This window comes from Pezoporus wallicus, unplaced genomic scaffold (genome assembly GCF_028554395.1).
Source record: "Pezoporus wallicus isolate ANWC-B61680 ecotype Strahan unplaced genomic scaffold, APGP_CSIRO_Pwel_v1 contig_8649, whole genome shotgun sequence".
NCBI lineage: Eukaryota > Metazoa > Chordata > Aves > Psittaciformes > Psittacidae > Pezoporus > Pezoporus wallicus.
Genome location: NW_026639134.1, coordinates 104,987 through 232,056, shown reverse-complemented (window position 1 = coordinate 232,056; position 127,070 = coordinate 104,987). Strand labels below are relative to the sequence as shown.

The 127,070-nt window shown below is 43.1% G+C and overlaps 1 protein-coding gene across 2 annotated transcripts; it reads right to left on the bottom strand.

The window, feature by feature from the left end:
* Positions 1 to 19,664: 19,664 nt before the first annotated feature.
* BICD2 (BICD cargo adaptor 2) lies at positions 19,665 to 110,052 on the bottom strand. Of its 2 annotated transcripts, XM_057413770.1 has the most exons (8): positions 109,571 to 110,052; positions 62,790 to 63,002; positions 42,907 to 43,059; positions 40,326 to 40,778; positions 38,270 to 39,289; positions 37,052 to 37,203; positions 25,034 to 25,241; positions 19,665 to 21,826 (listed from the first exon to the last, which is right to left on the bottom strand). In XM_057413770.1, the coding sequence occupies exons 1-8, from the start codon at positions 109,808 to 109,810 to the stop codon at positions 21,821 to 21,823; spliced, it is 2,445 nt and encodes an 814-aa protein (XP_057269753.1). In that variant the 5' UTR covers positions 109,811 to 110,052; the 3' UTR covers positions 19,665 to 21,820. The 2 variants fall into 2 exon arrangements, with proteins under 2 accessions (XP_057269753.1, XP_057269752.1); XM_057413769.1 differs by lacking the exon at positions 19,665 to 21,826 and having other exon boundaries at positions 23,287 to 25,241.
* Between the last annotated feature and the right edge of the window lie 17,018 nt (positions 110,053 to 127,070).

Sequence of the window (127,070 nt, the reverse complement as noted above, 5' to 3'; positions counted from 1 at the left end):
AATACACTTTTGAGTAATTTCAGAAGCATCGTAAAATGAAAAAATAGTTCTGTAGTGAAGTTCTTAAAATTTATTAATTTGAACTAATTATTCCAGGATAAGAAAGGAGTAACAGTTCTAGAGTAACTCTTAGTCTGCTTTATCATGAATAAACCAACCTGGGTTTCTTCAGGTTACTTTTGAAATGTACCTGTTACTTTCAAAAATCTACTCAAAGCATTAACATACAGGTGCTAATGATTTCACTGGTGAGACTCCCCACATTTATTGCTGTATGAAGTAGTTCTAGCTCCCTGGAATCAGTCCTGTCCTTCAAGATAGTGAGGCCAATAATCTCTAAAGTACTTTCACCAGAGCAGATCTTATCTTACCAACTAGTGCTGCACGCTCATCAGATATAAGGAGTGTTCAGCAGAAGAAACAAACTCCAAGCCAGCATTGTCAATGCTATAAAGTATAAAGCTGACACAAAACAACTCTAAGCGTATTTGATATAGAATCAGAGCACCAAATAATCCGCATTCTTTAAAAGGATTTTTTTATTTCCTGACCAATTCTTTCCCCACACAAACCAGCATTTTGGTTTGATCCACCCCCCCACTCCCCATGGAAACAGAGCATTATATTTATTGTAGGTGCTTTTTTCAACTCTCAGAGTCTGGTATTTACAGTGTCTCATTTGTATCTGACCAGAATCAGTGGAATAATTCTGGAGGGAGTTTGCAATTGAAGCAAACATTAAATTGCGACCATTACTTTTGTCCAGCTAAGATTGCAACAAAGGCCTGTTTAATTTTTTTCACATCTAAGAATCAGCCATTTCTTCAGCCAGAGTGAGTAGTGCTGAGTCTCAGGGAGCAGTTGCAGCAGATAAACTGTGAAGAAAAGAAGAGCTCTTTTTTTGCACCTCTGTCAGAGAGTTGAAGGAATAGTAGAAGGTGGGCTGACACTACCAGCAAAAACGAAAACCTGTACAGATCTGGTTTTAGAACAGGAAGGGGTTTGCTGGGACACTTCCTCTGAATATTGTAACTTGTTTTCCCTCTGAATCAAGAGGCATCCAGTCTTTTAAAAGCTTGAGGAACAAAACCGGGATTGTGCTTTGCAGCACAGTTAATGACTCCTGATCAAAAGCACAGGATTCAACCTTTTATTGAGTAGCAGGCTGTAGATGGGTATCCAAAAAGGATAGTCTTCCTGACTGTGCTATTTCAGGTACCCAAGCTGCTTCCCTTCAATGTCTCATGCAGGAAGTCCTAATGGGAACAAGTCTGTCCCTCTTGTCAACATTTCTTTCACTTCTGTCATTCCTAGGCTTAATCTCAAAGAAATCGAAGTTTCTATTAAATAGAATAGAAACTGAATAGGCATTGAATAGAAACTGAATTTTCTGCATTGAAATGGATCTTGCTGAGCACCTTAAGGTCTTAGTTTTATTAAATCTTATTTGCAAATGCAAATTGCAGTTTGTATCCAGTACATTTTACTTCTTTCCTTTAAGCTTTGAAGCATTGGACAATGTCAAAGAATCATAGAATAGGTAGGGTTGGAAAGGACCTTAAAATCATCTAGTTCTAATCCCATGCCATGTGCAGTGATGCCTTGCACTAAACCATGTCATCCAAGACTACATCCAGCCTGGCCTTGAACACTGCCAGAGACAGAGCATTCACAACTTCCTTGGGCAACGCATTCCAGTGCCTCACCACCCTCACAGTAAAGAACTTCTTCCTTATATCTAACCTAAACTTCCGCTGTTTCAGTTTGAACCCGTTACCCCTTGTCTTGTCACTACAGTCTGTAATGAAGAGTCCCTCTCCAGCATCCCTATAGGCCCCCTTCAGATACTGGAAAGCTGCTATGAGGTCTCCATGCAGCCTTCTCCAGGCTGAACAGCCCCAACTTCCTCAGCCTATCTTCATACGGGAGGTGCTCCAGTCCCCTGATCATCCTCGTGGCCTCCTCTGGACATGCTCCAACAGTTCCATTGAATGTGGTCTTTATCATGGAATATTTTTTATTGTTTTCAAACCCTTGATTTCTAATGCATATGTATGCAAAGGTAAGAAAAGAGGGTCAATGAATAAGTGTAAGCAGTTAGTAAAGTTCACAGAAATACTCATTCTTTCTCCCCCAAAATGAAAAAAAAATTGTCATATCACATTAAAATTCTTTTACAGGAAGAGCTCTCTCAACACAAATTAATTCTCCCTCATGGTAGGCTTTGCAGTTAAATAAGGATTACCATTTCATGCCCAGGGAAGATAAACCCCAAGAGGGTAAAAATAACCTCTTATAGATTTAATGAGACACTGGAGACCAAGAAGCTAAGGCTTTGCAAATACACGGGGTTTATCTGACATGCTTCTCATGTAAGAGGGACATGTTGTGTTCTCTTCTGGATGATGTAAACCTCAGGGTGACCCTCATGTGCTTTTGCCATCATATGACACTCTACTGAGTCTACAAAGTTCTTTTGTGTACAGAGTCCTTATTTATGACTCCCAGAATTTTGATCATAGCTTTTTTTTCCTCCCTTTCTAAAGAGACTACTTTTCTTTTGAAGATGAAGTTTTGAAGATTACTCTAATATGTCTTTTGAGTATTTATGCAATCTCATTTTTGTGAATTTGAAACTGAATTTTTTTTCAATTGCAGAGAGAGAAGTTCTGCTTTATTTCTCATTCACAATGAGATTAAACCACCAATTGCAACAAAAAAAGAATTGACATTGATGGCAGCACTGAAACTAATTTGGTTGCTTTCACTTTAAATTTGAAAAAAAAAGCGGGAAAAAATGGTTCATCAAAGGTAGCATTCTAGGGAAATATTTTGAAGCTGAAACCCTTCTGAGACAGGGTTTTGGTTTTCTTTTTTAATGATACCTTAAGCAAAAAGAAGTTTATTCCACATTCACCAACAGCAGTTACCAGAGCAGCCAGGAATCCAGAGGGGAAAAAACCCACAGAAAAACAGAAATGCAAAACCAAGAAACTGCAGATAAAAGTACAGCAGTCTTCTATTCAGGACACATGTCCTGTAGCAGCTTTTATGCTCTGGCATTAGATTTTTATAGCAGAGTGGAATAGGCTGTATTTTATCTCCACTACTTAAAGGAGTTGAACTTAAATATTTACTAGGGCTTGTATTTTGACTCAATGTTAATGTTTGTCCTGGGTTCAGCAGTAGCAGTCATGTTTCTCCTCCTTGGTAGCTGGTGTAGTGCAGTGTTTTGACTTTCGGCTCGGGAACAGAGCTGATAGAGATGTTTTGGTTTGGCCAAGGACTTTGTGAGCCTCATGCTCTGCCAGGGAGGAGGGGAAGCTGGGAGGAAGCAGAGACAGGACACCTGACCCAAACTGACCAAAGGGGTATTCCATACCACAGCACGTCATGCCCAGGATGTAACTGGGAGTTAGCTGGAAGGGCTGGGAGACTGCAGGGTTGGAGGAGGTATCGGTCGGAGCTTGGTCGGGCTTGGGGGGCGAGTTATCGGTCAGCGGGTGGTGAGGTGTTGTATTCTCTTCCCTTGTTATTTCCTTTATCATTATTATCATTGGTGGTAGCAGTAGTGATCTGTGTTATACCTTAGTTACTAAACTGTTCTTATCTCAACCCGTGGGAGTTGCATTCTTTTGATTCTCCTCTCCGTTCCTCCGAGAGCAGGGGGAGGGCAAGAAAGGGGGGGAAGTGAGCGAACGAGTTACCTGACTGGGTTTAAACCACGACAGTTCTTTTTGGCGCCCAACGTGGGGCACGAAGGGTTGAGATAACGACAGATTTGACTGGATTAATAGTCATTCGTCACAATGCTGATTTATTGGGTATCAGAGTTGTTCTTGTTGATTTCACAGCTTCAGACCGTTGTAACTTACGTAGAGCCGGTATTCGCTGTGATAGTGTTTATCAAGTGTGGGGCCTGGGCTAAGGTTCTTGTCTCACTGTGCTTTATGGCAATGGCTTGTAATACGGGTGGGCTCCAGCAGCAGGGCGGGACGGACGTGGCCGTGGACTTGTACCTGGCCGTCCGGCTGCTCTTCACCGTCCTGGCCCTCGCCCTACTCTCCATCTTCGTGAGGCTGCGGGGAGCCGAGGGGGAGCGGCCCCGGGAGCCGGCGGCAGCCGAACCGGCCCGGGAGAGCGGCCCCGGGGACCAAGCGGCGGCGGGAGCGGGGCCGGAGGCCGCGAGGGGACGGCTGCCGGTGGAGGAGGTCGGGGCGGTCGAGGAGAGGAAGGAGGCGGCTGCCGAGCAGAGGGAGAAGGCGGCGGAGGAGCCGAGCCCCGCGGAGGAGCCGAGCCCCCCGGAGGAGCCGAGTCCCGCGGCCGAGCCCAGCCCCGCGACGGCCGAGAGCATTCCCCGGCAGCCGCCTGCCGAGCCCCAGGAGGACGCAGGAGACCAGGCAGCATTTCCCAGCAAGGCAGAGGAGGAAGAGCTGGACTCAGGAAAAGAGAAGCCGGTGGTGGGAGAGAGGGCAAGCACAGCAGCTACACCAGCCCCAGTGACAAGTACTGCAGCAGCGTTTGAGGGTTCTGAAGGTTTTGAATGGCCTTTGGGTATCCTTGGGACCTGCCTGCTGATTGTGGTGGGGATCAGCATGTTGGCACACACACAGACTGTGTTCTACCCACAACCATTTTGTCTGATCTCAAAAGTTAAGCAGAGTCAGGTTTGGGTCTTGTCTGGGGTTAGACAACAATATAGGGAGACCAAAAGGTTTTCTCTAAGGCTGGACAGTCATGAGTGGCAGGGTGTGTGTGACAGTATGGGCAAGTATCTAGTCCACTGGGCCCCTCCAGTGCTTTGGAAGCGTCGGAGATGGAAGGCAGCTGTATGGAGTCCCCAGCAACAAGCTGCAGAAACTGCTTAAGGGGACAGTGAATTATTTTAAGCCTGGTGGGCCCATGGCACTTCAGGCCATCAGAGCAGAGATGCAACATAGAGATGGACTCATGATCGAGGGGTGGACTTAGCAATGGACACTATTGCCCAGGTTATTCACGAGTGTGAACACTGCACACAGTCTCTCCTGCTCTGGAAGACTGTTACAAGAGATGGAGCCTGACATGGACCAGATGGACACAGCAGCTTTATAGGGACTGGTCCATGCACTAAGATAAGAGTGCACCGAGATAAGAGTGATGGTATATTGAAAATGTGGGATCTGAGCATGACGTGAATGGTATGGAATAAGGGGTGGATAATGTCCTGGGTTCAGCAGTAGCAGTCATGTTTCTCCTCCTTGGTAGCTGGTGCAGTGCAGTGTTTTGACTTTCGGCTCGGGAACAGAGCTGATAGAGATGTTTTGGTTTGGCCAAGGACTTTGTGAGCCTCATGCTCTGCCAGGGAGGAGGGGAAGCTGGGAGGAAGCAGAGACAGGACACCTGACCCAAACTGACCAAAGGGGTATTCCATACCACAGCACGTCATGCCCAGGATGTAACTGGGAGTTAGCTGGAAGGGCTGGGAGACTGCAGGGTTGGAGGAGGTATCGGTCGGAGCTTGGTCGGGCTTGGGGGCGAGTTATCCGTCAGCGGGTGGTGAGGTGTTGTATTCTCTTCCCTTGTTATTTCCTTTATCATTATTATCATTGGTGGTAGCAGTAGTGATCTGTGTTATACCTTAGTTACTAAACTGTTCTTATCTCAACCCGTGGGAGTTGCATTCTTTTGATTCTCCTCTCCGTTCCTCCGAGAGCAGGGGGAGGGCAAGAAAGGGGGGGGAAGTGAGCGAACGAGTTACCTGACTGGGTTTAAACCACGACAATGTTGTATGCCTTAACACTAAGGCATTTCAGATCCTGGGCTTTCTAATTTCACGGGTATTTTTTATACACCAGCTTAACAGTTGTTTTCCATATAAATTGATTCAGAATTTTTAAAGGTAATAGACATCAGAATTGATATCTGGATTCTCTGAAAGTAGAAAAAAAGGTTCATATAGCAGATGATGCATCATTGGTGTGTCACCTCTCTCCAGAGCTTGATCTTCACAACTAAAAATGTTCTTCTTGGAGTCCCCAAGGAGGGTAACAGAGCCATTCTTCATCTTGTAAATACTGGGCTGGGGAAAACAATAATCCTGTTGCCCTTACTTGACAAATAACAATGAACTACAAGGGTGGTGGATCCACTTGTTTCTTTTGTCTCTGGTGTAAAATGAGGGTAGTACCCTGGGTCATTAGGGGACTCCTAATATCCTGACCAAAAAAGCTACATTTAATGTGTGACTATCCACACTCACAGGAAAGGATGATGAGAATGAGGTGGTGCTTGTGACCTCTTTAGCTAAAAAGCAACATGTGTGGCAGCCAGAAGACTCTTGGTCTCATAGCGAGGGCCTCTCTAGCTCAGCGACCAGAATACCGAGGTTAAACTTACAGTGGAATGCAGCAGGGCTGCAGACACCTCTATGCGTACATTAGTTTGCTCACTTTGAGTTTGCATTTTTATTTTTAGATTTCTGAAAGCTGTAGGCTTGTCAAATGTGTGTGTTCCACTGCAGAACTGGGGATGAACTCAGTGACCCAGAAGCTCCTTTCAACTCTCATGTTCAAAATCTACTTTGTATCACATTATAAAGTAAATGAACAATTACAGCTTGTCACCCACCAATTAAACATTTTCAAACAACACTTTCATACTCCCCTCAAAAACAAGATATGCTGTATGAATTGAGTCATCTGACACAGATGCATTGAAGGTGAAATTTTTCAAAAGCAGTGTCTTTCAGGAACATTAACTCTATTATTCAAAGGGGAAAGGAGAGAGCTGCCTAATTGCTCTTAGATTGAACAGGATTTAGGTTAAGCCATTTCAGAAATTATTACTTTAAAATTTAAATAATCTAAAGGGCATTGTAGATTTTATCCCAAAGTTTTCAGTACCCTAAAATTGGCCACACTGAGGTTCTGTCAGTTGGTTGCTTTAATGAGAGAGTTACTAAACCTGCAATCTCTGACAATCAAGACAGATGGAAAAACTTGATCTACTGAATTATGTAGTAGACATATTTTTTACCTTGTGCATGTATTTTGTATAAACATAACAGACAAGATATATACAAGAGATTTTGGACTATCTGGTTTTCTTTATACCTATATTTCTTAAAGGTCACTGTAATGAGGAAAAGCAGGCTCTAGGTAACATGGTCTTAACCAGGGATTGGTTTGTGAAGCTTCAATGCACCAACTATTCTACCACATGACTTTACTTGTAAGATTAAAAATAGAATCATAGAATCATAGAATAATTAGGGTTGGAAAGGACCTTAAGATCATCGAGTTCCAACCCCCCTGCCAGGGGCAGGGACACCTTATGCTAAACCATATCACCCAAGGCCCCGTCCAACCTTGTCTTGAACGCTGCCAGGGATGGAGCATTCACAACCTCCCTGGGCAACCCATTCCAGTGCCTCACCACCCTTACAGGAAAGAATTTCCTCCTTATATCCAATCTAAACTTACCCTGTTTAACTTTTAACCTGCTAACCCTTGTCCTGTCACTACAGTCCCTAATGAAGAGTCCCTCCCCAGCATCCCTATAGGCCCCCTTCAGATACTGGAAGGCTGCTATGAGGTCTCCATGCAGCCTTCTCTTCTCCAGGCTGAACAGCCCCAACTTTCTCAGCCTGTCTTCATATGGGAGGTGCTCCAGTCCCATGATCATCCTCGTGGCCCTTCTCTGGAGTTGTTCCAACTTGTTACTTTTTATGTTGAGGACACCAGAACTGCACACAATGCTCCAGGTGAGGTCTCACAAGAGCAGAGGGGCAGGATCACCTCCTTCAACTTGCTGGTCACGCTCCTTTTGATGCAGCCCAGGATATGGTTGGCTTGGGTTGCTGTCCTGGGTTCAGCAGTAGCAGTAGCTGGGAGGAAGCAGAGACAGGACACCTGACCCAAACTGACCAAAGAGGTATTCCATACTACAGCACATCATGTCCAGGATGTAACTGAGAGTTACCCAGAAGGGCTGAGACTGCAGGGTTGGAGGAGGTATCGGTGGGTGCTTGGTCAGGCTGGGGGGACGAGTTATCGATCAGCTGGTGCTGAGGTGTTGTATTCTCTTCCCTTGTTATTTCCTTTATCATTATTATTATTGGTGGTAGCGGTAGCGATTTGTGTTATACCTTGGTTACTAAACTGTTCTTATCTCAACCCGGGGGAGTTGCATTCTTTTCGATTCTCCTCTCCGTCCCTCTGGGAGTAAAGGGAGGGAAAGAAGGGGGGAAGTGAGTGAACAAGTTACCTGACTGGGTTTAAACCATGACAGTTGGAAAGGACCTTAAGATATCTAGTTCCAACTCCTGCCACACACTAGACCGTGTCACCCAAGACTGTCTAACCTGGCCTTGAACACTGCCAGGGATGGAGCATTTACGACTTCTCTGGGCACCCTGTGTCAGCACCTCACCACCCTCACAGTAAAGAACTTCCTATATCTAACCTGAACTTCCCCTATTTCAATCTAAACCCATTACCCCTTGTCCTATCACTACAGTCCCTGATGAAGAGTCCCTCCCCAGCATCCTTATAGCCCCCCTTCAGATACTGGAAGGCTGCTCTGAGGTCTCCACGCAGCCTTCTCCAGGCTGAACAGCCCCAACTTTCTCAGCCTATCTTCACACGGGAGGTGCTCCAGTCCCATGATCATCCTCGTGGCCTCCTCTGGGCTTGCTCCAACAGCTCTACATCCCTCTTGAGTCACCAGAACTGCACACAATACTCCAAGTGAGGTCTCACAAGAGCAGAGTAGAGGGGCAGGATCACCTCCTTCGACCTGCTGGTCACATTTCTTTTGATGCAGCCCAGGATACAGTTGGCTTCTGGGCTCAAGCAGACACTGAAGCAGCTCATGCTTTTTCTCATCAACCAACACCCCCAAGTCCTTCTCTGCAGGGCTGCTCTGAATCTCTTCTCTGCCCAACCTGTAGCTGTGCCTGGGATTGCTCCCACCCAGGTGTAGGACCTTGCACTTGGCATGGTTAAACTTCACGAGGTTGGCATCAGCCCACCTCACAAGTGTGTCGAGGTCCCTCTGGATGCCATTCCTTCCCTCCAGGGTATCAACCGAACCACACAACTTAGTGTCATCGGCAAACTTGCTGAGGGCACACTCAATCCCACTGTCCATGTCAGCGACAAAGATGTTGAACAAGACTGGTCCCAACACCGATCCCTGAGGGACACCACTTGTTACTGGTCTCCAGCCGGACATTGAGCCATTGACCACAACTCTTTGCATGCGGCCATCCAGCCAGTTCTTTGTCCACCCAGTGGTCCATCCATCAAATTGATGTCACTCCAATTTAGAGACAAGGATGTCGTGTGGGACAGTGTTGAACGCTTTGCACAAGTTCAGGTAGATGCCATCAACTGCTTTGCCCCTGTCTATCAGATCTGTAGCCCCATCATAGAATATAACTGAAGATGAACTACAGACCCAAAAGCAGAGTTTCTGGTTTAGTTTGTTTAAATCTCTGAGAGAAATCAAGTCTTTCCTGGAGCACTATTAGCCTTTAATTTTTAAATAATAGAATTATTTATGACTTTTGATATAGCAGGTTTAACTATTGAGAAACTACACCAATTTTAGCAGGTAAGCCATTGGAATTAATTACTGTAGTTTCTACATTAGCAATAGGCAGCAAAACTTCATAAACTAATGAAACCTGCTTTTCATTTTGGTGCTTAGAAATGGGTCACCTAGACCTCAACTTGCTCAGTGTTGTAATCTATCTCAGGCGGTTCTCCACCAGCATCCAGAAAGGAACAAAACACATCTGCTTGTAAATCCATTCTGCAAAAGAGAGGAAGACCCCAATTCTGTGAAGACTGAGCCGTTAAAAAAGAAGAAAGTGGCAGCATCAGTGCAAGCCATTCAGGTAATTTCTGTGTAATTATCAAATTCCCTTGAAACATTCTTGGTCCAATTTTTTCCCACATCTTACCATGATTCAGTAGCAGAGTTCCATCATCTTTTTCTTGCCTTAGTACTTGAGCTCACCACTGAAGGCAAGGTTTTCATTCAGTCTTATCACAGAGACAGGCTGCTAGGCACTGAGGTTTGGTTTTTACCAGATGGTAAAAGCATCTATAGCATTACTTCTCTTTTGTGAAGAGCAACAGTAACCAAAAAAGTACACCATGGGCTCAGGTCCAGTGCAGAAGAGAGTAACCAGATAGACACATCTTTCTTCGTAACTTTTCAGACTAGTTCATCATGTTGTGACTAGGCACTGGATTTTCCTGCAGTGACTGAAGAAAATTGCCATTGAAGGCATAATGAGTAGGGGACACACAAATCCCCAAGCACATAACGTTCCATGAGCAAAGCTATCCTGTCTCTGAGTGATTCAGTGAATGGCAGAGCCCTGACCTGACAAGTTCACCTTTCCCAAAATATATGTCGAAGCAAGCTAGAACAGAAACCAGCAAGAAACAACCAATGAGGAAATCAGAGATGCAGGAATTCAACATCCCTCCTTAATGGAAAGTAGCTTGGGATGGCAGGAAGCCCAGTGTGCTTTGCCCATCAGTTCTAAATCTTTTCCTGATCAGCTGCAAAGCAAGAGCAGATTCCTGGTTCTCTGACTTCTAAAAATAGTGTGAGATCCTAAACAGTGATGGCATGACAGTGAAGAAAGCCAAAGCACAACAGCTTTTATAAAATGCCATATTGAAGTTTCTTGGCAATGCATGTGTGGATGTGCTATCCATTGGCTAATGGGATTTATGATTTATTTCAACAGTTTTAGCTTTGTTTCTCTCTGTACAATGGGACTCAATGTCTGTAGTGCTTGCCTAGCTGATTACCTTTCACAAAGACCCTGCACAGACTGGTAATGCCACTAAGTGGTGAGCTGAGACTACAAAGAAGTATTCATTTATTTGCAACCGCCTCCCCAGGACCAGCCACAGGCTGCTTTGCTCACCCATGATGGCAGCTTGGCCATGCTGGTTTGAAACAATACTCTCAAGTTCTGGATTAGGACAGGCAAAATGGAAGATACAGGTTGTGCTCTTCTTGGTTGACAACCACTCTCAAGCCAATTGACCTAATGTGCAGCTGGAAACACAGCTTTTGCTGACCCACAAATTGTTCCTAATAGGCATTAAATTTAGCAGGCAGGTTTGTGGTCATGGCAGGTACAGCACAAGCCCAAAAGAGTTGATGATGTGGCACGCTGACAAATGGCATATGCTGGGGAACCAAGCCAAGTTACCAGAGGGTGCTGAGGCGCTGGCACAGGGTGCCCAGAGAAGCTGTGGCTGCCCCATCTCTGGCAGTGTTCAAGGCCAGGTTGGACACAGGGGCTTGGAGCAAGCTGCTCTAGTGGAAGGTGTCCCTGCCTGTGGCAGGGGTTGGAGCTGGAGGAGCTTTAAGGTCCCTTCAGCCCAAACCAGTCTGGGATTCTGTGATGATTCTATGAAAATTTCTTCACGGTTGTGGTTCCATTTATTGCCTATCCCATGGTTCAAAAGGTAATCAGCTGCAGTAATGGTAACTGTTCATAAAATGTTCCAGACCAGCCAAGCCAGCAACTTGTCAGAAGAGCGAGAAATACACTCAAGATGAGCTGCAAAAACCCAAGGGGAAAACTGGCAAAGCTAAACAGAAGAAGAAGGGGGCGGGAAAGAAGAATTCTTGGGACAAAAGTCTTTTAGCGTGGAAGAAAAATGACAACGTCCGCTCTGCTCTCAGCTCCTTTTCTCTAACCGGGGATGCTGAGTCCAGGCTGTATGAGGAGCTGCTCTGCAGTGCGCTGCCATCTCCTGCTTGCCGGGCAGAAGTGCTGCAAATCCCACAGCCAGGGAGTTGGAAGGCCGGATTCCAGCATAATGCACACATCCCTTTAACATTTTTTTACCATTTAGTTATGAATGAAAGTGTGTTGCACAGAGCTGAGAACTGGTTACAACTTTACAGTGCTTCTTGCAGGAACCTACCCTTAACCTGGAATCAAGGAGGGAACAAGGATGAAACAACCCTATACAAGACTGGGGGAACACAGAGAAAGAAGTAACTGCCAGGACATCCTGTCTTTTTCCAGCGAGCTTCAGTGAACTTATTCATAGGGTTTGCCTTTTAAAATATCTTAACGTTCTATAGGCAAGACCTCAAAAGCAGCTGCTAGCACTATGTTTAAACTTTGGCATTTGGCCTTCTATAGGTTGTTTTATTTTTTTGGTGGTAGTGTTCGGGGGTTTTGTTTGTTTTGCTGGAATTTTTTGCTGTATCCTGATATCTGGAAAAAGAGTTTTTGGTAGGATAGGAAGAAGATTTATCTCCCATTCTGGATTCTCCAGCCTTTTCCTAGGCCACAATCAACCTTATTTCACAGGGCCGATTACAAAGAGCATAGCTCCAAACTATGAGAAGTTCTGTAATTGAAAGAGCAGGAGGGGGCTGAGTGGGAAATTTGGCACTTTCATCACAAATGCCATGGTAGAAGAACTGAATCTTCAGTGATGGCTAGACTTGTAAAGAATAGGACTTAATAGTCACCTTCACACATTGGCCAGATACTCCAGGCACTCTGCATAAACTGATCTGCTAAAGTACAAATTTTAATCCCTCTGTCCAAATCTATACCTTGATTTACTGGATACCAAGAATAAAATCCACAGTCAGCAAGGCCAAAGACCTGTCCTGCCGTTGGTGCTGGCATTGTGCCCTGCCGGGATGTGCACTCTTGCCTCCCCTCTAGTCACAAAACTCATTTGGAAAAATGTCCTTCACATTACCTAAACCAGTTTTAGAACACCCAGTCTAACACCTACACATAAGAACAGTTGTATTTTGTGTCAGGAGCCCTGGTAGTCTGTAACTGAACAAACCCTGCAGCCCTTTTTCAGGAACAAACCACAGCAGCAGACTTACAACAGCATCTGCACTTCCACAGTTTGGCTGTGTGCACCAAATGCAGGCTACCGGAGGGACTTCTAGTAAGAACATTGCAGAGCTGCAGGCTCTAAATGAGTAAGGGAGAGCTGGACACTGTGGTCATCACAGCGATACCACAGCTGTGAATACTAAGTTCTAAACCAGTCAGGGGCTGGCCACCACATTACCTGTACCAATCTCGTGGCTCCCCCTCTGTGGACCTGTCCTGCTGTCCTGCCTCTGCCCAATCACCCTTCGGTTTCTCTCTGACTATTACTTTCTGCACAGTTTTCAGAGGGTCCTGGGGTCACAGATCCCCCAGCTCTCCCAGGACCCTGTCCATCACTGGGATGAGCATTTGGCCTGCTTTAGCTTTGGAAGCTGGGACTGACACAGACTTGGCTCACAGCTTTCCATAGGCAGCTGGGGCAGCAAACTTAGCTCTCAAAATGTAACAACATAGAAACTGATCTAGTTAAAATCATGTTTAAAAGGAGTCTAACTTAAGCCTAGTCAAATGCATCTGCTTACACTTGATATGACAGTCAGATAAGCGTAGCTTCATTTAGATTGACTCACAGTAATTAGAAGAAATATACTTTGATAAGAAATCAAAGAACTGAAGCTTAAAGAAAGAGGATTGCTGCAACCCAGAAGAGTTGCAGGAGACATTGCGAAACCATGCATAAAGCATTCAAACATGGCAGGGAACATGCTCCTCTTCCACATTCTCCTCATTTTCTTGCACTGTTTCTTTTTTCTGTGTTCTCATGTGCCTCTTCCTAGCCCCTGATGGCTAGGAAATAATAAATGTGCTGGCTGATCCCTTTCAGATGGAGAAATGCACACTAGGCAGTCTGTACTACCAGGCTACATGAAAATGCCAGCTGCCTTTTTGGAATTGAGCTGTTCCTAGGCTTTATGCCAAACAGTCCCTGCCCACAGCAGGCAGATCCAGCTGCTCCATGTTGCTCAACAGTCCATCCTAATCCATTGCCATTTTTTCCTTTGCTGCCTCTTCTATGTTCTTGTGTACTTTCCTTTTAGATCTGCCTCATGCTTACACTCCTGCCCCCCACTTTCTCATTTCTCCTCCTGACACTTTCCTTCTCCTCACCGCACCCCACCCCCCACCCCCCCCCCCAAAACACATCAGATTTTCTACAAATAGATATTTGGGATTGCACCAGTGGCTGCTTCTCATAGGAAAAATGTTCTGAAACAAGACACTGGTGAAAACTGGCTTCAGAGGAGTGGGAGGAGCAACAATGACAATTTTGCCTCCTACAAATGGCACAGAGACAGAGGAAGATCTATTTGTTGCCCCTTTGCTAGCAGATGTTCTTTTAGATTTCTTAGAAGAGCCCTGAGATCCATAGGTACGAAGAAGCAGCAAAAGTGATGGTTTCTCTCTGAAAGAGCCTTCCAGATGAGAAAGAAGAGCCTAACTCAAATCAGACAAGGAATCAGGACAACTTATGATAACTATGACTCTACGACTAGTAAGAAACAAAGGGGAGGAATGGCATGTCTTCTTACCATATCTTCCACTGCCCAACCAGCAATTTAGAAAGGCAGAACACAAGCATCATCTTTAGCTCTCAGCCCTTCTGTGGGCTGTAATTCCAGTTCTGCTGTAGACTGTTGTTAACTTAGGGAGGTTGTGAACATCACTGAGAGGCTAACTGCACGGAGCAGATGAAAGACACGTCAGTCTCTGCAGGACAGCTCTTGGGAAAAGCGTTCTCAGCTATTCCCTGCCCTCATTGTTCCAATTAGAGTCTGAACAAGCTTTTAGCAAAATTTTTTTTTTTTTTTTACAGAAAATCAAGATCCAATCAGGGCATGGAGGGAAGGGCTAGGGGGAGGGACAGGTTCGTGTTATTCAAAGAAGGGAAAGAACCCAAACAACCACCCAGGCTTTTATCCATAGAGCACAAAAGAATAAAAGGTAAAAGGCCAAGATGAGGAGCAGACTGTTTCTCTTCACCTCCCATTCTAGCATCATACCTAAAAGCAGCAACTTAAGAAAACCACAAACCCTAAAACCCACTAGCGGTGGTGCAACATCAGGCATGTAATTTCATTGGCAGCCTATAGAAAGGTGCAATTTAGAGACATTTACAAGGTGCCATCATTCTAATGAATTACCAGCAGCAGAATGGAAGGTGCCAGCCACAATGAACGGTCCTGTAAAAGAGCCAGTAGGTCTTACAGAGCAAGACGGCTTTGCTCCTGCAACTAAAAACCAAAGTACATGGTGCCTGAGAATTGGATTCGTTCTTGTTCTAGCTTGTTCCTAAAGTAATGTCAGCAAAGACCAAAACTGGTACCTAACAGTTGCTCACACAAACACAACAGCAGGACACAAACATGCAAGAGAAAAGCACTGCTCACGTTTGCAGCAAGATCTGAAGGCCAAAGACAGGGAGAACAGACAGAAGACTGGGTGCTTGGTGTGATGCTTCACAGCAGTGATACAGTGCAGTCAGCTTTCTTTTGTCCCAGCTCTTCGAGCATGGTCAGATGCGCAACTTCATCGCCAGTTCCGCTGGGTAACTGCTTCATCCTCCAATATGATAGCATCTTTATAGGCTGACTATTGCACGCTATTTTGAATCAGTTACATGATTTGTTATTCAGATTAAAGCATTTGGAGTGAGGAAAGAGCAAACACTAACTTTTTTCCAACAGATGTGAAGCACATCAGACCTCAGTCACGTCAGGCTGTAGTGGTGAGTACCCGAGATAAACTAACGAGCAGTACCTGCAGCTAAAACCACGTAGGTGACTCCCTGCCAGCAGGGTCCTGGCCCTGTGCTCAAGTATTTGCACTGACCAAATAAAACCTTGCCACCCTAAGTATGAAGAGCATACTTAGGCGATATATACCGGTCATAGCTGATAGCTAGGAATTCTGTCCCTATGGAGAAAGTCAAACACACAAGGAACTTCTTTGTACAAATCAGATCTTGGGTTTGACAGCTGTTACTAACCGCATGACTGCCAGCTAAAAAGAATTAATGCTTTCCCCATCCTAATAAGGCCCAAGTTTAGGCTATTCTTTAGACCCAGGTAAGATCACACTTAAAATCCTTCTGCCCAAAGGTGTCAATAGGCATAGTTACCTGTCACCCCGACAGAGACATCAGTCTTCTAAACAGAGAGATATTAATTCCTGTTCTCCAAGACTTCGATGATTGGCTTAATAAAGGCTCATTGTTCATTTGGCAGCAACAGGAAGGTAATGTTCTACTGCTGGATCAAATACTTTACTCTTTATCCCCTGATAAAGCCTTGAGCTGCATTAATTTGAAATCCAGGGTAGAAGGACTACAGGAAAAACTAAGTAACATTTGAGATTATTGACAATAACCAACTATACACATGCTAGCAAGTATTTATTTTATAAAAACCTGCTCAATACGTGTGATCTCTTTTAAAGCCATGTCAGTTTTGAAGTTTCTCCTGCCTGTTAAAACATGTGGCGATGTTTTTAGCACAGGACAGTGACAATTCACATATCCACCTGCTGACAATTTTGCAAGTAAAACTGCAGAATTATGTTAAAAATAAAAAAGTTGCTCAAAATTCTTGCAACGAGGAGAATTGGGCAGGTACAGGTTTAGCCTCCCAGGGTGTCCTTCTAACCCAACATTTGATTCAGAGAATGCCATAGTATTTGTGGGTTCTGCCCAGAAAGTAACTGTCAAATCAGCTAAGCAACTTTGACTCTTACTTGCTAAGCTAGTGGAAATCTGAGTGTACATACTTCTAACTCAGCCTAGCTTAAATTCACTTCTATATGTAGCTAACTCAAACTTTGTATATGTCTGTAGCCTTGATCTGCATCACATACACCGTTCTAGTTAAGTATATAAGAGGTTTTAAATATTTTTTAAAAATTCTCTAGGTTTCCTCCAGCATTACCACAAAAATCAGGTTTCCCTACACTGCTGCCACTTGGTGTATTCTCTTTACTTCATAGAATCCCAGACTGGTTTGGGTTGGAAGGTCCTTAAAGCTCATCCAGCTCCAACCCCTGCCACAGGCAGGGACACCTTCCACTGGAGCAGCTTGCTCCAAACCCTGTGTCCAACCTGGCCTTGAACACTGCCAGGGATGGGGCAGCCACAGCTTCTCTGGGCACCCTGTGCCAGTGCCTCAGCACCCTCACAGGGAAGAGCTTCTGCCTAAGAGCTCATCTCAGTCTCCCCTCTGGCAAGTTAAAGCCATTCCCCTTGGCCTGTCCCTACGGGCCCTTGTCCCAAGCCCCTCTCCAGGTTTCCTGCAGCCCCTTCAGGCACTGGAGCTGCTCTCAGGTCTCCCCTTCAGGAGCCTTCTCTTCTCCAGGCTGACCCAGCCCAGCTCTCTCAGCCTGGCTCCAGAGCAGAGCTGCTCCAGCCCTCGCAGCATCTCCATGGCCTCTGGCCTCGCTCCAACAGCTCCACGTCCCTCTTGTGTTGGAGGCCTCAGAAAGAGTCTACTTTAATATCTAGAACTGGATACAGCTTGTTTGCTGACTTTTGTTGTTGTTAACACGGTTACTGGATCCAAGACATTTTACAACCACTTCACTTAATAATTATCAAATCTGATGATTTAAGAACAGTGTGTCCCAGAGTCACAGGGTCAAATGTGGTGCGGCTGGCTGATGCAGTTCCAGTGCATGACTTGAGGGCTCAGATTTCCTTGGAGATACCATGCTCAGTATCCCAGGAAAGAAAGTTCACTCTGCAGTTCCGATAGCCCCTTCTTGTGGAAATTTGCCCTTTCACCGAGAAGCAGTGAAATTTCCTTTAGTGGGAAAGGTCAGCGCCTCTTGGAAGAAAAGAAAGGCACAGGATGAAGTAATCTTTTGAGTAGTTTGTACCTGAGTGATTTTCCCAGCAACCACTAATGAATGTTTGCACTTGAAGCTTTTGTAGATAAACATTCAACATAATGATAATATACTCAAAATAATCATATTAATTAGCTGCTTTGCTTGGTTTTGTGCTCACAGAAGCGATCTTTACAGTTTTACTTTGGTTTTGCTTCGTCTTTGGGTAGAAAAATAGCTTTTCCTCATTCTGTAGGTCAATCGACACCATCAGCCTTAAAAAAAACCCATGAGGATATGAATTATTTTTGAAACTAACTTCTGTAAATATCTGTGCATCTTACCATCTTTTCCAGTGGCATCTCCAAAAAGCACCTATGTCTAATTTTCTTTGCCTTAATCTCATGAAACTAGCTACATGGGGACTTTCAGGTCTGCTTCTCTTTGTCTTTAGGCCTCTTAAGCCCATCTGAATTCTGCCCTGTTCCTCCTCTGGGAAGTTACGAGTTTGTTTTCAAGCCTTACTTGCATGAAACAACCAACCACTAATGAATTACTGAAGCCACAGAACCCAGGAGTGTTACATTCACAGGCAGATTCCTTTCCTGGAGACTAAATCCAGCAACATCTGCAGCCTGGAATGCAGCTGGTGACCCACCCGCCCCACTCAGCACAGGCGACATTCCCTCCAGGCACTACATTTTTTCCCTAAACAGAAAGAGTCAAAGACATTAATGTTTTAATGGAGCCATTCACTAAACAAGCTTTTAAACTAAATATTCTCCTTCTCTTTTCTCATTTTCTTAATAAAGCATTTTTGAATCACACTGTTGTACTATTTCAGCAGGTCTGTTCTTGTTCTTCTGTCATTTGTATGCATATAGATACTTACAAGATACTTCTCCCTTAGATCACCCTGCAGATAAAGCTTCCACTACAGCAAATGCAGAACTGCACAACCAGGGCAAGTATCCTAGCAAATACGTTCAGATAATTTATTGCACACAACTCAAAAAATATTCTCAATGCCTAAGTAAAAACTGTCACATTGCTCTCCAGTAACAATATAAATTATGTTCATTAGAATCACAGAAGGGGTTGGAAGGGACCTTAAAGCTCATCCAGTTCCAACCCCTGCACGGGCAGGGACCCCTTCCACTAGAGCAGCTTGCTCCAAGCCCCTGTGTCCAACCTGGCCTTGAACACTGCCAGGGATGGGGCAGCCACAGCTTCTCTGGGCACCCTGTGCCAGCACCTCAGCACCCTCACAGGGAAGAGCTCCTGCTCCCCTCTGACAGTTTAAAGACATTCACCCTTGTCCTACCACTGCAGTCCCTGATGAAGAGTCCCAGATTAGCTGGTTTAATGCAACTCACTGCTACCAGGAATATAAACAATAAACAAAACAGTTCTAGGAATCCCACGTGGGGACTGAAGAGTTGTTAAACTATAGTATAGAACCATATTCCATCAATCAAGGAATATCCTTGTATTGATGGGGCAAACCTCAGCCTCGCCCTCAAGACTGTAAGCATACTCCTTCAGGGTTGTTTGTCAATTCTACTGGATAAACAACATCTTAATACATTTTGGCGAGTATATGAGAAATTAAGATGTAACTTCAGGAAGACTTGTCACCACTGCCACCAAAAGCATTAGTCCTACTCTCCCCTGTACTAGTTTGTGTACTAGTATACGAGTGTTTGCATGCTTGTTCAGTGAAACAGATTAAACCAGTCTGATCAGGGCCAAAGCTAGTTCCCGAAAATCTCATGGAACAGCACACAGGGTAAATATGAAGACAAGTAATCAGTTTTCTAGACCTGCAGAAAAGTGAGGTTTATGTTTTTAGTTTCTCTCAGATAAAAATTAACATTTCTTTAGCCCCACACTGAAAATGGCTCAGGAAGACTAATTGAAATGATGCTGCCTCAAAGCAAAAACACCAAGCAGAAAATGCAATTCCTGTTTTCTTTTATTGATACTGCTGATGCGACTACCTTTACGCAGGCAGATCTTTCCTACATTAAACATATTTCTATTAATTTGGAAGTAAGGTTTTGCCCTCTTTACCCCTCAGGTCACCCATGGACACACAGTTACACTTCACAGAAGTTTCCACATTCTCTTTAAGGTTTTTTTTGTGTTTTTTTTTGTTGGTTGTTTTTTTTTTATTTACTTTTTTTTCCAGATCTGTGTAAAGGTTACTTGGCAGGAATACATGCATATGATGTTAAATGGAGACCAATCCACCACTAAAAGGTAATGCACATAAAACATAATACAGTACTTGGACATCATTCCAAATAAATACCCACATACAAATGTAGTTATTTTAAATGTAACAATATTTGTTATGAATCAATACTGTAACAGAAGATGGAAGTACAAGTCCCCACGTCTAGGAATAATAATGTTCTTTCCAGCAAACAGAAATCTTTTCCCCACTGTCAATATTATTTCAATTTGAACTTTTTTTGAGTAGTGGGAATGCTCCCCCTCAGCAAGTACCAATTTAATCATACATGTGAGCCTCAACAAACAGCTGAGCAATAGGCACAGCTTGTTGATGCACTTCTCTGTTTCTGTTTCCTGAAATTACAATTAGATACAACATGCAAGAGAAGATATCAATGCTTTGCTGTTCACATTCGCAAACAATACTATAGTTAAATGCATCCACCACCAACAAAGCTAACGTAATACCAGCAATCCCAATATGCTTTCTGTACTGTTACCACAGATGTGTTAATATATCTTGCTTCTTTGTTCAACATGAGTCTGGTTCCCACAATGTATTTGGGTTTGTTTAGTTTGATGGTTTTGTTTTGTTGTTTGTTTTTGTTTCTTTTTTTTTCCTCTACAGCCCTGAATTTGCAAGGATTTGCCTGATGAAATATCACTGACTAACAGAATTTGTTACAATTCCTTGAATATATAATCTCTATGTAAGACTACCCATTAAAACGTGCGAAGGGGGAGTTCACACAGTTTCACTTATTGCTCCATGTCTTCAATAAATTCCGAAACAGCTTTTCCATTTATTCTAAGTTACAGGACTTAGACTAAGCTATTCTAAGAGTCTCCCTTAAAATGATTAAAGGCACTACTGGCAATAATTAATGACAGAAAGGCGCTGATATATAACAGCCTATCATTGACAACTTTAGAATTTTACTTTCTAGATGTACCATAATTTGGCACAATAAAATGAAAAAGTAACAAAACAATTCCAATTTGGAATTTAACTGGTATAGTTGTATAAAATTCTGTTAATCAATAATACTTCAACTTCCTAGAACCCAGGAATTCTGGAATTTATAGGTAATACTACTTTAATATTTTTCAAGTGCCTATTACTGTTTTAACCAGAGCAGAGTCAAGTTTTCTTCTTGTTACATTGAACTATTCCTAAGAATAATAATACAATATGAAAAAAACCCCAGAATTTGAATACCCTGGATTTCTTAATTAACATGGCAGTTAAAAAAAAAAAAAAAAATGAGTAATTTAGACATATAAAGCTTAATATTTTATAATAAAAAGCTGCTGAAGCACAGCACAGTTTAGCAGAGCTCCTGCTTTTTGTTGAAACTCTTTTCTAACTACAACCTAGAGTCCTCAAAAAATCTCTGCCACATGCTGATGCAGAAGTCAAATATCACAAGCCCAAATTGGAGAGAGACTATGAGCACAAACCACTGCATTTATATAAATCATTCTACAAAAGGAATTAAAGAAGCTAAAGAAAAATATCAAAATATCAAAAGTGCAGAGGTTTAACAATCAGACAAAAATGAGCATCTGCAATAAGAAATTCCTCCATCTGAACATTTCTAGTAGATCATAAACTAACATGGTGATCATTACATTTGAAGTAGGTTTCTTCAGCACTTGTAAGTTTTCTTACTGCAGCAGCAGTTTTAGGTAAAGCTTGTTTGTTTTATAGCTTCAGACATAAAAAGGAAGTTTCAGGTAGTATATATAGGAAAAGGTGTTTTCAAAATTTAGGATCAGGTCAGTGGTTTTCATTCTTTGTGCAATGGGCTACCATAATGAAAGAGGCTAAGAAATGTTGTTGCACTGATGGAAAGGCCTTCTCCAGGGACTATTCTACAGCTGGAAAATGGAAAAATAAAATAGCGTTAGGGAAAAAAAAATAAATATCAGAACCTGTTTATTTCTCAAAGAACTGAAAACAACGTGCTGCAAAAGCAGGTTAGTTGGCTGAGGGTGTCTGTTAGCTTATTGGGGTAGAAGCAGCTACCTTAGCTCACCAGTCAAACAATGCTGTAGGAGTTTAGCCTGGAAGGAATAGCTTTGCAGAAAGAACATTTCTTACAAGTACTGAATAAAGCTTTGCTGTTCAAGCACAACTTAATAGCGATGAACGTGCAAGAAACATTTTCAGTGAAGCTTCAGGTTCTCCAGAGACATGCAGGTCAGTTATATCATGCAGGCCAATGCAGAGAACATAATTCAGAAGAAGAGCCTGCTTGCAGAGGTAGGTGACAGCTTAAGGAATTTTCCATGCTTTATCCCAACCCATTGGAAGTGATATGAAGGACTTACAGAAAATGTACCTTTCAAGAAACTGTTAATCAAGAATGACAAGACTCAATCTTAAATAATATCTAAAAATACAAATAGCAGGATCAAGTCACCTTATCACCACTCTTCACTTCTTTTTGTAACACGTGCTCCAAGAAGTCAACCCATAAACTTGACAAGCTCAAACAGCAGTCAGGTTGGCTTTTTTGCTTGTTTTTTTGATGATTCACAGAAATTAATGAAGATGAAAATGACTACTGACACTACTGGCATAACAGCAAAATTGTTCCTACTTGGAACTAAAAGCATGAGTCAAGACTGATAGTAATAGTCTGGTACCACTGTCTGGTACCCCTGTGGTGGTAACACTGAAATCTTTCAAGAAAGTTCCAATTAATTTGAAATAAACTAACAATGCATCCAATTATGGTTTCCAATTTACCTTTTTGCCATTAGTATTTTGCAAAATTACTGCCGTTAGAGACATGGAAGCAGTGAAAAGCATATTAAAGATTCCTACCTTTAGTAGTGGAAACAAAATTGTAACTGTTTCTATAGAAGCAGAGAAAGTTAGCATTCAAATGTGGCTTTTACAAAGTATTTTTAAATTATTCTTAATGCAACAATGAGAAGAATAAAGGCCTTTTGGAAGATTGTGCAGTAACAAGAAAAGCAGGATTGAAAATTGTTAAAAGATGTCTCGCTTCTAAAATATCAGACCTGCTACTTAGCAATATTAAAGCTCAAATTCAGGAGAACTCAATGTTTTCTAAAAAGAAAGTAATACTAGATGCACAGGGCCTGGTTTCCTAAAGCCAGAATTGCTATTTCTTTAAACTTATCAAGCAGTGAAGTTTGAGAATATATGAGTACTAATGAAGTTAACATATTACAGTTAAATCACTTTTTCCTCCTCTCAATAATGATAAATGCAATTCTGGCACTGAGCTGTGGTGTTCCAATGTTCCCAGCTTTGTAGCAAGGTTTCTAATATTCCATTTGTTTAAAGTCTCCCTGCATGAATTTAGAAGTCTTCCTCTTCTCCATCCCCCAATATCTGGGAAGCCAAAATCCCCTCTGGTTTCCCCTCACTGGAAAAACAAGCTGTGCTCCTTATTACCTTATATTAGTACTGTGATACCTCCTGACTACTTATAAGCAGAGTGGCAATGTGCAGGAAGCAAGCTGCTGATCATCTATAAGAAATGGTAGTGAGATGAGGCAGTACCACACCAGGAGTATTAGAATGGCATTATAAAACAGCACAACGAAGCAGACGACTTGCAGTCTCACACTGCTTTTAGTAATACTAGAGGCATACAAAATTATTTGAAAGAGTACAAAATGAACAGGGCTTTACACTAAAATAAAGTTCGAGGCACTTTAAAACTCTGGTTTAGAGAAGCGTGCCTTCCTGTGCTCCACAAGTTTTCCACAATTTTAGAAGCAACATTTTCAATCTTTTTCTCTTATGTAGGCACCAATTATGAAGTACACTTCTATATTATCAAATATACTGTAATTAAGTGGCTAAAAAGGCCTCTTAGAAGTTTAATAGCAGACAAAGGTTTACTTGTTTTTAAAGATTAACATGTATACTAAGCTACTTCATAAATAATTATTAGCAGAATGATCTGGTTCAATTTCCTGTGCCTATAATGTAGAGCCCTATGAAACATGTGCTTGCATAAGGAATGCAGTATCTTTTGTGCATTTAAAAAATAAATAATGATCAGAGCTCTGAAATACTAACCCTGTTTAGGTTAATACTGAAAGCTGAGAAAACCTGTTTTGTGACTGACAATACTAGACCATAGTCACATTAATTCTACACATACATGTTGTGTGGCTACAGTAATACATAAAACAGATTCTTTTCAAAGCATTATCTTTGCAAGGAGCAATATCAGACCACAAAGATCCTTTCAGGACATGACACTTTTCCACAGCATAACTTCTTAAAGTGGAACTGTCTACCACATAGGATCCCAATTCTTCAAATTTAAAGTTTTATATCAGATGGGGTAAATATTGCGTATTTTTAATATAAATGTGCAAGTTTATTCTGTTAACCCTCTGAAGAGAGGGAAGCAGAGTGTAAATAACATACCCTACCAATATTCCTTGTAGCTTTTATAGCCTATAAAAGCTTTAGGACTTTGGACAGTGATGATCTGACAGCAAGTTCTTAATATCTGCCACAACAGGCAAATTAAGTTTGGTTCCAGTTTCAAAATGCTCTGCATTTTAACATTTGCTTTTCATCACTTCTTAAGCCACAATAACAAGGAAGGTTTTCTGTTTGTTTCTGCCTGTAAATGCTTTTCCTGAAGTATGCTGCAACCCTGGAGAAAGGATCACATTTGTACTACACAAACTACAATTAGTAGCACCAGATATGCTATATCAGGTGTACTCTTTTAACACTCACCATAAACAGCAAAACCCATACATGTTAACTGTGGAAAAAAGCTAATTCCTTTCCACTATTAACTTGTTAATAGCATCCCCATACTTACGAATTAGTTACAGTTAAGACCACCATAATACAATTTGTATTACCTGGTTCAACAACATACTAGTACAAGCCAACTCACTGTGACATTAGATAGTGGGGATTTACGCTGACAGTTACAGCATAAGATAAGATGCATAATGTGATTTTTCTACATACCTGTCCTAGTCACAATAGATTTTATATTTCTCATTACAAAAAACCTGGTTGTTAAGGACAGATCCTTCAGACCTGTCTCCGCAGGACTGAATATGACTTACGCCTGGGTTACTGCTCTTGGCTTTGGAAGATTTTGTACGTGCCCTTTTGGACTGCTCATGGTCAAGCTCCAAATGCTCCAGCCGCTGGGTCAGTGCCAGTTTCTGCTGGATAGCCATCCGAAGCAAGGAGTTCAGAGTCTTCTTCTCATCCTCGGCTGCTGCAAGCTGCCGCTGCATTTCATCCAACTGTGTGACATATTCGTCACATCTGCAATGAAATATATCAATCTTTAGCAATCCTGTTTCCATCTGTAACACATGAATCCCTTGTGTCTGGCCAATATTAGCAGGGATAGCTTTGCAGTTGTCTGCATACGCACTCTTTTACATAGAAATTTCAACCACACTGTAGAAAATCACAATTACTTTCACTGGAGTTCTTACAATTCCACATACCACACGTTCACGCCTTTCAGGATGTGGCAGAATTAACAGCAACCTTAAACTATGAAAGTGTGGGACCTGATGTAGAAGTACTCATGTCTAAAGATTTGTCAGATGTCCTTCCAAAGTGAGCAGACACAATGCAGTCAAGTCACTTTTCTGTCTACTTATACAGAGACCACTATAGTTCTAACCTTTAGGCTGGAGTCTGAGGAGTTCTGCAAAATGACCATTGCTATTTTATCATTTGATGAGCACCTGAAATTCATAGTTTGTTACTTCACACTTTGGGTTGGAAAGAACCTTAAGATCATTTAGTTTAACCCATCAGGGGAGGGACGCCTCACCCTTGACTATGTCGCCCAAGGCTTGAACAGTGCCAGGTATGGCTCACTTACTACTTCTTTGGGCAACCCATGCCAGTGCCTCACCACCCTCACAGTAAAGAACAAACAACAGATTTCCACTGGTGACTGAGCAGCAATGTTACAAGCAAGCATCCTTCATAATTCTACATTAACCTATTCAGATTCCTAAAAAATCTATAAATATTGGTTTATTACTGTTATCTCTACAGCAAGTGGCCTTTATATAATTGTTTTCACCTTCAAAATTAATTTTAAAACAGATAAAAAAAGGAACTGAGTGTTACTGGGAATGCTGTGTGCATGTGTGTGGGGAAGCTGTATAGATGCCTGCAAGCTGTTTAGTCTATGGTCATTTTCACTGAGCTTGAAAGCTACAACTTTAATTGCACAGTGCGTCATGGCAAAACTTGTGTCTTTACATGTAGATGCATATTTACTGCACACATAGAAGACCAATTACATATATGATAGAAAAATAAGTACACACAGGTACCAGCTGGAATTTACAGTGACCACATCTGTAAAATAAAACTTCTTCGTAAAAGCAAAAACAATCCCAAAGAAGCCTCTTTTAACATCAAAGTGGAAAACCCTCTGACTTAATGGGACATTTATCATCATTCATTAAGGGCCAAACCTTATCCCATTTGCCATGAGCACTAAAGAAGAACACAGTCTGAAATGGCCCCAGGAGCTCTGAAAGGCAACAATAGATCTTGCGGGCACAACATCCTCCCCTCTCAGTGAAGGATGAGGGCATGGCTACAGAAATAAGAAGCTCACAACATGACCACTAACCATGCAGCCTGCTGCTCTGCATTGCCAGAGATGTATTTTCTTCACTCGGTGGGGAGCAAGGCACAGACTGGGAGGTCTGAGGGGTTTCTCTCCAGTTTTCAAACACTCCTGACATTTGAGGTGAAAAGCACAAGTCTGGTTATATCACGAGTTACCTTTCTTCTACCCACACCTCAAACCTGATTCCTTCAAAGCTCCCCTCCTGCAAACCAGGAGAACGTCCAGAAAGTGTTACAAATTCCTCGAGGAATGTAAAGTGATTGCCTCAGCAAAATATGATCTGACACTGGAGTGACCTGTCCCCATTACCCTTGTTTCACTCTCAGTATTACTCTCCCAAGAGATAAGGGCAAGGTGAAATTATGGGGAGTTTCCATGCTCCCCCTTTCCTAGCTCCTTTCTTGTGAATCAAAATGTATCCACTTTTTTTGTGTACAGAACAGGATGTTAAATTAGCCCTGGGGTTTCCAGTGCAGTGAAGCAGTGTCAAGATTACTGCAGGCTGTCTACTTAGAGGCGCTAATCAAAGCCAGCCAAGGCAGGTGGCAGGTTTCTCCCTGACTCCCTGCCCCATTTAGAAATAAAAGAGGAAATAAAAAGAAAACAAAACCATTGCAGTAAAACAGAGTAGGGAATGCCACATAGTCTTGCTTATGTCCCTTCATCCTCTTCTCTAAATGTTTCTGGTGTTCAAATGCCTCTCGATCTAACACAGTGCCAAACCTGAGAGCTCACTGGTAACACAGACAAAGCTTGTCAAGAGTCTAGAAGGCAATACAGTCGTTCAGACGTGAGCCAAGCTATAATTAAAGTCCTGATTTTGATTCCAAAAGGTTATTGTAGAAAGTCATTATCTCATCAAGCTTTCTGTTAGCACAGAGGTTTAAAATTATAACATCAAATGACTCTCCTTAGAAATTACAAGGCATTCACTATTTCAAATACCTAAATTAGTTAGATTCCCCATCCCTCCCTCCCATAAAACTCAATTCAACGAGTTCTGCCTTCCTTTTCAACAAAAAAGAAGTGTTACCAGTAGCATTCCTGCAGCTGCATTTTTTTACTGTATTCTAATTAAGTGTTCTCTCCTATACAGAGGAGGATCAGGGAGAGGCAGGACTGTTAACTACTATGACTACACACAGAGTCATACATCCTAAACCTGTTGTCCTGATCTTTAAGTCAAATGAAGTGATACAGCCTCAAGACCTACACTAGCAAAACACAGCAACTGCTCACTTGATCAGAACAAGTGGGGATTGAAAAGTTTCCTAGAAGTGGATGTAGACATTGCATGTGGAGAGGGATCTGCCTTCTGTTCACTGACTCCCAATTTAATTTTCTCCAAAAAGCTAGCCTCCCTAAGCACTGAAGAGGACGCAGCCGCTAACACTGCTCTACCTAGTGGTAGTTGCTACGTATTGTTATGGTATGTGTATCTATTCCTGTGGCTTTGCAGATACAATGATAAAAGATCCTTCCCTTTTCCAGTTTCATTTGCCATGTGCTGAGCTACTTCCCAGCTATATATTCAATACAAAAGCCAACGACGGAAAATTTTGTCGTTTTAAAACCATCTTTGACAGAAAATAATTGAGCTTTCATGCTTTAAAGAATATGAAATTACTATAAACCTGCTGTACATTTACACATTCACAGTTTTAAGTGGATAGAAGGCTTTGATGTTGCCTGTTTTCTTATGACTGGTAATTAACAACAAAAAGGGATCTTAAGGAGACATCAACTGGATTTTTAAAAACAACAGCCGAAGCAAGTATCTACACAGAGGAAATACCCTGAGTGATAAATGTAATGATACAAAATAAAAACTAAATCCTCTAAAACACTGTCTGAAGCCAAATTACTGAAAACTAGAAGAGTTGTCTCGTTTTCAAAAGCTGCATACCACTGCTTCCCACAAATGCCAGTTGTGTCTTATTTCTACATACCATTTTAGTTAAGCTTTAGTTTGTACTATATTCAATAACATTTATAGCTTAATTTAGTATTGACTCAAGATCTGTTTCAGAAAGAAAAAAGGGATGTAACCAAATGCACCTGGACATAATTACAACTTTTCCCCCTCCTCTGCAATCAATATAGTACCCCGTGACAACTTCCAAGAAAGCAAAACAGATGTGACTGAAGGAAACCTTTAACTTTTAGCTCAAGAGATCACAAGACCTACATAAGAAATTAAAACAGGGATAATTTAAAAAAAACCAAAAAACAAAAAACCCACTGGGAAACATATTAGCAGAGAAGCAGTTAAAATTATGTAAATGAGCACTGCCTGCATTCTGCTATAAGGGCTATTAGCCAGCTGCTATTTCAAACTGAATCTTTATATTAGAAATTAATATTAATGGCTGAATTTTACCACCTTCCCCCACTTGACTGCAGAAACAAGGCCCACTACTGAGTAAGCATCTTTTAGACATTTTTAGGCTTGCACAGTTGTAAGCCATGCACATCCCAGCTTCAGTAATGTGGTGTTCAAGAATCCCTGAAGAACAAAATAAAGCACAAATCCTGAAGAAGGCAGAAGAAAGAAATCCCAGATTTAGGCAGTTCAGGATTACAGATAAGCAAGTTTAAGGGAATATCTATGGAAACCTTAGCTAATTACTAATTTTCCTCAATACCTTGATCTTGTCCGAGTTCTGTATTTGAAGGGAATAAATCCTTTGGCCTGTATTTGTATAAATCATTGTGATTTTCACTAAGAACAGAGAATGGCTTATAACCAGCGATAGTTTTCCAGAATGTTGCTAATAAGCCATGTATAATCAATGTCCATTAGTAAAAACTATTAAAGTAATCAGACCACAAATCTCTCTTGTAGTTTGAAGCATATGGGAAGAATTATCTCCAGCACTGAAAGGGAACAATCAGCTCAACGCTGCTGGACGCTGCCGCTCTTCTAAATGTCCACTGATAAAAACTCTCAAGGAGTAATCATAAACTTTATGGCAAATTCCCTCCTCCTAGAATTTAAAAAAAAGGCTGCTGTTGTATATTTCAAGGTTGAAATTAACAACCCTATTAACTACATTATAATGAAGTTAAAGCTATCACACAGGCAAGGCATTTTTCCCAGTTCTTCACTGAAGGAGGTAGCAAGGCCTGGAGGAACTAATCCTGAATTTCCCATCCCTTTCTACCCAAGACCACTGAAGATGTGCAAGTGCTTTGTTTTTTACAGGCTATGAGCACTGACACTTTGCATTAATTGCCAAATGAAACCAAGACTTGCCTATCTAAAACACTGTGGATACAAATAACTGCTGCTGCAGTAGTCTCCCGTATCAGGTAAGGTAACTTGCTTTCCATTTTCATTAAAAGCAAAACAGCAAATAGGCAACAAGAGTTGGTATTGTCACTACTCTGAATATTTCTAAGGCACCTCCTACGTTTCACTCTCCTTAACAGCAGGCATACAAACAAAGCACCACACACAGAGGAATCAGTGGTGTGGACACAGCCGCTTAAAGAATATCTGGGAAAAGAAGAGTGGGAACTCATCCTTGCAACCCAGGTCCAGGGTCTACCTACAAGGGGCACAATCACCAAGGTTGAGTTTCAATATATGCAGCATTACTTGCAGTACATATTTTAACTGCCAGATACATTTACAGTCTAAAGCAGGCCCATTAGTGTACTAACCATGAGTGTGTGCAAGACATATCTCATGGGCTTTTGTAGCCTGTATATAAGATAGTTGAATGCCTTTGTTCAGCCTGGATGTCTCCTTGCTTTCATGTGTGTGCTGGCAACCCAGGCATTTTTCTCTTCAGACATCATTCATCACCTCTATATCTAGCATCAAGAATAGGAGGCAAATGCTGTTACTTCCATCTGGGAATCCCATTCTGGAAATCTTCAAAGTTGTATTTTCTGTGTCTGGGACCTCTGAGCATTTACTCTACAGGACATTGTTAGAGAAGTTGAGTAGTTCTTCTACTGTGTGGAGTCCAGGATGGAGACCCTTTAGCAACCGTTCTCAGTTCTGCACTGTTCTCTGCATTAGTTTAAACTCCTTTATATTCTGCAGGCCTTTGCTGTCCACGAACACAAGACTGTTTTCCCACATGCTTTGGATACTTGGAAAACTGACAGAGCTTGTATTACTCTTAACTTTTGTATGCATTCATTTGAAACACCTTTCTCTATTAATCAACAAAAGCTAGCTGCTGTTCCTTATGTGTAATCATGGCTTTGTTTCTTTATCACAAGCCCTCTCTTGTAATTTTAAGCTCATGTTAAGCGCTGCTGGTCTTTCCAGTATGACCTAACTGTTTAACCACTTGTCCCCTTGCTGACTGTTGCAATTGTTTGTATCTCCCTTTACTTATAATTTATGAAACACTGGAACATGGGAACAGCCATTAATTACAAGCAGGCACATTTGTTCTCTGCTTTTGAAAACTTCTCCTTCTGCTAGAGTTCTTGATTACTGTTCTATGTTCATTTTATAGGGATGAGACATGTCTGTCCTCTTACTATCTCTGCTTCTTCTCAGGCTCTGGAAAAGAAACAGAGAACACATGACTAGCAAAGTTGAGAAACCTGCATCTTTAATCAGAGGAGTGAAGATGTGTCCCAAGTCACTTCTCAGAAACATTTTAAGTCTGTCAAGGTTTATTAGGACAAATGCAACTTCATATGAATATAATTGTTTGGGTTTGTTGCCTTCCTTGACCACATAAGCCAAGAAGGAGCCAGCTTGGCTGGGTTTAGCCTGCTTTACTCCATCCACTGCAGCAGTTTGGCTGTGACCTGTCACACAGGAGGTACTTCTAGAGAAACGAGATTATGGTGTCCTCCCATGAGTGCACGAGTACTCAACATGTAGGTTAAAGAGACAAGAAACTTGCAGGCTATATCAAATGACAGAAAACCAGCAGTAAAATGACACAGGGAAGAGAAAGCTGAAAAACCATGCTGTACTTCCATTGTGTATGGTTTCTGCCATTTCCTAGATTTAGTAGAAATTTTATAAGGATGCTTACTCAAATTCTACTAATTCAAACTCAAGGAAAAGACTAGCATAGCAAAATAAATACCCTTTGCTTTTTAACATGCAGATTTGTGTTTAAACTGCTCTCTTGTCCAATCCATTACAAGCTTTTCTCAATGAATTCTTTTCTTGGTTGTGAAGTGATGGCCATACTGGCCTCCTGTTTTTCATCTAACCATCCTTTAAGGACTTTAACCTGAATCGTGAGTTGGTGCATCTACACACCTGTGCTTCATTATTAATGACAGTGTACTCTGGAAACTGCAGGCTCAGAGGTGTTCTCCAAACAACTAGCAGAACCCTACAGCCTTCTTACCCTCTCCCTGCTTAATGCAAAGTTAAGTGAAACAAGACTCAAACTTAAATTCCAAGCTAGGTTTTTCTCCTCTGTGGTGATACAGTATTTGTTTCCTCCAAAATCCATTTTAAGAAACCTAAACTCTAATGTGCTTGCAAGTTTGAATGACAAATGGCTTACAGGCAATCTAGAAACATACCTTGACCTACAAGACAAGGAAACTGCTTCACTCCCACCCCAAGTCATTGGAAAACAGGACATACACACTTCATGTTCCCTCAAAGCCCTTGGGAAAAGCACTTTGTATAGCAAAGACAGGAATCAGTCTTTCTTCTGACAATATTTTAAAGGAAGATGAATTAATTAATCTCAAATTTGCTACTAAACTCCCTCCTTGTAGGGATTTATATTATTTTGTGCATTAAAAAAAAAAATCTTCCTATTTTTTTAAGCTGTTAGATAAGAGTTTAAAAAATAATATAAGCCTACCATATTATGTTTTTGGAAGTTACAAATTTTTGCCAGAAAGGAAACAGCAGCAGCTCCTAGCTCTGTGCTCCCCACACACCACTTTGAAGTAACCTGAATAGCAGCATAGGATCTACTACTAATCTGGGAACTTCTCACTCATTGCTTTCTCCTTCTATGGGGCTTTCAACATAGGGTGCTGGTCACACTAAACTCAATAAATACTCAACAAACACTTTGAAAGTAGCCCTCTGATTCATATATACCTGAACAAAGACCTGAGTAAGACGAGTTACGTGCAAATATGTGGTCTTTACACTGTTTTGTTATAGTGTAGTTAACACTCAGAAGCAGTTCAAACTCTTAGCGCAAACTGCATTTTAAAGACTCATTCTGCCTTATTTGAAGAATTTATTTGAAACAAATTAGTTCTTAGGTTATACTGTGTAAGGTCCTACACCTGGGTTGGAGCAATCCCAGGCACAGCTACAGGTTGGGCAGAGAAGAGATTCAGAGCAGCCCTGTGGAGAAGGACTTGGGGGTGTTGGTCGATGAGAAAATGAACATGAGCCGGCTTCAGTGTGCGCTTGCAGCCCAGAAAGCCAACCGTATCCTGGGCCGCATCAAGAGAAGCGTGACCAGCAGGTCGAAGGAGGTGATCCTGCCCCTCTGCTCTGCTCTTGTGAGACCTCACCTGGAGCATTGTGTGCAGTTCTGGTGTCCTCAACATAAAAAGGACATGGAACTGTTGGAGCAAGTCCAGAGGAGGCCATGAGGATGATCAGGGACTGGAGCACCACCTGTATGAAGACAGGCTGAGAAAGCTGGGGCTGTTCAGCCTGGAGAAGGCTGCGTGGAGACCTCAGAGCAGCCTTCCAGTGTCTGAAGGGGGTCTATAGGGATGCTGGGGAGAGATTCTTCATTAGGGACTGTAGTGACAGGACAAGGGGTAAGGGGTTAAAACTTAAACAGGGGAAGTTTAGATTGGATATAAGGAGGAAATTCTTTCCTGTTAGGGTGGTGAGGCACTGGAATGGGTTGCCTAAGGAAGCTGTGAATGCTCTATCCCTGTCAGTGTTCAAGGCCTGGTTGGACAGAGCCTTGAGTGGCATGGTTTAGTGTGAGGTGTCCCTGCCCATGTCAGGGGGGTTGGAACTGGATGATCTTAAGGTCCTTTCCAGCCCTAACTATTCTATGATTCTATGATGGTAAAAATTCTGAGTGGTTTGTATAAAGCCTTATTTTCTTTCACCAATTTGCAAGAATTTAGTCTTTAAAATACAGAACATACTCAGGTATTATTGTAATTCAATGTTGCAAGTGTAGTGTAAAACTGACTGCCTTCTGAACAATGTTCAATTTTATAAAGACAAGCTGTTCTGTTTTAAATGACTAAGTAAATACTTTTATAACCCTCTAAAAGCCAGTAACCACACTAGTGTATTTTGTACAATGAATTTTGAGAAAGATTATTTTGGGAAATTCTCTTTTCAAACAGCTGCTCCAAAGAGCTGGTAAAGTACAGGAGCCAGTTGGTATCTGTAGAGAAAAAGAAGCACCACTTCACATCTTGTAATAAAACTGAAGGCTGCACCCTAATGAACATTTGCTATATTGTTTGCTGTTGATTTACATTTTGCAGCAAGTGTAAGCTTACTTGACACAGTAAAACAAATGAGATGTTCAGCTTTCCTTTGGATCTTAAATTGAGAAGTGACTGCATTCTTTTCTTTTTATTTTTCAGGAGATTATGAAGTTTACCAATGAAACATCAAATATTTGATTGCAATACAATGACACATAAATACCGACTGCAGTCTAATTAAGCAGATATTTCCATTTTCAGTTCTACAGGTCAGATTTTCACCCGGCTTCCAGTCTGTTTGTACATATAACAGGGATATTTGATTCAATTAAGAAACTCTGGATTTTAACAACACAGCTATTGCATGTATATCTATAGTACTTTACACAATCCCTGATTTACTCCTTTGTCCAACAACCTGATTTTAGCCATACAGTGTTATCTAGAGTGCTGGAGCAGACCCTCAGTGCTGACGTGTTTATCTGTGTTTTGTAAACTTTCCTTTTTATCAGGCTGAGGTCTTTCTGTATTTTCATTACTTATTAAAAATAGCTGTAGTATTGTCAAATCAGTGGGATTAACCTACTTTGAAAAGGAAATTAGGTCAGTTACTATATTCATTCTCAGCCTTCAACTCTCATGTACTGTTACAGCTCTTTTGCATCTTACAAAATGGGCATTTTCCTGTGAAAATACCTATCTCAGGGCAGCAGCAGTCTGTTATCCCACACTTGAACATAACAGCAAAACAAACACATTGGGGTAAAGAACCCATCACTTGTGATTAGGATCTGGTGACACAAATATCTTGGCCAGAGAAAAAACACAACTTACTGCGCACTTTTAAGGGACTCAATTCACAGGTTTGTGACGGTGAAGACATACTTCTGGTATATGAAACACACCTGAACACCAGATTCCAAGTGGCTTTTGAGGCTGTCTTTGACAAAGCACTTAAGAATACCCCTTCCAAACTTACCTTACCTGAAAGAGACTTGGATGAAACAGCCACTGACAGACGAAGGCACTCAGCCAACCACCAAGCTACTACCAGTCTCTGACCAGAGACCGGGGAGGAAGGGGTAGCAGTACCCTACCTGCAGTAATAGCTCCTGATAGCTATTGTGGCATCTGAAATACTGGGCACAGTGGCAGAAAGCAGCAGTTCCTCATGATCGGCGCAACTGCCGCTGTCCCAGGCAAAATATGAGGCCTGGCTGCTTCCCTGCCATGCCTCCACTGGGAATGCAGATGCTCATAGGACTTGCAGCTCAGAAGACCACATCTCCACTCACTCCACCCTCACTTCTTATAGCCTTCCTTTGCTCTTGGCCCCTTGTTTTTTTCACTGCTCTTACTAAGTAAAGCTTAACTGCAGATACTGCAGTTGTTCGTTTAGGCAGAGGATCGGTTGCGCATCCCCAGGCAGAGTTCACTCCTGCCTCTCGTCATCTGTGAGAGCTCCAGGACAGAGCTCTTAAGTCTCGCTTTCAGAAAAAACATTATTCTGCTTCCAGTTTCCCCACATCAAGGAATTCTGATTGTCTTCCCAGTAAAAGGACAAAACTGACCTCTAGATAATGCATCAAGAGAAAGGCAGAGAGAGCATTACCCTCCAGCATGTCTCTGATAGCTCCTCTCCAAATCATTCACAGTCACTTGATTTCACACTGAGGCAGAAAAATAAATATGTAGGGAAAACATACTGCAGTTATGTGTAATTCAGACAGCTAGCTCTCTGCATCTAGGAAAAAGAACTGAAAGTTAAGAGCATGCTTCCTCTCAGCTTCACGCTGATCTACAGCTAACAAAGAGACTGCAATTTCTGCATGTTAAGTACACTGCAGAGGAGGAGAGAGAGGGGAAAGCAAGCAGGACAAATCCAGACTGTACAGGGGCATTCTTTTCTCTGGCGTAATGAGCTGCTGCAATTCAACCTTTAGCATTCCTTGGTATCCATTTTTCCTTTCTATGCTTACCCACATGCATTGATATTGCTGAGAAAGGCTGTATCATCAGGAAGCCTAAGATTAGCCAAGGAGCTGCAGAACCAGCCCCACAAAAGACCCATACTGAAAAGCCTCAGGAATCCTCAGAAGCACTCTTCTGATTCCTTTCTATGGTACTTTTTAGCAGATGACAGAAAAAAAATCTTTTCTGTGATGTTGGCTTTTTTTTTTTTTTTTTAAACATGCCCACAGAAGGCAGCAGCATACAGTGCACACAGACTCCCCCATCTCCTTGGGTTAGCTTAAAAGCAAGTGTCTAGGTTACATTAAACAGCATCCTTTGCAGTCTCTCTTCTCTACCTTCTTTAGGCAATGCACGGAATATGCAGGCATATGAATATTACCAAGGGTGTCCCTGTAAACCCCACCGAGCTGGGACTGGCAACCTTTAGATAAAGATTTTTCTTTTCCCATCTTTCAGGATCATCTCCACACAGGAGCAACTGAATGCTCCTTAGCTGTGAAGCAGATCTGGATTTTGTAATGTGATGTTGTTGCCTCAACATTCATCAAAAGAAACATGTAGACTTAAGGAAGAAATCAGTGATAGTAGCAATAAGCAACATGCAGATCAAAGTAGCATTTATCACATCTACAGCATGTGGTATGTCAGCAAGCACAAATAAACAGAAGAAAGTTCCAAAGACACGTGCAACCCAAATCAGCTCATGCAGGTAAATGAAATGTCAGAGATGGCAAAAGCAGGATGAACAAACTAAGAATAGTAAGATGTCTGCAAAATCTTTACTTTTTCTGGATTATTACAGGTCATGCAGAGTCATATCTTTATTGTGTAATAAACACTCTATTTGTCCTGTTAAACGTCACTCCTTCTCAGAGTTAATGGCTTCAAGAACCTGGGATAATCTTGCACCCAAATTAAATACCACCACCACAGGTTCTTGGTTTGTATCAACATACTATATCCCTGGCATTTCTCTCATCAATCAGAACATATCACAGACAAACACCATAAGCAACGCACCTGGAAAAAGGCATTTTTCTCTTCTGCATGGGGAAGTGGGTGTTAAGCTCTTCCCCCACACAAGCAAGAAAATGACATTTTGCAGAGTTCTTATGTTCTTTACCTTGTAGCAAACATTGCTCTCAGGGAAGAGAATGTAGCAGCATCTTCTTTCAAAGCCTTCAGCTCATTTCGTAGCTTCATCATGGTCTCTGTAACCATAGCTTTCTCATTTTCATACTTGCTTTTTAGGTTGGCAAGGGCTACCTCTGCAGTCTGTTTACCAAAAAGAACAGAAACGTGCTAGTTAATGAAACTCTTCACAAAGTGGCTGGCTAAGGCATCTGTAATCCCTATTCACATGATGAAACATTTACTCTGTACTGGAATGTTAAAATTTTGGTCAACTTTTCTTGTACAGATTAAGTAAGATCTCGTTTTTGAACACTGGAAACAGATTGGACATAGGGGTCTCCTACTCCCATTAACCCTGCAGCATCTAGGGAAGTTACAGAATATACATTAAGTGACTCCCATCTCCAGCCACTAAAAGAAGTTAAACTTCACATACTTCAAATACAAAATAGTCTACCTAGTATCTCTATATTTAAATGCATTCATCAATCACTTGCACAATTCCTAACCCCTACAGCATTTTGCCTTTCGAGACACCTTTATTAAAATGTGCAAAAACACCCTGAAAGAATGTATATATTTCTTAAACAACACTATGCTTTTTTTAAAGACAACTTTAATTTGTATTACTTTAACTTCAGAGGAGACAATGAAGCACGTCACATGTGTCTTAATGGCAGTTATTGATGCACTAAGGTGTATCAAATGGCACAGACCAATCCCCAAGCCCTACTTTTAACCTTTCCACCCCTGTTATTTGGACCATGCTCTTATATCACATCCTCATCTTAGCAGGCTTTTATTTTGCAGTTTGAGAGAGAAGAGTACTTAATTATTTTGAGTTACTACTCAAAATTAATACTAGAATTAGGTTATTCCTAGGATTCTTTCAAGTAGAAAGTAAGATTTACCTCTTCATTTTAGGTGTCTTACATGAAATATAATCTGATAAAATTCAGACAGGCAGTAAGATTAATAAATAACCTCATGAGTATGTGACAAGCAAAAATCAGTTAAAGCCACTATCCTGAGCTTTACAGTAGGACAGCTGTGTGCCTCTAACGAAACAGCCTGCTTCAGTCTGGTACCAAACAAGTACCAGCAACAAAAGCCCTGCTGAGCTGAGGGTATGGCAGCGATTCATTCCCTTGTGTTTATGACTTAACTCCCTGACACTATAATCTTCACATCTCTTAGACCTAGCTACCTGTTTGTTGGCCTTCAGTACGGTTCTCAGAGTTGCTATCTGTTCTCTCTTGGTGCTCAGCAGGGACTTCAACTTCAGGATTTCTTCCATGAGTGCTTCTTTGTCTTTGTCCACCACTGGCCCAAGTTCTTGAGTGGCAACACGCTGCCTGGACAACTCGGTGGTTCTGTCTACAGCAGCTTGCAGGTGTTTGATCTGATCCCGGATTATAGCAATCAAATTGTAAATATTCATTGGTTCCTTCTGAGGATCTGACACAGGTGATGGCAGCAATGACACTGGAGATGGACTGCTGTCACCACTTCCATTCTCTGCTTTTCCTAGCTCTATAGTTAACAGCCCTTTAGAAAGGAGAATGGGAGACCTTCTTCCCTTGGCCTCTGGACTACTGCGTCCACCTTTACCTTCCTTGTAGTAATCCAGCATCACTCTGTTTGGAGTTTCATTGTTGCACATGCAGACATGGTGATACAAATTGGCCAGTTCTTCACTGAAGGTGACTAGCTCATCTTGGGCCACGCTGAGGCTGCCCTGTGTTTCTCCAGCAACATCACTGACTTTCTTCAGCTCCTTCTCCAGCCTGGCCACCTGTTCTCTGTCATGCCTACTGGATTTTTCTAGGGAGGTGATCTTTTCAGTGAGAGCTTGGCTCTCGGTCTCGTATCTGCTCTTCTCTTCCTCATACTTAGACTCACATTCTTTGTATTTGGCCTTAAGATTTTTGAGCTCTTCTTTTAGGTCAGTAATTTCTGCCACAGCCACTTTGTACTTGCATTCCAGGATCTCCGGCCCATTGATATCAACTTCATAATAGTCTCCATCTTCATGGCTGTCTCTGTCCTTCTCATTGTCAAGGGCAGACTGATGTTCCTTGCTAACCTGGAGTTTCTTCATTGCGTTTAGGTTTTCTGTGAGTCTGCCAACCTTTTCATGCTGCTCTGAGAGGGCCCCCCGTGTATTTTCCAACTGCTTCTGCAATTCCTGTAGTGTTGTTAACAAGTTCACCTTTTCTCTTTCCATCTGAAATGCACGAACACAAACACATACATAAAGGAAACTATCACTTTAATGGTTTTATTACAAAAGACAGCAATTTAGCCAAGATCCATATGGTTACAGAAACCCAACCACTTGCACATTACATGTGCTATTTAATTTATTCTAAAGGTTATTTATTTTTAATTTATTAAAAAGCTATTTCATTTATTCTAAAGCTATCTCGAGCACACTGTTCCTTGCCAATTCCTTCTCATTTTCACTTCAAAATCCATATTATACATTCTTCCATAGCCAATGGTCTCAGTGTGAAAATATTCTTCCAACTGAAGATAAGCAAAAGTTTACTTTTATCTTTCAAATTATCAAGTTATGAGAAATAGCATTAGAAAAAAACAATTAGAAAACTTGCAGCTAGCCTATGGTGGAAACTTGGAGTTTCATGAAAAGACTCAGAAATACTGAAACTTTTTCCTCTGAAAGGTCTCATTTTAAAAAAATCCATCTACTTTTTCCACAAAGGCTTTTTCTATGAAAAACTTAAAAAGTGCTTGACAAAACTTTATAACATTTCTGGGCAACATAAATATACACTGTGTTTCAAACTCTCCAACCTCCCAAAAGCACAAATGTATCATAGAAATGCTTGGTCCTGATAAAAATGTCATGTTCTTTGAACTAATTAGAGAAAGGAGTTCTGATGTATAAAACTTTTGAGGAAGATGACTGGGGTAACTATCCGTTTTCAAACAAAGTATTGTCTTTCTCGCTAGGGACACAATGAAGTAGACACACCACGTACTGCACAGAAGATGCACTACAATTGTCCTTCAAACACAGGACAAGACTGCTAGTTTTTCTGCACATACAAACAGCAGCATGCTGCATTTTTTCTCTGGCAAATTTTTAACATCCTCAAGTTCTAAATCAATCAGAGCCTTTACAAACATAGTTCATACTGTATGCAGTCCATGTGAGACACTGAAAAGACTGAAATAACAACCCCAGTAAACTCTAGCAGCTACCTGGAAGTACACAGTTGTTTAGGAAGCCCATATACCTGTACAAGCTGTTGTTTCAGCTTCTGGATTTCAGAAATGTTTAATTCACTTAGAAGATCTGAAACCAGACTTGGGGCTGGTGGGAAGCTTTCATTTTTCTTGGGTGTTGATGTACTATTCTTGCCATTGCTGAGTTTGCTGAGGCAGTTTTGTTCGAATCCATTCATGATTTCATCATTATTGGGCTCTGTGGCCTCATCACTGAACTTAAGACCATCTAAAGAAATATTTAGGTGGCTGTTGTACATGGAGTCATTGATGTTCATGTAGTGAGAGAGCTCCTTACGAAGGGTGTTCTTCTGTTCCCGCTCTGTCTTCAGTGTCTCTAAGGCTTCCTCAAGCTGACGTTCGGAGATCTCCTTCAGCCGTATGGCATCTTCTAGCTGGCTGTTGAGAAATTCTGTTTCCTCTTCAAGCCTTTTGATTTCATGTTTCAGGCCTTCAAACTCCACCTGGAGATTATACAAACACAGGGGGGCACAGGGGAACAGTAATGAAAATGTCTGCCTTGCAAGGCACCAAATAATTTTACTTTTGAATGTTTGGTTCAGCAAATATGGTGAGAATAGATTCATTTTTTTCAGTACTAGAGTCTAGTTTTGGCACTTTCACTCTAAGCTGCTTGCACTACTTACCTTCACAAAGAGGATGGAAGAAAATTTCTAAGCAAACCATAAACAAGCTGATCTATTCCAGCTTAATTGAAACACATGGGAAATATAGGATGTGATAAAAGAATCACAAAACAGGCTTTCTTAGCACATTATGAAAACTCCTTCTCTGATTAACAAATTCCCTGTCCAACCTTACCACAAATTCAAGCTCAACATTTTCAAAATCCAGCATTACAAAGTTATGCTTCTGACACTCTGCTGCACTGCTGATAGAATATCCCACCAGGCTTAAAACTGTTGGGATGCAGCAAACTCTGCTTTAGATATTCAAAATAAAACATTTTATCATCTCTGTCACCATCATCATTTCAGCACATTTTGAGAGAGCTACAATACATAGACTCTACACTTTAGACTCCCAATGCTGCTACATGAAATTTGATGTCATGTCTAAGTTTTATGTATAAAATCGCCTTTTTTTAAACCTCTCTTACACTGAAGTTATGAACACCAACAGCAAATCCTATTAGGTTTTTGCTATGTGCTCATTACAACAGGTGGTATTAACACTATTTTTTTTTTTTCAGGAGCTTGTATTTTGGGAATATTATACCATTTCCTCAATGGAATCTCAAGTTTTAATTTATATAATGAGGATGATGGGTATCTGAAGAATAAAAATAACAAGTCCCCATCTGACAGGTGAAGATAAACAAATCATGCCAAAGGCCACATCTAACAACACATCTAAGCTAACTACCTCTGCTAATGGTGACTCAGGAAAATTCTTCAGTTGTTCAAAAAAATGCAGGTTTCTAAAATTCTGAAAACAGCTGGAACTGTGTAATTAAAAGTGTGACCTTTTGGATGAACAGTCATCCAGGTCTGACATTATAAAGCAAATGTAACAGTAGCTCATGTTTAATGAAAGTAGCTGCAAGAGAGGAAGAGCACACAACTGGAGAGACAAAGTAAGAAATAAGTAGCATTAAAAACATACGTTCAGAAATATATCTGCTTACAGATACTGTAGAAGAGGACAGACGGATGGGTGGATGGGAGAGTACTGCAAAGAGACATTGAAAAACTAGTGTAGCAAAGACTAAACCAAGTAACAAAGCAGACTGGTAGAAACTTCACTTCCATCAAAGACAGAGAAGGCAGTGGAATGACTTGGTGTCCTGGGTTCAGCAGTAGCAGTCATTTTTCTCCTTCTTGGTAGCGGGTGCAGTGCTGTGTTTTGACTTTCGGCCGGGGAACATAGTTGATAACAATGATGTTTTGGTTTGGCCAAGGACTTTGTGAGCCTCATGCTCTGCCAGGGAGGAGGGAAAGCCAGGAGGAAGCAGAAACAGGACACCTGACCCAAACTGACCAAAGAGGTATTCCATACCACAGCACATCATGCCCAGAAGGTAACGGGGAGGGGCCCAGAAGGGCTGAGACTGTGGGGTTGGAGGAGAAGTCGGTCAGAGCTTGGTCAGGCTGGGGGAAGCAAGTTATTGGTTGGCTGGTGGTGAGGTGTTGTATTCTCTTCCCTTGTTATTCCCTTTATCATTATTATTATTGGTGGCAGCAGTTGTGATTTGTGTTATGCCTTAGTTACTAAACTGTTCTTATCTCAACCCCGGGGAGTTGCATTCTTTTTGATTCTCCTCTCCGTCCCTCCGGGAGTAGGGGGAGAGCAAGAAGGCAGGGAAGTGAGTGAACAAGCTGTCTGGCTGGGTTTAAACCACGACACTTGGAGGTCAAAGCAGAAGCAATAAAGTCTTAAGACAGTGTATAAATAGAGACAGAAAGGACTTAAACATTTTGGGGCAACTGTTGGTACTAAAAGATAGAGATTATAGTCTCAAAAGCAGTACAGAAAATAAGTGGTTGGATGCTGAAATGAAACAGAACCATGCTGTAACACAGGAATTAACTGTTGCTACCAAAACAATGCTCACTATTTTGAAAAACTTGCCTGGTTTTGCTTCAGAACAGACACTTGTTTCTGGAGACAGATGTTTTCCTCTTCAAGCTCAGTGTAGTCTTGCAGCAGACGTGCTTCTCTGAATTTATATTCCTTAATATCATCTCGTAGACGGGCCCTTTGGATCTCCACATTCTGATTGACCTGGAAAAACAAATGAACCCCACAATGATGGTGATTTGGACAGATATAATTATTTTTTCTTATGTGCACTAATCAATTAGATTCTATTCAAATAAATTTTTCCTCCCACCTCCTCCACTCTCCCAAATGATGTACAGAAACCCAAGTCATTTATACACAATAATTAGATTTTGTTTTCTGCCTTCTCTTACAAATTCTCACCCCTGACTCAGAGAAAAGTCAATGAGCAAGCAGGGAAAGCAACATTCACACCTGTGTCTCACTGGCTTTCCAGATCAGAAGTCAATGCCTGAATCTGTTAACGCTTAAACAAGACGGACCTTTTCACAAGAGACAGCCAGATGCAGATGACTCCAGACATTTGGACATGTATTTGCTGCTGCTTTTCAACAGACCTTCCCTTTATGCCCAATACAATAATTTGGAAATATGTTCTAATGAAACCCTTTGGAGAGAGAGACTGAGTTAAACTTCAAATGAAATCCAAGATCCAGGTAGAAAGAAATAGCAACTGTGGTTGACTTATAAAATGTTCCCTCCCCTCAGCCTCAAGACTTGCAAGACCTCAAAGAAAGACCTAAAAAAAAAAAAATAATTAAAAAATTAATATACTGATGGAGGATGATCTTTAGATCTTTTGTGACTATACAAAGACACCTAAATAAATTGAGCTAGCACTATCTAGTTGTGTGAATGGCTCATTGTACTTATTTTTTCAACATTATTTTCCTTCAAGCCACATTTTAAATCCTCAATAAAAACAAAGGGGAAAATATGTCCTGAAACATTAGCAGAAATTTCTTCAGAGATGGGAAAATAGGCAGTATAGTTGCCCATGAAAATAGCGTCCAGATATTTTAGCAGCTGTACCTGTGAAATGACAGGATGGCTTTCCAAACAGTTCTAAATCAGTGCAAAACAAAGGTGAGCTCATGAAAGAAGCTGCCTACCAATTCAGCTACACAGGTTACGTCTTTTGTTTCTGGTTCCATCTATCTAGCAGCCTAGCTGGGAAAGCCACATCCTCTGGTATACAAACTCAGCTTCCCTTAGATTTCTCCACTTTTGGTTAGAAACAGGAATGCCACCAATGAATAAAATCCCATCTCAGTCCCTTTGCAAGCGTGCAGCAGGAATACACAGAAGAAATACAACAGAAGTATCAACAGACCCCTACAGAACACTAAGAGTTAAAGGAAATGTTCACAGCAGGAGCAAACTTCAATCTGATACGTTCTGAACACAAACACAGAATCACCTGCAACTGTTAAGACCAATACATGTAAATTGTAGCTCCCCACAAGTCAGGTACAGAAAGATTATATGCTAGAAACATGGCTGCTTATTTTTAGCAATGAAGACCACTGCTTCCCAGCACACTAAGAAGCTAAAAATCAACATTAATTGCTGAAACCAGACACTACAGCACAGCAATGCAAATGAAAAGTTGCCACATTCCATATTCCAGGCCTAGGCAACTGTTGGCTCTATCTTTGCACAGACTCAGGGCTCAAAGGGAAAGGTACCTGCAGGTATCTGAAGGCTACAGGCTGACATGAATTCACATCCTGACTTCTTCCTCCTTAACAACTGCAATGAAGACCTCTTGCCTTTGGCAGAAAGAGCCTTCAGCCAGAGAATCCAAACTGTTTAACAGTTAGTCATCCTCTCAGCTTTGCCTCAGCAGAGTTCTGCAAGGAGTCCCTCTGGCCTGCATGGTGCTAGAAATCACAGGGACCAGTTAGAATCCATCCTTGCTTGCATGTAAGCTATGATAAACAGCTAGGATGCTATTTTCCACACTTCCTGCAGGAGAATAAATGTGCTGTGAGTTGCACACATTCCACCTCCTCTTTTGATTTTTGTACCCCGCAGGATAGCCTGCTGTGGGTATCAAAAAGAGTTTTGTACAAATTAGGAGACCTTATCCATAATTTTCCCTGTTCCTCAGTAAAATGTTCCGAAGTTTCACCCAGTTCTGAAGTGAAATGGAAGACTTTCCACAAAGCTACTGGTGCACTGCTCTCCCCACCATTCAGGTTGCATTGCTCCTCTTCCTCTCTTGATGATATAATCTTTGCAGAGATCAATGCCTGGAAAAATCACTGGAGCCTGTCTTTTCTGAAGAAGGAATGATTTCTGCCTAATTGTGCCCATTTAATTCAGAGCAACAGTAAGAGCTCGTTACTTAATGTGAAAGTACTGCCATGTTCAGCCTACCACAAGATAAATCATTCCATTTCAGTGTGTGCAGAAAGGCCAGATTTAAAAATAGCTCCCTTGCTTCCTGACTGGGGAAGGAAGATATAACCCAGATTTATTGGCTGTTTAGCAAGCTGTGCATTCAGCTTGCTCTTAACATTTTCTTGTCATAGAATAGAATCATAGAATAATTAGGGCTGGAAAGGACCATAAGATCATCTAGTTCCATCCCCCTGCCATGGGCAGGGACACCTCACACTAAACCACATCACCCAAGCCCTCGTCCAACCTTGTCTTGAACACTGACAGGTATGGTACATTCACAACCTCCCTGGGCAACCTATTCCAGTGCCTCAACACCCTAACAGGAAAGAATTTCCTCCTTATATCCAATCTAAACTTCCCCTGTTTAAGTTTTAACCCCTTACCCCTTGTCCTGTCACTAGAGTCCCTAATGAAGAGTCCCTCCCCAGCATCCCTATAGCCCCCTTTCAGACACTGGAAGGCTGCTATGAGGTCTCCACGCAGCCTTCTCTTCTCCAGGCTGAACAACCCCTCTGGGCTGCACAGTGCTAGAAATCACAGGGACCAGTTTGAATCCACCCTTGCTTGCATGTAAACTATGATAAACAGCTAGGATGCTATTTTCCACACTTTCTGCAGGAGAATAAATGTGCTGTGAATTGCACATACTCCACCTCCTCATCTGATTTTAATTCCCTGCAGGATATCTGTTGTGGGTATCAACCTGACTGTGCTCAGAAACAGTGGGTATGTGCCATGTGAACCGGAGATCTTCAGATCTTGTCTCCTGGTCCAAGAATACCGCAACTTCTGTTAGGAAAAAGAAATCAGGTCAGGTTGGCTCAGAGGAAGATGAGGGAGAGAAAGCCATCATAAGAAGGTGCTGCTGGCTACACACGGTTGCTGGTCTGCCTCTGCCCCAAAAGCATTTGCCCACTGCCAGGGGCTGCGAACAGACTTGTCATGCAGGTGATCTCCACTGCTGTGCAAAAGCTGAGGCTTCAAATAATTAGAACAGTTCTGACAGCTTAGAAACAGTTTGATCTAATGGAACTTACAGTAGTTTTTTTTTTCTCTCCTATAGTTTATACATAATTATAGACTCGACCAGGGTGGAAAAGACCTTTAAGATCACTCCCAACCATTATCCCAGGACTGTGAAGACCACCGCTAAACCATGTCACTGAGGGCCTCATCTACATGGGTTCTGAACACTTCCAGGGGTCTCGCTTGTTACTTGGGGGAAGAGAATGACCCCCACCTCACTACAACCTCCTGTCAGGTAGTTGTAGAGAGTGATAAGGGTCCCCTTGAGCCCTCCCTTCTAAACAACCTAGAATTAAACTCCCCAGCACCTTCAGCCATTCTTCATCGTACTTATTCTCCAGAACCTTCACCAGCTCCATTGCCCTTCTCTGGACCCACTCCAGCACCTCAATGTCTCTCCTGAAGTGAGGGGCCCAGAACTGAACACAGGGTTCGAGGTGTGGCCTCACCAGTGCCCAGTACAGGGTGACAATCACTGCCCTGGCCCTCCTGGCCATGCTATTTTCGATACAGGCCAGGACACCATTGGCTTCTTGGCTGCCTGGGCGCAAGCTGCGCATGTTTGGCTCTGTCAATTGGCACCCCCAGGTCCTTTTCCATGAGCAGTTTCCAGCCACTCTTCCCAAGCCTGGAGTGTTCCACAGGATTGTTGTGGCCCAAGTGCAGGACCCGGCACTTTGTCTTGTTGAACCTCATCCCACTGGCCACAGCCCATCAAGCCAGCCTGTCCAGATCCCTCTGCAGAGCTTCCTACCCTCTAGCAGATCAACACTTCCACCCAGTTTGGTGTCGTCTCCAAATATACAGAGGGTGCCCTTGATCCCCTCATCCAGATCATCAGTGAAGATATTAGAAAACACTGGCCCTCACACTGAGCCCTGAGGGACACCACTAGTGACTGGTCTCCAACTAGATGTGCTGCCATTCACCACCGCTCTTTGGGATCTGTCATTCAGCCAGTTTCCAATCCAGTGAAGAATCTTCCTGTCAAGGTCATGAACAGCCAATCTGCCCAGGAGAAAACTGTAGGAGACAGTGTCAAATACTTTACTTAAGTCCACACAATGTCCACAGCCTTTTCCTCATTAACAGGCAGGTCACTTAATCATAGAAGGAGATCAGGTTGGTCAAGCACAAGCTGCCCTTCATGAATCCATGCTGACTGGGCCTGATCCCTCTGTTTTCTTGCACATGCTTTATGATCTCACTGAGGGTGTTTTGGGATAATGCTCAAAAAAAGCTCTGAAGTTTTAATGGAAAACAAGCAGCTGCACTGAAACTTTGATCGCAAATGCACACAAATGGCCTTCGTTCTGGTTGTGGGGTGGCTGGGTTTGGGGGTATTTTAACGTATTTATTTTCATACTGTTTTATTTATTTGTTTGGAGTTTTTTCAGGGTTTTTTTATTTACCTGTCCTCTCATTATTAGTGATGTGAGGGCTGGAGAAGCTGTGCTCTGGAGCCAGGCTGAGAGAGCTGGGCTGGGGCAGCCTGGAGAAGAGAAGGCTCCTGAAGGGGAGACCTTAGAGCAGCTCCAGTGCCTAAAGGGGCTGCAGGAAACCTGGAGAGGGGCTTTGGACACGGGCCTGTAGGGACAGGTTAAGGGGAATGGCTTTAACCTGCCAGAGGGGAGACTGAGATGAGCTCTTAGGCAGAAGCTCTTCCCTGTGAGGGTGCTGAGGTGCTGGCACAGGGTGCCCAGAGAAGCTGTGGCTGCCCCATCCCTGGCAGTGTTCAAGGCCAGGTTGGACACAGGGGCTTGGAGCACCCTGCTCTAGTGGAAGGTGTCCCTGCCTGTGGCAGGGGTTGGGACTGGATGAGCTTTAAGGGCCCTTCCAACCCAAACTGGGTTCTGGGATTCTGTGGCTACCCAAACACTTGCCCCATGACAAGTCCATGGGACCTGATGAAATCCATCTGCAGGTCCTGAAGGAGCTGGCTAATGAAGTTGCTAAGCCACTGCCTATTACATTTGAAAACTCATGGCAGTCAGGTGAAGCTCCCGACAACTGGAATAAGGGAAATACAACCCCCATTTTCAAGAAGGGGAAAATGGAAGACTCAGGGAATTACAGACCAGTCAGTCTCCCCTCTGTGCCTGGCAGGATCATGGAACAGATTCTCCTCAAAACCATGCTGAAGCACAGGAAAAACAACAAAGTGGTTGGTAACAGCCAGCATGGCTTCACTAAGAGGAAATCCTACTTGACCAATTCAGTGGTCTTTTAGGATGGGGCCACAGAAATGATGGTTAGGGGCAAAGCAGTTGACATCATCTACCTGGACTTGTGCAAAGCATTTGAACTAGATGACCTTAGGGTCCTTTCCAAGCCTAACCAGTCTATGAATCTGCGGCAAAGCCTCTTAGCATGGATACATACACCTCAGGGTTTTCTTTAGTTGTGATTAATGCTGTGTCACCATCTACTGATGTACTCAGCTCAACATTTATTGATTTTTTTTTTTTTAAACCATTAAATAGAAAGCTGTGAAACTGTGACATTAAGAATGGTTATCACAACACTGGAGAACGAAAAAATGCACTGTCATGAATTCCTTTTCTGCACAATATTAAGAGACTTGAGCTGAGACTCAGTTTGCATAGCATATTCTGGATCCACTTAAAACTGACAACTGCTTAGTCAGCATTAAGTCTTACTACAGTATGTATATCCTATTACTTAATGTGTTGCTTGGTATCTGTTCAAACATTTGATCCAGTACAGAGTAAAATCCAAAGCACATTCTCAAACCCTTTAAATTTCATGGGGAGGGTTAACATCTGAACACTTGTAGTAATACACCCCTCACTTCTGACTAAGTTCTTTGTATAAGGATGAAGCCTTGCTCTAGCGACGCTCTCCAACTGCAAGCTTACAACCCACGTGAGGATAAAAACACGCCCCCCTTGACCCCTAACGGGTGGTCTTTGTCTAGAAGTCCACTGGGCACTAAACAGTGGCATAGGTGCAAGCCCACAGACACAGCAGCAGTGGTGCAATGTCTTCACAGAAACAAACAGATCAGTGCTGTAGAAGAATCTGGGAGGACTGGAATGAGCCTTGTGATCAGAAGTGGGGGCACTGATACATCTCTGAGATCAGAGGATGACTTCTTGAATCCATCTACAGCTGCTTTTCAAATTTCAAATCTAAACTCTTAGCAGCTTTCTGTGTCCTTTACTGTCACATAGAAAAGATTTAACCCTTCCAAAGCCTGACAATAAACTTTTAGGTAGCTGTCATCTTTTGACTCCAGAAGGGCTGGCTGAGCCAAACCAGCTCTAAGAAGGGTCACTGCTACACAACGTGACCCAAAGTAGGTTTTGAAGGGTTTTCCATGTGCTGTGTTTGCATTTTCAGATGCTAACGAAACAAGCTTGAGGTCTTCCCTCAAGCTGAAAGGAAAAGGAAGAGCTCAGTAGCTAACAGCCCTCTGCATTCAAGGCTTGCCCATCATTCTGCCAGGTTTGGGTAGGGCACAGGGATGTCCTTCCCTGGAAGACAGCTGAACTCAGATACACCTCAGGAATAGCTGAACTCAAGTTCTGACTGCAATAGTTCTCCCTGTGGCTGCAAACTAGCAAGACACTGTCTAGATGAAGCATGCTTCCAGGCAAACAGAATGAACAGTCGACTAGCTAGATTTACATCAGAAGCATAAAGAGCCTTTGCTGTCTCTTCTCAGTTTAGTCTACAGCCCACAATTAGGGGAATAAATTAGTAATAAATATGTATTTCCAACAGTAGCTCTAAGTCACATTTAACTAAATATATATAGTGACACACATATATATACACACACATTGTGACATCAAACATACTTTTTTTATATATTTCAGATTGAGACTGCTTATCAAAAGCTAATAACCAAAGTTGGTCTACCCTATTGTCTGCACTCCAGAGAAAAGAGCCATAAAACCTACAAGCAAGATAACTGCTCTGCCTGGAGAAGCAGTGGTGGCTCTAAAGAGTTACAGAACAAGAGATCACAAAGCAAGCTTTGAAACAGTAATTTGATGAAACTGATTTCAAACCTTGAAAGCTCTCAGGGTTTCATTTCCCAACTGAAGCATATAATTTAGACTCCTCTAATGCACCAGGTGTCTTAGGAAAGTCAAAACCATGAAACCTACTGTGATAATTTGGTACAGAACAGCCTCAGGACAGACGCAGTGATGAGCTGGCAGTAATGGTGAGGATGTGGCAGGGAATCCCTTAACCACCACCAGACCTCTCCTTGACATGGCAGCTGATATCCTGTATAGTCTTGCTTGTTCATAACCAAGCCAAAACAAGTCTAATGTTTCAGTATTTCCATAAACCTCTTTTTCTAGCCCATTGATAGCTTCTAAATGCTCTTCTCCCTGATCAATGTTTTTTTTCGTTGTTACCTTGGTTTTCTGATTTTAACATCTGTTAATCTGTGAGAATTACTGACCAAAACCCTCCCACTTAATGACATTACAGAAGAACTACTCTGTGCTGTGCTCTATAGTCTAAAACTGCAGTTGCACTCTGCTGTTGTCCCTTTGCAAATCCACGTTAAGGTTGTCCCACCAGGAATATCCACAAACCACATATTTTCAATAATCATAAGTACAAGATTCTCTTGTTAATTAAAAACTGCCATCCCCTGTTCCAAGGTCTGTTGGAGGCTCATTTATTTTCCTACTCTTATCTCTTGCTTTAATATTAAAGGCCTATTTTAAAGGTTATAATCCATTCACAGTGGTGACAGTCCTTCTCAGGCAGATTTAACACTGGCAGTGTAGCAGCAGGCCAGCAGCAAGTTTATGGGTCTGCAGCACTAGATACCATAAATACAACAGACTTAACAAAATTTATAACTAAAACAATATTGACAAAAAAAGTAGAAGTTAGTACAGTACCAAAAATTAGAGGTCTCCTATTGACTTAATTTGGCCATAACTAATTTCTATGCAAAGCATGAGAAAAAAGCTCTGGCTAAATTTGCACTCCCAGCATTAGTGGCCTGTTTTCACAAGGAGCCACACCTCCTGGATGTGGAAAGTGCTTAGTTTACACTACCCAATCTTTCAGTAGCCTTGTTTACCATTTTGCAAGACAGACTTTAGTAACTTTCTGATGACTTAATACAATTACTTCATCCATCTTATGAAACCTCCTTCCCTTTTCACAGCCGTATTTCAGACAGTGTGTTACATCAAGCTTGAATTCTTCAGAAACAAACAATGTGGGGACGCAGCAATTGGATCTTCATCAAGCAATGACCAGAAGCTGCTTCCAGAGATTTCCTCTGTTTCTCAACTATTATCTTAGAGCTACGAGAGGCTTTGAAAAGCCAAAAGTACCACAGGGTCAGTTGCTCTGAATATACTTACACCACAGTAGCCTTTTCCTTGCAGTGGAGGGAGCAGGCAAGTCGTACATGCAGAACCTGGTGCACTGAAGCTGTGTACCAGTAATTAGTAAGATCCTGCTTTCTCCACTCAAAGTGCACACTCTGTTATTATGCCACTGACCTATATTTCCATAAAGGAAGGAAAAAAAAAAAATCCATCTTTGGCCATTATTTTTCTAAGAACTCTTTTGATTAAACTGAATTTAATTGATTTGATTAAAATTATACTGTATAAAAATCTACATGTAGGCAAATTTGCAGCAAAACAGAAGAGTCCTTTCGTCATGAAAAGCTATGTTCATTGACCCCCATGCTAGCTTTTCCTCCTAAAAGAGCTTTTGTCCAAGTTCCTATGAACTCAAATGGCTGAGACACTGTGAAGATCAAACAGCTCTGTTAGAATAACCACCAGAACATACATCACCAACATTAAAACACAGAAGGGGCAAGTATTAATTCTAGATTCTTCATTTTGGGGCAAAATACCACAACAGCAGAAGCAGTGGCACCCCATTTTTGGAAGCAGCTGTCAGTGCCTCTGCTACACCCATCTACATTGCCAGCTAGCCATAAATAGTCCCAGTACTGCTCCTAGTACTGCTGTCTAATCTGTTACTTATGAGGATGAAATCAGTTATTTTTTCAAACTCTGCAACACTGGAGGGTCAGAATAACCCAGTTAAGGAAACCCAAGGATACCTCTTTGCTTTCAGGCCTAAGCTACCCCGTGCATAAGCAGACTGGATTTCACTGCATGCGATTACTGAATACCTGCTTATTCTGTTCAGTGTTTCCCCTGTCAGTCTAACACACAACGGAGAGGCAGCTTTGGTTCATGGCAATGCCAGCTATGCTGGGTTTCTCTCACCTGCTCAACTCTCACAGGAGCAGACACCTTCCTCTGGGCAATCAAATGCTTGAAAGCAGCAGGATTAATGAGTCAATCGCCAATTTCACTAGAGGGAAAGAATACTGAGCAATGTCGATTAAAAGAATCTGGACCCCCTCCATCTACAGATGATCCAGTGGGCATATAGAGAGCTACGGAGGAATACTTCATACATTATCACTCCAAACTTACTTCCCCTAAAAACAGATCAAGAGGAATACCAGTAAAGTATATCAAAACTAAACTTCAAAGCCAAAACACAGGGTAAAAAAAAAGAACAGATTTTGATACGGTCCCAAGTGTGGCAACAGCCCAATATTATTTCTGACAGTATAGGCACAGCCCCTCACTGGCTTCTTATGTTTCTGCCCAAGTGGTGTTTTGTCACAAGCCATGTTCTTAAAACCTACAGAATGTGACTCTAACACAAATCTCAGGAGCTGTTCTAAGCCAGTCCATCAGCACAGAACTGCTAGGCGAGACAAAGCAAATCTCTTCCCCAAGCGTATCCCAGTACTGCTTTGTGGCATACCGTACTACATGCTCTTATTTTCAAAAGAATTCCACTCTGACCTAAACAAATCTTGCTTGGATGGCCAAGGATCATCTACTTCAATGGAAGCAGTGCCAAGCCCAGGTGCAAAAAGGCAAATCTGCTTCTGCATCCTAACACAGTGTTGCCAGCACAGCAGAAGTTTTCACTGAGGAGAGGGAGGGAAAGAACAAACCTCTTGAATAAAGTTTGTAAAGTAACTTCAAGCCATGATTTCACTGATTAGAGCATTTCCAGCTCCCCCTGCAACAGTGCATATCGATTTCACATTTTTTATAAGATCATAGCTGCATACGAGAGACTTCCTCCCTCCACTACTCATGCTAGTCAAGACACCCTGGGCAGGCTAAAGGTTGTGATGAAGGTTACCAGGAGCTGTGACTAACAAGAAAGACTCATCCTGCTCTTCCTGCAGCTCTGATAGGCACCTAGCAATTTAATCAGAACAGAACAATGAAAAGATCACCCGGCACGGTAAGCACGCTACCTACGATTCCCCACACAACGGAGGATTGTGGAATCTGAATTAAGACTTTGAGAATCATGTAGTTTTATCATGTCAGAAGAACAGTTATTTATTTTAATATTTCTTTAAAATCTGAAAATACACTGTTCAATACAGTGTTCAAATGGTGACTAGGCAGCAGCCATTACAGCAAGACAAACCACGGTTACCATCTTCCCTTTGAATATATCAGTGCACAACAACAGAGAAACCACAAGCAGATGCCTCCTTGAGTCTGTGCAAAGCAAGCCAACTGAATTTCCGTGACAATTCATCTTCTTTGGAATGTATTTTTATTATGTTTCAAATGGTTACCAACTACATGCAGTGCTTCCTCCTTGTAAAAACACTCAGCTCTCATCATTCTTAAAAACAAACACCAAAAAAAAAAAAAAAGCTTATCTGATCCCCAGCCGCATTGCTCACATCAGATGTGACTCCTTCAGCGTATTTTAGCACCATTTGAATGCAATCCTGTCCACACAGTTTAAAAAAATAGTAATGAATCAATGAGGATCTGCTATACACGGCTGCGGGGTATTATTTGAGCATCACACTGGAATCCAGAAGGGACCTAATAAACCATAGGTAATCAGCTCTGCCAGAACCTTTGTGCTCAGAGGCTCTTCCATTAGAAGTTAAGCGTTGTTATGGAATTCCTGAAGAAGAAGTAGGGAAGAATCATCTTCATCCCCACAGCACTACATTGAAAGCCATGCCACACGGCTGCTTTGCTCCGAGATTCGGTGCTGATGAACAGACCAGTTTCTAGGAGCTCTCCTGCAGCCTCTTCCGTACCATGTAGGGAATGGCAGCACACAATGATGTGGGATATCAACCCTGCAGCCTCTCCTGCAGGCCGGGCAACCACATCAAGACCTCAGAAGATCTCACTGTAGCCCACCAGGCAGAGCAGGACAAACACCGTGCTTTTTCTTTTCTTTTTTAACCAAAATACCCTTTTCTCCACAACTCACCAGCCTGCAACCTGGTTTTATAGAAGTTCATGCAAAGCTCTCAGCTCTCTCACACAGTTCTGTTCGCTTGTATGGTTTTTGTCAGCACCTTGGCTGTAGAACTGGCCCACCACCCTCTGTGTCCAACTCTTCCACTCTAACTTTGGGTTGCTGGTGGTTACATCAGCACTCAGGCAACTTCATATGGTATACAAAGCTGAAGCATAAAGCCACCCTCAAAGCCCTGCTACAGAGGCTTTCTAGCAAGGCTCACCATATTCTTCAACTAAGCCATTACCCTTTTGGTTTAGCTCCTTAAGCGAAAGGAGCTCACTCCTCGCTCTTCGTCAACTTTCAACCCCAACTCTCCATTTTCTTCTCGCCTTTTTATCTACATTAACCATCCTGCTTCTGTTTCTTTTTCTCTCCCAATTCACCCTGCCTCCATGGGCTCTCCAACCCTCTGTACCTCCTAGAGGCAAGGCAGAAGTTTTTATTTATACCTTCTTTCAGCATAACCAAAACTCTTGCACTGCCAAAACTCCAAGCTCCAGTGCTCCACAGCAACCAAATCTACCATCAACTTCCAGAACTTTCCAGCCTTCCTCACTCCAATTAATCCAAATATTACCACTACAGACATCTTCTTTTCCCTTGCTCTAAGTCATATTCTCCATCAAAAATGTCCTTTTCTCCTGCTTTCTCCATTTGACACTAATGCCATTCAGACCTCTTTTTCCATTCTTCAACACTCACGCTTCCAAGAGCTGCAAATCCTCCTCTGCTACTGTCCTTTCTGCTTGGAAAAAATTCTAGAGATCAAGTAGTTTTTTCTTCCTTGCCTCCTCAAGATTCTTATCATGAAAGACAATAAATCTTTCAGCACTTTCACTTCTTTAAGCTGTTCACCTATACAAGCAGCATTACATAGTAGATACTATTCAAAATGGGGAAAATAGTTTACTTCACACTATGCATACATGTACAGAAGTGTTCTGTAAGCATATTTTTGCTATATGATTAACATTACCTCAAGTTTCTTTGACCTTTGCAATATATTCAAAAATATTACAGCAATAATGTTGGGAATTTAATATGATTTAGTTGCATCAAAAATGTATCCCCCCCCTTCCTGTTTATTTAAAAAAAGGAAGAAAGAGCCCTCTTGTTTGATGCAGAAACACATCTGACTACATGAACCATAGGACTTTAAATCTAGAATACATTGTAATAAACGACTCTAACACACTTCCGGCCACTTACCAGTAGTGCAGAGTCTATAACTGAGAACACAATAAAATGTTGTTTCCGCTTATTCTCTGCTATAATGAAAGCAATGCCTCCTTCAATCATGACTCCTGATACAGTTCTTAGGGCACACAGGAGATGGAAGCTCTGCTTCCTTGGCTTCAGGGGAAATCTGTTGTGCTTTTTTTCTGTATGAGTTACCAGCATGTTCAAGAGGGAGAAACAGAAAGCAACCCAAAGGATTATTCATCATCTTAGTTATAAATCCTAGTGGGAAAGAGATGTATACCTGTCGTGGCCCGTAACAGAACCATGCAGCTGTTCTCTCACTCCCCCACTTCTTCCTCCTCTGCTCCGGGAGGGATGGGGAGAAGAATCGCAATAATGTAACTCCCATGGGTTGAGATAAGAGCACTCCAGTAACTAAGGTATAACACAAACCACTACTGCTACCATCAATAGTAATAATGATAAGGGAAATAACAAGGGAACAGAATATAAAACTAAAAAGGCAAAAGGAAAAGAAAACAATGAACACCAGTGATGCACAATACAAATTGCTCAGCACCCACTAACCGATACCCAGCCTGACCCGAACAGAAATCTGGGCTTTCGGCGTAACTCCCCACAGTTTCTATAGTGGACATGACGTGCTGGGTATGAAATTCCTCCTTGGTTAGTTTGGGTCAGGTGTCCTGTCTCTGCTTCCTCCTGCCTTCCTCTGCCCCACCTCCCTGGCAGAGCATGAGACTGAGAAGTCCTTGATCGGAGTAAACATTACTTAGCAAACAACTAAAAACATCGGTGTTATCAGCGCTATTCTCAGGCTAAAGTCAAAAACACAGCACTGTGCCAGCTACTAAGGAGAAAAATAACTGCTCCTGCTGAACCCAGGACAATAACTATAACCTTAGGAATACCCTTCCTTCACTGATGATGTTAAAGAAACCTGACGAACTTCAGCAATCAGATTACTGTGTATTTACAAAAGACTTGTCAGCCACCATCAATCTGAGCAGACAGGGTCACATATAACAACTTAATGGCTTACCATTGTGAAAGCTCCAAAAAATAAATGCTTCTTAGCAATTAAAACAGTCAAATATCAGAATCAGAGTCACGGAATGGTTTGGGCTGGAAGAAACCTTAGAGTTCATCCAACTCCAACCCCCTGCCACAGGCACAGACAGCTTTCACTAGACCAGACTGCTCCAAGCCCCATCCAACTTGGCCTTGAACACTGCCAGTGACAGGGCAGCCAGAGTTTCTGTGTTGCAGGGCCTCACCACCCTCACAGGGAAGCTCATCTTCCTTGTATCTGATCTGAACTTTGCCTGTTTGAACCCTTTACCTTTGTCCTATCACTACAGTTCCTGATGAAGAAATGTGAACAGAGGTGGGAGAGACATTGCTGGGAAGCCCAGTTCACAGTATGTTCACTGTTCTAACTGTAAGGCCAAGAAAGCTTACACAAGCACCTGCAGTGCTGCTGCATCCGAGGATATGGAGAGATGACTGCAGGCAATTGCATTACTGAACATGTAAGGCAGTCATGGTCAAAGGGATCTAATAGAACATGTCTTGTATCCAGTGACTGAAGATCAGCTTCCACTCAAAGCTTTTCTAATCAGAGTGCTGGCAACTGTGTCCTTCAGTGAAGTGTTTGGCTGCCCACAACCAGAGACCGAATTCTAGGTCTTCAATGAAGAATAAAGATGCCAGTGCTGGCTGGTTATTTGTTTTAGGTTTACTAAAGAGTTTGGGTGAGCTTCATAAGCCGTAAACTCAGTTAAAATTATTTACAGGATTTGACTAGAGCATGTGTGAGAGACTGATCTGAAATCAGACTCCACTGTCCACTGTCTCGAAGACTGGTATGAGAAGCTGAGATGGGATACCACATATCTTTTGTCTTAGAGATGGGTGGGAGGAGTTGAGGTAAGACTCTTCCACTGTCCATTGCCTGAGGGATGAGCAGGAAAGAGCTAAGACTCATAAGTCCATTACCTTGAGGACTGGTGTGAGGAACTGCAACCCATTATCCCAAGAATTGCTGCAGACACATGTGTGTGCAGATGCGTGCAGTCAAAGAGCTGGTTGCAAGACCAGGGAAAGTGGGCCACCAGGAACGTGTAATACGTGACATGAAGAGCAGAGGTACTCCTCCCAGCTCTTCGCAAAAAGGGAAAAAGGTGATCACCAAGACAGACATTGCCAGGGAGCCATGGCCATGAAGATGACTCCAGAAAGACCTCCGTGAGGACACTCCACTAATGACTACTACGGACCCTGAGGGACACCCTCCATGAGACATCGCCATGAGGGCAACTCCACAAGACCCGCTCCATGGGGTACCTTCAAAGGGACTCCAGAAGGGCGCCTACACAAGGACACCACCTCCAACAGACTCTTGGGGGACACTCTGCTCCAATACCAACTACGAACCCTGAAGAACTCCCACCACTGACGATGATGACAATGCAACCCTGGGACACTGCTGGATCCATGGTGGTGACTCTCTCACTCTCTGCACCCCGAATACTTGCTTCATTTTCTGCCTTTTTTCCAATCTGTCCTATCGCTATCACCTTTATTGCAATAATTTCCTTTTTTTATAATAACTGTCTTTTTGTAATTTCTAATAAACAAACTGTCCAATTATGGTCCTTGACCTTATCTGTGTTTTGATTTCACTCTTGGGGTCAGGAACTGAAACAGGGTCTGGCACTGGGGTTTTCTCTAATCAGACCCTGACAGCATGAGACTCTGGTTAAACAAACTCATGACCAATTCCTCCAGTGTGAGGCAAGGGGATAAAATGGAGGGATAAACCTGACAATTTTATAGAGGTTTATGTGCTGGGTATTCTTTTTCTTGAGGGTTAAAAACAATTAAAAAAAACCCAGACCAAACCAGGATAAACAGTTGTATGTCTGTGTTTGACACAGACCTGAGAATCCCAGCATTATCAACCAAAGCAGCAGAGAGTCCCCCCGCACATAGCAGGGCCTGGAAACCACACGCCGTTCATTAACCTTCAGACTGACACACACCTTCCTGATAAAACCTATTAGATATACATTTTATGAGAATTAAATATACTCATTAAACTATATTTCCTTCTTTAGTTTACATAATCAGAACACCCTTTACTTTCCTGGGAAAGAACTGCTCATTTAGTTTTCAGCTTTTCTGGGCACGGCTACCTCATGACTTCACAGCCAAATCACCCTCCAAAATCTCTTTTGGTGCCACTAAAACACTGGAGAGATGAAGAATATTAAAAAGGAACAGCAATTAGCAATTACTCAGGAGCAATTACTCCTTCCAGTGACTCTTCCAGGACAGAGGAGCTGCTGAGCTAGCTAATGACAGCAGTAAAACTCATAATCAGTAATTACTCTGCAGCTTGTCTCAACAGGCCAAAGTTAGGTAATTCAAAAGAAAGCATCAAAACCACTTGTGCCTGCTCCAATAACCCCAGGTGTACTGAATGTCTTCTTCCAACAACTCATTGCTTCTATGCAAGTGTCCTGAGAAGACAAAAAAGGAATGATAGCATCTCAAACGCACAGTCATGAACGCACCTCCAACCCATGTGGGTCAACCTCTGGTTTCAACCCACCACCACTGCTACTGCCAGCAGCATCTCAAGAGGAGCTGCTGCCTGATGCACTCAATCATCTTCCTTGGGATGCTACTAAAAGCTTCAGTAACAGTAAACCTCTGTGTCCTCTCAGATAGCTGCAAAAACTTTTGCAACCAGCCCTGCCAAGCAAATATCCCTTAAAAATAAGGCAGAGATTCAGCCTCAGTTAATTTCCTGAGTTTTGGTGGTGGGTTCTTTTGCTCTTAAACTTCCTTTTTGTTTTGACAGGAGAAGCCCCTCTGCCTGGCCAGACGACACAGACACACATTTTCCACATCCTTCCTCCTATCTGGAGCAAATCCAGAACAGTTGCAATGGAAGCAGAGTTTCCTATTCCCCCAGACAACTTGCAAGTCAGGCAATACTGGACTTCCAAAATACACACTATAAAGAACAGATCTGCCTGCAAGTCTACTCCATCTTGTAGAAAATGGCCACAGCATTTTTTCTTTCATCACCAACCAGAAGAAATGAAGGTAGTAATTTCAACCATCTCCACGGTATATAAAGGAGTAGATCATATTCTGCCTTCTTCCCCAACACTTCCAGACTACAGCAGAACTCTATAGCACAGAATTTCCCTGGACAAGTATCAACATAAAACTTTAACTACGAAATGGGCTAAAGCTAAGCTTGGCAACAGGGACTGGAGAAAACCCCACTCCTCATCTTGCTCACTACCTTACAACACCTACAACACCTCCTCCCTGATTCCTCTTACACAAGAAATTAAATTTGCTATTAGATCTGTAAATCACCACAGGAGGCCTGTGCATATCGCCCTGATTCTACATACTTGGACAGCAATGGAGAAATAGCAACTATTTGAAATTCTGCCACATTCAGATGCACCTTTTGAGAGAAAAGCCATGTCCCTCAAGATGGTCATGTTGCCTTGTTTTTTTGGTGGGCCAGGAGAAGGCTGATATCTCTGTTCACACACCGTGTGTCACTGTTTCCTACCAGTAACTACAAGGCAATTCAAACCAAAATGAAACACACAAATAGGCATCTTCAGAATTGTTCAAGGCCAGTTTGGAGCAACCTGCTCTAGTGGAAGGTGTCCCTGCCCACGGCAGGGGGTTTGAGCTAGATGAGCTTTAAGGTCACTTCCAAACCAAACCAGCCTGTGATTTTTGTCTTCTCATCTTCAGAAGAATCCCAAACCACACACTATCAACTGGCACAGGTGTTTTTACTTTAACACTACAGCTTTCATGCCATTTCTTTTTCTCCTCCTCCTTTCTTCACCTCACCAGAATTTACCAGCAGGAGAAGAAACAGCTAGGCTAAAAAAAGGCAAGGGAGAACACACACACTGAGATGACACGAAGTGACAGGCAGGGAATCCCCTAACTTCAAAACTCCAGTTATTTACCAAATTAGGCTTTAATTTTTATTTTTCTTTAACTGAATTAGGTTTCCATTCAAAGTTCAACATCAGACACATCCAGTAATTATCATGAGCCTTTATTTCCAGTCAAGTAACTAACTGCATCTTTCCCTGTTCAGCATATGAGAGCATTTAAAAGAAAAAAAAAAAAAAAGTATTTAAACCAAATTAAAATTTTCACAAGAATCCTGACATCCCCAACCTCCCCTCTTCCTGCACTCTCCAGCTCTCCCTGGAGTCCAACTCGTTTGTGTAAAAGGGGGTGTGAGTGAGGTAGAAAGGCAAAGCACAAGAAAAAAAACACACCTTAAATCCATGCAAACTGACAGCTCATTCAAGTGTTGTATAAAGCAAAACACAGCTCAAAGCAGAGGTGGCTGAAATGCAGCAGTATCTAGAACAAAAAAATCACCTTCAGCTGCTGTGATGCAGGGAGCTGGATTGAAATCTGCCGACCACATGCTTTTGACAGAGTCTGGAACCCATTATGGACATGACGCTGCCTCCAGAGTGAGGAGCTTTTCTTTTAAACTCTCCTTAAAGGTTAGGAAATACAGACAAGAGTTGTGTGTGTGCTTGCAGGGACTGATTCCTTGCCTAAGAAGAGCATATGGCCTGATTCGAGCTCTGTTCTCCCACAGCCAGGACCTCAAGGGGAGCTTGACTGGCCTGTTTGATCACCTGTGACAGTTTGCCCCACAAATCTCCTTCTCTGTCATACCCAAAGAGAGGTAGTAGTGAACCCCCAAATCTCCACTGAAGTAATCCACATTTCCTCATTAATTTTACCACCAAATATTATCCACGTATTTGTTACTATGACATAAAGAAATTAAATAAGACGTTTCTGATTTTTGGCTGTGGTTGTGCATGATACATGGAGATTAAGACGTGGGCTCTTAGGTAACCTCCTCTCCTGGCAAGGAAGGCCACTCCATTATCCCAGGTCTAGATGAGACTAGTACCCAGCGCTTCAAAGGAAAATGCAAGAAAGCGCATGAGTCGTAATTGCTAGCTGTTTACCACATCCATCTATGGTTTGCAATCTCTCTAACTTTTGCTGTCTAAATTTAAGCAATGGCTTGAGCTCTCAAAACAATCTTTTCTTCATCAGTGCCACAGAACTCTTGCTGAGCTACAGATTTCATAAGTAATTATACTTTTTTATGTCAATTTCTCAGCAACTATTTCCTCTCAGAAACAGGCAGTTTCAATATTAAACAATAAAAGGTTAAAGGTACTTTGAGTTAGCAAGATGAGCAACCTATGAAAAAAATAAAACCCATCACTTCCATGAGAGAAAACACAAGACTATAAACTTTACTGCTACTCCTTTTTTATGTTATGCTCCCGCATCCTAAAAGTTAGGGTTGGAAAAGAGATAAAAGGGGAAAGTATGCCCCAAGTATTTTGCAGCAAGAATTGGGAGCAAGGCAGAAAAAGTACATCCACAACACCACTATGCTTGGACTAAACAGATTCCTCTGCTTTTTAATGCAGCAGGAACTGATGTGGGGTACGCCCAGAGCATCAGTGTGGCCCAGACAGGCAATCATCTGTCAGTCAAATCACCTCTGAGACAGTGCAGTGGTTTGTGCAGAACTAGCAGGTATTTGAACAAGGTGGAGTGAATTTGTACTGGATCAGAAGCACTGTGGCCACCACAGGCTGGCTCAGTGGATGGATCCACAAAGCTGTATTTACTGCACTGCTGAATTAGAGCTTCATCTGGATGTAGTATTTCACTAAATAGACAACACATATTATCAGTTGCCAGTATTACTGATCAGCTCAAGAATTTTCCTTATTTTTGTTACCCAGGACAAGGGCACATAACTACAATACAAGCTGTGGTACGCACTGCACACCTTCACTCACCTCCTTCAGCTCCTGTGCAACAGAATTAAGGCGTTCATTTTCAGACTGAGTGTTGGCAAGGACATTTCTGAGCTGCTTCAGTTCAGTCTGCAACTCCATAACCTTCTTCATGTAGTACTCTTCCTTGGTAGCAGATTCCTGAATCAAGGTCTCCTCTCTGCTCTCTCCATCTGCTGCTACCTTCTTGTGGTTGGTATGGGCCTGCCCAAAAGCCTAGGACAGTCAGAAAATACACCTTTTATTAGTAAACCTAGAATTTTATGTAACTTCTATTTTAAAGAGTTGAAAATATTTATGCTCCTATTTCTTTGATGTAAACTTTGGGATAGGCCAGGCCAACCAGAGGAGAGGCAAATGCTCCTTTAAATGTACCTCCCAAGATGAGAGCCAGAAGATGAACCACCTGAAGTGTATACCAATGCATGCAGCCTGAGGAACAAACAGGAGGAACTGGAACTCTGCACCAAGTCAGAAAGTTATATCCTATCATTGTAATAACTGAAACATGGTGGGACAACTCACACGATGGGAGGATTACGATGGATGGCTATAGGCTCTCTTAGGCAGAGGAGAGAAGAAAGAGGAGTTGCTCCCTATGTTAAGGAGAGCCTTGAATATATGTAAGTCAACTACAGCAATTGTGGAAGCCCTACTGAATGCCTCTGGCTCAAGATCAGATGGGTCACCTCTAAGGGGGACCTTGGAGTAGGTATCTGCTAACAACCTCCAAACCAAGACAATAAGGTCAATGAAGCAATATTTGGGTCACCAGAACCTAGTTCTTATGGATGACTTCAACCACCCAGACATTTGTTAGAAAAACAACACAGCAGCCCACCTGCCACCCATCAAGTTCCTGGAACATGCAGAGGACTGCTTCCCTGTACACATTAGATGTGCCAAACAGGACTTGCTCCTTACAAACAAAAAAAAAAAACAAACACCTGCTTTGAAGTATCTTGGTTAGAGACAGCCCTGGCAGCAGCAATCATACTATTGTGAAGTTGGGCATCCAGCTGAGCATGCTGAAGGTTAGTGCCAAGACAAAGGTTTTAGATTCTACAAGAGCAAACTTCAGTTCACTCACTCAACTGGGAGGGATTCCACGAGAAGCTTCCACAGAAGATACAGGAACTAATGAGTAATGAGAGATTTTCAAGAACACTCTCCTGGAAACACAAAACCAGTTTATCCCCTTTAAAGGTAAGGGAAGTAGATGGAGAAAGAGATCCCCTTAACTTAACTGTGAGCTTCTGAGTCTGCTCAAAACCAAAAGAGAAGCATACAGGAGATGAAAAAGCAAATAAATACCCATTAAGAACTACAAGGTCACTGCCAGGGTATGCAGAGATGCAGTTAGAAATGCAGAAGCTCAGCTCAAATTGAAATTGGCCTGAGACATCAAAAACTACAAGAAAGGGTTATTCAGGTACATCAACAACAAGCAAAACAGAAAGAAAATACTGGCCCACTGTTCAGCAAGAGAGAACTGGTCACAAAGAACGCTGAAAAGGCAGAGGTTCTCAACACTTTCTTCACACCTCTGTCATTACCAGCACTGTTGAGCCCCAGGCCTTAGGAACAAAAATGCAGGCTGATGCAAACACAGACCCACAATCAGTGAAAGAAGAGTTGGTGTGTGAAATACTTCAGAAGTTTGACCCCTCAGAATGATGGACCCTGACAATATCCACCCGAGGGTGTTAAGAGAGCTGGCTGGCAACATCACAACATCATGAGGTTACTCTCCATAATCCCTGAGAGACTGTGGAGATAGGGGGACATCCCAAAAAACTGGAAGAAGGTTAAAATCACCCCCATCTAGTAGATGGCACTAGTCTTACCTCAGTGCCTGGGGAAAGTTATGGAATGAACCAAGACCAAAACCGCCAAAAAAAGGTGATACAGGGAAGAGCTGTTTCTGAGCAAGAGACCAGCATAGTATCCTCGGCCAGCATTTGCAAAGAGCTGGCATCCCTAAAGGTCTGCTGAGATCTGACAGTAGTCCACATGCTGCACAGGGACTCCTAAAGGCTTTGGAAGCTGCCCTGTGCTGCCTCACTGCGCACAATGCTTGTACCTAGTGTGCAAGTTGAAGCACATGCTGAACCAGAGCAAGAATTGAAAGGTGAAGAAAAAGCCTCAGTGCTGCTTAAAACAGACACACGGGCAAGGGAATAGTCACACCACCCCCCTCCCCCTTCCATCACATTGAAGCAAACAGCAGAAATAGGATCTCTCCCTCTTAGCCAGTCAAAATGATGGGGAGGTTCCTGTGCCGTGAAAGAATACACCCAAGAAACAAGAAATCAACAAAAAACTGTTTCAGTGAAGGAGTTTTGTCAGGTAAGTTGCTTATGAATTCATTTGTCATATCAAACAGAATTAAAATGTTCTCCACTTAGACCTAGGGGCAGGGTAAAATAACTGCTTATACATGATTGGAAGGCCTAAGAAAGAGGGAGGGAGTTCTTGGAAGGGGGCTTAGGGCTCCTCTCATGTCATCCCAGCAGCAGCTACAATCTGATTCGTTCAGGTTTAAAATGAACAAAAAACAAAAGGGGGAAGAAAAAAAAACCACCACCCACAAGAAACAAACCCCAAATTTCAGCCTGTAGCAAACATGAAAAGCTTCCCCTCTTCTTCTCCCGCCCCACCCCCAAAAAAAAAAAAAAAAAAGTGTAACTGGTGTAATTCTCCAGCCTCAACATAAGCCAAAATAATCTTTTTAAAGAAAAATCCTTTGGTCAGTTTATCTCACATACTTTGGTTGTTATCATAGAAACAGTTGAGAATTAACAAGAGAAAACCACAACATACTCTCAATCATGCATCAGAAACCAAGGTCAGATTTTCGGAGATGCAGATACTTGCTTCACCAGTTCATACACAACCTAGAGTCAAGTACTGCACGCTGGTTACCATTTGCAGAGAATGTCACCAAGCTTGCTCATGCCCCTTCACACAGGGGACAAACAATGGATCATGCTGTCCTTTTTCCAACTAGCCATGTGCAACTTCATCCCACCGCTGCAGTACATAGCTTGTTCTCACGTACTGATTGCTCACCCCAGCTGGTCATGGGTTACTAAACGCTGCTCTCACGAGCAGCAGGGAGAAAAAACCATTAAAGCTGTTTGTTAGTGATTTTAATATTGCTTTAATATCGCTTGAAATACGCATTTACATATACTCATGAAGTGAAAGCACCGCAAACTTGAACACATCCTTCTTGGTCTACAGAAGTCCTATCAAGGATGCATAAGAAACCCCATGTATAACAGTAAATTGCTTTTACCACCTTTAACTGAAAGGTAGCCAAGGATATTTGCAGCCTCTAGGTGGCTTTAACACTGTCCAGGTTGCATCACCTGACTGAGAAACAGCTTCTCGGAGGGAATAAATTCTTGCTATTGTGCACCAGTTCTGTTTCCCTAAAGAAAAACAGTTCAAGAGCAAAGGAAAAAGAGGATAAGATAAAATTCAAGTAAATCATCCATTTTTCCCCTGCACACAGTTCCCGCTTGCTTGTAGTCCTTAGAGCACAGAGACTGCCAAAACAGACATTGAGCAGAGTACAAACGATGGGGATTGGTGTTTTTTGGTTTTGGTGTTTTTTTTTTTTTTTTGCATGACAGCATTTATAAAATCCTCAGTTGCTCCACAATCACATACACAGATGTTGTACTACTAGACAGAGGACATATTCACTGTTGAGAAGCAGGACACTCCCAGCAACCAAGCTGTACACATCTATCAAGGGGCAGCAAGGGAAAAAGATGACCAAACACAGTGCAGTTTTGTTCCTAATGCTTCACAGACCTAAAAATCAAGCTGCTATTTCTAAACAAGGATAAAGAAAGCTTGAAAAATACCAACACAAAGTATCACTTAAATTTTGAACCAAGAACATCAGAAAGGGTGAAGTGGCAATAGTCAAGCTTAATGCCATTAGCAGGGCAGACACAGAATGAAGTTCAGCTGAGGTCTGAGTCCTGGGCTCTGGAGGCAGGGACACCTCGGGGCTCCCAGTACAAATTCCCAAGACAGAGGCGAATTTCAAGCAAGTGACCCTGCATCCCAGTTACAAAGGGGAATCATAAGGTAATGTCATGAAGAAAATCAGAAAACCATGCAAAACCTTGAATTTAAAAAAACTTCACTGTTTTACAAATACATGTTTCAGTGGGATTTACCTACAAAAAGTCACCAAGGTGATATTGCATGCGAGAGCATTACAATGGAGGGAGCAAGTAAGAAGCACTACCAGAAGGTAAATGATGGCCATCCAGCTAGTCTTTGACCTGTACATCAATCAGTCAATTCCAAAGTTGCTTAGAAGTGAGGGTACACAACCCATCTTGCATAAGGAATAAAGGGAAGAGACATCTATGTTCCACTTTGCGCCTCCTAACAATTTGCTGCCAAAAGCAATAAGCCTCTGGCATTCCCCATCCAGAGGTACAGTTGCCCGGGCTGAAGGGTTCACTAATACTGATTACTAATATTGATTACAAATACAGGACTCCTTTTAAGGAGTCATGGGATGCAGCTGCTTAAGTATCTGTAGAAATATGGAACAAAGGGGAAAATAAGATTCTGAGCAGAATGCTGAGAGCAGACACCAGCTTTACAGCTGCAATGCTCCAAGGTGGAAACATAAGCGGTAGTCACTAAGAAAACAAGACTGTGCCAAAAGCTGCCAGCACTGTCCCCAAGGTATTGCAGATAGGGAGCGGGGAATCTAACCCTAAGCCTTCACATACTGATCAGGATCAGGGACTTGGAGCCACACAAATGAACCACCTGAAACTGCTGGGGACGTAACAAACATAAAAGCACTGCCCTTTCAAGATTCATACCATTTTTCAAAATGTTGGGTAACTGGATGCCTTTACTAATAGCAGCTTAAAAGTTCCAATTTCCTTTCTCTCATAATGCATAATAGTGCTGAATGCATGGCCCCCATACTCCCCTGCTGACAGTAGAGTGCTACCTCCAGCAGTCCTGGTTTTCCAAAAAACCTTCATGGACATGCATTACAAACAACACCCAGATTACAAACCATGAAGCACATACAAGCTCCAGCTTGATTTAGGCATGAAAAAAATTCAGTATTGCAGGTTTCAAAAGCTTACATACTTTAGAGGCCATGACTTAATTTTCCCCACTACAGAGAGCCTAAACCCAGAGGTGCCAACCTTCCTTTGTTTCCCCAAGCCACTGTATTTGAGAAACCTTCTTTGTATGGTAGGTTATTTTGCTATCTTGAGGGGTCAGACTGCTTGATTCACATAAATACAGAGCTAGGAGAAGCTGTAGTTACACGGTCTCTGCTTATCACAGATTTCCAGACAGCATTCACATTTGGTGAACAAGCTCTGAATAAACAGCATATAAAAATCACAGGTCTCTTGCAGATATTTCTTGCCACTGATATTGAAATTTGAGAATGTTTCTCTGCTTATTCCACAAACTTGGTACAAGAGCAAAAAAGCAAAGAGAGTCTTAGAAAAAAATAAAAAGAAATAAAAGGAAATAAAATCAAAGACCAATTCTAAAATCCTGCCAGTTATCTGTAACTGAAAATGAACCAAGGAAAACACAACTACCACTGCAATGGAAAAGAAAAATTAATCCTAGCTTCAACCACAAATCCTTCAGCTGAAGGAGAGTCAAGATGTTAGTCATGTATTTGCAGTAAAGCAATTAACATTTTATATCCACCTTGGAAGGAAGTTATGTGCGTTTCTGGAGTGACTTCAAATTTGTTTTCATCTAATGCCTAGCAAAAAAAAAACAAACAAAAAAACTATTTCAATAAAAATATAAAGAATAAACCATAGTAGGTTGCTACAGGACATCGAATCAAATTACTGGGATGAAAATACCAGCAAGACATTGGCCATTTTGCACATAAACCCCAGAAACAACATACGAGTATAGAAGCAAAGGTCAACACATTCTGGAAGAGTTGTTTAAGGTCAGGCACTAGGACTTAAGCTGGTCTCTTGCCGTTAGGGATCACTACCCTGTGCTGGTAACATCATTCTGCACCTTCTAAATGCCTTTTTTCAGATGTTGGTCATTGGCAGAAACATGCTGGACTGAAGAGATGAGAAATCTGATTCAATATGGTGATTCATTCGTGCACCTGTACCCCCTTCCCACATCGAGAGCAGCACCTTGGCTTTTGCTGTCAGTGACCAGCTGCTCTTAAAACCTCACACTCAAGTGCCATGAGAAAACAAAACCAACACACAAAACCCAACACAAAAACAGGCAAATGAGCATGAGAGGAGAAATGCTTTAAATCAAGCCACCCATCCTGCAAACAGGCCCAGGCTGACAATGGGCACTGAAGGGCATACCTGCACAAGAAGTCTCTCCCCCAGCTCCCACCTCTCCCCAGTCTCTCACCTCCTGTCCTTTCTCCCCCAGTTTGGGATTCTGGGGAATTTAATCTGCTCAGGGCAATTTTACCTACAGAACTGCAGACTGTGGCTTTTCTGAACTGCTGTGTGGAAACCCAACTTGCAAATGAGTTTAAATAGGCCTCTTGATCTTACTGTGAAAAGCATTTCTCATCAGGAGAGCTGGCCAGGCAACAGACAAGCTACAACCACCTTTGCAAACAGTTTTCACACGTTTTGAGCAAGCTGCTCTAGTGGAAGGTGTCCCTGCCTGTGGCAGGGAGTTGGAGCTGGATGAGCTTCCAACCCAAACCATTCCACGATACTGTCATTGGGTTACCATGCAATTCTGGTATTCTCCCCTCTCTATGAGAAGATCCCACATTTTCATATTTTGCTCCTAGCAACTTCATGTTAATTATCAATATGTCTCATTAGCATTATTATCAATCATGGTATATTAAGATGCAACAGAAGATTAATTAGCACTAAAAGCCACTCAGGTTTTTTTTTCATATTTTTACACTGTCAGTCTGAATTTCATCACAAATTTTAGCACCAGTTCAGAACCTAATTCCTTCTGCTTATCAGATTCAAATTAAAAGATGTTTTCCATGGCTTCAGCAAGCATTGCGCATTTTTCATTAATTAAAAAAAAATCATTATAACCATAATGAACTAAAATAGCAATAGCAGAGTGCAAAAACACAGTTCTGAAAGGACTGATGCCTCTTTACAGAGAGCAAGGAATTTAATAGAAGGGGTCATATTCCTCTTGTGCACTGCATTCATATGCTTTCATTTTTCATTTTCTTACATGGTTGGTGGTGCATTCTTCACTTACTAGACCAGCGCTTTGACTAACAGTTTCTCAGCAGAGTCCTTAACTGAATATACCAGACTTGTATCAAAGCCTGAAGCTGTATCAACACAAGCATTTTCATATGCTCCCAGAAAGATCATAATCCTCTGAGTACGACCTAACCTTGAGCAGTTCCACTCAGCTCCCACATCCCTCCACTGGGTGACCAGGGCTGATGGTAGTACTGGCATGATGGAGGGGATGGACTGATGGAGGGGCCCAGACTGGGGCCAGAAGACACACCTCCTTCCAGCAACAGCCTGCTTAGATGGCCCACTGAGACCAAAGTCCTTAATACCAGCAAGGCTACTGAGCTCCTTCACACTTCTAAATTGCTGAAAGACCTTCAACTGGAGCTTTGCTTCATCTCAGTGTCCTTTATTCAGCGGTAACAGTTGGTTTTGGGTTTTTTCCCCTTCCTAGTAGATGGTGCAGTGCTGGGTTTGGGCTTTAGTTTGGGAATAATACTGATAACACACTGATGTTTTAGTTACTGCTTAGTAGCGTTTACCCTGACCAAGGACTTTCTGAGTCTCATGCTCTGCCAGGGAGGAGGGGCACGGGAAGAAGGGAGGAAGCAGAGACAGGACACCTGACCCAAAATAGCCAAAGGGATATTCCATACCACAGCACATCATGCCCAGTACAGAAAACGGGGGGAGTTACCCAGAAGGCCCAGATCACAGCTTGAGTCGTGCTGGGTATCAGTCAGCAGGTGGTGAGCAATTGCATTGCGCATCACTTGTGTTCATTGTTTTCTTTTCCTTTTCCCTTTTAGTTTTATATTCTCCCCTCATTTCCCATATCGTTATTATTATTCTTGGTGGTAGCAGCAGTGGTTTTATGTTATACCTTAGTCACTGGAATGTTCTTATCTGAACCCATGAGATTTACATTCTTTCCATTTTCCTCCCCATCCCACCCAGGGGGAGGGTGTGGGGGCAGTGGGTAGTAAGTGTACGGCTGTGTGGTTCTGAGTTACCAGCTGGGCTTAAGCCATGACACACAGGCACTAGGGAAGCTACAGCTGTAACAGAACTGGCATTTTGTGCCATAACAATACTGGAAGAAAGTGCACTACAGGAGCTAATGCTTTTAAGAGACCGAAATTTGAGAGTCAAAAAGAAAATAAAACCTCCCAAAACCAAACATGAGGTTTTTTTGATACCACAATTGAAGGTTAAGATGATTTCTGGGTCTTGTGCTGCATGAATTATTCCCATGCAGGCTCCTATTTGTTCCCCTCAGAGACAGGAGGGCAGCATGGCAGAGGAAAAGCCAGCAGCACAGTCTCCCTGCCCCAACGCACCTGCCCCAGTAGCCCAGAAGGGAAGCTTTGGCAATGCCAGAGAAGAATGAGCCAGGAAGGACAGGATGGCAGCAGAGTGGTCAAGCTCTGGTGCTCCTTTGCATCCATTCAAGCTGTGCTAGTGTGATCAAACTTCCCCAAGATTTGACAAGGTTTCAAATTCAGCAGGAAGAAATGCAAATGCCTTATAAGATCACAGTGCTCTCCCTTCACAGATTACAGGAACATTTCAGAGATGATTTAGAGGGATTGTTTGGTTGTTTTTTTTTTTTAATGGTAAAAACACACGGAGGCCTATATTTAGAATATATTGCTTCAGTGCACTGCCACTGGGATGAAAAGATTTGATGACAGGAGTCTAATTTAGCCTGTCAGCTTAGTTATCTAGACATTTAACCTTATTAACTTGCATAGTCCAGAGGGCTAAAGGCAACTGTGCCTAAATCCATAGCTAAGCAGCAACTCTACATCTTGTTACAAGAGCTAGTGGCCAGATGTTGGACACAGCTGGGAAGGGGCTGTAGCCTCCTCTCACATCCTTCAGTATATACTCCTTTGATATCACCCACCAAAAATAGTATGTAAATCTGAGGGATAAATCACAGGCAACTGAAAGCAGCGGAAATGGCTCAGAGTAATGCAGGAACCACTCCACTTAAAATCACCAGCACTTGACTGCTTTTGTTCAAGGCATGAGTGCTCCGTTTCCATCACTTTTCTGATTTGGTATGTAGGATCCTCTTCCAGGCTGAACCAAGGGATCTAAAGGTTTGAAGAGATTACTGAAGTACAGAGTTTGACTGCAGGTTGGAAATCGCTCAAACAGCTAAAAATCAGTATGCTTCCAGACTGAATTCATGTGAAAAGGCATTAACATGACAGGCCTTGAGTCACGAGATTTAGAAGCACACACAAGATCCAGCATGAGGAGAATCAATAGCGTCAGTTCTTCCCTTCCTGGCCCTACCTTACCTGCCCTTGCAGAGGCAGAGCTGCTTCCCTGCCTGCTCTCTACTTGGCCAGTCACCTGGAAGCTATTCCTATACATTACAATTCTTGCCCTTCTGCTCCCTCATTCTGCAATAAAGGTTTGGCTCATTAGCAAGCAAAGCGTTATAATCCTGCCTGACTTACTAAGTGCAGGCAGATCAGACAGCATGAGCTGAGCAAGGGCAGCAGCAGCAGTGAAGGCACAAGATTTCCATAAACCACTCTTCCCCAGGCACAGAAGTTCGATTTGACAACTGCTTGGGAAAAAAACAAACAAACAAACAAACAAAAAACCCCAACACAAAACAACAAAACCCACACAAACCCACAAGGCAAAAATTACAGCAAAACCAACAGTGTGAAGATTGTACTGCAAAACAACCCAGCCAGACTTCTTCTGTGACCTGCATGCAAATAGGGCAAGAGCTACATACTTCAGGACTAGAAAAGTGCTATTTTGAGAATTTCCCAGAGAAACTAGAAATCTCTTTGGACAATGTAGCTGTGCACCTTCCACAGCAATTCCCCACTCATCTCACGCATTCAAACAGCTTTCTTAATTTCAAAGTTGTCATAACACGGACACCTGCCCATATCAAAACCATCCCTTTGTTTTACGAAGGCCACACACCAGGAATGCAAGCAGCCATTATTGCTGGGCACTCCTGACACAAGGTGAAACTTCTTGGGCTGTCCCATCCTGCCCTACTACCAAATTACATTTATGAGGCAGCTCCTATTTTCCTCATGGTATGCAGATAAAACACAGCTAGGAGGGGCAAAGGTTGCTTTTGGTCATTTAAAACATCTGCTTAACATGTCATCCCACAAAATGGCCCCATGAGCATCACAGAGACACAAAAGGCAGACTGGGAAGGGAGGAGCCACGGAGGAGCACCACGGGGAGCAGCCACCAGCCTTCGTGGCAAAGGCAATCCCTCTGACTGCAGTGACCTCCCCTGCACTGCAAACAGATGGGCCTGCAAATGGGTCAGGCTGTCACACATAATTCACAGGAGCCTCCCCATGAGTTGTTATGATTAAGCCAATAGCTCTGTGCTATTACTAAAAGCAAAATCAAAAGCCGGTCACAGATGAGTCACACTCTTCCCATCCACCTGGAACACACACCCTTACACAGACTGCAAGGGTTGTGTCAGGTGTGATGCTACACTGAACAGCAGTGTAAAAGTAATGAAACACATTTTATGAAAAGGCTTTTGGATTTGATGGAAAGTAAAAGACTTGTATTGTGTGTCGCTCAGACTGCACAGAGAAGATGGCAGCTTAAGGTAGCGAATTCATGCTGCAGACTTCAGTACCTCAGGTCTCTTTTTCTGAGAGAAGACCTACATGATCAACACTTGCATTAAGCTACAGAAGGGTCTCAATTTACTGTAACACACACATAACACTAGGTAAGGATTTACACTTACATCTTTGATTTCTGCTGCTCTTAGAAGATGCTGGAACAAGGGAACCGACAAGCTATTTACTGAAGTCGTGCACATTTTTACAGTCTCTCTCATCCTGAAAATTTAACTCCCACAGAAAGGAAGAAGTGTTACTTCTTTATGAGAGAAAATGAGACAAACAGGTTGAAGGCCTTACTCAAGGATAAACATCAATCAACATGAGAGAAAGAACAAACCCAAAGCCTGCAGAGTCTCCTAACCAGGCAACCTTCAGCTTCATTTCTCTGCCTCCCTACAAATACTTACACTGAGAATTTATTTCTGCTTTCACACTTTCTCAAACAGTAGTATCCAGCTATCCAGCCTGTGCCTGGTCACTACAGCACTGAACAAACAAGCATGCAACATGCAGAAAAGGTGATCCATCAAGGTACCTGTGAGAAAAATCACAGAATCCCAGCCTCGTTTGGCTTGGAAGGGACCTTAAAGCTCACCCAGTTCCAACCCCTGCGACGGGCACAGGGACACCTTCCCCTGGAGCAGGTTGCTCCAAGCTCTGTCCAGACTGGCCTTTCTGCTTCAGTTTCCTGACCTACTGTAGGGAAACAAGAGTCCCAATGCCCTCTGAAGTACAAGACAGCAGTAAGTCTACGAGAAAAGGATGACAGGAACACAATAAACAAGTTTTGGGTTTATGTTTCACCTACTGCATTCTTCCATTATATGAAGCAGCAGGTGAAACCAACCTAAGCACTAGTCCAAAAATACGGTTATCTCCAGAAGCGATTTATACAGCCAGGAAGAAGGACAAACTTCAGCCTTGGTAACACCCCAGCACTTCTATATTTTGCAGTCGTTTTCACAGTCCTTGAATTAGTAAGTTTTCTTCATTTAACTTTGTTACAAACTCGGGTTGCAAGGAGAGCAATTACTTGTGGACATCATACTGAACACAAGACGCTTGTGCTTACTCCCTGCTTGCACCCCAAGTCATGACTAGTATTTCCCATGTGTTTCCATACGATCACACCACTGGCCTAGAGCCATCCCTCCAGAAGCATAGTCTCCAGAAGGAGCATATTTGCATTATTATACCCTGAATCAGATGACAGAATGGAAAGCAATTACACAATATTTTTTTCCATTCTTATTGATATTCTGGGAAGGGACAGGATCCAAAGGGACCTTGACAGGCTTGAGAGACGGCCAATGTCAACCTCATGAAGTTCAACCAAGCCAAGTGCAAGGTCCTATACCTGTGTTGGGGCAATCCAAGGCACAGCTACAGGTTGGGCAGAGAAAAGATTCAGAGCAGCCCTGCGGAGAAGGACTTGGGGGTGTTGGTTGATGAGAAAATGAACATGAGCCGGCTTCAGCATGTCCTGGAGTCCAAAAACCAACTGTGTCCTGGGCTGCATCAAAAGGAGTGTGACCAGAAAGTCAAAGGAGGTGATCCTGCCCCTCTACTCTGCTCTCGTGAGACCCCACATTGGAGCAGTGTGTACAGTTCTGGTGTCCTCAACGTAAGAAGGACATGGAGCTCTTGGATCAAGCCCAGAGAAGGGCCATGAGGATGATCAGGGGACTGGAGCACCTCCCATATGAAGACAGGCTGAGAAAGTTAGGGCTGTTCAGCCTGGAGAAGAGAAGGCTGCGTGGAGACCTCAGAGGATGCTGGAGAGGGACTCTTCATTAGGGACTATAGTGACAGGACAAGCGGCAACAGGTCCAAACTGAAGCAGGGGAAGTTTAGATTAGATATAAGGAAGAAGTTCTTTACTGTGAGGGTGATGAGGCACTGTCACGGGTTGCCCAAAAGACTGGTAAATGCTCCATCCCTGACAGTGTTCAAGCCCAGGCTGGACAGATCCTTGGGGACATGGTCTAGGGTGAGGTGTCCCTGCCCATGGGAGGGGGGTTGGGTCCTTTCTAGTCCAAACCATTCTATGATTCTGTCCCGTACAGAGCACCAGGATGCTCATGAAAACGAATGCATTTCTGCTATTCACTGGCCTTCCCAATCCCTCAATTACTTCAGTAATCTACTTTCTAAGATTAAAAGGTAACCTTCAAAAACAAAAGAAAGGTTTGAAGAACATAATGAAGACAGGTTCAATGCAATACCATAAAGCATGCTGGCAGCAAACTACACAACTCCTGCCCAACTGCAGAGACGCTGGAGTCAGAAGGCTTCATCACAGCAGGCTCTATTGAAGTACTCAGCTGAAGTGAGAGACAAGGCATCAATGACTGCCTACAGTCTACACACCTAAGTGTGCATATTTCTTTCCTTTAACCTTTTCATAAAGGAATAGATCAAGAAAACAGGACCAGCATTTCTCACGCTCATTTCTGCTCAAGTGGCACCCACATGGTCTGTGCTTGTCCCCAGCAGTGCTGACCCAGCCAAAAAGCCCATTTCTGCCCATTTCTCCCCATTTCCAGGCTGCGCATCCAGCCCCAATTAATGCTGAAATGCCAAGCTGTGAGGTGCTGTTTTTAATAAATGCCATGCTGCCCTTTTCTCTCCAGTGAAATACTGCTATATGACGCTAGCTGTTCTCAACAGATGAGTCGATGCTGAAGCATTAACCCTTGCTTTCATTCATTTCAAGATGTTTAGGGGTTGCTTCAGGCCTTCTTATTATCAGTCACATTATCATGCACCACAAGCAGACTGGAAAAACCATAATGTGTTCCTCCAAGAGGCATGTTAAAAAGAAGAGGAATTAGTTTCAAGCTCAATTAACAGAAAAACAGGGAGAGATATGGGAGAAAGGTGATATAAGAGAGCTTGTCTGAAAATAATCCCTTGCCTTTCTCAAAGTTTGGAAAGCACAGCAACGTCTCTGTGTGTGCATACACCCAGGGAGCAGTGTCACATACATACCATCAGTGGAATAAGCATACAGCAGAGGGCTTGTTTGCACTTTGAGAGCACTCTAGTAGATGCATTTCAGCTTTGCATTAACGGAGCACGCTACACATCCTTCAACTGCAATGTGCTCAGAGCGCAGATCCTCTCCTTTTGGTGTGGGTGAGCAAAGCCAGCCCCACCAGTACTCATTACTATCCCTTCTGACTTCCAAGGGAAGCTTGGAGTTAAAAGCCAAAGGACATCAGTCACAAGGTATTTCACTCATTACTGCTCAGGGAAGGTAAGCATCGCCTTCAGACACCCTGCCCCTGAGGAAGCCAATGCTAGTTTTGTACTACAGTCTGTGCTTTAAACCAGCATTCGTATCTTCACAAAATGTGTTCTCTGTCACTCACATGAGACTACTGACATCTAAAATACATTTATTGACAGCACAGAACATTTCCTCAGCCCTCAGTATCCTGCCCTGGGGAGAACCATCAGGACAGTGCCCCTTTGATGACATCAGAACCTGCTGCTGCTTCCACCATTACTCATCCTCCTGGAAATGCCAGCCGGAGAGCAGCCAGCTTCAAAGCTGCCTGCAAGTAAGTGGCTCACCAGCAGCTGCTCTAGCAGTTCTCAACGACCAGAATGGACATAAAGCTGAGGTTTGGGGGTTCTTTCTTCCTTTTGTTTTGTTTGTTTGGGTTTTTCTGCTTGTTTTAAAGAAAAAAAAAGCTGTAACCATATAGCAGGAAAGGAAAATTAGAAGGCCCTGAATGCACTTTGCTGAGCTTAAATTAGAGAGGAATGGGGTTCCAGTGTGCATACATTTGTGCTTTCTTAAAAATAAAGAATAAAGGAGAGCATGCGGGAGCAGGAAGGTGAAGGGAAGCAACACAGGAATCAACACAAAGAAGTCCTCCTTTCAAGCCTGCAGGGTGAAGGAGCATCTCCACAGCTCCAATCCAGGCCTCAGCTCCAACCCAGGCCTCAGAGTAAAGACAGATTCTGCAATAGATGGAAATGCGCAGGATAAGGAGTTAATGCTGCTGAACATCAGCTCTATTCTGTAGCTCGAGAGCTGAAGAGACTATGGAATTCTACTCACTCATGCACAGGATGCCCGCACACTGGCGTATCAAAGCACAGCTAAAACTCACTCTTTCCAAAATCGTATCACAGAAATTTTAATTGCCAATTCTAACTTCTGACTTCTAAACCCTTCTGCTAAATCTGATAAATGCTTTATTTATACAGGCTAGTTCACAACATCAGTTTGATCATGTTTAAGTAGCCTATCCAGTCTTCATCTTCTCCTGTGTATGAATCAAGAAGTGACTGCATAGATTAGGAACAATGGTGTCCTGTTAAGATTGTCACTCTTCTGCAGGCACTAGAGCTGAGCATTGGACTAGCATTAAAAAAAAAAAAACAAAAAAACAAGGAAACTTTGATGTAGGTATTACCTACACTGGAATAATTTTTAAAACTTGAAAACAAAGATCAGTGAGCAGTAGACTCCAGTAGCTGACCATAAAGCATAAGTAACTAAAGGCCATCAGCAGTCCTGAGAAGTATGCAATGAAGTGAGGCTCTTCTCACTGGACACTTGTAATGTTAGCAAAAGCCTGTTCCTTCTTTAAATGTTAGCTCTTTATTTAAAACTCAGGAAGATCATACTGAAATTGCACACTCCATGAAGGACAATGTAGGGTGACCTTAAGTACGTGCCTCACACAGCCTTTGTTATAAAATATATAAATGTGATAAATAATATTTTGTTATAAAAAATCATAGAAGATAAAACTCCTATCTAATGCTATTAAACACTGCTATCCATTGCTGCTTAGCAAGTACCTGATCAATAAAACCCTGGAAAGGCACCTCTGCTGACAGTATGGCACTCCTTCTTGTCTCTACCTTTAATCTATGAAGATAACTTGACAGCAAGATAATTAGGAATTGATAAGTTAATACTTATCAATTAACTTAATATTCAATACCATTAACACCACCATTTTCCCCCAATGTGCGTGCTATTTTGCTCTTTTACATTTAGCCTTATGTATCACATCATGAGGCTTTTTCCACAGAGCCAGTTGAACTTTTGTTACCACTAAAGATTTCTGCAAGAGAATGAAAGAAAAATCAAATGAGATCTTTGCAATCCAAATACACACGTGACCATATTTAAAGGTAGAAGGAATTATACTTAGCTGACAAAGCAAGGAGATGCTTTATGTCCTTCAAATTAGACCAAAATGGACCCCCACAGACACCCCTGACAAAAAGATTTTTGTTTATATTTGAATATATGCAAACAGTTTTACTGCTGGGGAACACGCAGTGAGAACATGTGTGGCCTTGATTGAAGCAGATGTGGCAGAATGCCCTCATGGCAGCCTTTCAGCCCAGCACCACCACGTTTCCTCCAGAGCCCTGGCCCATGGCCACGCTGTGGCCAGACACCATGTAGTGCAAGCCCACAGACCTTCTCACTTGTTCCTCGCCACTGCAAAAGCTCTCATATTGCCACAACTCTGGGAGCAGGCCACACACTCAAATATCCCCAGGGCCCAAACATAAACCTTAGCTAAGCAGCAGTAGATTCACAAGTATCAGCTCACTGTTCACCCAGTACCTACAAGGAAGTAATAAGGCTTTCCAAAACAATACATCACTTCCCTACACACAGTCACCAAACTCATCTTCCAAGAGGTGATGCAATGATAAAGATTTGGGTGCACTCCATGAAGGAGTCCAGCCCTTCAGCTGCCTTTGATTTTGTTAAAATGATGGTTTATGCTTTCTTTGGTGAAAGCCCAATTAATAAAAAAAAAAAAAAAAACACAAACCTCTATAGATTGCCTTTCTAGAACATGTGGTATTAGCTGAAGCAGGATAGTCCTGTGGTACAACCCTGCGGCAGAGCTCGCTTACTGTTAGCTGCCTGTTAAGTAATAGAATGTAACTGAGGAAATCAAACGACATTGCACAAATTCAGGGTACCAGGCTCTTATAAAAGCCTGCTGAATGTCCTTCAACAGGATGGGTTAACTTTAACAATTCAGAGATGTTGCTGCAATATCTCAACACAGCATTTTCAGTTAGAGAACTGAGAAGACTAGTGTTTTAACTGAGTGCAAGTCTGAGCATTGAGGCACACAAAAACACAGCTTCCACTCACTCTTTAATCACTGCTAACCAAAGGATCACCTATAAACACACAGTGCAGCACTCTCTTCAGCACTGAGACTCAGTGCACTATGGAAGGTTTTACACCCCAACAAATGATCTTTTATCTCCATGGCTAACAGTGAGCATAAAATTCTGCAGTAATATGTAATTTTCTTTCCATTATATAGTACTTAATGGACACTGGCCTCTCACAGCATGAGGAATCTCCTGACAAAAGAACACTGCTTGCTTGCTGGTGTGCACACACACACTCAAGAAACAAGAGGAAGCAAGTTGCATCCTGCAAAACATATTTAATGTAAAGCTCATTACTCTGCTGCTTGTTGAACAGGATAGTGGCTTCTTAAGTTTGTGTGGCACTAATAAGGCTTTCGTGAACAAACCCTGCTCCACAAGGAGCAAGAAACACAGTTGCGTAAACACAGTCCAGCACATGTAAATACCTGCAAGTTGTTAGTATCAGAATGCACAAAGATAAGAGGCACCTTAGGGGAAAATTAAAAAAAGTAATCTCAGATCAAAGTATTTAAAATACCTAAGCACACTTTCACTCACTGAAATAGCAAAGGAGACTAAATGGTAACTGTGGAATCATTACTGCATATGCTAAAGTTACGTGTCCTCACGTGAGCTCAGCTGCTCACCCTGTACACAGACAGCTTCATAAAAATCAAACCTACCAGTAAGGCTTTTTGGTCTTAGTGGTCCTCAATCATCTCCACACCCACATAGAAGACTGCACAAAGTATATTATCAAACATACAATTAGTAGCAATTTCTGCACTGCAAAAGCCGACTTTTTCTTGCAATTTTAATAGATTTTTTATTAAAATCTCCTTACACCCGAGTAGTAAATTTATTTTCCACTTCAAGGCTAAAGAAAGGCCCAGAGAATTTAATCCAACTACAACTTCATAATCAGCTAGGGCAGTATTTACAATGAACTCCAGACGAGTCTCTTCATTCCATTTCACATTTCTTGCTTGCAGCCTACCTCCAGGCTTCACACTGAACCACAGCATACCCACTTAGCATTGCCCATTATGGTTGGGTATTGTTTAAAAAACCCACAAAACTAAACAAAACACTGGACACACATTTGTGCCTTTGTTTTACGGTTTGAGTTAAAAAGCAAGGGTAAAGGAAAAAAAACAATGACAAACCTAACAAAACAAAATCAAAACCAAAGCAAACCAGCCTTCTCCTCATAACAGAGCTTCTACAGACAGTAGAGAGCAGCTGTGACAGCACACACAGCCAAATCACTGGTGTGCACCATTTCATCTGAAACGTGCTGCTGAGCTGATGTTCAGCAGGGCTGTTGGGAGGTACAGTCAGAGGCAGCGATGTTAGGGAGCTAGCCGCATGCTCCAATGCCTAGCTGTGATACCATACCACCCTAAGAAACGATTCAAGAACAGGCTTTTTCCACCATCAAAAAAAAGGGAGGACAAATGCATTTCAATCCACACAACTCCCCATAACACCTTCTGAAGGAAAGAGGAGGATTAGGGAAAAGAGATCTACAAAATACAGGTGAAAATGAACTGCTGGTAAACACCAGCAAACAGGAAGCAAAGGCTTCCTTTATAGGCACACCCCTCCCCACGGGTTCCCACCAACAAGCTGTGCAGGCTGGAAGGAAGCAGGCCCACCACATGACATCCCCAAATAGGCTGGTAGCTATTTTTACATAGCCTGGTCAGGCTTACAGCCCTCACTGCTTATTTCGGAGCAGAATGCCTGTCAAAATAAAGAAATAACGTACACTGTTCTTGTTGGCAGCCAGAAGGAGAAAGAGGTTTTGTTAAAATTGTAGTACAAAACACAGACTGTCAGACAACCACACACATGTTGAAGTGATTATGGATCCTATCCCTCTGCTCCAGCCCACACTAAGCAGCAGCCATGGTACCCAAAGAGACTGCACCCAGGTCGAGTTATACTGGGATGTGTTACTGCTCTGTAGCCATCTGAACGGTCCTAAATCACCAAATCCTCATAACTCTATCAACAGCAAAGCAAGTGCCTCTTTCTCTCCAAACATTCAAATATTTCTCATACTTAGAATCACAGAATCATGGAATAGCTAGGGTTGGAAAGGACCTTAAGATCATCCAGTTCCAAGCCCCCTGCCATGGGCAGGGATGACACTCACAAAACCATGTCACACAAGACCTCGTCCACCCTGGCCTTGAGCACTGTCAGGGATGGAGCATTTACCACTTCCCTGGGCAGCCCATGCCAGTGTGTCACCACCCTCACAGTAAAGAATCTCTTCCTTATATCTAATCTAAACTTCCCCTGCTTCAGTTTGGACCCATTACCCCTTGTCCTATCACTATAGTCCCTGATGCAGAGTCCCTCCCCAGCATCCTTGTAGGTACCCCTTCAGATACTGGAAAGCTGCTATGAGGTCTGCACGCAGATTCTCTGCTCCAGGCTGAACAGCCCCAGCTTTCTCAGCCTGTCTTCATATGGGAGGTGTTCCAGTCCCCTGATCATCCTCATGGCCTCCTCTGGGCTTGCTCCATGGCCTTCTTATGTTGAAGACACCAGAACTGTACACAGTGCTCCAAGTGGGGTCTCATGAGAGCAAAGGGGCAGGATCACCTCCTTTGACTTTCTAGTCACGCTCCTTTTGATACAGCCCAGGATACAGTTGGTTTCTGGACTCCAGCACACACTGAAGCCAGCTCATGTTCATTTTCTCATCAACCAACACCAAGTCCTTCTCCGCAGGGCTGCTCTGAATCTCTTCTCTGCCCAACCTGTAGCTGTGCCTGGGATTGCTCCCACCCAGGTGCAGGACCTTGCACTTGGCATGGTTAAACTTCATGAGGTTGGCATCAGCCCACCTCACAAGTGTGTCGAGGTCCCTCTGGATGCCATTCCTTCCCTCCAGCGTATCCACCAAACCACACAGCTTGGGGTCATCGGCAAACTTGCTGAGGGCACACTCAATCCCACTGCCCATGTCACTGACAAAGATGTTGAACAAGACCGGTCCCAACACCAATCCCTGAGGGACATCACTCGTTACTGGTCTCCAGCTGGACACAGAGCCATTGACCATAACTCTTTGCATGCGGCCATCCAGCCAGTTCTTTATCCACCGAGTGGTCCATCCATCGAATTGATGTCTCTCCAATTTAGAGACAAGAATGTTGTGTGGGACAGTGTTGAACGCTTTGCACAAGTCCAGGTAGATGACGTCAACTGCTCTACCCCTGTCCATCAGTTCTGTAGCCCCATCATAGAAGGCCACCAAATTGGTCACGCAGGATTTCCCCTTAGTGAAGCCATGTTACCATGGCTGTTACCAACCACCTCATTATTTTTCATGTGCCTTAGCATGCCTTCCAGGAGAATCTGCTCCAAGATTTTGCCAGGCACAGAGGTGAGACTGACTGCTCTGTAATTCCCCGGGTCATCCATTTTCCCCTTCTTGAAAATGGGGGTTATATTTCCCTTTTTCCAGTTGTCGGGAACTTTACCTGACTGCCATGATTTTTCAAATATGATGGCCAGTAGCTTAGCAACTTCACTGGCCAGCTCCTTCAGGACCCATGGATGGATTTCATCAGGTCCCATGGACTTGTGCACATTCAGGTTCTTAAGATGGTCTTGAACCAGATCCTCTCCTGCAGTGGGTCTAAAGCCTTCATTCTCACACCCCCTGCATCTGCCTTCCAAGGCTTGGGTGGTGTGGTCAGAGCACTTGCCGGTGAAGACTGAGGCAAAGAAGTCACTGAGAACCTCAGCCTTGTTCAAATCTAGGGTAGCCAGTGTTCCCTTAAGCTTCCAGAGAGGGCCCATATTATTCCTTGTACTTCTCATGATTTAAGTCCATTTTTGTTTTCCACCTTACAAGCAAACCCAGTCTCCAAAGCACAGACTTGACAGTACCACAAGCTGCTTTGGCACCTCTTTTCTAGATTCTTTCAAGTGGCATATTAATAATTAGAGAACATTGGCAATTGATATTATCAGAAAGCTTCCTGCTTGCATTTTATACCCATAGCGTAGCTAGGAAGTACATACTTGTTCTACACTATAAATTCAAAAAGAAAATTAAAAAAGTAAAATCTCAGTTTCACATTCATTTTCCTCCAATTTTTAGATAGAATCATAGAATAGAATCATAGAATAGTTAGGGTTGGAAAGGACCTTAAGATCATTTAGTTCCAACCCCCCTGCTGTGGGCAGGGACACCTTACGCTAAATTGTATCACCCAAGCCCTCGTCCAACCTGGCCTTGAACACTGCCAGGGATGGAGCATTCACAACCTCCCTGGGCAACCCATTCCAGTGCCTCACCACCCTAACAGGAAAGAATTTCCTCCTTATATCCAATCTAAACTTCCCCTGTTTAAGTTTTAACCCGTTACCCCTTGTCCTATCACTACAGTATCTAATGAAGAGTCCCTCTCCAGCATCCCAATATTTTGTAGATACACAATATTCCAGACACTCATTTTCCATGTTCCTGAGGAATGAGTCAGATATCCACCTACCTTGTGTACAAACCTCAGAATTTATCACCGACTCCACTTTAATAATAAAAGATGTCCATGTTTGGCACCAAATAAGAGGTGGTTTAATTCCTGTTATCACACAGGCAAAGACAAACCATCCAGCTCTCCAGCACTGGGCACTGCTCATTAATGTTAGGCTCTTCAACTATGACCTACAATTCTGTAGAATTTTAAAGAATTGCTTATGAACACCAATTAATACATTGATGAAATCAACATTAACATAAGCCCGTTTTTTTAATTTCCTTGACATCAAGGCTGCAGCACCTTGACATATAACGGCATCAAGAGGAGTCACAAAGTTCAGCATGAAGTCAGAACAAAAGACATCCATAACATTAAACATCTTGACAATCCCAAATAAAACCTAAGACCTTTCTTTAAAGCATGGATAGTCTGTCTTCATTCCCTGTGAATTCCTAATGCTCGTCACAAGTTGTGTCATGGTATGAGAGAAAGGCATTTTTCCTCTGCCTCCTGAGTAACTCCAAAGCATCACAGGAGCAGTTTAAAGACCTCTGTAGTTAACTATTCTTGCTATCTCCAGCCATAATTAATTGCTGGCTCAAAAAGGCAACTTCAGTACAAAGTTTTTCCTGTTCCCACTACCTGCCCTAAATTTTACACCAAGGGCTTCACTTCTGTGTTCATTTACAGGAATGAAAGTGGAAGATGGTAAAGACTTAGACTGATAGAAGTATGGAAAACAGACCACATCAGAAGAGACATCTAAGTCTTTATACATGCTACACAGTTAGATTCTGTTTGTATCACAGAAAGAAACAAAACATTCGGTACATTCAACATTTTCCTGGAACTGCAATTATGCCATTCTGGTAGTGATTTCTTGCCACTTTTTTTGTACTATTGCTGATGTTAGTAAGACAACTTGAATGCACCCAGGAAGCCTCACTCAATACAGATGCTAAATTTTTTCCATGGTCAGTGCTAAAAAATAATAAAATAATAAAATAAAATATAAAAACAAAGTCTTAATTCTTCAGCTCTTATTGATGTTAATAAGCATCAAGTGTTGTTTAGAACTACAAAAAAAATTACCACTCCCAAGCCGTGAATGCAGAAGTCCTGCTGCTGTGAATTACAGATCCCCATTAAAAGCATCGATTGCCACTCTTCCAGCTATGAAAGGCCCTTCTGTTTAAAACACTAAGCATTCCTTAAATTAGAACTCTCCATGTCACTTTATAGTCTTGCAGCCCCTATGGCCAATTCATGTTTCTTCAAATAGATTTAAATTTAACAGAGAGTCTTATAATTTTTCACTTTATTTATTACCATTAAGTATAGAGGTCTCCCCGTAAGGCTTTAGTCTAACACATGCACAGACAAAACAAAAAGGTATTGTTAACACTAGGGAATCTTCGCTAGCATAGAACTGCTGCAGAAACAAAGCTGAAGCAATGGGAAGTCACCCATTACGGTGTCCAGTTTGTGCCCTGCAAACAGGATGCCTGCAACACTATTCCACACTGACCACAGTGAGATCAGCAGCCAGATACAGCCCAAAGGCACTCTCCCTGCTGTTGTAGGTCCTCCTCCCTGACAATGCGGCAGAACAGCATTGATCCAAATGGATTGCATTAAGACATTAAAGCTTTTATTATCCTATGTATTCTGCCTGAACTGCAACACAATCAAGTTACTGGAAACACAAACAGGTTAAGAGTAAGAAGAATGCAGGTGAACAGCCAAGGAAACTATAAGCCCAAATGCAAAACACAAAAACCCACATAGACAGGTGCAGAGTGCACAAAATAGTAAAGAGTTTGTTAGTAGGTACTGGATTTTTACTTAGAGGTTATAGCTACACCAGGAATCAATCAACAGCTGACAATCATCAAAAAGCACATCAGTCCTGCTCCTGCTAAGTGGGCAGAAAAAGAAGTGACAGACAAGTTAGCATGGAAACAAGGAAACAAAGAGAAGGTAAATTAAAAACAACACTCATAGAAATTCCATGACAGAGGCCACACAGTCTGGATTTCAGGAATTAAGCAGTGCATGCCAGCACAAAGATTGCTAGAGCTATAGTTACTTGTGGCAGCTACTTCTCAGAGCTACTCTTCCCCTTATGTACCAAGGGGGGCATGTCCCCTAAATTTCAGCCCCATAAATACAAACAGAAATAACACAAATGACTTCGGCCACTTCAGCTGGAAATAATGGTCTTTGCTCAAAATTCACTAAACACAGTAATTAAAGCTGATTAAAAAAAAACAAAAAACAAAAAACAAAACCAAACAGATCTCATTCCTCCAAACTGCCCAATTTTTCAGCCAAATACAAGTTAGATCAGCATGAGTTTTATGGCAGAATTGGTTCATTTCGATACTTCTACCAAAATGTCAGTGGGAAAAAAAAAAAAATAAAAAAAATCCATCTTCTCAATGGCTTTCCAAATTCCTTCTATTTATTTATTTTTAAAAATAAAAGACGGACAAGTCAGCATCATCCATTGAAAGCTTGAGTCCCAGAGTTTACTCAGCACAGTTTATGGGATGCAATTCCACTAATCATACCAGACACACTGCAGATTTGCCCTTGTGCAAGTAAATGCCAGATCGTGTATGTAAGCACAGAATCAAGGAATACCAGGTTGGAAGGGACTTCAAGGATCATCTGGTTCAATATTTTTTAGCAGAGCATGACCTGACTAGATGTTCCAGCACCCTGTCCAGCTGAATCTTAACAGTGCCCAAACGCTGTGGAGTCTCCACTTCCCTATGGAGATTATTCCAGTGGCTGCTTGTTCTCATTGTGAAAAAATTTCCTCTTGTGTCTAGTCAGAATTTTCCCAGGAGTAACCTGTGTCCATCAGCCCTCCACTTTTCCACAGGACTCCTTGCAAAAGAGTTTCCATCTTCTTTGCAGCCCACCCTTAAATACTAGAACTTGGTGATAGGGTCACACCTGAACCTTCTTTTCTGCAGCCTGAACAAGACCACCTCTCTCAGCCTTTCCTCACTCAGCTTTCCAGTCCCTGGAACATCTTGGTAGCCCTTCTCTGGACCCTCTCCAGCCTGTCCACATCTTTTTTATATAGTAAGAGAGTGCACACCCTCCATCTGATGGGCTCCTATGGCAAACAACACGCCTTTGGGTTTAAGAGTGAGGACATCACAGTTCCCACTGTGATATCACTACTTTCATCTTCATTACTGAGTAGCTAACTAGAAGAAGGCGATCTAAGGACAGGCACAGATAAGGACTTATATGTTCACATCCACATTTGTGGATGCCCAGAATTAGCTGGGTTCAAACAGATTACGGAAAAGCAGGAAAAGGACCAAGTGCTACAGTACTTTTATAACAAGTGAGGCGTGATCTACCTGAGAGCAATTACAGCTCTAAGAAAAATGAAAGCCTGTTACATATTTCAAGATTTTCAAAACAAGCAGTGTAAAACACACATTTTTTTCATACAGAAGGTTCTCAATTCCACCAGGACAGATCTAACCTTTGCCCACAGGAAGACAGAAAGTGAGCAAGACTCATCACTTGCAAGACAGAGCTGTGAAGTGCAACGGAAGAATCCTTGTCTAGATACCTTACCACAGCAATACCCATTGTCTGAAAGCAGAATAAACTCAGAATTATAGAATCCCAGACTGGTTTGGGTTGGAAGGTCCTTAAAGCTCATCCAGTTCCAACCCCTGCCACGGGCAGGGACACCTTCCACTAGAGCAGCTTGCTCCAAGCCCCTGCGTCCAACCTGGCCTTGAACACTGCCAGGGATGGGGCAGCCACAGCTTCTCTGGGCACCCTGTGCCAGCGCCTCAGCACCCTCACAGGGAAGATCTCAAAAATCAAAATTCTCTAAACTGGATGTAATCTGAGAAAGCCAAGATGATGTGTGAACATGGTCTACTCCTGCCTTAAAAAAGTTTCAGAGGAACTGTCATTTAAAAACCAACCAACCAAACAAACAAAAACAAAAATAACCCCACACTAAAACCCAAAATGGGTCTTCAAAAAATAAAATAACACAACCCAGCAGTCAGGAGCCTGTCCTTGCCAGCAATGCACCAGAAAACAAGCAACAGGAAAGAGACAAGAATAGTCTGGCTTCAAACTGCAGATTAGTTGTACACAATCACACCCTACTCAAAAGAGATCAGAATGATTATTTAAAATAAAGGACTGAATGATAACAGAACAAGGCCTGATTATTCTTAGTGATGCCAAAGGGGTTTTTTGGTTGTTGTTTTTTTTTTTATTAAAAGAGTATGAAGACTCACGTACATTTCTAATTTATTGCCTGAACTTTAAAGCACCTGAACAGAAAACCGTTATAAAAAAAAAAAAGAAAAAAAAAATTAAAGTTAAAAGATGCCTCAAAGCTTGCAAGTTCAAACACAGAAATGATGGAATTACCAAACTCTTCAGAGAATTGCTCAGCAGACATTTAATAAACATGCGAAGAGCAGCTTAACTGCAGTTAGAAATCAACAGAAATAAAGATCATTACAAGTTCCAGAAGACTGTCCTGAAAACATCTGTCTTGCGAGTCCAAATTCGAGGTCTGAAACCTGAAACTACACTACAGCTACAAAGATCCAGTGAAGACCAATTAAGATGTTCAAACAGCATGATGGATTTACACAGTGAGAAACTGCAAGAAACATTACAAAAGAAAGAAGTAGATCAAACTTTAGCAATCTGTTCAAGATTATCAAAGACAAGAAAATTGAATAATCTACACGTTGTTACTTTATTCCAAAGCCCCAGACATTCAGAAATAAAAGGCAATAAAGTAAGTCTGTGCCTTCTGGAGTCTTTGAAAGCAGATCATATTTAGAGCTCCTAAAATAGCTGGTGTAATACATCTGTTCATAGCCAAGTCAAACCATAAATACATCTTGTATTTCATTAAAGAATTTATTTCCAACTAAGAAGACTGAGACTTCATATGTATACCTAGTGAACTGATTTTCTCTCCTTCCGAACAGATTTAAAAATAATTAAATATTCTCCTTCATTTCTGGAGATAAAAATCTCATTTTTGCTGCCTTGCTCCATGAGTAACTGAAGTGCTACATATGTAGATCTAGTATGACTGTACATCCCTTGTGTAAAGGTGTGAATTCAGTAGTTAGCATGGCAGACATCAAACACAGACAGGATGATAAATGTAAAATCCTCCCACAGATCCCCAATTGCTTGTTAAACACCACAAGACAGAGCTGCATACACAGAAACAAAACAGAAAGATGTAAGGGCTAAGCTCAGACTAACTCTTTTTAGCAATACTAATGAAGTGGTGGCAAATATTGTTTAAAAATAAGAAGGAAGTAGAATGAATCTAATTTTATTGTCTTCTGCTCACAAGCTCATCATGCTCCTGATTTCAGCAGGGTAGAAGCCTGCAGCAGAGAGCAGCAGGAAGCAAGGATGTTTACATTCCTCAACCCCGCTCTCATCAACTTCCATACCCACTAAAAGAAACAAATGTCATTACCAACTTAAAAAAAATTTGGATTTTAGACATGTGAGGAAACTTCACTTTTTAACTGCTGCAACAACTAATTCAAAGGCCACTTTCCATCGGCACAGCTGTTCATCCAGCTCTTCAGTTTTGCTTATGTTGTTTTCCAAGACAGGGAGTGCCTGTTAGAGATTTTACATGTATCTCCAGGCAAAGCCCTTCACGTGGTGCTGCCTGCTTTCGGAATACTTGCTACAGCTCATTGATAAACATCTTCAAACATCTTGACTCAAGTTCTGACCTCACATTTAGTTAAGAGCATAATGCAGGTTTCATTGTCATTAATTATATCCCAAAGATCTGTATAAAGGTTCAGCCACGGTCACCTGCCTTGAGGTGGTTGTGCATCTGAAGCCACCTGCCAGCAGAGAACCAGCAACTCTGACACTTCAGTGAGACAAGAGTATTATAGGAGTCATCTCTTCCTGGAGCCTGGTAGCACACCAAGAAAGCCGAAACCAAGCCTGATCTTTATAGGAATGTTACAGATGTGTATGCATCTGGTCATAAGCGAACACAAAGAAAAAAAAATCTTGTATAGCAGAGGATTTTATATCATAATACTTTATAATACTACAGGATTCCACCCACCCCACCCCATTCAAGGAACGTGTGTTACAACACGTAATAAAAGCAAGCTTCTGGACACATTTTACAATAGCACGTTCACTGATCAGTTGTGCATCAATTTGCTCCCACATTCTGCCCCCTGCCTCCTACTCAACTTCATTTCCTTATTTAAGAACCTTTTTAAAAACACCTCCACATATTTTCAAGCAAATACAACTTTTGATTGCAGCTGGCCCTATGGACACAGTAGTTCACCTAGAAGGAGGCATAAATGCCTAGTGTTAACAAGTGATCAGAACGCAGTCCCTGCCTTTCCCCAAAGGTGAAATTTGTTGCGTATCATGTGTATTAATCCAGACCACCAGTTTATGTTGTGGCTATAGCCTTGTGTCAAACAACAATAATTTAAGCTAAAGTTTTATGTACACAGTTGCCTTGATTAAAACAAACCAACACAAGCTGCCAGGACTCTTTTCTTCAACATAACGCTCGTACCATGCACAGCCAGCAGCTGATGAGCTGCAGCTGACAGCACAGACCCAGCACACAAGGATAGTCCTCTCCCCACTGCCACGGCAGCCTGGATGGGCACTCCAGCAAACAAAGCCTCCTCATAAGTTTCAAATCTAATACAATACAAGAAAGTGGTAAATAACTCCTCTGCTTCTCCATATCCCCCATAGCAGACCTTTGAGTAGGGTCTACACAGAGAAACTGAACAAAAAGTTTGATTCCTCTCAACAGACAAATTGCCCAGGCCATTGTTGTCCAGGTCAGCTGGACAGTAGCCCAAACAATAAGCTGTTTTTAGAAAACCGGAGATTCATCCTCTTATGTGGCATGAGGGAGGGATTTAGCCTTAATTTAGCACCATTTAGAAAAGATTACCCTTTAATTGCAATAGAAGTTGGCAGACAGAGGCAGCAGTGAAAAGCCTTCCTCCTGCAAAGCTTCCAACCAGGCAGCCCTGTCTGGGCAAAGAAGCCAGTGGGGACACAAACCCCCAGGCCCCCACTGGTGTGCAAATCAGGGAGAACCTGAAGAGCCAGCGGTGCTGAAGGGCAGAGACACTGGCCACAACACACAGGGAAGAGCTGCAGCCTTTTGACAGGCTCAGATGTTAATAACACACTGGGCCTCAGGTCAGGGCCCAGCTGGTGCAGGTACAAGGGAGATGCTGGTATCTTTCATTTCTGTGTCAGCTGGGCCAGGTCAGCAGAGGAACCTCCCCAGCTATTCCTGGGTGATGGGGCAAGAGGCATTGCGTTGTGTGCTCAGGCAGCTGGAGGACACACATTGTGTGCCTTAGGTGCAGTGTGGTTGGAACCCTATCAAGGGCCAGTAGCTCAGGAGCCCATTACATGTCATCTAATTTGGAGCAATTCTAATATCCTTCCAAGAAAATGCAATTCTTGTTCAAACAGATTTTGTTGCAGTGACGCCTGTCTTACATCCGTGCTCAATCAAGACACCCCGGAGCCTACAGCACAGTTTAACTCAACTCAGCTTTATTTTGAAAAGTTTAGTGTAAAATAGTGATTTCTATGCATAGGCACAGCCTTAAACCAAGATTAAACCTCCTCCTCCTCCACTTTCTACTCAGCTTAGCATTCCCTGGCATTTCTGATGACCTCAGGCCTGAAAGATGATGCCCATCTGGCTGAGCCATGGGAACATCCTGAAACCAGGGAGTGGTGAAAGGTTCTGCAGCAAGTGGGCTGGGAACCGAAAAAGAAAACTGTCAGGAAAAGACTGATAAGATGAGAAGCCATGGGAACCACTAGTGTCAATGGATAAGGCAAAGAACACCTGTCTGTAGGAAAAGGTTAAGAGAAGACAGCCAAGATAGCGCCACAGAGTAAGAACAACAGCTGGCAGATCAAGGGAACCTGCACTGCAGAGACCGCAACAGAGTTCAGTAGGAAACTGAGGAAAAGGAAGGGCAGGGGAAGTAGGAATGGGGAGATGCAAGTCTGTAGGTAGCTGCTTGACCACACTGCCCTTCAGATATGAATGGGCAGCCAACAGTCTTTATCCCCTTTGTGCAGTAACTGGTTCCAACTTCTTAGCCTAAGGCTACAGTTTGTCTCCCCTTCTAGCCTCCCAAGGTAAAATGCAAAAAGCATCATCTCCAACAGAGCTGTGCAAGAGTTGTTAAAAACATCCCACGTTAACCAAATCTAGCTTACCAGCAACTGTCAGAGACACAAGTCCATTCAAGACACTATTTCAGTCTAAACCTTCATACAGGACAGGGAAATTATCCTAGCTGGGACAAGGAACAGTGCTAGTTTAAACTTACCAGTGTGAAAGAACTAGTCTTTTTGACTACTGTTCACACATGCAAGCCCCCCTTCAAGTTGTGGCAGAAGCTCAAGTAAACGAAGTGGATAACCAAAACGCAGGTTCAGTATGTAAGCATACGCTAGTTTAAAACATTGTTAGTTATTTGAGAACAATACCTGACTTGAATAACTGCATCATTTGCCAAGAGCATTCTTCTCTAGTTCCCTTCAACACCGGTAGCCTGGCATGACGCTCAAAAATGACTTCAAGATGGATCTTGTCTTGAAGGATCAAACAGTAAAGGGATTCTGACTTGCTTGGGTTTGGTTGGTTTTTTTTTTATGAGGGATAATTTTTGCAGTTACATATTCAGAGTACTCATTTAATATTATCAGACTCAATAAACCCTGTTCTTGGCATGCTGATAAAAGTTGCTCTGCCGCTCTTCTCAGAACTAAATGCAAAGCAATTCTGAATGCTAGGGTGCAACTGTATGGATGTTGAAGTTGCTGCCAACTGAAAGCATCAAACTACATTTAAGATGTAATGTGCTAAGAGACATGCATTATATGTAGACGGAGAATGGGCCTGGAAGGAAATCAGACCCCAAATATGCAATATGTATTTAATGCAGCCACACAGCAGGGACACAGCAGATGTGCAGAGATGTGTACAGTGCCACAGAGTGCCTTAAGCTACACCTCTGTGTTTAGCTTCATGAGTTGCTGCTTCACCTCTCCATTCACGTTTCCCCTACTCTGGTCACAGGAAGGTAATTCATTAAAAGTACATTTTCTCAGATTTAGAACAGTAAGTAAGAGACTGCAGTAAAGAGTAAAGTCAGGACTGAAGGAAGTTTTAAGGCTACATTCTCCAGCCTTTTTGAATCAGACACACAGCTCTTAAAGGCACACTTAACAGCAAGCACCCATTCCACCATTTCCCTGGATAACTTTACATTCACTGCCACTGCTACTCTTGCTGTTCATTCTCAAAGAAACATCTATGGACTAACCTGTACAGCATGATTAATTCAAAACCAGACTATGATGTCAACACAAAACTAGGAGAAGCAGAGATCCCCATCTTGCACTTGGTGACATACTAAAGCAGATCAGTTTTATTTTTTAAGACTACAAGGAAGAATTCCCTGTCTCTCCAAGAGCTCATTTTACATCCAGAGATGGAATTTAGGCAAGGTGCTCTGTTGCATCATAAACAGACACTGTTTTCAGGCATACAAAGGCCTCAAAGAAGAAAAACTGAAGAAATGGAGTAAAAGGAACTGATTTGTCCTCGCAGATGTTATTCAAATTACTCAAACATAACCTTTTCCATTACTACAGCAGTTTTCTGCACTCCAAGAAAGAGAAACAGAAATAAAAACATTATCTACAGTCCTGAAATTTCAAGACACTAGATCACTAAGCCCAATCAGAAAACACTGTTAACTAGGCTCTGCTGCAACACCGGTACCAAAGGCAGCATTAACACCGATCTTAAAACTCAAGAGGAAGGTTAAAAATCCAAGCCTGTGTAATGTAGAGCATTCATATGCATGAAGAAACCAAGTGCTGGGCTGTTCTTGTTAGCTCTGGCAATCTTTTACAAGTAAAACCTTTAGAGCCTCATAAAACCAAGAGGCAATGGAACAAAACTCAGATCTGCATAAACTCCACATCTTGTGGAAGCTCCATTGCCTTGTATAGCAGAGCCCGCTGAAGATTAAGGCCACGTTCTTCATACAAAGCCTAGTATTATGTGCAGTAAGACAAAGCTAACACATGACAAACACAGGCAGCAAAAGGGGAGCCCAGGGCAAGAGAAATATTTTCAAATTAATCACTTTCTATGGAGATGACCCTGCCACAGAGAACAATGATAATAAGATGACAAAATACACTCCTTGTGAAGCACACATAAAAATACAGTGTTAACTTTAACGCTATTTCAGGCTTATTGTAAGTACAGGACAGGACTGTTGTGAGGCAACAAACCCCACACTGATCAAGTAGAAGCTTGGTAAACCACGGGGTCCATAGTCTTTGAGACCAGTTCTCACAATTGTCAGAGCCAAGACCTTAGAAGTGAACAGATGCCTTGCAGGAGCTTCACCAGCCCCGGATGAGCCAAATTCCAAGAGAGGTTCCCAGCTGCAGTCTCACAGGCTGAGGAACATGAAAGGAATGAATACCCTACTATACTCCCCACAAACCCTAACAATGGGGATGTCAGAGGAACATCAGACCAATTTTGATGTTAACAGGCTTTGTGTCACATTAAAAGGGTCCATTTGCTTCAGTCCCAAGAACTCATTTGTATTTTAAAGTGCCTGCCTGTACACGCTAGATTAGAACAGACAGCTACAAACCATTACAGTAGCTAATGTAAATCCACACAGCTTCCGTTTTATGCAGATGTACCTGCAGGTATCAGCAGCTCCCTGTCAACATATTTCTTACTGCACTGCTGTTGATTGGCTTCCAAATTCAATGAGTAGGCAGCAAGGAATCTACCGAGACATTTCTCCTCTCCTTCCACAGAGAGGATAAAAACAAGCTGATTTGCAAGTAAGTCCTTGGATGAAGCTTGTCTTAAACACAAAACTGCTGTGAAAGCTATGCTCTCCCTGCCCTAGACATATGCGTAAGAGGCTGAAATGTACAACGTTTTGATGGGAAAATTTTCCTCCAAATTTACAGACCAGATGCTGTTCAAGTCCGCTGTGCCAGCAGCCCTGACACTAAACCTACACACTAAGAAGATCTCTCATCTTCCTAAAAACCTCCCAACAGAGGAGCTAACAGCAGGCTAAGATACATACGTCAAGCCTCATCCTACTGGCCATGGACAGTCCCAAGTACAGTATCCCTCCAATTCCTAGGGGAAGAGGGCCTATAGGGATGCTGGGGAGGGACTCTTCATTAGGGACTGTAGTGACAGGACAGGGGGTAACAGGTTAAAACTTAAACAGGGGAAGTTTAGATTGGATATAAGGAGGAAATTCTTTCCTGTTAGGGTGGTGAGGCACTGGAATGGGTTGCCAAAGGAGGTTGTGAATGCTCCATCCCTGGCAGTGTTCAAGACCAGGTTGGACGAGGCCTTGGGTGATACAGTTTAGTGTGAGGTGTCCCTGCCCATGGCAGGGGGGTTGGAACTAGATGATCTTAAGGTCCTTTCCAACCCTAACTATTCTGTGATTCTAATTCACCATGGCACTTATCTCCACTGGGGATCCAAGAGGATGGAAAAGTATAATGGCTCACTCATGTCAAACCTAATCCTGAAATACAGGATTTTTTCCCATCCCAGAACCCTAGAGAAGTTAAAGGTGACCATAATTCATGCACACCATTCTAGGAGTTAAATAGCAGTTCATAAGGAGAGGAGGTAGACTGATGTAGAATACAGGGAGGGGTGAGAGGAGGGCTTCAAAACTCCTGAACATGAGAGTGTTCAGTAGGATCACTGCAAAAACCTAAGCATGGGCATAAAACTATAAAGCCTGCAAAAGGCCTATGGTGACAGAAGACAACCCATCTCAACATTCCTTTCACAAGAGGTAATGCTGCAAGTGTTACAGCAGTCAATTTTCCTTCAGCCCTCCTGAAATCCAGTCAAACAGCTAACATATCTCACATGCTCCTCTTGCTAAAATCTAGATTCAGCTACTCAATCTTTCAGCACAGTAGAGTGCAGCACAGTAGACTCACAGTAGAGATCACAGCCTGCACTCATGCAAGAAAAAACATACTTCTTACTCCCAAATAAGGACTTGGGGCTGTTGATTGACAAGAAGCTCCCTGTGACCCAGCTTCAGTGTGCACTTGAGCCCAGACCCCCCCCGTGTGCTGGGCTGCACCCCCAGAGCGTGAGCAGCAGCTCAGGGAGGGGATCCTGCCCCTCTGCTGTGCTCTGGGGAGAACCCCCTGCAGCCCTGATCCAGCTCTGGGGCAGCAGCACAGGAGGGACGTGGAGCTGTTGGAGAGAGGCCAGAGGAGGCTATGGAGATGCTGCGAGGGCTGGAGCAGCTCTGCTCTGGAGCCAGGCTGAGAGAGCTGGGCTGGGGCAGCCTGGAGAAGAGAAGGCTCCTGAAGGGGAGACCTGAGAGCAGCTCCAGTGCCTAAAGGGGCTGTAGAGAACCTGGAGAGGGGCTTTGGACAAGGGCCTGTAGGGACAGGCCAAGGGGAATGGCTTTAACCTGCCAGAGGGGAGACTGAAATGAGCTCTTAGGCAGAAGCTCTTCCCTGTGAGGGTGCTGAGGCGCTGGCACAGGGTGCCCAGAGAAGCTGTGGCTGCCCCATCCCTGGCAGTGTTCAAGGCCAGGTTGGACACAGGGGCTTGGAGCAAGCTGCTCTAGTGGAAGGTGTCCCTGCCTGTGGCAGGGACTGGGACTGGGTGAGCTTTAAGGTCTCCTCCAACACAAACCAGGCTGGGATTCTGTAATTCTAAAAGAAGAAACTTACAAAAATAGCTGCCTTATATTTTGCCTATTGTTTCTCAGTCAAATGTGGCTACAGTGAAGCCACTGACATAGCTGAAGGTGGAAGCTAGCAGATGTTATGTTCAAACCATCAAACTGCACCTAAGAGCTGGAAGAATCTAGTGCACACTCACACATTCCTACAATTCCTAATCAGCATCCCAGCCTGGAACTATTTCAAGGCTAATCTCACTTGTTCTCATGCAGAAAGTAGTCTCTCAATGCAGTTTGTAAGTCAGCTACAGGCTACTCTGTGTGGCAGCCTCCCAGAGCACTATTCTCTCTTGCAGTGCTCATCATCACAGCACCCAGCATGCTCACTCCAGATAAACCACCACTTGATCAAGAAAAGACACATGAGCATCAAGCTATTAACATGCAAGTCTTCTGTAAGATCATGATCAGCTCTCCACCACTGACAAACTTTATCAGTCTTGCAAAGATAAGCTTTCATTTGAAGTTGGCTGGTATTTGGATTTTCACAAGTGAGGGAGACAGTTTGTCCGGACATTACTTGTCCCAAGGCAAAATAACATTCCTTCACTGCTTAACTATGCTTCAGTCAAAGGCCAAGACTTACCATTTTCTTTTTAAGCCAATGGTGCAAATACTTGTACCCCTGCCATTGCTAGAATATTACATAGTGAATATAGAAATTACTGTGTAATCTTTACCTACATATATAAACCATGCAAGACAAAATGTGACGTACGTGCACAACTGAAAGCAAAAGTTACATACAGTAATTGCTAACATTTTAAGAAAAATTACAGGCTTGTAACAGATTAGTAATGTTAAATTTCAAATAAAACTAGTATTTTTTATGTTATCTGAGACTCCACTTTTGACAACCTTTTGGTAGAAATCCTTCCTGAACAGAAAAAGGAGAAATTTTATGAAGATTATGTAAAGTACTCTGCTCCCCAGCTGCACTGATTTTCACAATCAGCAACAGAGACACAACAAAACCAAAGCCCTGAGGGTCTACAGAGAAACATACAGCCCCAAGACAGGCAGGAGGCTGGAGCTTGTGGTCTATTGAACCGAGCAACTGCAGTTTCTCCTGGCTCCTGTGGGGAGTTCAGACCCACTTACCACCCTCCCAGTTGTCCAGCCTGCCCAGTTCGCATTACCCCCAGCCTCAGAGACTCCCTTTCAAGTCCATCAAGACTGTGACTCTTGAGCGCACAAGACAGGCAGGAGGGTGTGAGAAACAGCTCTTTTGGGAAAAGAATTTAAAATGAAAAGACAGGTTTTTTTTGATCTTTCTGAAGAAACTTTAAGACCAAATTGATGCGTACTGAATTAGGAGACTGAGTTCAGCAACTGTCATCAGAAGGGATCTGAACAAAAGGGACAAACCTTCACAGACTGAATGTTTCTAGGAGCCAGAAAATGGGAGAAGCACCTCCACAACTTCACAACTCACTGTTGGGAAAGATGCCATCAAAAATCCTGTCACAGATCCAATGAAAGTCTCCAGGAAAGTTTATTTGGAAAGCAAACACAGTGCCCACTGGTGGGGGGGGGGGGACGGGGGACGGGGACTGCGAGGTATGGGAGAAAGCTGCAACATTCTCCACGGCCACAGCTCTAGGAAGGTTTCTGTGGAGCGCTGTGCTTGGACAAGCCTGAGGCATGTAAACAAAGACTGAAAGTTGCAAGCTCAGTCCTAGCTCATACCACACTTGTACTCCTTACCCCTTTCCCCACAGCCGCTGCCAAGATCTACTTAAGACAATGATTTACACACCCTTTCATTATATGTATATGTAAGTGAATGATCATAAGCATTTTTCAAAATACATTCTTACAAAGAGCTGCAGGTTGAAGATATTTTGTTCTTGTATTTAGCTACTGTACGCAAAAAAACAAAGAACAGCTCTTTCAGTCTTCTCATAATGCTGGAAATTGCCAGACATGCATGTGTATACACAGAAAGTAAGGAATAAAAATAGAAGTAGCTGCCTCCTGCTGCAAGATACTCGATACACATCTAGGCTTCATTAACTTCCAATGTAATACAGAAACCTGCATTGTATTAGCTGTGTGTCATGGGGAAATTTCTGTTTACAATTAGGTTTGATATGTTCAAAGAGATTTCTAAAAGCAGTTCACCAAGGTCACATTAAATTAGCCAAGTCCATCCATTCAGCGTTTAATTGTACTGTATCACATATGAGGAAGTGCTAATCTCATGGACTGTACATAAGGTAATTTTATCAATAATTGTTTAAGTACATTAAGTTTTACTTGAAAACACATTTGTGGAATTTCGGGATGTAGCTCCTTTCTCAACACGGGTAACAAGATTAAAAATTCAGAATTAAAGAAGAGTGAATGTTAGATTAAGCTTCAGTAGTAAAATCTAAAATCCCTTTCCTTCAGTTTATCACAAATTTTAATGAGGGAAACATCCTTAGTAGCCTCAGTAAGGAAACTTGGGATGCTTTAAACCAAGGATACAAAAGGACTGTTTAAAAGCTAAGTCTGCTGTTTCAAAAAGAAAATAGCTACTCTAATTCCAAGGGAATTTTGGCCATTTCCAAAAGGGGAGGGTTTCTTCCACTAGTTTATTTAAAACAGCTGTGCTCACAAAACAGCCATTCCCATTTCCTGCCCATAAAACATTCCTAACCCATTTAAAATAAAGGAGGGAGAAAAACAAGACAAAAGTCTGGTGCTTGCAACTGCAGAACTGAATCCAAGTATTCATGAAGGTGTCTCACTGAACTTCCCCGCTGCAGCGCCTGCTCTCCAAAGCAATGCTAGCACATCATTTTCCTGTTAGGGAAGCAGTCCTGGTCTTTAGGTTTCAGGGTCTGTCCACATCCCATTTGTAAGTAACTAGAGCACAACAGAATACATTTTTGTGCTGGTTTTAGAAAAGTTGCATCTAAGGTTCTTTGAACACATGAGCCCTAACCCACGTTAAATTCACAGCAGCTACAGAGTTCCGGGTATGGTTTTATGCATGCCTTTGTTTACATTTGGGCTCAGGAGTACAAACATCTGTACAAGGTCAGACACTGAGTTAACATCTCAGATGTGTATGTGCATACATACACGAGTATCAGAGGTCTTAAATGATCTGGCATTTAAAATACAACTACTGCAGTCCTCTTCAGGAGAGGAGGAGGGGAAACACAGGGGCAGTTCAAGTGCTTTCTAGCTTCTGTGGGTGCACAAAAGAAACAAGTCACCCAATTCTCAATTCCTCCTTCCTCAGGCCTTACTTCAAAGAACTACAGGCATGATTTTTCTTTTTTAAGGCTCAATTCTTGGCATTCAAGACTGGCAACACTGCCAATAAAAAGGCAATGCACAAAGCCAAGATTTTGTCTACAAAAAGCTGTATTTGAGGCTAGAGGGGCAGCTTTCTCACATCTGTCTCCCCTGAACAGGTCTGCTGCACCAGGGCACATATGTCACCACATCCTGTGTGAGCCCAGCACACAGAAGAAAAGAGGATTTAATGTTTTCCTAAGTTCCTCTCACTTCAATTAGTTCTTCTGGCAAGCTTGTCACAACTCACATATGAAACAAAGTGATATGAGGCTGGTCTCTGTCCCCAGTGAAGTCCCAGAGGACCTCATCACAACTGAATCATTAGCTGTTAGAGAAATCTTAGAAATGAGGGAAAGTGACTACTCTGCTCGTCAGCTCTCTGTAACCTCTGCAGTTGACATGAGAGAGGTAAGTGCTTTCCTGCCTGCCTGAAATGGTTTTGATCACAAGAATACCAGCAGGAAAAGACCATTATATCCTAACACAAGCAGACTGAGAAAATCAGAGCTGTTTGCCAAAACCAATGACATGAAAATTATAGAAGTTTGGATTTAAAGTAAAATTCTTATTAAAGATAGACAAGGAAAGAAATTGCAAAACAAGACTAAAAATAAGCCCAGTGTAATACCTGAAATTGCAAATTTCTCCTTGCCATTGGGGAAAAAAAGCCTCCACAAACACACAGATAAGGCCTAATAAACCTGCCACGGTAAGGGGATTTTCCAACTTAACAAAATGTTCTGGTTTTCATGCACTTGAAGTTAACTTATTTACACTATTTAAATGCAGATTTTTCTGTAGCTCTACAGTATGCTAAAGATCCTACTTTCAAATTGGGCCTACTTCTTATGTACACACAAGGCAGATTTTTACATGACAGGATCTAATTCATCTCGAAAACCAACCAGCCATTCAAATTTAAAAACAACCAGTTGTATTGTTATGAAAGACGACAAAGCTGGCCGACAAAAGCTACAGCAGTCAGATTTATTTAAGATCACAAAGCTTAGCACTCAATTATAATTCGGATAAAAGAAAATCTGCATATTATTCTAGAGAACAAGGCCGGGACAAAGCCTTCTTAAGGGTACAAATACTTCAGAGGGTGCACAAAGGTTTGCATTTTCTTGTATGTTTCATCACAATGCAGATTCTTCTTTAAAACCCTCTGCGTACCACCACAGTCGTAAGATGATGAACATCATCCCAGTACTGCTGAGTGACAGAATAAAAGCCATTGCCAAACATGTAAATTGGATTTTGCAATGAGAAACATATGAGATTGAAGCCACAAAAGTTTGAGAAGGAAAAAAAAAATTGTGTGAAAGAATAGGTATTTGATGAAGGGCAAAATGGCAACTTTTGTTATAGGTCAAGTCTCACATTATAGCTGTTAAATTATGTACATTTATATAAAATTTGAAAGGGACAAATGAAAATTTGAACTGGAAATTAATAGCTTAATCCCTGTTCCTCACTTCACAAGAAATTATTTATGTGAAACATGATTACCTGATCAGAGAAACCCACAAAATAATTCTATACCAAATGCTTGAAAATGCATTCTCTGTTTCCTTCCTAGCATCGTACTGTTATAAGCTTTCATTCACAGCTACTGGCAGTGCACCCACTGCCAAGCTCTAGCAAGAACTAGTGGGCCAGGCTGGGTTGCATGCATGTCACAATATTTAGCCACAATGGATATCCCAACCAAATCCCTCCCAGAAAACATACCCAGCCTTGTGGGCAGGGAGTACAAGAAAATTTCTTCAACTTTAGAGTCATCTGTTCATGCAACAGAACAAGTGCCAAACAAACATCATCCATCAATCATTTCAAAACAAAACGATTCTGAACATGGAAAGAGACTAAAATAGGATGTAACAAAATCTCTGTACACAGGAAGCAGTGAAACTTGCTTGATTTCAGCAGGTTAGATGGCAGTTCAAGTGTCCTTTTAGTTTGCAGCAATACTGAAGAAATAAGTTTATTCATCCGTTAGATCAATGCAGTTCTCTGCCTTGGAATCAGAGCTGAACTACAGGACCAGTTCTGTTCAACAATGACAGGACATGCAGAGAGGCTTCCTAATGAAGTCTATTATAATGAATTTATCATAATACTGCTTCACTGCCTATATCCAATATCCAGGCTGCATGTTAGAAGCAATTAAGGGGTGAAAACAAAAGATTTAAAGAAACAAAACAGTGTGGCATATGCCACAGCAGAGAGCAGTACACCACGAGGCACACCATTTGTTTCACTGAGAACTGCATGGGTCCCAGTGCTGCACAGTTGCTCCCCAGCCCAAGTGCCAAACACAGCCACAGCAGTGCAGAGAAACCAAGACCATCCCCGCACTGCACTTCAGTTTGGGCCAAACATTCCCAATTAGGCCCATGTCCACACACACAAGATCCCACAGCCAAGATGTTTTCTGTGTGGATCCCTGCTTCCCTACAGCCCCAGGGGCAAACCATCCCGTTTTATGGGCAAGACGGACCACAGCACTTAGCACACTCTTCAGATAGGTCCCGTCTACCCACTCCAAAGTGATGCCTGTCTGCAGGCAAGCAGACGGATGTTGGCTTGTGGAAGCAGACTCCACTTCAGCCATAGCAGTGACGGGAAGAGAGAAGGGGAAGGAAAGCAGGAGGTGGAAGAAGGGAAAAAATATGGAGAAAGTCACATTTCTGCAGCTACTACACTTAAAACTTCAGCTGTTCACCAAAATGGAGGATACTGCATTCATTTGGATTGCAGTTTATTTATGTCACTTGCCCCTGCTAAGGTTTTGTAGATCATATTTCCAACCCACTTATATTCCTCTGTTGCTGGGTTACCAGAACTGAACAAACAATTCTCTGCAGCCTGCCAAAAGAGAGAAAGAAAGCAAACTAATGCCTGAAGGAAGCACCACCCTCTGGAAATCATGTTATGGCCCCACGCTCCTACAGATTAGTCACAACCTCACACACAGTACAGCAAAAGAGGAAATGGTGAATCCGTTAATTCTGGGGTAGCACACAGGAAAGAAGAAATAAGTTTATTCATGCATTAGGTCAATACAGTTCTCTGCCTTGGAACCAGAGCTGAACTACAGGACCAGTTCTGTTCAACAGTGACAGACAGGAAACAGACCAAAACTACTATTCCTACCCACTCGCCCTCCTCCTAGGGAAACCAGGTAATTTTCCAAATAACTAGAATTTTTTTTCAGATTCTAAGAAAAATGGTCCGAAATTCAAAGTACAAATTCTGCATTAACAGCCCAGAAACTAGCAAGCGCGTTCCAGCAGATGTTGAAATGACAAGTAAGAATTGTGATTTAACTGTGGGTATCACCACAGCAGAGCTACACAAAAACCCCACGTGACAAAACACTGATGACTGTAGGTTTAAGACTTTCAGTTTCCAGGCAGCATGTCTAGCACATCAGGGCTGCACAAACTTCCACTCCAGGGATGTACGAACACACAGTTGCCACGTGCAGAACTGCGCCTGTCAGAACCCCTCTAGGTTCACACAAGCCCTTAGGAATATCGCTTTGAAATAATCTTACCCTGTGGCACCTGTGGAGAGGGACTGCCAGTGTGAAGAACCACAGAATAGTTAAGAGTGGAAGGGACACTCAAAGCTTATGCAGTCCAACCCCCCTGCAGTGAAGCAGGGACAGCTTCAACTAGATCAGGTTGCCCAGAACCACATCCAGCCTGGCCCTGAATGTGCCCAGGGATGGTGCATCCACCACTTCTCTGGGCAACCTGTGACAAGATTTTACCACCCTCATTGTAAACAATTTTTTCCTCACATCCAGCCTAAATCTATTTTAGTTTAAAATAGTCACCTCTCATGCTATCACAACAGGCCCTGATAAAAAGTCTTTCCCCATCTTTCTCATTTTAATTACTGAAAGGCTGCAATAACATCTCCACAGAGTTTTCACCAGGTTGAACAACCCCAAGTATCTCAGCCTTTCGTCACAGGAGAGGTGTTCCATCCCTCAAGCAGTTAATCCAGTATTTCTTCTGCCTAGACTGTCTGTCCCCTGGGGCTGACCCTGTCACCTTGTCTCTCAACACCACAGCAGCCCTCCAGCCCACAAGCAGAGCCTCAACTCTCAGCTGTCCCCATCTGGGACTGTGCACTGAATGATGCCAAATGCAAGTCTCTAACAGGAACAGTTTATCTGGGTAAAGACAGAAAGCGTTGCAAGAGAGACTACATCCCAGTAGGGACCACTACCATAACTGCCAGCCTGACAATAATGCTGCTGCCACAGCAGCACCCCAGGACTGCTAATTCCCAGCAGCCCGATGAGATGGACCCACGCACACTGCACAGGCTGTGGGGTTTGGACTATTCAGGCAGCAGTTTAATGGTCAAGCTCAGCAGCAAGGCTAGCTTGAAATACTCCTCTCATTAACTATTTGCTGCTACTGCACAGGTTCATTGAGACGCGGTAGCAGCACACACCTGAAACCCAAATCTGGGAACTGACGTAACTCGAAAGCAAGAAGAAATCTGCTACCAAAACCAAACCAAACCAAACAAAAAACAAACAAACAAAAAACACAAAGAAACAAACAAAAACAAAAAAACAAAAAAAACAACCACAGTAAAAAAAGAGCACAGTTCATTTATCCCCTCCACCAGGACAGCAAACACCCAGTACTATACAGTAAATGGCACTACTGCTGCCAAGCTTTTGTTTCCTGAACCTTGGGTTTAATCTAATGTAGAAAATTAGAAACACATTATCTAATACTTGCTGGAGGGTCAGGGACAGCCTCATTGAGGGCTGAGGCACAGAAAAGCATCACAAAACAGAAGTAAAACATGATGTTTCACCAAGACCCAGCTCTCAACTGAGACTACAGCAGCTTAGAGAAAACCGCTACTCTGGAAACATGGGTGTTTCTAACAACTTAAGTCACCCAAATATCTATGGATGTTATATTACCTCAGGTGTAGGAAATTCTATCAGAAAAAGGCCAATAATAAAATTCAGCAATTTCACAAGAACATAATTTGAAATCATCACTTTAAGAATATAATTAAGCAGATTTTTAAGAAAGGCAGTTCAAGCAGCAGTGGCAAAGAGAATGAAGTTAGCAACATGAAGCCTGACAGATTACTATTTCTAGTACAGCAGGAAAAACTGGAATGTTTAATTTCCCAGATTTTCTTTTTCCCAAAATAAGGATATGTAAGAAAAGTAGCTTTTCCAAAATACAGTACTAAGGGTCTTTACCACTGCAGGCATCAGATTAATTACAGGTATTCTTAACATACATCAATTATGACTTACCAAAATATAAGAAACTTAGTTTACATGGGAGCATTTTACTTACCTCAACCAGTTTCCAGTCTGTTTCTACACTAGACACAGCAATTCTGTTCTATTCTTAACATTTGAGCTGTTGCAGGTGCTAGGGTCCAAGTAAAAATTGCCATTAAATCCACAAAATAGGTTCACAGAAGTATGAGTTTTCACATACTAATGGAAAATAGTTATATCAGTTCCCCAATATCAATTTGTAGTTGTACTTATTCTAGATTTACACGTGTATAAGCAGAATTAAATTCTATTAAAAAGAACAAACAAACAAACAAAAAAAAAAACCAACCCACATACACACACAAAAAGAAAGAAAACCACAAAAAAAAACAAACACAACAACAACAACAACAAAAAAACAAACAAACACCACCAAACACATTTCCTTTGTTTTAACAGCACTGGAAGGTTAGGGGTAATCTCAAATGTCATTAAGGTCCTTCCCTTTCAGCAGGAATCAATATCACACCTGAATGTTTATTAGAAGGAGGCTGCAGAGGTGTACCTGAGGCCATAGAGCTACTGAACATCATTATTTACTGTGACAGAATGGAAAAAACAGTCAATCCAGCACCGAACTATGAGCACAGAGGATTTAATCCCAATCTGCCACTGGCTTGTGATGTGACTCTAGCCCAGCCATTTTTACCTTCTTTGCCCTTATGTTCCTACACACAAGATGAGCACAGCAATACAGTAGTACAATTGGTAAAATGTTTTGAAATTAGATTAACACAATAAGGAAAAATCACCGCTACTTTTGAAGGTGCACAGTAAAAACACTAAACCAATCTGGATGATGTATCACATATCCAAGTAACTGTTACATATTTAAATGAATTAAGCAAATCAAAACTTCTGTCAGTGATCACAGATACTGTACACTCCACCTGAGCAGCACATTTAAATAAACAGCACAAATATTACAGCCCGGAACATATTACCTCAGCTGCATAAGACACCCCACTTTAGCCTAGTCAGAAACAAAGCAGGAATGTGTTATTTGAATGTTTTCTGTCAAAGACAGCTTCCAAGTCTACCAGGAATCCTTTAGACAATACAAATCATGGCATAAAGTCAATACACAATCCTTAAAAGCAAAAAAAAAAAAAAAAAAAAAAAAAAAAGCCAGCAGATATAAGGTCACCCTACAGATCACTACCCCCCATATATAAACTATATACATCACATTAACTGTGATGCACTGACACATGCTTTTAGACTCTTAGGACAGCCACAGTCTATTTGCATACTTTTATATTACAGAACTAAGTAATTCATAACACCCATGTTTTCCAAAGGATTTAAATGCAAGTCTATAACCACCAATGCAACATAACTACCTAATCAGAAAGAAGCTTTGGACAGCAGCCAGTTTTATAACTGAGCTCATAGTTATCAATCTAACTGACATCTCAAAAGCAACTCAGAAGTACTGAGTGAAGCACTACCCTATTTAAGTTAACATTCTATGCCATCCTCCCCTACAAATCATCAAGAACACAAATAACAGAACCCCCAGTCAATCAATTTTGTAGGCTGGAGCATGCAGAGAGCTGGCCCTACCTGTCTTCGACAGCTCAGACAGGTCAGAAGCCCTGTAATTTACACGATCAGCACGACTGCAGACAAAGGCTCCCAAATGACTTACTAGTTGAACACAGCCTACAGAAACAACTTTTCGTTATTACATCTCCTAGAAGCGGAAAAAAAACAGCAGTAAAAATTATACGCATACAATGTGACGATGTCACTCCAAGAAAGCCAGTATCTTATTCCTTTGAGTTAGGGAACACATGTATAATGTTTAATAAAAGTTTGAAATCAGTTCCCTTTTACAAAAGCAAAGGTGAAACTCAAGATAATAAGTTTACTTAGGAAGACAGTTTGTATTTAAATTTAGCTCTCTCAAATCGATAGAAGAAATGCAGCACAAATTACCATAAAAGATCTGAGATCAAGTATGCACACAAAGCAGATAAAGGGACGAACTGAGGAGAGTTGACAATTTATCAAGGACCATGACTAAAGAGAGGTTGGTGTGGACCCTCAGTGCAAGACAGAACAGCTCCCCAGCTTCACCAGGAGGACTTGAATTGCAAACACTGGAAATACACACAGCCATCTTTATAAAATGGGGTACAGCTCTGAGGATGCCATCTGCACTTACCAAAGAGATAAAACTGTGGAGGTTAAGGTTATGACATTCTGCCAAAGTCAGGGATGGGAGACAGGTAGGAGAACCTGACCAGAAAGCTATGAAAGATCTGATGACTGTAGCAGAACAGCCTGCACTTTCCGCAAATTATATTACAAATTTCCTAAACTGGGAGCCCATTTGCCTACAGTATGAACAGTGCCATGATATGGGGTGCTTTATAACATTAAAGTTTAACCAAACCTACAACACCCAAGCAGTGCAGGAAACTTCTCTGTATGCCTTCATAACATTTGGCATAACATGGCCTTGTGCTATTGAGGGCTCCAGATACAGTAGAAAAGAATAAATCTATAGAGACTAGAACTGCTGCATTTTAAAAGCCTGCATGAAGTCACAGTTAAGAAGCAAGAGAAGGAAAGCATTCCTGTTCTAGTCTGACATGCTACCCATTAATCCCCTGCCTCCCCAAGAACAACCTCAGGTAACCCAAGGTGGAGTCCCTTTAGGTTGGAGCTTGACATGTGGCAAGTCTTATATGCAACACTCCTCTAGCTGTGCCTGGGAAAAGCAAGAAGTTGAATAAGCAGCAAAGACAAACTCCTCCTCTGACAGCACGCTTCATGCATCTGCTGAAGGTTTAAAAGATCTAATGCAGACCAGATTCTTCTACAGCATCACAAGAAAAACTCGAGGAGCAATGCTTTTTCCCTGTGTAGGCTACCTAGGAGGGTCTCCAAGCTGTTGCCAGAATTGTTTGCCTCCCAGGTTTCAACTTAATTACAACAAGACATGCATACACAAAGCAAAACCTTCAAAACATTAAAAGCAAAAAGGAGTGAATCATTGCAGATCCTGCCATTTTCTTACCCCCCCCCCTTTTTTTTTAATAACTTTTACAATCTTCTTAAGTGTTGCTGCCCTATAAGAACAAAAATAAGTTGTCTTCAAGCCTTTTTCTGTGCTATGTTATTTCTGTGGTGGTCCGCGGTCCGGAAGTTACTGACACCAACGCAGGATTCCTCCCTCCACACAAAAGCCTCCAGATGCTCCCGAACCTGGCCCCGCCCGCTCGGAGGAGCGGTCGGTGCCGACAGCCCCCGCCGGGGAAGCGCTACACCGCTTCGCTGGGGGCGGCCGAGAGCAGCCTTCCTTTCCTGGCTGCAGCCCCAAGGCCGACCTGCCACCAAAGCCTGAGACAAGAGGGGACGGGAAGAGACACAAAAGCATTTACACGCTTCCCTCGCACATTCCCCCGGCACAACACAGGGGCTTAGAGGCAGATACACGCCCTCCCCCCCCCCTTTATTTTTCCACTTTCCTGGTCTGAAAATCAATTGTCTCTAAGAGCTGTCATCTTGGAGAACGGTTTGACCGCGCCGCAGGCAGCAACACTGAGGCCTGCTCGCCCGCCTCCGAATTCTTCCGGCAGCCCGGACTCCCCGCGTGCCCCACCACAGCCCCATCGCCCCGGGCTCCCCTGACGGTGACCTGCCCCGCTCCCACCTTCCCCTAGCCGCCTTCGCCTCCCAAAAGGCGCCTTCCCCCGGCGCCGCCTCACCTCCTTTAGCTGCTCCATCTCGGTGCGGATGGTCTCGTACTCCAGCTCCAGCTCCTCGTACTGCTGCTTCAGCTGCTGCTTCTCCTCCAGTACGGCCAGCCCGTACTCCGCCGCTTGGATCTTCTCCCGGGTGGTCTCGCCCAGTTCCTGGAACAGCCGTTTGATCTCGCTCCGCAGCCACTCGGGCTCTGATTCCATCAGCAGCTTGGAGTATTCTTCTTCCTCCATGGCCAACGACATGTCGACGGGAGCACCCGCCGGCTCCCAGCCGGCTCGGCCGGCGGGCGAGCGAGCGAGGAGGCGAACACGCAGCCCGTGTGCGGCTCCTAGCAGCACCGCAGCCCACGCACAGCCATGGCGCGGCCCCCTCGGGCTGCCATCCGCGGGCGAAACGCCCTCTGAGCCGCCGCTCCCCGAGCGCCGCTGCTGCGATGCTCGCCCTAAGCGCCGACCGCAGTGAAATCATTCAAAAGGAACGGCCGGCCCGGCGCCCCGCAGCACGCTGGGAGTTGTAGTCCGGCGGCCGGCGCGTCCAGCGGGAAGTCGGTATGCACGAACTACAACTCCCAGCGTGCACGACGAGGGGCGGTGGTGGTGGTAACGGGGAAGGAGCGCGCCCCCTGCTGGGCGTCGGCGGCTGTGCACGCTGAGTGGGGCCGGAGAAGTCGTACCGGGAGGAGGACGTATCGTCCTGAACGCGCTCACCCGTCAGCCACGGCATCGAAAATAAACCCTAAAGCAGCCCAAGGGAGAGTGTGCAGCAGAAAATGTACCCCCCGCACACATCCCCAGCGCGGGCTCCTCGCTGACGACTGCTTGCAGGATGGTACAATGTAAGGGCCTGCGGCTGGGCCGGGCATCCCGAGCACAAAACACAGGATGGACGAGAATGGGCAGAGAGCCGCCCTGAGAAGGACTTCGGGGTGTTGATTGACAAGAGGCTCCCCGTGACCCGGCTTCAGTGTGAGCTTGAGCCCAGAATCCCCCCGTGTGCTGGGCTGCACTCCCAGAGCGTGAGCAGCAGCTCAGGGAGGGGATCCTGCCCCTCTGCTGTGCTCTGGGGAGAACCCCCTGCAGCCCTGATCCAGCTCTGGGGCAGCAGCACCAGAGGGACGTGGAGCTGTTGGAGAAAGGCCAGAGGAGGCCATGGAGGTGCTGTGAGGGCTGGAGCAGCTCTGCTCTGGAGCCAGGCTGAGAGAGCTGGGCTGGGTCAGCCTGGAGAAGAGAAGGCTCCTGAAGGGGAGACCTTAGAGCAGCTCCAGTGTCTAAAGGGGCTGCAGGAAACCTGGAGAGGAGCTTTGGACAAGGGCCTGTAGGGACAGGCCAAGGGGAATGGCTTTAACCTGCCAGAGAGGAGACTGAGATGGGATCTTAGGCAGAAGAGCACCTGTGAGGGTGCTGAGGCGCTGGCACAGGGTGCCCAGAGAAGCTGTGGCTGACCCCATCCCTGGCAGTGTTCAAGGCCAGGTTGGACACAGGGGCTTGGAGCAAGCTGCTCTAGTGGAAGGGGTCCCTGTCTGTGGCAGGGGGCTGGAACTGGGTGAGCTTTAAGATCCTTTCCAACCCAAACCAGTCTGGGATTCTATGATTCTATGACGGTTGAAAGTCAGGAGGTATTGGAAGCAGCTGAGTGTAAAAAGGTGAATACTGTGCAAGGGAGATACAACAGCAAGTCCCACATGAGGATAAAATCATGGCTATGGTGGGATGGTTCCCATTTGCCAGAATAGAGGGTATCATAGACCATACCAGTGTGAAAAGCATAAAAGGTTAATTAACATGAGAAGTACTGGTGTCAGCCCCAGTTCCAGATGCAAGACTGTCAGCATCCTGATTCCCATGTTTCATATATTCAGTTCCGTTCCTGCTTCAAGTAGTTCTCCATCCACCAACAGGGAACAAAAACTGTCTTCCCCAGTGTCATCCTGAGGAGAAGCACATCCACGGGCCAAGATCCTTGCATACTGCAGGACTGCTCAATAGAAGGAGGGAAATGGCACAAGAAGTTCAACTGGCATAAATAGTTGTGAGACTAATACCTGGGCAACTTTATTACACTCTTGAAAAAAGAATTGCCAGTCTAGTAGGACAATGTGATCAGCTGTTGCTACAGGGTACACTATTGGGCAAGTATGGCAGCAAACAGCAAGTGGGATATTCAGTTCTCCACCACAGGTAACATTAATTTCTAAACCATAATGAAGGCTGAACAGAGCCCAACACCTCTCTTAGTTGGACCATTGCAATTTATAAGCAGCTCTATAGAGGCCATGTGAATGTGCCTCTGCTTTACTTCCAGGCGGGGGGAGAACTGCTTCACACACACCACCACCCCCCTCATCACTGAACTGGTAAGCACATGACAAAAATAATAAAAGCAATTACATGTTCAAGCACTCCACAAGGTCTAGAACATAAAGCAACTTGTCTGCAGCCACAGGGTGTTTTTGAACTACTTTCAGCTTCTGTCTGTGTTCCTCACCCTCTGTCCTGGTACATATAAACCCTTATGCCTTTCATAAACTGTGTAATGGCTGGATACTGCCTCTTATTTGTGAAACTGCCTCAGCCGATTTTTCTTCTTCAGGGCCCTGAAACTGCTTGAAGCTCTCTGTGCTTCACGTGCAGGGATGTATTTGTCTCATGAGCACCAATGCAACACTCAGTCACCTGGACTGAAGAACTAGCAAGTCAATGTTCTCAGCCTATGTTACGTATGTCAAATTCTTTTAGCTTTATATTTTCAGAAGTCCTCAGGGAAGTTTTTTGTTAATAGCAAATAAATATCGGTTGGCTTAAGCCAGAAAAAAGTCATGCACCCCCTCTGTGATCAATATGTCGGCATTGGTACAGTGTCAGGTCTTTATGTTCCTCTGAAGCCATGTCAGCTGCATGTGTTGAAGCCCACTTAAAATCTGTATCTGTTACTTCTAGTCACTACCTGGGCTGCCTGTGATTGGTGCAGAACATAACATTGCCCTCAGTAGATTCAGACCATAAGGCAGCAGGACTGTAAAACCTCCAGGCAACCCCATATTCATGTGAAACTATTGAAATACACTTTTGCTCCATTACCCCATATGAGAACTGGTAGGCTGACAGCAGCTAAGGACATGGAGGAGAGCACCCTGCCTCACGCTGCTGCAACAGCTTTCTTTTCTCATTTCTAACTTCTACCCGAAACTTGAGACTTCAACTATTTACTATTTGGTTGAGGTTTTTTTGGTTGGTTGGTTTTGGGTTTTGTTTTATGTTTGGGTTTTGTTGTTTTGTTGTTGGTTGTTGTTTTTTTTTTTCCCCAGGGAATGTGCTGCATTGGCAAATTCTAGTATTACACCCAAAGAGAGGTAGTTACTTCATCACGAATTGTGCAGTTTGGGATTTGGGTATTGAGAAGCGCTTCTGACAAGTATCCTCAGTGAGAGAAGGTACATCTCATGAAGAACAGAGTGGAGATAGAGGGTCATTTAAAATGACTGAGGGTCATTTAAAATCAGTAATATTTCCTCAGAGTTCCTTTTAATCCCTTAACTCAGCTGTCCCTGGGAGTAGCCAACACGTTAGGAAGGCAGAAAAATATATCATAAAGGACGTATAAATAAACAAAGTTCTCTTCTTCCAACTCAAACCATACTACAGCTCTGTGGTGGGAATCTTGCACCAGCTCTGAATATTTTGAAACCCACCAGGGGAAGAGTGACATGGAGGCAGAGATCCAGGCCTGACAGGGGACCTTCACTCGACCTCATCCCCTAAAATCCTGCCTCAGCCACACTCAGCTGAACTGGCAATGCCACCTCCTGCTCCTGGTCTGCTCAAGCTCTGGTGGTTTTCAACACTGCCTCCTTTGTGCATTTATCAAGAAATGCCCATATTAAAATAGGAGTAGCTGCAACCCACCATTTCCAGATGAAATTAATGTGAAAATTAAAGTTCAATGTTATTTCCATAAAGCCAGATTCTTATGTAAAGGTATCTTTACTCTCTTATACTGGATTTATGCTGCTGTACCCCCACAGCCATCAGGTCACTGTACAACCTAGAATGTATCTAGGGGGTTTAAACATCCTGATTCTTTTTTAAACCCAAGTGAGAAACACAGAAACATTGCCTCTCAGATTCTCTGCCCCACTATGTTCTGAAGTATTAGGATTTCTTCTCAAATCTTTTGCTGTTTATGTTTTCTTTTGTTTGACCCTGCTACGTAGCACAACTGTTTAATCAATAAGATTTTTTTACATAATAAATACTACCTTGTTCTCTTCTACCTCATACTTTCTGAGCCTTAATTGTGCTAAGGTTTTTCTTTGCAACTCCAGACTCAAACAAATCAGCTACCCTTCTGTGCTCCTCCCTTTCTGAAACTGAAGTCTTGAAATCTGCACATAATGACATGCTCTCAGGACATGGAGCTTCAGTTCACAACCTGAATATTGCTGTGTTTACAAGTAAATTGTGAGACCTGACCAGCTTTGAGGATTAATAAAGATGAGTTGGTCGGCTCATCATAGCACAAGTGTCGTCACTGTGTAATGGTTTGTTTTCAAGGTCATTCTTAAAACTAAGATGGTGTTGCTAACACTTTGCTGTTTTGATAAATTGCCCAAGATGCAAAGGCAAATATTCACCAGCAATTATAAATATTGTAATAACTGTTTCAAAAGCATTTCTGCAGTTTTAGAAAAGTGAAGTGGCTTGTCAAAGCTAAGTTTCCCATAATTGTTCAACGTAATGATGCAGCATAATAAAAGTTTGTGATGACTGCACTAGCGCAGCCTGGCTGGTGGCCATCACCTCTTCATGGGCACAGAGGCCACTGCCCATTTTGGTGCAGTTCACTATCCCCAGACTCCATTAATGCAAAGGTTTAGCTGTTACCCACTGATTCAAGGCATCACAGTGGTGCTATAAACCTTACACAATAGGTAGAGAAGGCAGACAGTCAGTCTTTCTACTGTGATTTTAAGGCTAACCACTGAGCACAAGGTGGTAGAATTACACAAGAACCATCTTGAATACTAAAATAAAGCTGGATAGTCTTTCTTCTTGTGGTAGTTAACCCTCAGAAAAATGTTTCCCCAGTGGAAAAATCACAGCAAAGACAAAGCCCTGCAATGCTATGCAATGCTAGTTTTATTTAACCTGAGTCCAAACCCCAAGCAGGTAGGTGCTTTAGTCCAATGCTGCAAAATGTTCAGGTATCTGCAGGCATGATCAGCTTCAAACAAGCTGAATTTTCTGATAATCCCTGCTGAATGAATGTGGAAGGCCAACCTTAACTGTGCAGACATAAGAATCCTTAAAAATGCCTTTCTTTTTGTATCTTAATTTGGATCAGTTCAAGTGTACCAAAATAAGGTGGTAGAGCATCATTTCTTCATTCTTCTTTTATCCACTGCATTTGTGTACAGGTCAGCTATAGCAAAATCAGAATAAGAAAAGATCTTTAAACTGGCCTGACACAGCTGTAAGAAACCCTGGCAAGCAGTCTCCAAATCCTGCTCTCATTTTCTATTTAAGAAAAAAAGAAAAACTTCAGGGGTAAAGACACTTCAGGACTGGCTAGATGTTTGCATAAGGTATGGAAATGACTGTTCTTAAAACATGCTTCAAAATAAGAACTTGAAAGGCCCAGGTGGCTTGAAAATACTGATTTTCAAGAGCCTGTCAAGTTCCTGGCAAAAAGCTGCTGGAGAGAGCACTTGCCTGCCAGAAAAGAGCAGAGAAATTACGAGGTGTTTGTCATGAAACCAAAGTCTTCAGATGTCTAAGCATCAGGAGAAAGAGGCAACTTAGCTTTGGCCATTTGATGAAATGCCTGGGCTGGATTTGGGAGCAGGGATTTCTCCTTGACCTGAGCAGTTGGATATCCAACCTGATAAGCACTTGGCCCACTGCCAGGAGCCGCAAAGGAGGAATGTCTGGAAGGTCCAAGCAGCAGTATGTCTGGCACACCATCTGCTGGGCACAGCACAGGGCAGATGCTCAGGATACTTCCTTGCTCTGCCCTGGGGGGAAACAAGCCAGAGAGGAAGGGAGGATTTTCCCACACCTACCCCAGACCTCTCCCTGCTTTCTCCTCCTCTCCCCTGCACAGCAAGCCCAGCACCTCCCTCAGAGCTACCTACAGCTTCTCTAGACCATGCTGTGCCCTCTTGCTTTTCAGCATTTTTCTTCCTTGGTGTCATTCACCAGAGGAAGCCTCTCCTGTGTGTCTGCAGAAAGGGCCTGGTCATCCCAAGTGGTTGACCTGCTTTTGGCTGCACTCTTACACCCAGCAGGTATTTTTACTGAAGTCAGTTGACTGACATGGGTAAAGTCAGTGGGTCAGTTTTGGTGCCAGAGAGGATGCTTTTATAACACCAATGGGACACAACAGATTTGGTGTCTTTGAAGAGTGTCTCTGAAACCCCCTGCAACTTGCCAGAATCCCAGGATGCTGCTGGCATCTCCTTCTCTGTCATTTTTGCTTAAGAAATAATTTTGAAGAAAAAATGAGGCAGCATTTCTCAGTCAGATGATTTCCTCACTAGAACAACTTCCTGACAGTGCCAGTTTTCCTAATACAAAGCAAGCCTCTGGGAGGTGCATCAGATCTGCTTTTGATTTAAGAGAAGGCTCATGTAAAAGTCACTTCCAAAAGTTTCTATTTCCAAGGAAGCACACTTCTGTGGCACCTCGTATCTGGGACAGAATTTGATCTATTTTGGATGACTTAATGTCACTCAATAGATGACCCATAAATTAAAAATAGAGCATTTTCCCCACATCAAGGAAGCCCTATTGTAAATTACATTTCTTGATGATGGGTTCACATGTCCATTGCACTGTTAAGTACCTCAACGAGGTGAGAAATAGCTGTTAGTCTTCCACTCTTTTAGCCCTGTTTTGAACACAGTATTCCCATTTCCTAGGGATTTAGGCGTTTTCTAGTTTTTGCGATTAAGGAAAAGCTTAAAAAAATCCCCCAAAGTAACTGTGGAATTAATTTCATCGATTTAAAAGCTAATCAACTGAAGAATTCACAGTAGGTCTGAGCTCACTGTTATTTTCTTCTGCTATATTAAGGACACTCAATGACAAGATATGTAAGGGCACTCAATGACGAGCATCAAGTTTATAAAAGAAAACTCAGAAGGCTGTTGTAGCTGTGTAGGCTGGTCGAGAAGCGAGAAGCACAGAGAGGTCACAGCACAGGGGGACGCTGTCAAGCAGCCAGCTCACTGGTAGCAGTATCATAAAAGAGACAGGGTGTGACCCAGAAGCCAGCTGAATTGGTCTGTGCTTTTAGCACTGAACTAATGAGTTATGGGACAGAAAGTTATTGTTTTGGGAAGAATGTTAATTCTATTTACTCATTTGGGAATTCACAGATCTTACTGACATCTGCCGTAATTCCTGTATTAATTACTAATAACTTGGATTCATATTAAATTCGTATTATTCCTAGTTAAAATGTTTGATAAAAGCAAAATGTATCCTTGCGGTCAATGTCAGCAGCTGGTAACTGAGACCATATCCTGCTTTATAATTCTGGTTAGGAATATAATAGACTTATACTTTAGTCTTTGTCCTTTGGTATTGATCTCTGCTCTGGCTTTCAGATAATGTTGCCTTTCCAGAACTGATTAAAAACACTTGCTATAAAACAAACAACAACAACAAAACAAACAGCCAAAACCCCAAATCGAAAAGAAAGCAACCCAGGCAACTATAAAAACATCAGATGTATGAAAAGGGATAACTAACTTGTTGATATGGGTAGCGTTTTCACTGGATGTGGTAAAATCCACAATTAAAATACAATAAAATGCCTCACTGCTCAGTTCAGAGCCCTCACTGGTCGATTCAGGAAAACGAAGGAACAGCCTCCATGTTAATCACACCTTGTTAAATGCAGGATGAGCCTATATTTACACTGATAAAAAAACCCAGAAGTGCAGTACTTCAGAAGCACATGCTTATACCCAGTAGTCAAATTCTTTGCTGCTATAAACATTACATTCCATAGAAAGATAAAAGCAGACATGTCACAGCTTTTTATAAGCATTACCTGTGGGATTAGATGCCTGCATCCATACTGTCAACCCACCAGACTGGCCACTAGGTCCTTGCAAGGGAATAGGTGCACTTAATTGCCTAGAGAAGAGAAGCTGTGTGGAGACCTCAGGGCAGCTTCCAATATCTGAGAGGGGCCTACAAGGATGCTGGAGAGGGACTCTTCATCAGGGACTGTAGTGATAGGACAAGAGGTGACGGGTTCAAACTGAAACAGGGGAAGTTCAGGTTAGATATAAGGAAGAAGTTCTTTACTGTGAGGGTGGTGAGGCCCTGGTACAGGTTACCCAAAGAAGACATAAATGCTCTATCCCTGGCAGTATTCAAGGCCAGGCTGCACAGAGCCTTGGGTGATATGGTCTAGGGTGAGGTGCCCCTGCCCATGGCAGAGGGGTTGGAACTTGCTCTTAAGGTCCTTTCTAACGCTAACTATTCTATGATTCTTCTTAGCACCTGCCTGTCTGGTAGCTGACTAAAGCTTGCTATATGATGCTGGACTGTCAATAACACATTAAAAAAAAAAAAAAGAAAACTGATGGCAAAAATACAAACAAAAATAGAAATATGAACAAAAATAGAATTAGATTTTTGTTTCTTCTTCTTCCAGGGAAGACTATAGGCTGGCCAAAGTATAAGCTACTCCTTTCATCACCATATCTGGAAAAAGACCTGTAGTTGGAGGGGGAGAACTGGAAGCCAGAGGTAGCCTGATGTGAAACCATGTCCAAAGAACTGCAACCATCTATCATCCTGTCATGAAGAAATTCATGCTATTAGACAGGTAACATCACTCAACATGTAGCACAAATAAAGAAATGCTAAAGGTCCTATTCTTGACTGGAATACTTGCAATTCTTATAGTCAGTAATGAGTGAAAATTATATGGTAATTATACTCCATCATTACAATAAAAAGGTCCACTGAAAAAGTGCTACCATAAATGAAAACCTACATCTATGCCAAGACATAACCAGCATTCTCCTGTTTCCATTTCAGCATACTTTCCATGCAGATATCCCATATGCATCCCAGATCTGTCACACTTGAAAAGATGCTCCACATGTTTGTCATTTCACTGTATTTTTTTTCTGTCATTATGGCTATTCAGGCTCTGGTTGCAATGTACTTTCCCAGTGAGGAGATCTGAGGTGAGAGTGAGAATTAAGAAAGTTATTTAGAAAACTGAGATTGGTGAGATACCCTTGGGGTCATCTCAAGAAGATTTTATTCCATGTCCTCATCATTCCCCTACCTCAAGGGTCTGTATTCTACTAAACTGTTTACATTCTACATGAACTAAGAATGGGTGGAACCAGAGTGTTTTGAGAAATAGATGCTGAGGTTGCCCTTTCCTTTTTCTCCTGGCAGACAGATGATGTCTCTGTTAAGACTGATCCCATACAACTTTACTTGCAGGGTTCAATTTCTGTTTTATTCAGGTTTTTTGCTGCCATTCCCTCATGCCATTTGCCTTCCAGTAAACCTTTAAAAGGCTCAACCCCACCTTTAGATTGCAGCTGGAGCAGACCACAGTCTCCTTTACTAGAGCTATGTCATCAAAGCCCTTAGCTCAGCTCCTGCCGTAATTCTTTCTCCTGCATGTTTACATTCCTTGTATTCCCACTTCAAACATTTCAGTGGATGACCCTTGCTTTTGAACATATTCAGGCTATATAAATATCTCAGGGCACACTTGTTCTGTCTCCCTGTCACTGGACCAGCAGGAGCAGCTGGGCAAGCAGCTCACCTGCCCTGGCACGCTTCCCTGCAGCCCCAGCTGCCAGGACAGGTCTCCCTGAAGCTGTCAGGCAATCAAGTACTGGAAGGTGGGAAAGCCAACATCAGAGAGGACAAACCTTGTTGCACACCACGAAAGGGAAGCTGCAGCTGCCTGGAGGACCTGTCATCACAGAGGGAACACAGGTGAAAAGCCAGGGTTCAGCAGGGCAACATGGGAGGACCTGATCAGTGAGTGACAGAGAAGATTGCACACCTACTTTGTTGAAAGGCAGTAGGTCTTGCATCACTATAAATGGGTTTAATCATATATGCAAGTGCCAAATGATTCCTCCAAATATTTAGTTATTAAAAAACAAAACAACCCCAAGGGAAAGAAGCTTGTGGGTGCAAGGTACTTCAGAGCAAAGTCACTGAAGTTAGTCCTCATTAACTGTGATGAGGACAAGCCTTTTTACTAGTACACAGTGAGGCTTCAGAGTCTAAACATTGCGACCTATTGCTTAATGCTTCTCTCTCAGACAGTTGCATTTGTCCTGCCAATAACTAAGGAAATAGTATCTATAACAAGAAGACAGCATTAGATCAATGATGATTGCAATTGCACATGGGTATGGCTGTTGATCCTATGTTTTTTCCAGTTATATGACACTTATTTATTTGTTTATATGACACTCTATTGTTTTAAGCACAGTTTTAGCAGCACATAGTGTTCTTCTGATGTAAAGAATCTGATGCGACACCTTGCCACAAGCAGGAATCAGATTTTTTTTTTTTTTTTTTTTTAGTAGTAAAGACAGCATAAGATTATAATGGGTTTATCCAGATTCTGGACAAAAATAAGCTTTGAGACTGTTTTTTGAAAAGGCAAAAATGTTATATAGTAATTCTTCCTTCTCCCTATAGCATCACACATTTGCTTGGCTTCTTGAGAACATTGTTAACTGTAATTTCTTCAGAGAAATGAGATTTAATCATCCTTTTGATAATTACACATACTCCCTAGCCTCAGGGTGTTTCCAACTGAAGGTAAGCATGACCAGACCTGACTCAAGAGTGCAGGAAAAGGAGGGTGTGGAGATTATTAACAAGGAGACAAAGGTAAGAGCAGTCTCTCAAAGAGCCAAGTTTTTCTGGAAGGATTATCAAAAAGGAAAAATAATTGAAGTACAGAACACAGAACATGCCAGGAGAGCACAGGGCATTTCTGGCAGAAGGAGCAACTGTGCAGGACCCAGAGGTGGCTGTAATAATGAAGACAATATTTATGCAGTACCTGATCTTTTGAAAGACAAGAAAAAAAAAAAAAAAAAAGAGGCCAGGAATAAAGAAATAACAGGTAGAGGATGGCCAAAACAGACAAAAGGGGAACAAGCTGTGTCTAGGATTTCAGGTGATGACTGTAGCAGGAAAAGCTGAAAAAAAAAATTATATATATATATATAGTCTTCTGTTTCATTTTCACTGACTGTTGTCACTGCAGCAGTACCTGAGTCTCTGTGCAGGCACTGGAACATACCAGGATAGACAGTCCAGCAGTGTGCCAGCTGTGGGCATGTGAGTGCCTTCAGTGCAGTGCAAGTGCCCCTCGCTGCACTCTGCTCAAGCTGAGGGAACTGGTGGCAGGGGAAATGGGACAGTAAGGGACTTCGAGATGGATTTTCGTGGCCTCTCAAGTCTTCCAAGGGGCAATCCTGTACATCGCCTCCGCAGGGACCGTATAACACTTCCATCTAGTGGACAGTCTGGCAGATCTGTGCTGTTTTGTCCTAAGGTCTGGGCCACAGGCTGTCTTTGACTTCTCACCCTTTTATAAAGAGTTCCTTGAAATGGTGGTATCCAATTCTTCTGTATCAGTGTGGTGGGGATCAGCTCACCTCGGAGAAAAGCGGATCGGAGCTAGCCCAGCTAGAGCCACAGCCGGCACGCTTCAGCGACCGCGAGGGTCAACGGAGATGAGGAAAATCAGCGGGGACAGCGCAGAGACTTCGCGACTCCCGACACCTCCCGATCCCCGAAGCCCCAGCAGCCCTTGCGAGAGAGAGGCTGACGTGGCGGGGGGCGTGCCCACGGTGACGGTGACCACGCCCCTGCCGCTTGCCTTGAAAGAGCCTCAGAGAGGGCCGCGACGTCGGTGGCCGCCAGGCGGAACACGCAGGTCCTGTTGCTGACCCTGTTGCTGACCCTGTTGCTGACCCTGTTGCTGACCCTGTTGCTGACCCTGTTGCTGACCCTGTTGCTGACCCTGTTGCTGACCCTGTTGCTGACCCTGTTGCTGACCCTGTTGCTGACCCTGTTGCTGACGTCCGACTGCGGACCAATATGATCGCCTCCAGAAAGAGAGCTTGCAGTAAGGTGACTGCAGCAACTCGGACAGAGACCCCGTCCCAAACCGTGGCTGTTCAGGTCTCTGGGTGCAGGGAGTGCCAGAGCCTGCTGCTGCCAGGGGAGGGAGGACAGCATTCCACCTGTGTGAGGTGTGAGCAGGTAGAAGATCTGCTTAGCCTGGTGGCAAGACTTAAGGAGGGGGTTGAGATGCTGAGAACCATCAGGGAATGTGAAAGGGAGATCAACTGGTGGAGTAACTCCCTGGTGTGCCAGTCAGAATGGTTCCAGGGGGATACCCCCCAAAAGGGGAAGGACCCCCTGCCTTCTCACACAGAGGGGGATGGCCCGAGACAGCCCCTGCCCTGTAGCTGTTGCACAGAGGTAGGGGACCAAAAAGATGACGAGGGTTGGAAGCGAGTTCCGGTTTGGTGTCGTGAGAAACCCTCCCCCCTTCCTGCCCTGCTTCCCCAGGTGTCCCTCCGTAATAGGTTTGAGGCCCTGGATCTTGAAGGAGAGGTAGGTGAGAATGTGGGGCAAGGCCAGCCCACAAGGCCACATAGGAAAAGGGGGTCGACTTTGCACCTCAAGACTGCCTCTGATAAGAAAGAAAGAAGGGTCATTGTAGTAGGCGATTCCCTTCTGAGAGGAACAGAGGGCCCGATATGCAGAGTTGACCCTCATCATAGGGAAGTGTGTAGTCTGCCTGGAGCCCGGATCAGGGATATCACTAGGGCACTCCCCAACCTGGTGCACCCGACAGACTACTACCTGCTGTTGATCTTCCAGACAGGTGAGGGGGAAGCTGCTTTCCGCAGTCTGAGGGGGATGAAGAAAGACTACAGGGCCTTGGGGCGGATGGTGAAAGAGTCTGGGGCTCAAGTGATCTTCTCCTCACTCCTTCCATCTTCCACTGATGATGTGGGAAGGAATGGGAAGATTCAGTTCATAAACAATTGGCTTCGAGACTGGTGCTACAGGCAGGGCTTTGGATTCTTTGATAACAGCTGGTTTTATAGGGCACCAGCCTGGACAATGACAAGTGGGAAAGGTTTACTTCACAGAGGCAAAAGGATGCTGGGGCACGAATTAGCAGGGCTCATTTGGAGAGCTTTAAACTAGATTCGAAGGGGGATGGGGTTGTAGCTGGGCTTGCCCCAGTGGGGCAGCACTCCAGAACTGATGAAGACTGGGAGGCCTCCTATAATCCTAGGGTGAAATCGGTGTGCTCAGCTCGCTCCCTGGAATGTCTGTACGCCAATGCGCACAGCATGGGAAATAAGCAGGAGGAGTTGGAAACCTGTGTTAAGTCAGGAGACTGTGATCTGGTGGCAATTACAGAGACGTGGTGGGACAGCTCACATGACTGGAATATAGTCATGGAGGGCTATGTCCTTTTCAGGAAAGACAGGCCAGCCAGGCGGGGTGGTGGGGTTGCTCTTTATGTGCGGGAGCAACTACAATGCACCGAGTTCTGTCCAGGGACAGATGACGAGCGAGTTGAGAGTCTGTGGGTGAGAATGAAGGGGCAGGCTGGCAGGGGGGATACTGTTGTGGGTGTCTGTTACAGACCACCAGATCAGGGTGAGGAAGTTGACGAGGCCTTCTACAGGCAGCTGAGAGCGGCCTCACAGTCACAGGCTGTGGTCATCGTGGGGGATTTTAACTTCCCTGATGTTTGCTGGAAGGACCACTCGGCAACCCAGCCACAGTCCAGGAGGTTCCTCCAGTGCGTGGATGATAACTTCCTCCTGCAAATGGTGGATGAGCCAACCAGGAGAGGAGCGCTGCTGGATCTCATCCTCACTAACAAGGAGGGTCTGGTCGAAGCAGTAAAGGTTGAGGGCTGCCTTCGTTGCAGCGACCACGAGATGGTGGAATTCAGGATCTTGTGTGGTAGGACTAGTAGAATAGCTAGTAGAATTGCAACCCTGGACTTTAGCAGGGCAGACTTTGGCCTTTTCAAGCAATTGCTAGGGGAAATCCCATGGGCAAGGCTGTTTGAAGGTAAAGGGGCCCAAGATAGTTGGTTGGCATTCAAGGATTGCTTTTTCCATGCTCAAGATCGGAGCATCCCGACACGTAGGAAGTCAAGGAAGAGGGCCAGGAGACCTGCGTGGCTAAATAGGGAATTGCTGGGTATGCTCAAGTGGAAGAGGAGCGTTTACAGGTCATGGAAGGAGGGGCTGGCCACTTGGGAGGAATATAAGGCTGCTGCTAGAGGATGTAGGAAGGCAGCTAGGATGACTAAGGCCTCCTTAGAATTAAACCTGGCGAGAAGGGTCAAGGACAGCAAAAAGAGCTTTTTCAAGTACATGGCAGACAAAACTAACACCAGAGGCAATGTAGGCCCACTGATGAATGGGATGGGTGCCCTGGTGACAGAAGATACAGAGATGGCAGAGTTACTGAATGCCTTCTTTGTCTCTGTCTACTCTGCTGCAGGCAGTCCTGAAGAGCCCTGTACCCCTGAGACCTTAGATGAAGTCAGGTCGACGGAGCGGTTTGCCTTAGTCGATGAGGAATGGGTTAGAGACCAGTTGAGCAATCTGGACATCCATAAATCCATGGGTCCAGATGGGATGCACCCGCGGGTGCTGAGGGAACTGGCAGAAGTCATTGCTAGACCGCTCTCCATCATTTTTACCAAGTCTTGGGAAACGGGAGAGGTGCCTGAGGACTGGAGGAAAGCAAATGTCACTCCAGTCTTCAAAAAGGGCAAGAAGGAGGACCCAGGTAACTATAGACCGGTCAGCCTCACCTCCATCCCTGGGAAAGTGATGGAACACCTTATCCTTGGTGCCATCTTAAGGCATATCAAGGATAAGAGGGTTATGAGGGGCAGTCAACATGGCTTCTCCAAGGGGAAATCATGCTTGACCAATCTCTTAGCCTTTTATGAAGATATAACACGGTGGATGGATGATGGCAGAGCGGTGGATGTGGTCTACCTTGACTTCAGCAAAGCATTTGACACAGTCTCCCAGAGCATCCTTGCAGCTAAATTGAGGAAGTGTGGTCTGAATGATCAAGTAGTGAGGTGGACTGTGAACTGGCTGAAGGAGAGAAGCCAGAGAGTTGTAGTCTATGGGGCAGAGTCTAGTTGGAGGCCTGTAACCAGTGGAGTGCCTCAAGGGTCAGTACTGAGACCAGTATTATTTAATATATTCATCAATGATTTAGATGAGGGAATTGAGTGTACTATCAGCAAGTTTGCTGATGACACTAAGCTGGGAGGAGTGGCTGACACGCCAGAAGGCTGTGCTGCAATCCAGCGAGACCTGGACAGGCTGGAGAGTTGGGCAGGGAGTAACTTGATGAAATATAACAAGGGAAAGTGTAGAGTCCTGCATCTGGGCAGGAACACCCCAGGTTCCAGTCTAGGTTGGGAAACGACCTGTTAGAGAGCAGTGTAGGGGAGAGGGACCTGGGAGTCCTAGTGGACGACAGGATGACCATGAGCCAACACTGTGCCCTTGTGGCCAAGAAGGCCAATGGCATCCTAGGGTGTATTAGAAGGGGGTGGTTAGTAGGTCGAGAGAGGTCCTCCTTCCCCTCTACTCTGCCCTGGTGAGACCGCACCTGGAATATTGTGTCCAGTTCTGGGCCCCTCAGTTCAAGAAGGACAGGGACCTGCTGGAGAGAGTCCAGCGCAGGGCAACTAAGATGATTAAGGGAGTGGAGCATCTTCCTTATGAGGAAAGACTGAGGGAGCTGGGTCTCTAGAGAAGAGGAGACTGAGGGGTGACCTTATTAGTGTATATAAATATATAAAGGGGGAGTGTCACGAGGATGGAGCCAGGCTCTACTCAGTGGCAAACAATGATAGGACAAGGGGTAATGGGTACAAACTGGGACACAAGAGGTTCCACTTAAACTTGAGAAGAAACTTCTCAGTGAGGGTGACAGAGCACTGGAACAGCCTCCCAGGGAGGTTGTGGAGTCTCCTTCCCTGGAGACATTCAAAACCCGCCTGGACGCATTCCTGTGTAACATTATCTAGGTGTTCCTGCTCCGGCAGGGGGATTGGACTAGATGATCTTTTGAGGTCCCTTCCAATCTCTAACATACTGTGATACTGTGAAAAGCTCCCAGGTTTCTACCTGGGTATCCAAATTCAGAAAGTTCCATTTGATAGCATAGGTGGCTGTGAATGTGATGTCTTGGGATTCGACTGTTTGCTCCAAGGAATGCTAAGGTGGGGTTTAGGGTAAAGTTGGTAGGCTTGAATAGGTTTTAAATGTAAGACAGATAATTTCCAAACGTAATTCCAGTTCCATTGAAGCTAATGAAAAGTTTAGATGAACAAGTAGACCAAAAAAAAATCATGCCCTACAGGCTAGGTAAAAATGAACTTAAAATGTTCTTTAAAATCCAGTATATTAAGCCTATGTCAGAGAAAAAAAAAACCAACCCAAACCCACTCTTTTTCAAAGTGTTAAAACTCATTCTGGGGAAAAAAGAAACTGCCTGATCGCTTTGAAAATAGGCAAAGGAGGTTTCAGAAGAAGAGAAGTTTCTGCCATCTTTTCTACACAACAACCACAGAGAAACAGTCAACCCAGAGACACAGTCTGTCAGCATCAATACACTTAATGCAAATTGAAAGAACGAGTTGGGTGCTCTTTCTCTGTTTATCACAGCTGCGAGGATTAAAATTTAACATGCTATTATTGCTGTTACTATATATATTTCTGAAGTCCTTTTATGTTTCAGGCCTTACACACAGAACTTTAAAAGAAATTAAAAACAGCCAAAAAAAAGAAAAGAAAAAGTAAATAGACATGTCCCAGTCCACGAAGGAAACCAAATACCCAGATGCCAGACCCTGAAAAGTGGTAATGCCTCCATTCTGTTTCCAAACAGCCTTTTATCGAAGTGAATCTGATAGTTGACTTAAGGTGAACTCTGTCATCTGCAAGGAAAATTCAGCTTATGAATTAGCACAAATGCTCAGATTGCTCTGGCTTGGGGGAGTTAGGAGAGGAAGGATCGGATGAAGAAAGAGAAGGAAGACAGATCTTCAGATTTCACCTTTACTCTGTTACTCAAATCCATCTGTGCAGCTTTATGGTTGCTCGAGCTGTAACTCCCTTTCATTTTGACTACTGCCACTTTAAATGCTGCTTTTTCTTTTGCAGACATCATGGCTCTTTCTGGCACTTTGTGAAAGCCAGAAAGTGCTATGGCAACATAAGGCAACTTCCAGGTGTCAAGCTGCCACCCACAGTGAAGAGACCTTGATCCTAGGCTTCCACAGCATAGCTGCTGCCCTCCATCACTCTGCCTGTACAGTACCATCCCATGTGGTCCACACAATGCTGCCTTTAGGCCTGGGGGACCATACCTTTTAAATAGCAGGCACACCCACACTGCAATG

Excerpts from the sequence above, each read along its gene's own strand:
- BICD2 (XM_057413769.1), bottom strand. The coding sequence starts at position 109,810 with ATGTCGTTGGCCATGGAGGAAGAAGAATACTCCAAGCTGCTGATGGAA. Across the intron at positions 40,779-42,906 it reads CTGTTCTGAAGCAAAACCAG|GTGGAGTTTGAAGGCCTGAA; the intron begins GCAAGTTTTTCA and ends TATAATCTCCAG. Across the intron at positions 25,242-37,051 it reads AGAGCAATGTTTGCTACAAG|ATGTGACGAATATGTCACAC; the intron begins GTAAAGAACATA and ends ATTTCATTGCAG.